The 144,179-nt window shown below is 41.0% G+C and overlaps 1 protein-coding gene and 1 long non-coding RNA gene across 3 annotated transcripts; both read left to right on the top strand.

The window, feature by feature from the left end:
* Positions 1-74,977: 74,977 nt before the first annotated feature.
* LOC149996201 (uncharacterized) lies at positions 74,978-130,628 on the top strand. The gene is made up of 3 exons (XR_016507480.1): positions 74,978-75,090; positions 113,716-113,835; positions 130,196-130,628. It is a non-coding gene; the product is annotated as an uncharacterized LOC149996201 (long non-coding RNA).
* Positions 130,629-130,736: 108 nt separating this feature from the next.
* TRIM13 (tripartite motif containing 13) lies at positions 130,737-143,910 on the top strand. 2 transcript variants are annotated; one of them, XM_090258481.1, is made up of 3 exons: positions 130,737-131,033; positions 131,642-131,748; positions 142,364-143,910. In XM_090258481.1, exon 3 carries the CDS (start codon positions 142,370-142,372, stop codon positions 143,588-143,590), a length of 1,221 nt encoding a protein of 406 aa, XP_090114607.1. In that variant the 5' UTR covers positions 130,737-131,033; positions 131,642-131,748; positions 142,364-142,369; the 3' UTR covers positions 143,591-143,910. The 2 variants fall into 2 exon arrangements, with proteins under 2 accessions (XP_090114607.1, XP_090114608.1); XM_090258482.1 differs by lacking the exon at positions 130,737-131,033 and adding an exon at positions 131,062-131,248.
* The last annotated feature ends 269 nt before the right edge of the window (positions 143,911-144,179 follow it).

The following is a 144,179-nucleotide window of genomic DNA, read 5'->3' as shown; positions in this document are numbered from 1 at the left end:
AGAATCATTCTTTGAAACAGGAGAAAACTAGAACATTTCCAGCAATTATAACAGAAGTTATTGCTTTCTCTTCTCTGTCCGTGTGGTGATGGCCTGAATTGTGTGAGATAGTCACCGGTCGCATTGCCATTGAAGGCAGAAGCAGAGACAGTAATGTCTGGACACCTCTGGTTTTCCATGAACAGTAGCGCAAATACTACTGTAAGTACAGATGTAGCTCTTTGAATTGAAGGTATAGGTGCTATCTTGTTTCTCACGAATGTCTTTCAAAAATTTCCTGTTGCCCTTCCTTGTTAACTCAGAAAAACTGTGTTCCGAAAGAGGCCAGCAACAGTTTTCAACCAAATAGAAGAAATGTACATGGAACATTCTAACCAACATATACATATGATCAAACGATTTCAACAGATGGAATTATGGCCTTGCCGTGCCGTTGTTGATGTACTCCATTGTATGTTTCAGTGAACTTTCGAGTTTAGATAATAGATTAAAGAGCAAACACTGCTTTCAAGACCGTTCGAGTCTTTGGGTAGTGTGCTTCACCTGACACACTAAAGGGAATATATGTGACTTCACCGTTCACAGTTGTTTCCTACTTCGTTTCTTGCTAATTCACTGTGAAACTCAGAAAGTACCGTGTGTTCAAAGAGGACAAGCCTGTAATTTCTATCTGGTAAAGAATCATTCTTTGAAACGGGAGAAAACATGAACATTTCCAACAATTATAACAGAAGTTCTTGCTTTCTCTTCTCTGTCCGTGTGGTGATGGCCTGAATTGTGTGAGATAGTCACCGGTCGCATTGCCATTGAAGGCAGAAGCAGAGACAGTAATGTCTGGACACCTCTGGTTTTCCATGAACAGTAGCGCAAATACTACTGTAAGTACAGATGTAGCTCTTTGAATTGAACGTATAGGTGCTATCTTGTTTCTCACGAATGTCTTTCAAAAAGTTCCTGTTGCCCTTCCTTGTTAACTCAGAAAAACTGTGTTCCGAAAGAGGCCAGCAACAGTTTTCAACCAAATAGAAGAAATGTACATGGAACATTCTAACCAACATATACATATGATCAAACGATTTCAACAGATGGAATTATGGCCTTGCCGTGCCGTTGTTTTTCTGATCCATTGTGTGCTACAGTGAACTTTCGAGTTTATACAATAGACTAAAGAGCAAGCACTGCTTTCAAGACAGTTATAGTCTTTGGGTAGTGTGCTTCACCGGACACACTAAAGGGAATATATGTGACTTCACCGTTCACAGTTGTTTCCTACTTCGTTTCTTGCTAATTCACTGTGAAACTCAGAAAGTACTGTGTTTTTCAAAGAGGACAAGGCTCTAATTTCTATCTGGTAAAGAATCATTCTTTGAAACAGGAGAAAACATGAACATTTCCAGCAATTATAACAGAAGTTATTGCTTTCTCTTCTCTGTCCGTGTGGTGATGGCCTGAATTGTGTGAGATAGTCACCGGTCGCATTGCCATTGAAGGCAGAAGCAGAGACAGTAATGTCTGGACACCTCTGGTTTTCCATGAACAGTAGCGCAAATACTACTGTAAGTACAGATGTAGCTCTTTGAATTGAAGGTATAGGTGCTATCTTGTTTCTCACGAATGTCTTTCAAAAAGTTCTTGTTGCCCTTCCTTGTTAACTCAGAAAAACTGTGTTCCGAAAGAGGCCAGCAACAGTTTTCAACCAAATAGAAGAAATGTACATGGAACATTCTAACCAACATATACATATGATCAAACGATTTCAACAGATGGAATTATGGCCTTGCCGTGCCGTTGTTTTTCTGATCCATTGTGTGCTACAGTGAACTTTCGAGTTTATACAATAGACTAAAGAGCAAGCACTGCTTTCAAGACAGTTATAGTCTTTGGGTAGTGTGCTTCACCGGACACACTAAAGGGAATATATGTGACTTCACCGTTCACAGTTGTTTCCTACTTCGTTTCTTGCTAATTCACTGTGAAACTCAGAAAGTACTGTGTTTTTCAAAGAGGACAAGGCTCTAATTTCTATCTGGTAAAGAATCATTCTTTGAAACGGGAGAAAACATGAACATTTCCAGCAATTATAACAGAAGTTATTGCTTTCTCTTCTCTGTCCGTGTGGTGATGGCCTGAATTGTGTGAGATAGTCACCGGTCGCATTGCCATTGAAGGCAGAAGCAGAGACAGTAATGTCTGGACACCTCTGGTTTTCCATGAACAGTAGCGCAAATACTACTGTAAGTACAGATGTAGCTCTTTGAATTGAAGGTATAGGTGCTATCTTGTTTCTCACGAATGTCTTTCAAAAAGTTCCTGTTGCCCTTCCTTGTTAACTCAGAAAAACTGTGTTCCGAAAGAGGCCAGCAACAGTTTTCAACCAAATAGAAGAAATGTACATGGAACATTCTAACCAACATATACATATGATCAAACGATTTCAACAGATGGAATTATGGCCTTGCCGTGCCGTTGTTGTTCTGCTCCATTGTGTGCTTCAGTGAACTTTCGAGTTTATACAATAGACTAAAGAGCAAGCACTGCTTTCAAGACAGTTATAGTCTTTGGGTAGTGTGCTTCACCGGACACACTAAAGGGAATATATGTGACTTCACCGTTCACAGTTGTTTCCTACTTCGTTTCTTGCTAATTCACTGTGAAACTCAGAAAGTACCGTGTGTACAAAGAGGACAAGCCTGTAATTTCTATCTGGTAAAGAATCATTCTTTGAAACAGGAGAAAACATGAACATTTCCAGCAATTATAACAGAAGTTATTGCTTTCTCTTCTCTGTCCGTGTGGTGATGGCCTGAATTGTGTGAGATAGTCACCGGTCGCATTGCAATTGAAGGCAGAAGCAGAGACAGAAATGTCTGGACACCTCTGGTTTTCCGTGAACAGTAGCGCAAATACTACTGTAAGTACAGATGTAGCTCTTTGAATTGAAGTTATAGGTGCTATCTTGTTTCTCACGAATGTCTTTCAAAAATTTCTTGTTGCCCTTCCTTGTTAACTCAGAAAAACTGTGTTCCGAAAGAGGCCAGCAACAGTTTTCAACCAAATAGAAGAAATGTACATGGAACATTCTAACCAACATATACATATGATCAAACGATTTCAACAGATGGAATTATGGCCTTGCCGTGCCGTTGTTGATGTACTCCATTGTATGTTTCAGTGAACTTTCGAGTTTAGATAATAGATTAAAGAGCAAACACTGCTTTCAAGACCGTTCGAGTCTTTGGGTAGTGTGCTTCACCTGACACACTAAAGGGAATATATGTGACTTCACCGTTCACAGTTGTTTCCTACTTCGTTTCTTGCTAATTCACTGTGAAACTCAGAAAGTACCGTGTTTTCAAAGAGGACAAGCCTCTAATTTCTATCTGGTAAAGAATCATTCTTTGATACGGGAGAAAACATGAACATTTCCAGCAATTATAACAGAAGTTATTGCTTTCTCTTCTCTGTCCGTGTGGTGATGGCCTGAATTGTGTGAGATAGTCACCGGTCGCATTGCCATTGAAGGCAGAAGCAGAGACAGTAATGTCTGGACACCTCTGGTTTTCCATGAACAGTAGCGCAAATACTACTGTAAGTACAGATGTAGCTCTTTGAATTGAAGGTATAGGTGCTATCTTGTTTCTCACGAATGTCTTTCAAAAATTTCCTGTTGCCCTTCCTTGTTAACTCAGAAAAACTGTGTTCCGAAAGAGGCCAGCAACAGTTTTCAACCAAATAGAAGAAATGTACATGGAACATTCTAACCAACATATACATATGATCAAACGATTTCAACAGATGGAATTATGGCCTTGCCGTGCCGTTGTTGATGTACTCCATTGTATGTTTCAGTGAACTTTCGAGTTTAGATAATAGATTAAAGAGCAAACACTGCTTTCAAGACCGTTCGAGTCTTTGGGTAGTGTGCTTCACCTGACACACTAAAGGGAATATATGTGACTTCACCGTTCACAGTTGTTTCCTACTTCGTTTCTTGCTAATTCACTGTGAAACTCAGAAAGTACCGTGTTTTCAAAGAGGACAAGCCTCTAATTTCTATCTGGTAAAGAATCATTCTTTGATACGGGAGAAAACATGAACATTTCCAACAATTATAACAGAAGTTCTTGCTTTCTCTTCTCTGTCCGTGTGGTGATGGCCTGAATTGTGTGAGATAGTCACCGGTCGCATTGCCATTGAAGGCAGAAGCAGAGACAGTAATGTCTGGACACCTCTGGTTTTCCATGAACAGTAGCGCAAATACTACTGTAAGTACAGATGTAGCTCTTTGAATTGAAGGTATAGGTGCTATCTTGTTTCTCACGAATGTCTTTCAAAAAGTTCTTGTTGCCCTTCCTTGTTAACTCAGAAAAACTGTGTTCCGAAAGAGGCCAGCAACAGTTTTCAACCAAATAGAAGAAATGTACATGGAACATTCTAACCAACATATACATATGATCAAACGATTTCAACAGATGGAATTATGGCCTTGCCGTGCCGTTGTTGTTCTGCTCCATTGTGTGCTTCAGTGAACTTTCGAGTTTATACAATAGACTAAAGAGCAAGCACTGCTTTCAAGACAGTTATAGTCTTTGGGTAGTGTGCTTCACCTGACACACTAAAGGGAATATATGTGACTTCACCGTTCACAGTTGTTTCCTACTTCGTTTCTTGCTAATTCACTGTGAAACTCAGAAAGTACCGTGTGTTCAAAGAGGACAAGCCTGTAATTTCTATCTGGTAAAGAATCATTCTTTGAAACAGGAGAAAACTAGAACATTTCCAGCAATTATAACAGAAGTTATTGCTTTCTCTTCTCTGTCCGTGTGGTGATGGCCTGAATTGTGTGAGATAGTCACCGGTCGCATTGCCATTGAAGGCAGAAGCAGAGACAGTAATGTCTGGACACCTCTGGTTTTCCATGAACAGTAGCGCAAATACTACTGTAAGTACAGATGTAGCTCTTTGAATTGAAGGTATAGGTGCTATCTTGTTTCTCACGAATGTCTTTCAAAAATTTCCTGTTGCCCTTCCTTGTTAACTCAGAAAAACTGTGTTCCGAAAGAGGCCAGCAACAGTTTTCAACCAAATAGAAGAAATGTACATGGAACATTCTAACCAACATATACATATGATCAAACGATTTCAACAGATGGAATTATGGCCTTGCCGTGCCGTTGTTGATGTACTCCATTGTATGTTTCAGTGAACTTTCGAGTTTAGATAATAGATTAAAGAGCAAACACTGCTTTCAAGACCGTTCGAGTCTTTGGGTAGTGTGCTTCACCTGACACACTAAAGGGAATATATGTGACTTCACCGTTCACAGTTGTTTCCTACTTCGTTTCTTGCTAATTCACTGTGAAACTCAGAAAGTACCGTGTGTTCAAAGAGGACAAGCCTGTAATTTCTATCTGGTAAAGAATCATTCTTTGAAACGGGAGAAAACATGAACATTTCCAACAATTATAACAGAAGTTCTTGCTTTCTCTTCTCTGTCCGTGTGGTGATGGCCTGAATTGTGTGAGATAGTCACCGGTCGCATTGCCATTGAAGGCAGAAGCAGAGACAGTAATGTCTGGACACCTCTGGTTTTCCATGAACAGTAGCGCAAATACTACTGTAAGTACAGATGTAGCTCTTTGAATTGAACGTATAGGTGCTATCTTGTTTCTCACGAATGTCTTTCAAAAAGTTCCTGTTGCCCTTCCTTGTTAACTCAGAAAAACTGTGTTCCGAAAGAGGCCAGCAACAGTTTTCAACCAAATAGAAGAAATGTACATGGAACATTCTAACCAACATATACATATGATCAAACGATTTCAACAGATGGAATTATGGCCTTGTCGTGCCGTTGTTTTTCTGATCCATTGTGTGCTACAGTGAACTTTTGAGTTTATACAATAGACTAAAGAGCAAGCACTGCTTTCAAGACAGTTATAGTCTTTGGGTAGTGTGCTTCACCGGACACACTAAAGGGAATATATGTGACTTCACCGTTCACAGTTGTTTCCTACTTCGTTTCTTGCTAATTCACTGTGAAACTCAGAAAGTACTGTGTTTTTCAAAGAGGACAAGGCTCTAATTTCTATCTGGTAAAGAATCATTCTTTGAAACAGGAGAAAACATGAACATTTCCAGCAATTATAACAGAAGTTATTGCTTTCTCTTCTCTGTCCGTGTGGTGATGGCCTGAATTGTGTGAGATAGTCACCGGTCGCATTGCCATTGAAGGCAGAAGCAGAGACAGTAATGTCTGGACACCTCTGGTTTTCCATGAACAGTAGCGCAAATACTACTGTAAGTACAGATGTAGCTCTTTGAATTGAAGGTATAGGTGCTATCTTGTTTCTCACGAATGTCTTTCAAAAAGTTCCTGTTGCCCTTCCTTGTTAACTCAGAAAAACTGTGTTCCGAAAGAGGCCAGCAACAGTTTTCAACCAAATAGAAGAAATGTACATGGAACATTCTAACCAACATATACATATGATCAAACGATTTCAACAGATGGAATTATGGCCTTGCCGTGCCGTTGTTGTTCTGCTCCATTGTGTGCTTCAGTGAACTTTCGAGTTTATACAATAGACTAAAGAGCAAGCACTGCTTTCAAGACAGTTATAGTCTTTGGGTAGTGTGCTTCACCGGACACACTAAAGGGAATATATGTGACTTCACCGTTCACAGTTGTTTCCTACTTCGTTTCTTGCTAATTCACTGTGAAACTCAGAAAGTACCGTGTGTACAAAGAGGACAAGCCTGTAATTTCTATCTGGTAAAGAATCATTCTTTGAAACAGGAGAAAACATGAACATTTCCAGCAATTATAACAGAAGTTATTGCTTTCTCTTCTCTGTCCGTGTGGTGATGGCCTGAATTGTGTGAGATAGTCACCGGTCGCATTGCAATTGAAGGCAGAAGCAGAGACAGAAATGTCTGGACACCTCTGGTTTTCCGTGAACAGTAGCGCAAATACTACTGTAAGTACAGATGTAGCTCTTTGAATTGAAGTTATAGGTGCTATCTTGTTTCTCACGAATGTCTTTCAAAAATTTCTTGTTGCCCTTCCTTGTTAACTCAGAAAAACTGTGTTCCGAAAGAGGCCAGCAACAGTTTTCAACCAAATAGAAGAAATGTACATGGAACATTCTAACCAACATATACATATGATCAAACGATTTCAACAGATGGAATTATGGCCTTGCCGTGCCGTTGTTGATGTACTCCATTGTATGTTTCAGTGAACTTTCGAGTTTAGATAATAGATTAAAGAGCAAACACTGCTTTCAAGACCGTTCGAGTCTTTGGGTAGTGTGCTTCACCTGACACACTAAAGGGAATATATGTGACTTCACCGTTCACAGTTGTTTCCTACTTCGTTTCTTGCTAATTCACTGTGAAACTCAGAAAGTACCGTGTTTTCAAAGAGGACAAGCCTCTAATTTCTATCTGGTAAAGAATCATTCTTTGATACGGGAGAAAACATGAACATTTCCAGCAATTATAACAGAAGTTATTGCTTTCTCTTCTCTGTCCGTGTGGTGATGGCCTGAATTGTGTGAGATAGTCACCGGTCGCATTGCCATTGAAGGCAGAAGCAGAGACAGTAATGTCTGGACACCTCTGGTTTTCCATGAACAGTAGCGCAAATACTACTGTAAGTACAGATGTAGCTCTTTGAATTGAAGGTATAGGTGCTATCTTGTTTCTCACGAATGTCTTTCAAAAATTTCCTGTTGCCCTTCCTTGTTAACTCAGAAAAACTGTGTTCCGAAAGAGGCCAGCAACAGTTTTCAACCAAATAGAAGAAATGTACATGGAACATTCTAACCAACATATACATATGATCAAACGATTTCAACAGATGGAATTATGGCCTTGCCGTGCCGTTGTTGATGTACTCCATTGTATGTTTCAGTGAACTTTCGAGTTTAGATAATAGATTAAAGAGCAAACACTGCTTTCAAGACCGTTCGAGTCTTTGGGTAGTGTGCTTCACCTGACACACTAAAGGGAATATATGTGACTTCACCGTTCACAGTTGTTTCCTACTTCGTTTCTTGCTAATTCACTGTGAAACTCAGAAAGTACCGTGTTTTCAAAGAGGACAAGCCTCTAATTTCTATCTGGTAAAGAATCATTCTTTGAAACGGGAGAAAACATGAACATTTCCAACAATTATAACAGAAGTTCTTGCTTTCTCTTCTCTGTCCGTGTGGTGATGGCCTGAATTGTGTGAGATAGTCACCGGTCGCATTGCAATTGAAGGCAGAAGCAGAGACAGTAATGTCTGGACACCTCTGGTTTTCCATGAACAGTAGCGCAAATACTACTGTAAGTACAGATGTAGCTCTTTGAATTGAAGGTATAGGTGCTATCTTGTTTCTCACGAATGTCTTTCAAAAATTTCCCGTTGCCCTTCCTTGTTAACTCAGAAAAACTGTGTTCCGAAAGAGGCCAGCAACAGTTTTCAACCAAATAGAAGAAATGTACATGGAACATTCTAACCAACATATACATATGATCAAACGATTTCAACAGATGGAATTATGGCCTTGCCGTGCCGTTGTTGTTCTGCTCCATTGTGTGCTTCAGTGAACTTTCGAGTTTATACAATAGACTAAAGAGCAAGCACTGCTTTCAAGACAGTTATAGTCTTTGGGTAGTGTGCTTCACCTGACACACTAAAGGGAATATATGTGACTTCACCGTTCACAGTTGTTTCCTACTTCGTTTCTTGCTAATTCACTGTGAAACTCAGAAAGTACCGTGTGTTCAAAGAGGACAAGCCTGTAATTTCTATCTGGTAAAGAATCATTCTTTGAAACAGGAGAAAACATGAACATTTCCAGCAATTATAACAGAAGTTATTGCTTTCTCTTCTCTGTCCGTGTGGTGATGGCCTGAATTGTGTGAGATAGTCACCGGTCGCATTGCCATTGAAGGCAGAAGCAGAGACAGTAATGTCTGGACACCTCTGGTTTTCCATGAACAGTAGCGCAAATACTACTGTAAGTACAGTTGTAGCTCTTTGAATTGAAGTTATAGGTGCTATCTTGTTTCTCACGAATGTCTTTCAAAAATTTCCTGTTGCCCTTCCTTGTTAACTCAGAAAAACTGTGTTCCGAAAGAGGCCAGCAACAGTTTTCAACCAAATAGAAGAAATGTACATGGAACATTCTAACCAACATATACATATGATCAAACGATTTCAACAGATGGAATTATGGCCTTGCCGTGCCGTTGTTGATGTACTCCATTGTATGTTTCAGTGAACTTTCGAGTTTAGATAATAGATTAAAGAGCAAACACTGCTTTCAAGACCGTTCGAGTCTTTGGGTAGTGTGCTTCACCTGACACACTAAAGGGAATATATGTGACTTCACCGTTCACAGTTGTTTCCTACTTCGTTTCTTGCTAATTCACTGTGAAACTCAGAAAGTACCGTGTTTTCAAAGAGGACAAGCCTCTAATTTCTATCTGGTAAAGAATCATTCTTTGATACGGGAGAAAACATGAACATTTCCAGCAATTATAACAGAAGTTATTGCTTTCTCTTCTCTGTCCGTGTGGTGATGGCCTGAATTGTGTGAGATAGTCACCGGTCGCATTGCCATTGAAGGCAGAAGCAGAGACAGTAATGTCTGGACACCTCTGGTTTTCCATGAACAGTAGCGCAAATACTACTGTAAGTACAGATGTAGCTCTTTGAATTGAAGGTATAGGTGCTATCTTGTTTCTCACGAATGTCTTTCCAAAATTTCCTGTTGCCCTTCCTTGTTAACTCAGAAAAACTGTGTTCCGAAAGAGGCCAGCAACAGTTTTCAACCAAATAGAAGAAATGTACATGGAACATTCTAACCAACATATACATATGATCAAACGATTTCAACAGATGGAATTATGGCCTTGCCGTGCCGTTGTTGATGTACTCCATTGTATGTTTCAGTGAACTTTCGAGTTTAGATAATAGATTAAAGAGCAAACACTGCTTTCAAGACCGTTCGAGTCTTTGGGTAGTGTGCTTCACCTGACACACTAAAGGGAATATATGTGACTTCACCGTTCACAGTTGTTTCCTACTTCGTTTCTTGCTAATTCACTGTGAAACTCAGAAAGTACCGTGTTTTCAAAGAGGACAAGCCTCTAATTTCTATCTGGTAAAGAATCATTCTTTGAAACGGGAGAAAACATGAACATTTCCAACAATTATAACAGAAGTTCTTGCTTTCTCTTCTCTGTCCGTGTGGTGATGGCCTGAATTGTGTGAGATAGTCACCGGTCGCATTGCAATTGAAGGCAGAAGCAGAGACAGTAATGTCTGGACACCTCTGGTTTTCCATGAACAGTAGCGCAAATACTACTGTAAGTACAGATGTAGCTCTTTGAATTGAAGGTATAGGTGCTATCTTGTTTCTCACGAATGTCTTTCAAAAATTTCCCGTTGCCCTTCCTTGTTAACTCAGAAAAACTGTGTTCCGAAAGAGGCCAGCAACAGTTTTCAACCAAATAGAAGAAATGTACATGGAACATTCTAACCAACATATACATATGATCAAACGATTTCAACAGATGGAATTATGGCCTTGCCGTGCCGTTGTTGTTCTGCTCCATTGTGTGCTTCAGTGAACTTTCGAGTTTATACAATAGACTAAAGAGCAAGCACTGCTTTCAAGACAGTTATAGTCTTTGGGTAGTGTGCTTCACCTGACACACTAAAGGGAATATATGTGACTTCACCGTTCACAGTTGTTTCCTACTTCGTTTCTTGCTAATTCACTGTGAAACTCAGAAAGTACCGTGTGTTCAAAGAGGACAAGCCTGTAATTTCTATCTGGTAAAGAATCATTCTTTGAAACAGGAGAAAACATGAACATTTCCAGCAATTATAACAGAAGTTATTGCTTTCTCTTCTCTGTCCGTGTGGTGATGGCCTGAATTGTGTGAGATAGTCACCGGTCGCATTGCCATTGAAGGCAGAAGCAGAGACAGTAATGTCTGGACACCTCTGGTTTTCCATGAACAGTAGCGCAAATACTACTGTAAGTACAGTTGTAGCTCTTTGAATTGAAGTTATAGGTGCTATCTTGTTTCTCACGAATGTCTTTCAAAAATTTCCTGTTGCCCTTCCTTTTTAACTCAGAAAAACTGTGTTCCGAAAGAGGCCAGCAACAGTTTTCAACCAAATAGAAGAAATGTACATGGAACATTCTAACCAACATATACATATGATCAAACGATTTCAACAGATGGAATTATGGCCTTGCCGTGCAGCTGTTGATGTACTCCATTGTATGTTTCAGTGAACTTTCGAGTTTATACAATAGACTAAAGAGCAAACACTGCTTTCAAGACCGTTCGAGACGTTTGGGTAGTGTGCTTCACCTGACACACTAAAGGGAATATATGTGACTTCACCGTTCACAGTTGTTTCCTACTTCGTTTCTTGCTAATTCACTGTGAAACTCAGAAAGTACCGTGTTTTCAAAGAGGACAAGCCTCTAATTTCTATCTGGTAAAGAATCATTCTTTGATACGGGAGAAAACATGAACATTTCCAGCAATTATAACAGAAGTTATTGCTTTCTCTTCTCTGTCCGTGTGGTGATGGCCTGAATTGTGTGAGATAGTCACCGGTCGCATTGCCATTGAAGGCAGAAGCAGAGACAGTAATGTCTGGACACCTCTGGTTTTCCATGAACAGTAGCGCAAATACTACTGTAAGTACAGATGTAGCTCTTTGAATTGAAGGTATAGGTGCTATCTTGTTTCTCACGAATGTCTTTCAAAAATTTCCTGTTGCCCTTCCTTGTTAACTCAGAAAAACTGTGTTCCGAAAGAGGCCAGCAACAGTTTTCAACCAAATAGAAGAAATGTACATGGAACATTCTAACCAACATATACATATGATCAAACGATTTCAACAGATGGAATTATGGCCTTGCCGTGCCGTTGTTGATGTACTCCATTGTATGTTTCAGTGAACTTTCGAGTTTAGATAATAGATTAAAGAGCAAACACTGCTTTCAAGACCGTTCGAGTCTTTGGGTAGTGTGCTTCACCTGACACACTAAAGGGAATATATGTGACTTCACCGTTCACAGTTGTTTCCTACTTCGTTTCTTGCTAATTCACTGTGAAACTCAGAAAGTACCGTGTTTTCAAAGAGGACAAGCCTCTAATTTCTATCTGGTAAAGAATCATTCTTTGATACGGGAGAAAACATGAACATTTCCAGCAATTATAACAGAAGTTATTGCTTTCTCTTCTCTGTCCGTGTGGTGATGGCCTGAATTGTGTGAGATAGTCACCGGTCGCATTGCCATTGAAGGCAGAAGCAGAGACAGTAATGTCTGGACACCTCTGGTTTTCCATGAACAGTAGCGCAAATACTACTGTAAGTACAGATGTAGCTCTTTGAATTGAAGGTATAGGTGCTATCTTGTTTCTCACGAATGTCTTTCAAAAATTTCCTGTTGCCCTTCCTTGTTAACTCAGAAAAACTGTGTTCCGAAAGAGGCCAGCAACAGTTTTCAACCAAATAGAAGAAATGTACATGGAACATTCTAACCAACATATACATATGATCAAACGATTTCAACAGATGGAATTATGGCCTTGCCGTGCCGTTGTTGATGTACTCCATTGTATGTTTCAGTGAACTTTCGAGTTTAGATAATAGATTAAAGAGCAAACACTGCTTTCAAGACCGTTCGAGTCTTTGGGTAGTGTGCTTCACCTGACACACTAAAGGGAATATATGTGACTTCACCGTTCACAGTTGTTTCCTACTTCGTTTCTTGCTAATTCACTGTGAAACTCAGAAAGTACCGTGTTTTCAAAGAGGACAAGCCTCTAATTTCTATCTGGTAAAGAATCATTCTTTGATACGGGAGAAAACATGAACATTTCCAGCAATTATAACAGAAGTTATTGCTTTCTCTTCTCTGTCCGTGTGGTGATGGCCTGAATTGTGTGAGATAGTCACCGGTCGCATTGCCATTGAAGGCAGAAGCAGAGACAGTAATGTCTGGACACCTCTGGTTTTCCATGAACAGTAGCGCAAATACTACTGTAAGTACAGATGTAGCTCTTTGAATTGAAGGTATAGGTGCTATCTTGTTTCTCACGAATGTCTTTCAAAAATTTCCTGTTGCCCTTCCTTGTTAACTCAGAAAAACTGTGTTCCGAAAGAGGCCAGCAACAGTTTTCAACCAAATAGAAGAAATGTACATGGAACATTCTAACCAACATATACATATGATCAAACGATTTCAACAGATGGAATTATGGCCTTGCCGTGCCGTTGTTGATGTACTCCATTGTATGTTTCAGTGAACTTTCGAGTTTAGATAATAGATTAAAGAGCAAACACTGCTTTCAAGACCGTTCGAGTCTTTGGGTAGTGTGCTTCACCTGACACACTAAAGGGAATATATGTGACTTCACCGTTCACAGTTGTTTCCTACTTCGTTTCTTGCTAATTCACTGTGAAACTCAGAAAGTACCGTGTGTTCAAAGAGGACAAGCCTGTAATTTCTATCTGGTAAAGAATCATTCTTTGAAACGGGAGAAAACATGAACATTTCCAACAATTATAACAGAAGTTCTTGCTTTCTCTTCTCTGTCCGTGTGGTGATGGCCTGAATTGTGTGAGATAGTCACCGGTCGCATTGCCATTGAAGGCAGAAGCAGAGACAGTAATGTCTGGACACCTCTGGTTTTCCATGAACAGTAGCGCAAATACTACTGTAAGTACAGATGTAGCTCTTTGAATTGAAGGTATAGGTGCTATCTTGTTTCTCACGAATGTCTTTCAAAAATTTCCCGTTGCCCTTCCTTGTTAACTCAGAAAAACTGTGTTCCGAAAGAGGCCAGCAACAGTTTTCAACCAAATAGAAGAAATGTACATGGAACATTCTAACCAACATATACATATGATCAAACGATTTCAACAGATGGAATTATGGCCTTGCCGTGCCGTTGTTGTTCTGCTCCATTGTGTGCTTCAGTGAACTTTCGAGTTTATACAATAGACTAAAGAGCAAGCACTGCTTTCAAGACAGTTATAGTCTTTGGGTAGTGTGCTTCACCTGACACACTAAAGGGAATATATGTGACTTCACCGTTCACAGTTGTTTCCTACTTCGTTTCTTGCTAATTCACTGTGAAACTCAGAAAGTACCGTGTGTTCAAAGAGGACAAGCCTGTAATTTCTATCTGGTAAAGAATCATTCTTTGAAACAGGAGAAAACATGAACATTTCCAGCAATTATAACAGAAGTTATTGCTTTCTCTTCTCTGTCCGTGTGGTGATGGCCTGAATTGTGTGAGATAGTCACCGGTCGCATTGCCATTGAAGGCAGAAGCAGAGACAGTAATGTCTGGACACCTCTGGTTTTCCATGAACAGTAGCGCAAATACTACTGTAAGTACAGTTGTAGCTCTTTGAATTGAAGTTATAGGTGCTATCTTGTTTCTCACGAATGTCTTTCAAAAATTTCCTGTTGCCCTTCCTTGTTAACTCAGAAAAACTGTGTTCCGAAAGAGGCCAGCAACAGTTTTCAACCAAATAGAAGAAATGTACATGGAACATTCTAACCAACATATACATATGATCAAACGATTTCAACAGATGGAATTATGGCCTTGCCGTGCAGCTGTTGATGTACTCCATTGTATGTTTCAGTGAACTTTCGAGTTTATACAATAGACTAAAGAGCAAACACTGCTTTCAAGACCGTTCGAGACTTTTGGGTAGTGTGCTTCACCTGACACAATAAAGGGAATATATGTGACTTCACCGTTCACAGTTGTTTTCTACTTCGTTTCTTGCTAATTCACTGTGAAACTCAGAAAGTACCGTGTGTTCAAAGAGGACAAGCCTGTAATTTCTATCTGGTAAAGAATCATTCTTTGAAACGGGAGAAAACATGAACATTTCCAGCAATTATAACAGAAGTTATTGCTTTCTCTTCTCTGTCCGTGTGGTGATGGCCTGAATTGTGTGAGATAGTCACCGGTCGCATTGCCATTGAAGGCAGAATCAGAGACAGTAATGTCTGGACACCTCTGGTTTTCCGTGAACAGTAGCGCAAATACTACTGTAAGTACAGATGTAGCTCTTTGAATTGAAGGTATAGGTGCTATCTTGTTTCTCACGAATGTCTTTCAAAAAGTTCCTGTTGCCCTTCCTTGTTAACTCAGAAAAACTGTGTTCCGAAAGAGGCCAGCAACAGTTTTCAACCAAATAGAAGAAATGTACATGGAACATTCTAACCAACATATACATATGATCAAACAATTTCAAGAGATGGAGTTATGGCCTTGCCGTGCCGTTGTTGATGTACTCCATTCTATGTTTCAGTGAACTTTCGAGATTAGATAATAGACTAAAGAGCAAACACTGCTTTCAAGACAGTTATATTCTTTGGGTAGTGTGCTTCACCGGACACACTAAAGGGAATATATGTGACTTCACCGTTCACAGTTGTTTCCTACTTCGTTTCTTGCTAATTCACTGTGAAAATCAGAAAGTACCGTGTTTTCAAAGAGGACAAGCCTCTAATTTCTATCTGGTAAAGAATCATTCTTTGAAACGGGAGAAAACATGAACATTTCCAGCAATTATAACAGAAGTTCTTGCTTTCTCTTCTCTGTCCGTGTGGTGATGGCCTGAATTGTGTGAGATAGTCACCGGTCGCATTGCCATTGAAGGCAGAAGCAGAGACAGTAATGTCTTGACACCTCTGGTTTTCCATGAACAGTAGCGCAAATACTACTGTAAGTACAGATGTAGCTCTTTGAATTGAAGGTATAGGTGCTATCTTGTTTCTCACGAATGTCTTTCAAAAATTTCCTGTTGCCCTTCCTTGTTAACTCAGAAAAACTGTGTTCCGAAAGAGGCCAGCAACAGTTTTCAACCAAATAGAAGAAATGTACATGGAACATTCTAACCAACATATACATATGATCAAACGATTTCAACAGATGGAATTATGGCCTTGCCGTGCCGTTGTTGATGTACTCCATTGTATGTTTCAGTGAACTTTCGAGTTTAGATAATAGATTAAAGAGCAAACACTGCTTTCAAGACCGTTCGAGTCTTTGGGTAGTGTGCTTCACCTGACACACTAAAGGGAATATATGTGACTTCACCGTTCACAGTTGTTTCCTACCTCGTTTCTTGCTAATTCACTGTGAAACTCAGAAAGTACCGTGTGTTCAAAGAGGACAAGCCTGTAATTTCTATCTGATAAAGAATCATTCTTTGAAACGGGAGAAAACATGAACATTTCCAACAATTATAACAGAAGTTCTTGCTTTCTCTTCTCTGTCCGTGTGGTGATGGCCTGAATTGTGTGAGATAGTCACCGGTCGCATTGCCATTGAAGGCAGAAGCAGAGACAGTAATGTCTGGACACCTCTGGTTTTCCATGAACAGTAGCGCAAATACTACTGTAAGTACAGATGTAGCTCTTTGAATTGAAGGTATAGGTGCTATCTTGTTTCTCACGAATGTCTTTCAAAAATTTCCTGTTGCCCTTCCTTGTTAACTCAGAAAAACAGTGTTCCGAAAGAGGCCAGCAACAGTTTTCAACCAAATAGAAGAAATGTACATGGAACATTCTAACCAACATATACATATGATCAAACGATTTCAACAGATGGAGTTATGGCCTTGCCGTGCCGTTGTTGATGTACTCCATTCTATGTTTCAGTGAACTTTCGAGTTTAGATAATAGACTAAAGAGCAAACACTGCTTTCAAGACAGTTATATTCTTTGGGTAGTGTGCTTCACCGGACACACTAAAGGGAATATATGTGACTTCACCGTTCACAGTTGTTTCCTACTTCGTTTCTTGCTAATTCACTGTGAAACTCAGAAAGTACCGTGTTTTCAAAGAGGACAAGCCTCTAATTTCTATCTGGTAAAGAATCATTCTTTGATACGGGAGAAAACATGAACATTTCCAGCAATTATAACAGAAGTTATTGCTTTCTCTTCTCTGTCCGTGTGGTGATGGCCTGAATTGTGTGAGATAGTCACCGGTCGAATTGCCATTGAAGGCAGAAGCAGAGACAGTAATGTCTGGACACCTCTGGTTTTCCATGAACAGTAGCGCAAATACTACTGTAAGTACAGATGTAGCTCTTTGAATTGAAGGTATAGGTGCTATCTTGTTTCTCACGAATGTGTTTCAAAAAGTTCCTGTTGCCCTTCCTTGTTAACTCAGAAAAACTGTGTTCCGAAAGAGGCCAGCAACAGTTTTCAACCAAATAGAAGAAATGTACATGGAACATTCTAACCAACATATACATATGATCAAACGATTTCAACAGATGGAATTATGGCCTTGCCGTGTCGTTGTTGTTCTGCTCCATTGTGTGCTACAGTGAACTTTCGAGTTTATACAATAGACTAAAGAGCAAGCACTGCTTTCAAGACAGTTATAGTCTTTGGGTAGTGTGCTTCACCGGACACACTAAAGGGAATATATGTGACTTCACCGTTCAAAGTTGTTTCCTACTTCGTTTCTTGCTAATTCACTGTGAAACTCAGAAAGTACCGTGTGTTCAAAGAGGACAAGCCTGTAATTTCTATCTGGTAAAGAATCATTCTTTGAAACGGGAGAAAACATGAACATTTCCAACAATTATAACAGAAGTTCTTGCTTTCTCTTCTCTGTCCGTGTGGTGATGGCCTGAATTGTGTGAGATAGTCACCAGTCGCATTGCCATTGAAGGCAGAAGCAGAGACAGTAATGTCTGGACACCTCTGGTTTTCCATGAACAGTAGCGCAAATACTACTGTAAGTACAGATGTAGCTCTTTGAATTGAAGGTATAGGTGCTATCTTGTTTCTCACGAATGTCTTTCAAAAATTTCCCGTTGCCCTTCCTTGTTAACTCAGAAAAACTGTGTTCCGAAAGAGGCCAGCAACAGTTTTCAACCAAATAGAAGAAATGTACATGGAACATTCTAACCAACATATACATATGATCAAACGATTTCAACAGATGGAATTATGGCCTTGCCGTGCCGTTGTTGTTCTGCTCCATTGTGTGCTTCAGTGAACTTTCGAGTTTATACAATAGACTAAAGAGCAAGCACTGCTTTCAAGACAGTTATAGTCTTTGGGTAGTGTGCTTCACCTGACACACTAAAGGGAATATATGTGACTTCGCCGTTCACAGTTGTTTCCTACTTCGTTTCTTGCTAATTCACTGTGAAACTCAGAAAGTACCGTGTGTTCAAAGAGGACAAGCCTGTAATTTCTATCTGGTAAAAAATCATTCTTTGAAACAGGAGAAAACATGAACATTTCCAGCAATTATAACAGAAGTTATTGCTTTCTCTTCTCTGTCCGTGTGGTGATGGCCTGAATTGTGTGAGATAGTCACCGGTCGCATTGCCATTGAAGGCAGAAGCAGAGACAGTAATGTCTGGACACCTCTGGTTTTCCGTGAACAGTAGCGCAAATACTACTGTAAGTACAGATGTAGCTCTTTGAATTGAAGTTATAGGTGCTATCTTGTTTCTCACGAATGTCTTTCAAAAATTTCCTGTTGCCCTTCCTTGTTAACTCAGAAAAACTGTGTTCCGAAAGAGGCCAGCAACAGTTTTCAACCAAATAGAAGAAATGTACATGGAACATTCTAACCAACATATACATATGATCAAACGATTTCAACAGATGGAATTATGGCCTTGCCGTGCAGCTGTTGATGTACTCCATTGTATGTTTCAGTGAACTTTCGAGTTTATACAATAGACTAAAGAGCAAACACTGCTTTCAAGACCGTTCGAGTCTTTTGGGTAGTGTGCTTCACCTGACACAATAAAGGGAATATATGTGACTTCACCGTTCACAGTTGTTTTCTACTTCGTTTCTTGCTAATTCACTGTGAAACTCAGAAAGTACCGTGTGTTCAAAGAGGACAAGCCTGTAATTTCTATCTGGTAAAGAATCATTCTTTGAAACGGGAGAAAACATGAACATTTCCAGCAATTATAACAGAAGTTATTGCTTTCTCTTCTCTGTCCGTGTGGTGATGGCCTGAATTGTGTGAGATAGTCACCGGTCGCATTGCAATTGAAGGCAGAATCAGAGACAGTAATGTCTGGACACCTCTGGTTTTCCGTGAACAGTAGCGCAAATACTACTGTAAGTACAGATGTAGCTCTTTGAATTGAAGGTATAGGTGCTATCTTGTTTCTCACGAATGTCTTTCAAAAAGTTCCTGTTGCCCTTCCTTGTTAACTCAGAAAAACTGTGTTCCGAAAGAGGCCAGCAACAGTTTTCAACCAAATAGAAGAAATGTACATGGAACATTCTAACCAACATATACATATGATCAAACGATTTCAACAGATGGGATTATGGCCTTTCCGTGCCGTTGTTGTTCTGCTCCATTGTGTGCTACAGTGAACTTTCGAGTTTATACAATAGACTAAAGAGCAAGCACTGCTTTCAAGACAGTTATAGTCTTTGGGTAGTGTGCTTCACCGGACACACTAAAGGGAATATATGTGACTTCACCGTTCACAGTTGTTTCCTACTTCGTTTCTTGCTAATTCACTGTGAAACTCAGAAAGTACCGTGTTTTCAAAGAGGACAAGCCTCTAATTTCTATCTGGTAAAGAATCATTCTTTGAAACGGGAGAAAACATGAACATTTCCAGCAATTATAACAGAAGTTATTGCTTTCTCTTCTCTGTCCGTGTGGTGATGGCCTGAATTGTGTGAGATAGTCACCGGTCGCATTGCCATTGAAGGCAGAAGCAGAGACAGTAATGTCTGGACACCTCTGGTTTTCCGTGAACAGTAGCGCAAATACTACTGTAAGTACAGATGTAGCTCTTTGAATTGAAGTTATAGGTGCTATCTTGTTTCTCACGAATGTCTTTCAAAAATTTCCTGTTGCCCTTCCTTGTTAACTCAGAAAAACTGTGTTCCGAAAGAGGCCAGCAACAGTTTTCAACCAAATAGAAGAAATGTACATGGAACATTCTAACCAACATATACATATGATCAAACGATTTCAACAGATGGAATTATGGCCTTGCCGTGCAGCTGTTGATGTACTCCATTGTATGTTTCAGTGAACTTTCGAGTTTATACAATAGACTAAAGAGCAAACACTGCTTTCAAGACCGTTCGAGTCTTTTGGGTAGTGTGCTTCACCTGACACAATAAAGGGAATATATGTGACTTCACCGTTCACAGTTGTTTTCTACTTCGTTTCTTGCTAATTCACTGTGAAACTCAGAAAGTACCGTGTGTTCAAAGAGGACAAGCCTGTAATTTCTATCTGGTAAAGAATCATTCTTTGAAACGGGAGAAAACATGAACATTTCCAGCAATTATAACAGAAGTTATTGCTTTCTCTTCTCTGTCCGTGTGGTGATGGCCTGAATTGTGTGAGATAGTCACCGGTCGCATTGCAATTGAAGGCAGAATCAGAGACAGTAATGTCTGGACACCTCTGGTTTTCCGTGAACAGTAGCGCAAATACTACTGTAAGTACAGATGTAGCTCTTTGAATTGAAGGTATAGGTGCTATCTTGTTTCTCACGAATGTCTTTCAAAAAGTTCCTGTTGCCCTTCCTTGTTAACTCAGAAAAACTGTGTTCCGAAAGAGGCCAGCAACAGTTTTCAACCAAATAGAAGAAATGTACATGGAACATTCTAACCAACATATACATATGATCAAACGATTTCAACAGATGGGATTATGGCCTTTCCGTGCCGTTGTTGTTCTGCTCCATTGTGTGCTACAGTGAACTTTCGAGTTTATACAATAGACTAAAGAGCAAGCACTGCTTTCAAGACAGTTATAGTCTTTGGGTAGTGTGCTTCACCGGACACACTAAAGGGAATATATGTGACTTCACCGTTCACAGTTGTTTCCTACTTCGTTTCTTGCTAATTCACTGTGAAACTCAGAAAGTACCGTGTTTTCAAAGAGGACAAGCCTCTAATTTCTATCTGGTAAAGAATCATTCTTTGAAACGGGAGAAAACATGAACATTTCCAGCAATTATAACAGAAGTTATTGCTTTCTCTTCTCTGTCCGTGTGGTGATGGCCTGAATTGTGTGAGATAGTCACCGGTCGCATTGCCATTGAAGGCAGAAGCAGAGACAGTAATGTCTGGACACCTCTGGTTTTCCATGAACAGTAGCGCAAATACTACTGTAAGTACAGATGTAGCTCTTTGAATTGAAGGTATAGGTGCTATCTTGTTTCTCACGAATGTCTTTCAAAAAGTTCCTGTTGCCCTTCCTTGTTAACTCAGAAAAACTGTGTTCCGAAAGAGGCCAGCAACAGTTTTCAACCAAATAGAAGAAATGTACATGGAACATTCTAACCAACATATACGTATGATCAAACGATTTCAACAGATGGAATTATGGCCTTGCCGTGCCGTTGTTGATGTACTCCATTGTATGTTTCAGTGAACTTCCGAGTTTAGATAATAGATTAAAGAGCAAACACTGCTTTCAAGACAGTTATAGTCTTTGGGTAGTGTGCTTCACCTGACACACTAAAGGGAATATATGTGACTTCACCGTTCACAGTTGTTTCCTACTTCGTTTCTTGCTAATTCACTGTGAAACTCAGAAAGTACCGTGTGTTCAAAGAGGACAAGCCTCTAATTTCTATCTGGTAAAGAATCATTCTTTGAAACGGGAGAAAACATGAACATTTCCAGCAATTATAACAGAAGTTATTGCTTTCTCTTCTCTGTCCGTGTGGTGATGGCCTGAATTGTGTGAGATAGTCACCGGTCGCATTGCAATTGAAGGCAGAATCAGAGACAGTAATGTCTGGACACCTCTGGTTTTCCGTGAACAGTAGCGCAAATACTACTGTACGTACAGATGTAGCTCTTTGAATTGAAGGTATAGGTGCTATCTTGTTTCTCACGAATGTCTTTCAAAAAGTTCCTGTTGCCCTTCCTTGTTAACTCAGAAAAACTGTGTTCCGAAAGAGGCCAGCAACAGTTTTCAACCAAATAGAAGAAATGTACATGGAACATTCTAACCAACATATACATATGATCAAACGATTTCAACAGATGGAATTATGGCCTTGCCGTGCCGCTGTTGATGTACTCCATTGTATGTTTCAGTGAACTTTCGAGTTTATACAATAGATTAAAGAGCAAACACTGCTTTCAAGACCGTTCGAGTCTTTGGGTAGTGTGCTTCACCTGACACACTAAAGGGAATATATGTGACTTCACCGTTCACAGTTGTTTCCTACTTCGTTTCTTGCTAATTCACTGTGAAACTCAGAAAGTACCGTGTGTTCAAAGAGGACAAGCCTCTAATTTCTATCTGGTAAAGAATCATTCTTTGAAACGGGAGAAAACATGAACATTTCCAACCATTATAACAGAAGTTCTTGCTTTCTCTTCTCTGTCCGTGTGGTGATGGCCTGAATTGTGTGAGATAGTCACCGGTCGCATTGCCATTGAAGGCAGAAGCAGAGACAGTAATGTCTGGACACCTCTGGTTTTCCATGAACAGTAGCGCAAATACTACTGTAAGTACAGATGTAGCTCTTTGAATTGAAGGTATAGGTGCTATCTTGTTTCTCACGAATGTCTTTCAAAAAATTCCCGTTGCCCTTCCTTGTTAACTCAGAAAAACTGTGTTCCGAAAGAGGCCAGCAACAGTTTTCAACCAAATAGAAGAAATGTACATGGAACATTCTAACCAACATATACGTATGATCAAACGATTTCAACAGATGGAATTATGGCCTTGCCGTGCCGTTGTTGTTCTGCTCCATTGTGTGCTTCAGTGAACTTTCGAGTTTATACAATAGACTAAAGAGCAACCACTGCTTTCAAGACAGTTATAGTCTTTGGGTAGTGTGCTTCACCGGACACACTAAAGGGAATATATGTGACTTCACCGTTCACAGTTGTTTCCTACTTCGTTTCTTGCTAATTCACTGTGAAAATCAGAAACTACCGTGTGTTCAAAGAGGACAAGCCTGTAATTTCTATCTGGTAAAGAATCATTCTTTGAAACGGGAGAAAACATGAACATTTCCAACAATTATAACAGAAGTTCTTGCTTTCTCTTCTCTGTCCGTGTGGTGATGGCCTGAATTGTGTGAGATAGTCACCGGTCGCATTGCCATTGAAGGCAGAAGCAGAGACAGTAATGTCTGGACACCTCTGGTTTTCCATGAACAGTAGCGCAAATACTACTGTAAGTACAGATGTAGCTCTTTGAATTGAAGGTATAGGTGCTATCTTGTTTCTCACGAATGTCTTTCAAAAAGTTCCTGTTGCCCTTCCTTGTTAACTCAGAAAAACAGTGTTCCGAAAGAGGCCAGCAACAGTTTTCAACCAAATAGAAGAAATGTACATGGAACATTCTAACCAACATATACATATGATCAAACGATTTCAACAGATGGAGTTATGGCCTTGCCGTGCCGTTGTTGATGTACTCCATTCTATGTTTCAGTGAACTTTCGAGATTAGATAATAGACTAAAGAGCAAACACTGCTTTCAAGACAGTTATATTCTTTGGGTAGTGTGCTTCACCGGACACACTAAAGGGAATATATGTGACTTCACCGTTCACAGTTGTTTCCTACTTCGTTTCTTGCTAATTCACTGTGAAACTCAGAAAGTACCGTGTTTTCAAAGAGGACAAGCCTCTAATTTCTATCTGGTAAAGAATCATTCTTTGAAACGGGAGAAAACATGAACATTTCCAGCAATTATAACAGAAGTTCTTGCTTTCTCTTCTCTGTCCGTGTGGTGATGGCCTGAATTGTGTGAGATAGTCACCGGTCGCATTGCCATTGAAGGCAGAAGCAGAGACAGTAATGTCTGGACACCTCTGGTTTTCCATGAACAGTAGCGCAAATACTACTGTAAGTACAGATGTAGCTCTTTGAATTGAAGGTATAGGTGCTATCTTGTTTCTCACGAATGTCTTTCAAAAATTTCCTGTTGCCCTTCCTTGTTAACTCAGAAAAACTGTGTTCCGAAAGAGGCCAGCAACAGTTTTCAACCAAATAGAAGAAATGTACATGGAACATTCTAACCAACATATACATATGATCAAACGATTTCAACAGATGGAATTATGGCCTTGCCGTGCCGTTGTTGATGTACTCCATTGTATGTTTCAGTGAACTTTCGAGTTTAGATAATAGATTAAAGAGCAAACACTGCTTTCAAGACCGTTCGAGTCTTTGGGTAGTGTGCTTCACCTGACACACTAAAGGGAATATATGTGACTTCACCGTTCACAGTTGTTTCCTACCTCGTTTCTTGCTAATTCACTGTGAAACTCAGAAAGTACCGTGTGTTCAAAGAGGACAAGCCTGTAATTTCTATCTGATAAAGAATCATTCTTTGAAACGGGAGAAAACATGAACATTTCCAACAATTATAACAGAAGTTCTTGCTTTCTCTTCTCTGTCCGTGTGGTGATGGCCTGAATTGTGTGAGATAGTCACCGGTCGCATTGCCATTGAAGGCAGAAGCAGAGACAGTAATGTCTGGACACCTCTGGTTTTCCATGAACAGTAGCGCAAATACTACTGTAAGTACAGATGTAGCTCTTTGAATTGAAGGTATAGGTGCTATCTTGTTTCTCACGAATGTCTTTCAAAAATTTCCTGTTGCCCTTCCTTGTTAACTCAGAAAAACAGTGTTCCGAAAGAGGCCAGCAACAGTTTTCAACCAAATAGAAGAAATGTACATGGAACATTCTAACCAACATATACATATGATCAAACGATTTCAACAGATGGAGTTATGGCCTTGCCGTGCCGTTGTTGATGTACTCCATTCTATGTTTCAGTGAACTTTCGAGTTTAGATAATAGACTAAAGAGCAAACACTGCTTTCAAGACAGTTATATTCTTTGGGTAGTGTGCTTCACCGGACACACTAAAGGGAATATATGTGACTTCACCGTTCACAGTTGTTTCCTACTTCGTTTCTTGCTAATTCACTGTGAAACTCAGAAAGTACCGTGTTTTCAAAGAGGACAAGCCTCTAATTTCTATCTGGTAAAGAATCATTCTTTGATACGGGAGAAAACATGAACATTTCCAGCAATTATAACAGAAGTTATTGCTTTCTCTTCTCTGTCCGTGTGGTGATGGCCTGAATTGTGTGAGATAGTCACCGGTCGCATTGCCATTGAAGGCAGAAGCAGAGACAGTAATGTCTGGACACCTCTGGTTTTCCATGAACAGTAGCGCAAATACTACTGTAAGTACAGATGTAGCTCTTTGAATTGAAGGTATAGGTGCTATCTTGTTTCTCACGAATGTGTTTCAAAAAGTTCCTGTTGCCCTTCCTTGTTAACTCAGAAAAACTGTGTTCCGAAAGAGGCCAGCAACAGTTTTCAACCAAATAGAAGAAATGTACATGGAACATTCTAACCAACATATACATATGATCAAACGATTTCAACAGATGGAATTATGGCCTTGCCGTGTCGTTGTTGTTCTGCTCCATTGTGTGCTACAGTGAACTTTCGAGTTTATACAATAGACTAAAGAGCAAGCACTGCTTTCAAGACAGTTATAGTCTTTGGGTAGTGTGCTTCACCGGACACACTAAAGGGAATATATGTGACTTCACCGTTCAAAGTTGTTTCCTACTTCGTTTCTTGCTAATTCACTGTGAAACTCAGAAAGTACCGTGTGTTCAAAGAGGACAAGCCTGTAATTTCTATCTGGTAAAGAATCATTCTTTGAAACGGGAGAAAACATGAACATTTCCAACAATTATAACAGAAGTTCTTGCTTTCTCTTCTCTGTCCGTGTGGTGATGGCCTGAATTGTGTGAGATAGTCACCAGTCGCATTGCCATTGAAGGCAGAAGCAGAGACAGTAATGTCTGGACACCTCTGGTTTTCCATGAACAGTAGCGCAAATACTACTGTAAGTACAGATGTAGCTCTTTGAATTGAAGGTATAGGTGCTATCTTGTTTCTCACGAATGTCTTTCAAAAATTTCCCGTTGCCCTTCCTTGTTAACTCAGAAAAACTGTGTTCCGAAAGAGGCCAGCAACAGTTTTCAACCAAATAGAAGAAATGTACATGGAACATTCTAACCAACATATACATATGATCAAACGATTTCAACAGATGGAATTATGGCCTTGCCGTGCCGTTGTTGTTCTGCTCCATTGTGTGCTTCAGTGAACTTTCGAGTTTATACAATAGACTAAAGAGCAAGCACTGCTTTCAAGACAGTTATAGTCTTTGGGTAGTGTGCTTCACCTGACACACTAAAGGGAATATATGTGACTTCGCCGTTCACAGTTGTTTCCTACTTCGTTTCTTGCTAATTCACTGTGAAACTCAGAAAGTACCGTGTGTTCAAAGAGGACAAGCCTGTAATTTCTATCTGGTAAAAAATCATTCTTTGAAACAGGAGAAAACATGAACATTTCCAGCAATTATAACAGAAGTTATTGCTTTCTCTTCTCTGTCCGTGTGGTGATGGCCTGAATTGTGTGAGATAGTCACCGGTCGCATTGCCATTGAAGGCAGAAGCAGAGACAGTAATGTCTGGACACCTCTGGTTTTCCGTGAACAGTAGCGCAAATACTACTGTAAGTACAGATGTAGCTCTTTGAATTGAAGTTATAGGTGCTATCTTGTTTCTCACGAATGTCTTTCAAAAATTTCCTGTTGCCCTTCCTTGTTAACTCAGAAAAACTGTGTTCCGAAAGAGGCCAGCAACAGTTTTCAACCAAATAGAAGAAATGTACATGGAACATTCTAACCAACATATACATATGATCAAACGATTTCAACAGATGGAATTATGGCCTTGCCGTGCAGCTGTTGATGTACTCCATTGTATGTTTCAGTGAACTTTCGAGTTTATACAATAGACTAAAGAGCAAACACTGCTTTCAAGACCGTTCGAGTCTTTTGGGTAGTGTGCTTCACCTGACACAATAAAGGGAATATATGTGACTTCACCGTTCACAGTTGTTTTCTACTTCGTTTCTTGCTAATTCACTGTGAAACTCAGAAAGTACCGTGTGTTCAAAGAGGACAAGCCTCTAATTTCTATCTGGTAAAGAATCATTCTTTGAAACGGGAGAAAACATGAACATTTCCAGCAATTATAACAGAAGTTATTGCTTTCTCTTCTCTGTCCGTGTGGTGATGGCCTGAATTGTGTGAGATAGTCACCGGTCGCATTGCAATTGAAGGCAGAATCAGAGACAGTAATGTCTGGACACCTCTGGTTTTCCGTGAACAGTAGCGCAAATACTACTGTAAGTACAGATGTAGCTCTTTGAATTGAAGGTATAGGTGCTATCTTGTTTCTCACGAATGTCTTTCAAAAAGTTCCTGTTGCCCTTCCTTGTTAACTCAGAAAAACTGTGTTCCGAAAGAGGCCAGCAACAGTTTTCAACCAAATAGAAGAAATGTACATGGAACATTCTAACCAACATATACATATGATCAAACGATTTCAACAGATGGGATTATGGCCTTTCCGTGCCGTTGTTGTTCTGCTCCATTGTGTGCTACAGTGAACTTTCGAGTTTATACAATAGACTAAAGAGCAAGCACTGCTTTCAAGACAGTTATAGTCTTTGGGTAGTGTGCTTCACCGGACACACTAAAGGGAATATATGTGACTTCACCGTTCACAGTTGTTTCCTACTTCGTTTCTTGCTAATTCACTGTGAAACTCAGAAAGTACCGTGTTTTCAAAGAGGACAAGCCTCTAATTTCTATCTGGTAAAGAATCATTCTTTGAAACGGGAGAAAACATGAACATTTCCAGCAATTATAACAGAAGTTATTGCTTTCTCTTCTCTGTCCGTGTGGTGATGGCCTGAATTGTGTGAGATAGTCACCGGTCGCATTGCCATTGAAGGCAGAAGCAGAGACAGTAATGTCTGGACACCTCTGGTTTTCCATGAACAGTAGCGCAAATACTACTGTAAGTACAGATGTAGCTCTTTGAATTGAAGGTATAGGTGCTATCTTGTTTCTCACGAATGTCTTTCAAAAAGTTCCTGTTGCCCTTCCTTGTTAACTCAGAAAAACTGTGTTCCGAAAGAGGCCAGCAACAGTTTTCAACCAAATAGAAGAAATGTACATGGAACATTCTAACCAACATATACGTATGATCAAACGATTTCAACAGATGGAATTATGGCCTTGCCGTGCCGTTGTTGATGTACTCCATTGTATGTTTCAGTGAACTTCCGAGTTTAGATAATAGATTAAAGAGCAAACACTGCTTTCAAGACAGTTATAGTCTTTGGGTAGTGTGCTTCACCTGACACACTAAAGGGAATATATGTGACTTCACCGTTCACAGTTGTTTCCTACTTCGTTTCTTGCTAATTCACTGTGAAACTCAGAAAGTACCGTGTGTTCAAAGAGGACAAGCCTCTAATTTCTATCTGGTAAAGAATCATTCTTTGAAACGGGAGAAAACATGAACATTTCCAGCAATTATAACAGAAGTTATTGCTTTCTCTTCTCTGTCCGTGTGGTGATGGCCTGAATTGTGTGAGATAGTCACCGGTCGCATTGCAATTGAAGGCAGAATCAGAGACAGTAATGTCTGGACACCTCTGGTTTTCCGTGAACAGTAGCGCAAATACTACTGTACGTACAGATGTAGCTCTTTGAATTGAAGGTATAGGTGCTATCTTGTTTCTCACGAATGTCTTTCAAAAAGTTCCTGTTGCCCTTCCTTGTTAACTCAGAAAAACTGTGTTCCGAAAGAGGCCAGCAACAGTTTTCAACCAAATAGAAGAAATGTACATGGAACATTCTAACCAACATATACATATGATCAAACGATTTCAACAGATGGAATTATGGCCTTGCCGTGCCGCTGTTGATGTACTCCATTGTATGTTTCAGTGAACTTTCGAGTTTATACAATAGATTAAAGAGCAAACACTGCTTTCAAGACCGTTCGAGTCTTTGGGTAGTGTGCTTCACCTGACACACTAAAGGGAATATATGTGACTTCACCGTTCACAGTTGTTTCCTACTTCGTTTCTTGCTAATTCACTGTGAAACTCAGAAAGTACCGTGTGTTCAAAGAGGACAAGCCTCTAATTTCTATCTGGTAAAGAATCATTCTTTGAAACGGGAGAAAACATGAACATTTCCAACCATTATAACAGAAGTTCTTGCTTTCTCTTCTCTGTCCGTGTGGTGATGGCCTGAATTGTGTGAGATAGTCACCGGTCGCATTGCCATTGAAGGCAGAAGCAGAGACAGTAATGTCTGGACACCTCTGGTTTTCCATGAACAGTAGCGCAAATACTACTGTAAGTACAGATGTAGCTCTTTGAATTGAAGGTATAGGTGCTATCTTGTTTCTCACGAATGTCTTTCAAAAAATTCCCGTTGCCCTTCCTTGTTAACTCAGAAAAACTGTGTTCCGAAAGAGGCCAGCAACAGTTTTCAACCAAATAGAAGAAATGTACATGGAACATTCTAACCAACATATACGTATGATCAAACGATTTCAACAGATGGAATTATGGCCTTGCCGTGCCGTTGTTGTTCTGCTCCATTGTGTGCTTCAGTGAACTTTCGAGTTTATACAATAGACTAAAGAGCAACCACTGCTTTCAAGACAGTTATAGTCTTTGGGTAGTGTGCTTCACCGGACACACTAAAGGGAATATATGTGACTTCACCGTTCACAGTTGTTTCCTACTTCGTTTCTTGCTAATTCACTGTGAAAATCAGAAACTACCGTGTGTTCAAAGAGGACAAGCCTGTAATTTCTATCTGGTAAAGAATCATTCTTTGAAACGGGAGAAAACATGAACATTTCCAACAATTATAACAGAAGTTCTTGCTTTCTCTTCTCTGTCCGTGTGGTGATGGCCTGAATTGTGTGAGATAGTCACCGGTCGCATTGCCATTGAAGGCAGAAGCAGAGACAGTAATGTCTGGACACCTCTGGTTTTCCATGAACAGTAGCGCAAATACTACTGTAAGTACAGATGTAGCTCTTTGAATTGAAGGTATAGGTGCTATCTTGTTTCTCACGAATGTCTTTCAAAAAGTTCCTGTTGCCCTTCCTTGTTAACTCAGAAAAACAGTGTTCCGAAAGAGGCCAGCAACAGTTTTCAACCAAATAGAAGAAATGTACATGGAACATTCTAACCAACATATACATATAATCAAACGATTTCAACAGATGGAATTATGGCCTTTCCGTGCCGTTGTTGTTCTGCTCCATTGTGTGCTACAGTGAACTTTCGAGTTTATACAATAGACTAAAGAGCAAGCACTGCTTTCAAGACAGTTATAGTCTTTGGGTAGTGTGCTTCACCGGACACACTAAAGGGAATATATGTGACTTCACCGTTCACAGTTGTTTCCTACTTCGTTTCTTGCTAATTCACTGTGAAACTCAGAAAGTACCGTGTTTTCAAAGAGGACAAGCCTCTAATTTCTATCTGGTAAAGAATCATTCTTTGAAACGGGAGAAAACATGAACATTTCCAGCAATTATAACAGAAGTTATTGCTTTCTCTTCTCTGTCCGTGTGGTGATGGCCTGAATTGTGTGAGATAGTCACCGGTCGCATTGCCATTGAAGGCAGAAGCAGAGACAGTAATGTCTGGACACCTCTGGTTTTCCATGAACAGTAGCGCAAATACTACTGTAAGTACAGATGTAGCTCTTTGAATTGAAGGTATAGGTGCTATCTTGTTTCTCACGAATGTCTTTCAAAAAGTTCCTGTTGCCCTTCCTTGTTAACTCAGAAAAACTGTGTTCCGAAAGAGGCCAGCAACAGTTTTCAACCAAATAGAAGAAATGTACATGGAACATTCTAACCAACATATACGTATGATCAAACGATTTCAACAGATGGAATTATGGCCTTGCCGTGCCGTTGTTGATGTACTCCATTGTATGTTTCAGTGAATTTCCGAGTTTAGATAATAGATTAAAGAGCAAACACTGCTTTCAAGACAGTTATAGTCTTTGGGTAGTGTGCTTCACCTGACACACTAAAGGGAATATATGTGACTTCACCGTTCACAGTTGTTTCCTACTTCGTTTCTTGCTAATTCACTGTGAAACTCAGAAAGTACCGTGTGTTCAAAGAGGACAAGCCTCTAATTTCTATCTGGTAAAGAATCATTCTTTGAAACGGGAGAAAACATGAACATTTCCAACAATTATAACAGAAGTTCTTGCTTTCTCTTCTCTGTCCGTGTGGTGATGGCCTGAATTGTGTGAGATAGTCACCGGTCGCATTGCCATTGAAGGCAGAAGCAGAGACAGTAATGTCTGGACACCTCTGGTTTTCCATGAACAGTAGCGCAAATACTACTGTAAGTACAGATGTAGCTCTTTGAATTGAAGGTATAGGTGCTATCTTGTTTCTCACGAATGTCTTTCAAAAATTTCCCGTTGCCCTTCCTTGTTAACTCAGAAAAACTGTGTTCCGAAAGAGGCCAGCAACAGTTTTCAACCAAATAGAAGAAATGTACATGGAACATTCTAACCAAGATATACATATGATCAAACGATTTCAACAGATGGAATTATGGCCTTGCCGTGCCGTTGTTGTTCTGCTCCATTGTGTGCTTCAGTGAACTTTCGAGTTTATACAATAGACTAAAGAGCAAGCACTGCTTTCAAGACAGTTATAGTCTTTGGGTAGTGTGCTTCACCTGACACACTAAAGGGAATATATGTGACTTCACCGTTCACAGTTGTTTCCTACTTCGTTTCTTGCTAATTCACTGTGAAACTCAGAAAGTACCGTGTGTTCAAAGAGGACAAGCCTGTAATTTCTATCTGGTAAAGAATCATTCTTTGAAACGGGAGAAAACATGAACATTTCCAACAATTATAACAGAAGTTCTTGCTTTCTCTTCTCTGTCCGTGTGGTGATGGCCTGAATTGTGTGAGATAGTCACCGGTCGCATTGCCATTGAAGGCAGAAGCAGAGACAGTAATGTCTGGACACCTCTGGTTTTCCGTGAACAGTAGCGCAAATACTACTGTAAGTACAGATGTAGCTCTTTGAATTGAAGGTATAGGTGCTATCTTGTTTCTCACGAATGTCTTTCAAAAATTTCCTGTTGCCCTTCCTTGTTAACTCAGAAAAACTGTGTTCCGAAAGAGGCCAGCAACAGTTTTCAACCAAATAGAAGAAATGTACATGGAACATTCTAACCAACATATACGTATGATCAAACGATTTCAATAGATGGAATTATGGCCTTCCCGTGCCGTTGTTGATGTACTCCATTGTATGTTTCAGTGAACTTTCGAGTTTATACAATAGACTAAAGAGCAAACACTGCTTTCAAGACCGCTAGAGTCTTTTGGGTAGTGTGCTTCACCTGACACACTAAAGGGAATATATGTGACTTCACCGTTCACAGTTGTTTCCTACTTCGTTTCTTGCTAATTCACTGTGAAAATCAGAAACTACCGTGTTTTCAAAGAGGACAAGCCTCTAATTTCTATCTGGTAAAGAATCATTCTTTGAAACAGGAGAAAACATGAACATTTCCAGCAATTATAACAGAAGTTATTGCTTTCTCTTCTCTGTCCGTGTGGTGATGGCCTGAATTGTGTGAGATAGTCACCGGTCGCATTACAATTGAAGGCAGAAGCAGAGACAGTAATGTCTGGACACCTCTGGTTTTCCATGAACAGTAGCGCAAATACTACTCTAAGTACAGATGTAGCTCTTTGAATTGAAGGTATAGGTGCTATCTTGTTTCTCACAAATGTCTTTCAAAAATTTCCTGTTGCCCTTCCTTTTTAACTCAGAAAAACTGTGTTCCGAAAGAGGCCAGCAACAGTTTTCAACCAAATAGAAGAAATGTACATGGAACATTCTAACCAACATATACATATGATCAAACGATTTCAACAGATGGAATTATGGCCTTGCCGTGCCGCTGTTGATGTACTCCATTGTATGTTTCAGTGAACTTTCGAGTTTATACAATAGACTAAAGAGCAAACACTGCTTTCAAGACCGTTCGAGTCTTTTGGGTAGTGTGCTTCACCTGACACACTAAAGGGAATATATGTGACTTCACCGTTCACAGTTGTTTTCTACTTCGTTTCTTGCTAATTCACTGTGAAACTCAGAAAGTACCGTGTGTTCAAAGAGGACAAGCCTGTAATTTCTATCTGGTAAAGAATCATTCTTTGAAACGGGAGAAAACATGAACATTTCCAGCAATTATAACAGAAGTTATTGCTTTCTCTTCTCTGTCCGTGTGGTGATGGCCTGAATTGTGTGAGATAGTCACCGGTCGCATTGCCATTGAAGGCAGAAGCAGAGACAGTAATGTCTGGACACCTCTGGTTTTCCGTGAACAGTAGCGCAAATACTACTGTAAGTACAGATGTAGCTCTTTGAATTGAAGGTATAGGTGCTATCTTGTTTCTCACGAATGTCTTTCAAAAAGTTCCTGTTGCCCTTCCTTGTTAACTCAGAAAAACTGTGTTCCGAAAGAGGCCAGCAACAGTTTTCAACCAAATAGAAGAAATGTACATGGAACATTCTAACCAACATATACATATGATGAAACGATTTCAACAGATGGAATTATGGCCTTGCCGTGCCGTTGTTGATGTACTCCATTGTATGTTTCAGTGAACTTTCGAGTTTATACAATAGACTAAAGAGCAAACACTGCTTTCAAGACCGTTCGAGTCTTAGGGTAGTGGGCTTCACCTGACACACTAAAGGGAATATATGTGACTTCACCGTTCACAGTTGTTTCCTACTTCGTTTCTTGCTAATTCACTGTGAAACTCAGAAACTACCGTGTTTTCAAAGAGGACAAGCCTGTAATTTCTATCTGGTAAAGAATCATTCTTTGAAACGGGAGAAAACATGAAGACTTCCAGCAATTATAACAGAAGTTATTTCTTTCTCATCTCTGTCCGTGTGGTGATGGCCTGAATTGTGTGAGATAGTCACCGGTCGCATTGCCATTGACGGCAGAAGCAGAGACAGTAATGTCTGGACACCTCTGGTTTTCCATGAACAGTAGCGCAAATACTACTGTAAGTACAGATGTAGCTCTTTGAATTGATGGTATAGGTGCTATCTTGTTTCTCACGAACGTCTTTCAAAAAGTTCCTGTTGCCCTTCCTTGTTAACTCAGAAAAACTGTGTTCCGAAAGAGGCCAGCAACAGTTTTCAACCAAATAGAAGAAATGTACATGGAACATTCTAACCAACATATACATATGATCAAACCATTTCAACAGATGGAATTATGGCCTTGCCGTGCCGTTGTTGTTCTGCTCCATTGTGTGCTTCAGTGAACTTTCGAGTTTATACAATAGACTGAAGAGCAAACACTGCTTTCAAGACAGTTATAGTCTTTGGGTAGTGTGCTTCACCTGACACACTAAAGGGAATATATGTGACTTCACCGTTCACAGTTGTTTCCTACTTCGTTTCTTTCTAATTCACTGTGAAAATCAGAAAGTACCGTGTTTTCAAAGAGGACAAGCCTCTAATTTCTATCTGGTAAAGAATCATTCTTTGAAACAGGAGAAAACATGAACATTTCCAGCAATTATAACAGAAGTTATTGCTTTCTCTTCTCTGTCCGTGTGGTGATGGTCTGAATTGTGTGAGATAGTCACCGGTCGCATTGCAATTGAAGGCAGAATCAGAGACAGTAATGTCTTGACACCTCTGGTTTTCCATGAACAGTAGCGCAAATACTACTGTAAGTACAGATGTAGCTCTTTGAATTGAAGGTATAGGTGCTATCTTGTTTCTCACGAATGTCTTTCAAAAATTTCCTGTTGCCCTTCCTTTTTAACTCAGAAAAACTGTGTTCCGAAAGAGGCCAGCAACAGTTTTCAACCAAATAGAAGAAATGTACATGGAACATTCTAACCAACATATACATATGATCAAACGATTTCAACAGATGGAATTATGGCCTTGCCGTGCCGTTGTTGATGTACTCCATTGTATGTTTCAGTGAACTTTCGAGTTTAGATAATAGACTAAAGAGCAAACACTGCTTTCAAGACAGTTATAGTCTTTGGGTAGTGTGCTTCACCTGACACACTAAAGGGAATATATGTGACTTCACCGTTCACAGTAGTTTCCTACTTCGTTTCTTGCTAATTCACTGTGAAAATCAGAAAGTACCGTGTGTTCAAAGAGGACAAGCCTGTAATTTCTATCTGGTAAAGAATCATTCTTTGAAACAGGAGAAAACTTGAACATTTCCAGCAATTATAACAGAAGTTATTGCTTTCTCTTCTCTGTCCGTGTGGTGATGGCCTGAATTGTGTGAGATAGTCACCGGTCGCATTGCAATTGAAGGCAGAAGCAGAGACAGTAATGTCTGGACACCTCTGGTTTTCCATGATCAGTAGCGCAAATACTACTGTAAGTACAGATGTAGCTCTTTGAATTGAAGGTATAGGTGCTATCTTGTTTCTCACGAATGTCTTTCAAAAAGTTCCTGTTGCCCTTCCTTGTTAACTCAGAAAAACTGTGTTCCGAAAGAGGCCAGCAACAGTTTTCAACCAAATAGAAGAAATGTACATGGAACATTCTAACCAACATATACATATGATCAAACGATTTCAACAGATGGAATTATGGCTTTACCGTGCCGTTGTTGTTCTGCTCCATTGTGTGCTTCAGTGAACTTTCGAGTTTAGATAATAGACTAAAGAGCAAACACTGCTTTCAAGACAGTTATAGTCTTTGGGTAGTGTGCTTCACCTGACACACTAAAGGGAATATATGTGACTTCACCGTTCACAGTTGTTTCCTACTTCGTTTCTTGCTAATTCACTGTGAAACTCAGAAAGTACCGTGTGTTCAAAGAGGACAAGCCTGTAATTTCTATCTGGTAAAGAATCATTCTTTGAAACAGGAGAAAACTTGAACATTTCCAGCAATTATAACAGAAGTTATTGCTTTCTCTTCTCTGTCCGTGTGGTGATGGCCTGAATTGTGTGAGATAGTCACCGGTCGCATTGCAATTGAAGGCAGAAGCAGAGACAGTAATGTCTGGACACCTCTGGTTTTCCATGATCAGTAGCGCAAATACTACTGTAAGTACAGATGTAGCTCTTTGAATTGAAGGTATAGGTGCTATCTTGTTTCTCACGAATGTCTTTCAAAAAGTTCCTGTTGCCCTTCCTTGTTAACTCAGAAAAACTGTGTTCCAAAAGAGGCCAGCAACAGTTTTCAACCAAATAGAAGAAATGTACATGGAACATTCTAACCAACATATACATATGATCAAACGATTTCAACAGATGGAATTATGGCTTTACCGTGCCGTTGTTGTTCTGCTCCATTGTGTGCTTCAGTGAACTTTCGAGTTTAGATAATAGACTAAAGAGCAGACACTGCTTTCAAGACAGTTAGAGTCTTTGGGTAGTGTGCTTCACCTGACACACTAAAGGGAATATATGTGACTTCACCGTTCACAGTTGTTTTCTACTTCGTTTCTTGCTAATTCACTGTGAAACTCAGAAAGTACCGTGTGTTCAAAGAGGACAAGCCTGTAATTTCTATCTGGTAAAGAATCATTCTTTGAAACGGGAGAAAACATGAACATTTCCAGCAATTATAACAGAAGTTATTGCTTTCTCTTCTCTGTCCGTGTGGTGATGGCCTGAATTGTGTGAGATAGTCACCGGTCGCATTACCATTGAAGGCAGAAGCAGAGACAGTAATGTCTGGACACCTCTGGTTTTCCATGAACAGTAGCGCAAATACTACTGTAAGTACAGATGTAGCTCTTTGAATTGAAGGTATAGGTGCTATCTTGTTTCTCACGAATGTCTTTCAAAAATTTCCTGTTGCCCTTCCTTGTTAACTCAGAAAAACTGTGTTCCGAAAGAGGCCAGCAACAGTTTTCAACCAAATAGAAGAAATGTACATGGAACATTCTAACCAACATATACATATGATCAAACGATTTCAACAGATGGAATTATGGCCTTGCCGTGCCGTTGTTGATGTACTCCATTGTATGTTTCAGTGAACTTTCGAGTTTAGATAATAGACTAAAGAGCAAACACTGCTTTCAAGACAGTTATAGTCTTTGGGTAGTGTGCTTCACCTGACACACTAAAGGGAATATATGTGACTTCACCGTTCACAGTAGTTTCCTACTTCGTTTCTTGCTAATTCACTGTGAAAATCAGAAAGTACCGTGTGTTCAAAGAGGACAAGCCTGTAATTTCTATCTGGTAAAGAATCATTCTTTGAAACAGGAGAAAACTTGAACATTTCCAGCAATTATAACAGAAGTTATTGCTTTCTCTTCTCTGTCCGTGTGGTGATGGCCTGAATTGTGTGAGATAGTCACCGGTCGCATTGCAATTGAAGGCAGAAGCAGAGACAGTAATGTCTGGACACCTCTGGTTTTCCATGATCAGTAGCGCAAATACTACTGTAAGTACAGATGTAGCTCTTTGAATTGAAGGTATAGGTGCTATCTTGTTTCTCACGAATGTCTTTCAAAAAGTTCCTGTTGCCCTTCCTTGTTAACTCAGAAAAACTGTGTTCCGAAAGAGGCCAGCAACAGTTTTCAACCAAATAGAAGAAATGTACATGGAACATTCTAACCAACATATACATATGATCAAACGATTTCAACAGATGGAATTATGGCTTTACCGTGCCGTTGTTGTTCTGCTCCATTGTGTGCTTCAGTGAACTTTCGAGTTTAGATAATAGACTAAAGAGCAAACACTGCTTTCAAGACAGTTAGAGTCTTTGGGTAGTGTGCTTCACCTGACACACTAAAGGGAATATATGTGACTTCACCGTTCACAGTTGTTTTCTACTTCGTTTCTTGCTAATTCACTGTGAAACTCAGAAAGTACCATGTGTTCAAAGAGGACAAGCCTGTAATTTCTATCTGGTAAAGAATCATTCTTTGAAACGGGAGAAAACATGAACATTTTCAGCAATTATAACAGAAGTTATTGCTTTCTCTTCTCTGTCCGTGTGGTGATGGCCTGAATTGTGTGAGATAGTCACCGGTCGCATTACCATTGAAGGCAGAAGCAGAGACAGTAATGTCTGGACACCTCTGGTTTTCCATGAACAGTAACGCAAATACTACTGTAAGTACAGATGTAGCTCTTTGAATTGAAGGTATAGGTGCTATCTTGTTTCTCACGAATGTCTTTCAAAAATTTCCTGTTGCCCTTCCTTGTTAACTCAGAAAAACTGTGTTCCGAAAGAGGCCAGCAACAGTTTTCAACCAAATAGAAGAAATGTACATGGAACATTCTAACCAACATATACATATGATCAAACGATTTCAACAGATGGAATTATGGCCTTGCCGTGCCGTTGTTGATGTACTCCATTGTATGTTTCAGTGAACTTTCGAGTTTAGATAATAGACTAAAGAGCAAACACTGCTTTCAAGACAGTTATAGTCTTTGGGTAGTGTGCTTCACCTGACACACTAAAGGGAATATATGTGACTTCACCGTTCACAGTTGTTTTCTACTTCGTTTCTTGCTAATTCACTGTGAAACTCAGAAAGTACCGTGTGTTCAAAGAGGACAAGCCTCTAATTTCTATCTGGTAAAGAATCATTCTTTGAAACGGGAGAAAACATGAACATTTCCAGAAATTATAACAGAAGTTATTGCTTTCTCTTCTCTGTCCGTGTGGTGATGGCCTGAATTGTGTGAGATAGTCACCGGTCGCATTGCAATTGAAGGCAGAAGCAGAGACAGTAATGTCTGGACACCTCTGGTTTTCCATGATCAGTAGCGCAAATACTACTGTAAGTACAGATGTAGCTCTTTGAATTGAAGGTATAGGTGCTATCTTGTTTCTCACGAATGTCTTTCAAAAAGTTCCTGTTGCCCTTCCTTGTTAACTCAGAAAAACTGTGTTCCGAAAGAGGCCAGCAACAGTTTTCAACCAAATAGAAGAAATGTACATGGAACATTCTAACCAACATATACATATGATCAAACGATTTCAACAGATGGAATTATGGCTTTACCGTGCCGTTGTTGTTCTGCTCCATTGTGTGCTTCAGTTAACTTTCGAGTTTAGATAATAGACTAAAGAGCAGACACTGCTTTCAAGACAGTTAGAGTCTTTGGGTAGTGTGCTTCACCTGACACACTAAAGGGAATATATGTGACTTCACCGTTCACAGTTGTTTTCTACTTCGTTTCTTGCTAATTCACTGTGAAACTCAGAAAGTACCGTGTGTTCAAAGAGGACAAGCCTGTAATTTCTATCTGGTAAAGAATCATTCTTTGAAACGGGAGAAAACATGAACATTTCCAGAAATTATAACAGAAATTATTGCTTTCTCTTCTCTGTTCTTGTGGTGATGGCTTTCATTGTGTGAGATAGTCACCGGTGGCATTGCCATTGAAGGCAGAAGCGGAGATAGCAATGTGTGGACCTATCTTGTTTTCCATGGAGAGTAGCGTATATACTACTGTAAGTACAGATGTAGCTCTTTGAAATGAAGATACTAGGTTGTATCTTGTTTCTCATGAATGTCTTTCAAAAAGTTCCTGTTGCCCTTACTTGTTGACTCAGAAAAACTGTGTTCCGAAAGAGGCCAGCTAAAGATTTTGACTCAATGGAAGTAATGTACATTGAACATTCTAACCAACATACACATATTATCAAGCGATTTCAACAGATGGAATTATGACCTTGCTGTGCCATTGTTGTTCTGCTCCATTGTATGCACACTTCTGCGCCTGCACTCCTCAAGAATGTCCTATCACCCCCAAACTTACCCCCTCTGCAGTTCACAAGAGAAAAATACAAAGGAAAAATTACGTTTTCACTTTCACAGCAGCACGCTGTCTCCCGTCCTCAAGCGTCAATTCCACCTGGTTGAGTGCCATCTCTGCCAGCGGGCAGAGATCCGCTTTCCTCCTGACTCCCCTCTGGGGAAGCCTGTGGTCGTCATAAAGCCTGTGTGTCCTTCCAGCCGCAGCTCAGGCAGCCACCCCAGTCAGGAATCCCGTTTTGTCCCTTTTTCTTCCACTATCCTCACTAAACAGGTTGTTCCCAGACGGTTTTTTTCTAATCCAGCAGTGCCAAGGCTCGACTTCTGCCAGTGTCCAGCTGCTCACTAAGATGTTCTGTCTGCAATTAGTCCAAAGTACAGATGGGTCTTGGGAGCCTGAGAGTGCAGTCTCCCCTCACTCCTCCTCCATCTTCCTCACTCCTTTGCCCCATTTTTTAATTGGATTCTTTGTCCTCTTGGTGTTGAGTTGTATGACTTCTTTATACATTCTAGAAATTAAACCCTCATCTGATGTATCATTGGCAAATATGTTCTCCCATACAGTTGGTTGCCTTTTCATTTTGATGATGGTTTTTTTAGCCACGCAGCAACTTTTATTTTGATATAGTCCCATATGTTTATTTTTTCCTTCATTTCCCTTACCCCAGGAGATACATGGCCAAAATATTGGTATGTGGGATATCTGAATTTTTACTGCCTATGTTTTCCTCTAGAACTTCTATGGTATCAAGAGTTATATTTAAGACTTTTATCCATTTAAAGTTTATTCTGGTGTATGGTGTAAGTTGCTAGTCAAGTTTCATTTTTCTGGATGGACGAGTCCAGTTATCCCAATACCATTTATTAAAGAAACTGTTTTTACTCCATTGTATGCTCCTGTCTTCTTTGTCAAATATTAGTTGGCCATAGAGATGTGCGTTTATTTCAGGCTCTCTATTCTGTTCCATTGATCTATGTGTCTGTTCTTAAGCCAATACCAGGTTGTTTTGATTACAATGGCCTTGTAGTATACTTTAATATCAGGTATTGTGATCCGCCCAACTTTATTCTTCTTTCTCAAGATTGCTGAAGCTATTCAGGGGTTTTTTTTTGGGGGGGGGTTCCCTATAAATTTTTGAAGTATTTGTTCTAGATTAGTAAAATATGCCCTTGGTATTTTAATAAGAATTGTATTGAATCTATTGACTGCTTTGGGTAGCACAGACATTTTAATGATGTTAATTCTTACAATCCATGAACACAGTATATGCTTCTATTTATCTGTATCTTCCCCAATTTCTTTCTTCAGTGTTCTATAGATTTCCAAGTATAGGTCTTTTACATCCTTGGTTAAACTTATTCCTAGGTACTTTATTTTTCCTGTTGCTATAGTAGATGGCATTTTTTTCCTAGTTTCTCTTACTGATGGTTATCGCAGTTGTATAGAAATGACATCAATTTCTGAATATTGACTTTATATCCTGCTACTTCATTAAATCCATTTATTAGGTTGGGTAGTTTTTTTTGGTGGAAACTATAAAGTTTTCTATGTACACTATCATGTCATCTGCAAATAATGACAGTTTTATTTCCTCCTCCGAATTAGAAAGACTTTTATTTTTTTTTTCTTGTCTGATATCTGTGGCTAGAACTTACAATGCTATGTTGAATAACAGTGGTGAAAATGGACACACTTTTCTTGTTCTTGATCTTAAGGGGAAAGATTTTGGTTTTTGCCCCTTGAGTATGATATTGGCAGTAGGTCTCTCATATATGGCCTTTATTATGTTGAGGTACGCTGCCTCCATTCCATTTTGCTGGTTTTTTTTTCATAAATGGGTGCTGGGTTTTAGCAAATGCTTCTTCAGCATGTATTGATATCATCATGTGATGTTTGTCTTTCATTTTGTTTATGTGGTGTATTATATTTATTTACCTGTAAATATTGTACCATCCTTGCGCAACTGGGATGAATCCCACTTGATCATGGTGAATTATCTTTTTAATGTATTGCTGGGTCCAGAGTACCAATATTTTGTTGAGGACTTTAGCATCTAAGTTCATCAGAGATATTGGCCATTAATTTTTTTTCCTTGTTTTGTCTTTACCTGGATTTGGAATACTGGCTTCGTAAAAAGAGTTTAGGAGTCTTCACTTTTCTTGAATTTTTGAAATAGTTTGAGAAGGAAAAGAGTTAGTTCTTCCTTAAATACTTGGTAAAATTCACCTGTGAATGGCTTTTTTTGTGTCAACAGTTTTTTGATTACTGCTTCAATTTCACTAGTTGTTACCAATCTATTCAGGCTTTGTGCTTCTTCTTTATGCTTTTTTAGAAAAATTTTTGTTTCCAGAAATTTATCCATTTCACTCAGGTTGTCTAATTTCTTGGCATATAGTTGTTCATAGTAATTTCTTATAATCCTTTGTACTTCTAGGTAGCTGTTGTAACTTCTCCTTCTTTTATGATTTTATTTATTTGAGTCCTCTCTCTTTTTCTAGATGAGTCTGATTAAAGGTTCTTCAATTTTGCTTATCTTTTCAAAGAACCAGCTCCTTGATTCATTGATCCATTGAATTGTTCTTTTAATCTCTATGTCATTTAATTCTGCTTTGATCTTGATTATTTTCTTCCTTGTACTTGCTCTGGGCTTTGTTTGTTGCTGTTCCTCTAGTTCTTGTAGATATAGGGTTAGGTTATTTAGTTGAGATTTTTTTTTATCTTCCTTAGGTAGGCCAACATTGCTATGATCCTCCTTCTCATTACTGCCTTTACTGTATCACATTGGTTTTGGACTGTTGTGTGTTCATTTTCATTTGTTTCCAGATACTTTTTGATTTCTTCCTTGATCTCATTGTTGGACAATTTATTATTTAATAACATGTTATTCAGTCTCCATGTATTTGAATACTTTTGAGGTTTTTTCCCCTTGAGGTTGGTTTCCAGTTCCAATCCATTGTTGAATTTGTGTCCTACCATGTGGTCTATCTCTGAAAATGATCCATGTGCATTTGAAAAGAATGTATATTTTGCCTCTTTGGGGTAAAATGCTCTGCAAATATCAATTAAGTCCATTTGATCTAGAGCATCACTCAGTACCACAATATCCTTTTTAATTTTTTTGTTTGGACAATCTATCCATTGTTGGCAGTGGTGTGTTAAAATCCTTTATAGTGATTGTATAGCTGTCAATCTCCTTCTTAAAGTTGTCCAACATTGTTCTTACATATTTAAGGGTTCTGTGTTGGGTGTATATATGTTTCAAGGATTATATCCTCTTGTTGGACTACTCCCTTAAATATTATGTAGTGACCTTCTTTGTCTTGTGTTTTGACCTTTGTTTTGAAGTTTATTTTGTCTGATAAAATTATTGCTATCCCAGCTTGTTTCTTATGTTCATATTCTTGGAATATTCTTTCTATCCTTTCACTCTCAGCTTGTGTAGATCTTTTGTTCTGGGGTGGGTCTCTTTTAGACAGCATATATGCAAATTATATTTTCTTATTTACTCAGTTACCTTATGTCTTTTGATTGGAGGATTTAATCCATTTACTTTTAAGGTTATTATTGATATGTACTTATTCATTGCCATTTTTCCCTTTGTGCCTGTGTTCCTCTCTTTTTCTTCATCTTCTTAAAGCAGTCACTCTGGCATCTCTTGAAATTATGGTTTGGTAGAGATGTACTCTTTTAGCATTTTTTTTTTTTTTTTTTTGGTCTTGGACGCTCCTTAGTTAGCCTTCCATTTTAAATGAGAGCCTTAATTGGTAGCATAGTCTTGGTTGCAGGCCTTTGCTTTTCATTACTTGGAATATTTCATGCCATTCTCTTATGAAAAGTAGTGTTTCTGTTGATAAATGAGCTAATGGCCTTATCAGAGTTTCCTTGAATGTTACTAGTTATTTCTCTCTTGCTGCATTTAGGAGTCTCTCTTTGTCTTTATATCTTGCCATTTTAATTATGATGTGTCTTGGAGTGAGCCCCTTTGGGTTCATCTTGATTGGGGCCCTCTGTGCTTCCTGAACTTGCTTGACTTTTCCCTCACCATTAGGGAAGTTTTCTGTTATTATTTTTTTCAAACAGATTTTCTATCACCTACTCCTTTTCTTCTCCTCTGGATACCCTATAATGCAGATATTGTTACATTTCATGTTGTCCTGAAGTTCCTTTAAACTATCTTCATTCTTTTTTAAATTTTTTTTCATTTTGTTGCTCTGACTGGGTTCTTTGTTCTACCTTATCTTCCAATTTGATTATTTGATCTTCTGCTTCGTCTAGCCTGCTTTTTTGATTCTTTCTAGTGTATTTATTTCAGATATTGTATTCTTCATTTCCTCCTGGTTATTATTCATAGTTTTTATGTCCTTTTTTATGCTGATGTAGTTCCTACAAGACCCTGTAGTTCTGAGTTCCTTTATTATCTTTATAACCATTACTTTGAACTATGTGTCTGACAAATTGCTTACCTCCATTTCATTTACCACTCTTTCTGGGGATTTTTTCCTTTCTGTTCAATTGGGGTTGTTTCTTTGTCTCCTCATTTTAGGTGGCTCTTTTTATGTTTCTGCATACTAAATTGATCTGCTTTGACTTCCTTCTTCATGGGGCGGTCTTCTGTGGTAGGAATCCTATGGGACTTAGTGGTGTTGTCTCCCTGAACTCCTGAGCTGGATAATCTAGGGATGCCTTTTATGTAGTTTATGTGGGCTCTCTTGTTATAATTGGGTTTTAGTTGTTGGTATATTCATTGGTGGGTTCTCCCCTGTGGCTGGCTGACTGAGTGTCACAACCCTGACCACAGCTTGTATGCTGTTGTACAGCAGCTTCCAGAACAAAACAGAACAACTGTATTCTCCCTCAGGATCCATCCCTGTTGTCAGCTAGTGTCTCAGTCTAGCTTTAGGCAGCCTGCTCAAGGCTACAAGCAATCCACAATGTGTCTCCTTCAGGTTTGGTTGGTCCCCACTGTTCTTCCCTGCTGGCTCTTTATCAGCAAAAGGCCCAGGGGTGGTTCATCTAACATCTGACAGCAGCACATGTACCACCTCCACCTGCCTCCTGAGGGGAACTCTGGTGTGATCAAGAGGGTGGTATCCCTGAATCACCCCATGGGAGGCACTATTCAGTCTTCAGAGATAATAGTGGATGTGTTCCACTATTTGGTCTGTCCCAAATTACTTTTACTAATGTACAGTTTCTGATGAATTAGCTGTCCATTCCATGTCAGGGACCAATCTGTGTAAAAGGGTCAGCTCTCTCCTGCTTGGTAGTGATGGCAGCTCTGTGTGAGAGCTGAAGTTGGATGGGCCCCTGAATAATCTCTTTTTGTGTCAATCTCTAATCTCTCTGCTCTGCTGTTCAGTGGAATAGGGCCCAAGGAGGAGCCAGCATAGCATCTGATAAAAGTTTATAAAGGGCTCCTTTGGAGAGTCTCTTTCCTCTGCAGATATGTATCCATCAGGGTATTCTTGGGCCTGGCCTTGGGAGTTTGCATTCCTACAGGTGCCTTCCCCTTCCCAGAGGTTTATATTCTATGGTTTGGGTGGTCCTGCCTGGTTACAAAGAATCTCAGATGTTCAGTTCTAGCCCATCTTGTCCCTGGCTCACTGCTCTCTAAGGAGGCTCAGACCCAAACCCTCCATTCAGTGTGCAGCCCCTCACTGTGCACACTGGGTGGGGTCCACAATCCTTTCACTAAGCAAACTTCTACTCTTCTTGGGCAACTGAGTTCAGTAAGCACAAACCATACTTTGAATCTGGCCTCTTTGCTGGCAGAGCAGTGGAGCATGCATGCAGGTTTCCTGCTCAGCCACGCTTCCTCTCCCCTTTTTAAAGAAGTCCTTATGTGGCACCCACTTTGCAGCTCTGAGCCAATGCTCTGCTCTCCATGCACTCCACTTCCCCAAAAGGCAAAAAGTCTTTCTTGATCAGGGCTGACCAAAGCCCGCTGGTGCTTTCGACAGTCTTCAGTGTCAGAATTCCTCTCCTGGACTCTCCTGGTTGGCACTGCAGTCATGGGCATGCTTCTTGTTGTGTGTGTTCAGCCCTAGTCTCCCAGACTCCATATATCCTCCCAAATCTTTCCTGATTAGGGTTGGGAGTTCCTTCTGTGGGACCAGGTCACCCCCCAAACTACCTCCAGGAGGGGTTGGAGCCACCAAGCTGTACTAGCTCTCCTCTGCTTTCTCCTCTGTTTCAGGCACCTTACACAGGCTATTTCCCCTTCAACTTGTAAAATCTCTTACCAGATGGTGCAAAGCCTTCTCTGCATTTCCTTGGCATCAAAAATTCATATCAAGTAAGATTCCATTAATTGTTCAGGTCACCCGTCAGAATATCAGTTGAAAATCCATGTTGGGGTCCAAGCGAGTGGGCTCAGCTTTCACCTACTCAGCCACATTCTTTCCATCTATCCTACGATTTTTTTTGCAGAGTCGTTGTATTTTCAAGACTGGCACTGGGTAATGTTACATTCAGTTGCAAGTTTTGTGGATATTGAGTCTTGCCCAACACTTGGAAAATATGCTTCCAAGGCACTCCTCAATACAAATTTAGACTGCAATAAAACAGCTACATAATATTGGCTGACTAAGAAAAATGCAAATCTTCAGTAGCTCATTAGCTAATAAATGCTGAATTCAAATGTTAAAAGACACACACCAAGACACATGATTTGACTCTATTCCAATCTTCCATCTAGACATACAGTATAAGACTCTAGAGACTTCCGGCCAAGATGGAGACGTAGATGGATGCGCTGCATCTCTATCCACAGCTAAGAGGGAATACAGCTGCCTTAGGGCTGGAAACAACCAGAAGTTCCAGAGTGTCCAGCTGCATGGAAGTCCAGCAAACAAAGATATGAAGAGGAGATGCTCGTCCACACAGGTGGGAGAGGCGGAGGCAGGGCAGAGAGGATGCGGTGTGGCGGCGGCTGTGGCAGCAGTGGCGGTGGCAGGCCAGCAGAAAGCACAGTCACATATTTTTAAAAGTTGGGAGGGACACTTGGGGAGCGTTCCCAGCAAAGGACCGGACCTCACAGCTCACAGCTCACAATCCCAGCACCGGGCAAGGTCGGGACTCATTGCTTCTGACTGTGCAGACCAGTGGGGGTTGGGGTGGAGGTGGAAACTGCCGGTCTCTCAGCAGAGTCCACTTGTTTGAAGGACCCCTGTAGTCCTGGAGCTTCCGCAGACCCACCCACTTTGGGGATGATGGCCAGGGCAGCAGCTATAGAGGCACCAGTCCCACAGGGAAGTGGGAGAGGTGCCTGGAGGAGGGGAAAGTTCTGGGAAGGCGGCATTGTTCCCTCTCAGGCCCCTCCCCCACAGACAGAGCCACAATGTGGTGAAACAGGTCGCCCTGTACTGATGAAACCCTAAGGCTTTGCCCCTTACAATGTAACAGGAGCGCAGCTAGCTCTACCTGGGACACAGAGGCAAACAAACCCAGGAGCGTGTCAGGATGAGGAGACAGAGAAGTGTGGCCCAAAAGGGGCAATGGATCGAGGTTCCAGTGGGAAAACTAAGCGACGAGGAGATAGTCAACCTAACAGACGGAGAATTCAAAACACTGGTGATAAAGATGCTCACAGGCTTGACAGATATGCTTGAGTAAGGCAGACACTTAAGGGAAGAAGTGAAGGCTATGCTAAGTGAAACAAAGGAAAATCCACACAAAACCAATGGTGAAGGGAAGGAAACTGGGGTTCAAATCAATGATTTGGAACATAAGGAAGAAAAAACAGTCAACCAGTATAGAATGAGAAAGCAAGAATTGAAAAAGATGAGGAAAACATCACAAATTTTGCAAAAGAGATGGACCTACAGGTCTGGGAAGCACGGAGGGTCCCGGGCAAGCTGGACCGAGAGAACCACACCAGGACGCATCATGACTGAGATGCCAAAGGTGAAAGATAAAGAGAAAGTCGTGGGGGAAGCAAGAGAGAAGTGGAGAGTTGCCTACAAGGGGATGTCTATAGGACTATCAGCTGATATCTCAGAAGACACTTTGCAGGCAGGAAGGGACTGGAAAGCAGTATTCAATGTGATGAAAGGCAACCTGCAACCAGGATTACTCTATCCAGTAAAGCTATCGTTTAGAATGGAAGGGCCGATGAAGTGCTTCCCAGACAAGGTAAAGCTAAAGGAGTTCATCATCATCAACCCATTATTACATGAAATGTCAAAGGGACTTACTTTAAGAAAAAGAAGATCAAAACTATGAACACTCAAATGACAACAAACTCACAAGTATCAACAACTGAATCTAAAAAATAAAAACTAATCCAACTAAGCAAAGCAGAATAGGAACAGAATCATAGCTATGGGGATCATTTGGAGGGTTATCAGCTGGGAGTGGGGAGGGGGAGAAATTAGGAAATGGTGCAGGGATTAAGAAGCATAATTGTTTGGTACAAAACAGACAGGGGGAAGTTAAGGATAATATAGGAAAGGGTGAAGTCAGGGAACTTGTATGCACGACCCATGGACATAAGCTAAGGGGGGGTGGGATTGCTGGAGAGAAGGGGGATACTGGAAAGAGGGGAGCAAAGGGGAAAAAGAAGTTGGAACTACTGTAACAACAGGATCAATAAAGTATACTTAAAAAAAAAAAAAGACATACAGTATAATCAATGCCTGAGATTGTTAGCAAGCAAATCAGGGCTTGCTCATGTAGCACATTTGTGTATGACCCAACAAATAGTGCTGAGAAAAGCAGGACTTAATTTACAATATTCCAACCCTGGTGAGCCTGGGAGCACTCCTGCTCAGACACCTGTTCTCCCATGAAACCCAGCACTTCCCTTGCTCCCCAAAGGGCTACAAACCAAAGCAAAGCCCAAAAGTTCCCCATCCTTTATCTGTCATCTCTCTCCTTCAGGACCTGGGGTATGTTGTCTTCAGCCTCCATATAATAGTTCAGGAAAGCATGTGCCATTTTACACTGGATCATGGTGAAGTCCAGGAAAGGCACACGTCCTAAAGAGTCTTTTCTCTATGTCCTGAGTTCCAAGAGTCCAGCTAGAGTCCAGTTCTGCAAAGCAGAGTCGTTGGTGGCTTTGGAGTCAGCTGAAGTGGGCACAATCAAAGCAGCAGCATGCCTACTTTCTTACTAGCCCTGGCTGCATGGCTGGATCCTGACTACAAATGACATAACTGCTTTCTGCTTCTTAAATGGCTGCTACACCCCGCTCCTACATCATGGCATCCCTCCATCGTGCTTCCTTCAACATGCTCCTTCTCTTGCTCTCAAGGCTGCCTGCCCTTCCTTTTAAATCCTGAAAGTCAGTATACCTTTTGCCCCTGGGCAGTTGCATAGCTATTATCTAGCTATCAGCTTTGCCACAGATATGCAAAGTACCTTATAAGATGTACTATCTCCTTCCCCTATCCCCAAAACTATGGGCTGTGGGGAAGATCTCTACCTCATTTCAAGACGAACATTCCTTGTCCCAAGATGGTCAATATGCCTTACAGTTTTCATCTAAATCCCAGGTGGCAGAAAGTCCTGAAAATGTCAAAGCATTTCTTAGAATACCATGGGATTCTGGGCCTCAACGAATCTGCTCCACATAAAACATTAAGAGTACTGTTTCTGTGTTTTATTTTCAATTTTTATTAAATAAGAATCCAAGAATAAATGAATTCAAGTGTATGGAGCACAGCTTTTTACTCTTGATTATGATCATATACTTAAATAATAATAATAATAATAATGACTGTCTCAAAATTGAAGATGAAAGCTTCCCTACTTTGTGGCCTTAATAAGGTTAGGTACCTTTTAGCAAGATGCCATTTCTATTATGCCAATTTTGACAAACAGAAAATATGGTGTTTTACAAGTTCTTGTTTCTCAAATACTACATTTCTGCCTCAGAACTTTTTTCTTAAAGCATACTTTTTCCCAAAATATATGTGGTTCATCTTGTATTTCCTAATTATAGGTTGAATTCTATTCCTAAGGGCCAAGGCAGGTTGTCTTACCAGTTGTATGCATGTACCTGCATACATTTGTGAATTGTGTGTATAAATGTGTATTTGAAATGTGTATTTGATTTAACATCCTATTGTGTAGACAAGTTGGTCTTTCACTGATTGAAAGAGTATTGAGTACTTATCAAAAACAAATTGTTGCCATCTGTAAAATAAAGGACTAGAGAAATTAGTACTATAATGAAATTCAGAAATTAAGATCGATGAGGCAAGGGATACTTTTAATATCTAAAACTTGCTTATTTTCTTCCTTTCAACCTTTGCATACTACTAAAAGAAAGCTCAGGCATCAAAAACTGCAAAGATGGTCCCTTATCTCCCGCTGTGAAACCAAGGGTGATGTTCTTGACAGGCTTGGGGCATTTTCATTCTAATGCAAAATACAGAGTGCCAAATGTAGGATGGGCTCCTGTGTGTGTCTTTTAGCCTGACTCCCACCAGTGTAAATTTAATTAGATAGCACAGGAGTGAAGATAAAAGATCATAGATTCTAGATCATGTCTTATTGGTACCAACACTTTTGCAGTAGCTAGAGAAAGTTAAGCAGAGAGGAATAAAAGGCCTGTCAGTATGGCATAAACCAAATTTGGTGTTCAGGTGTCCTTTTCATCCAGTTGTATTTTGACCACCTGGTTTAATGAAGATATCATGGAATGCTAGAACCCTAAACTGAATTGCCTGATCAAACAACTATTTATTAGATGTCTATATTGTCATGACCTCTATTACCTGCCCAGAATAATCCTGGCTATTAACTAATTTAGGGCCAAGAATCAAACACAAGCATCTTGGCTTAGGGTTGAACTTGCAGTGGAGAACTGCACCACAATCTCAATTTTTTTGGGACATGTTATTGCTGCATTCCACTGTCATAAACTGAACCCCCACAGTAGAGTGCTATATTAAAATGGTGTTGGCTACATTTCAAAACATCACGTACTAATGAGTTCTTTTTCCTAAGAAAAAGGCTTAGTAATAAATGCAGTGTATCTCCAGAGTCACAAAATCTAAAAATCAGGAAAACATTAAACTGAAAGGTAACATGGGACTTTTCTTTAATGAACAAATAAAACTGTAGCTTGCTCTTAATCATCACAGTTCACTAAAACCAAAGTACTAAAATGCTACTCAATGCAAATAAAATATGATTATCTTTATTATTATATGCTTAAAAGAAAGCATTGACTATAGGTCCTTTTAAACTCTAATGAATTCATTACATAGAATCTCTATTTGCCACCCCCCTTCCTCCAACAATGTCTCTTCCCCTTAGAAATGGGGACCTATATACCAATCTTAGGCTCTCTTCCCCTACTCCACTGACAAGGATTTTTAGAAGCTCAATCAAACCAAACTCTAGTTACTGAAATATAAATGACACTATCTTTTAATAGGTTATTATACCCAAAGTGTTACAGAAAGGGGGTGTCCAAAAGCCCCCAGAGCTTGCATCTGCGGGATGGGGAGAAGGAAGCAGCTTTCAGGATGCCTTCATATGCCTGAGGCTAGGGGCTAGTGTCTTTGTTATGCAAATGGATTTACTGCATCCAAGGCCCAGGAAGATGGGAGGGGTCTTGTATGGGGGGGGATGGTATGGAAAAAGCACACAGAGCCTGTGTAAGGTGCTGTGAATGGTCAGAACTGGTTACCACACCCACTACATCACAGGACACAGTCAGGGATTTAAAAATTGGCAGCAGACATTTTAATGAGACTGACCATTCGGTTTTGAAAAGGAAGGTTCTCCATACGGTTTTGGTGAAGGGACTCACGATGCAGTTTTGAGAAGTTCTCCATGCGGATTACAAAGGAGGGTACACCACGTGGTTTTAAGAGGGTACACCATGCTGCTTTAAGAAGGGAAAACTCCATGCAGTTTACAAGGAAGCTGGAAATTCACACGGTTCTGGATTAAAAGCTGGCGAGCACCATAACACAGACAAGACCTTCCCCAATCAGAATTGAATGATTGGCAGCTACTGGTAAAGCTCAACTGTGTCTAGGAAGTAGGGAAACAGTATCTCTAACTTTTCTAAAACTAGCCTGGTTTGGTAGGGGGGGCAGAAATATGTGTTTGTGGGTGTTTTAAGGAACATAAGACTTAACGGCAGAAATCAGCAAATAATCTAAATCTGTATAACTGTTAAATAAACAATTCTTTTTCTTTTCACTAAACTCTGGTATTAAGAGTTATAATTCTGGCGGCGGGCAATCGGGTCCCTAACTAAACAGCCCGTGGGTGCTCAGTTTCAGTTGGAGCAGCCCAGGGGTTCTGTAACAAAAGGACTTTATATTTTAATAGAAGAGGAAATCTAAGCCAGCCAATTTAAAGGAAGGAATGTATAAATTATTAGTCTGTGAGTTCATTATACTAAATAAAAATAGAAATATAGTATAGTTGAACTTAAAATTCCCAAGAATCCTTTACAAAGAAAGTCGCATGAGGGGAATCAGAGATGATCCAGGCTCCAGAGTATCTGAATTACTTTTTTCCTGTACTTTGAAAATAATGTCCTGAACTAAAATCGAGGTAAAAATTAGTGCAGCAATGATGAAAATTGTGTCTTAAATTTCGACCAGTTCAGTGTTAGAAAAGGGGAAGACTGACCTTTCTGTAGTAAAACTGGAAATACTTATCAAAAGCCACCTGTATATTGCATTTGACGTCCAGGAATTTATCTCAGATGTAAAATAATAAAAGATGCACCCAAAGATTTCAATATAAGATATTTGTACATTATTAAAGGCAAGTAAAATGACTTCAATAAAATAATTTCAAATCAACCACAATGTCCAGAGGAGATTAACTAAATAAAAATGGGCATCACTGTGTAGACACTACGGTGTGATAATTCTGGCTATATATACTGACTAGACATGATGCTGCCTAAAAATCACAAATTGTAAAGTGGCATACGTGGAATGATTTTATTTAAGGAGAAAACTCTCACACACACAGAACTACATATACATTTATATTCTTACATTTAATTGTAACTACATAGTTATTTTAAAATAACTGAGTAGACCCCAAGCTTTAAACGTTGTTTCCTCCAGGGAATGTGACCAAGAAAGAATTGACTGTGTGTGAAGAGAAAGTTTAATTTTATGCTTTGTAAAACTAGTTACTGCCTAAATCTTTATATCCAACAGGTATCTGCTTGTAGTTTAAAAACATAAATTAAAAAGCTTTAAAAAAATGTTTCAAAATTAGGACAAGGGAGGCAACTCACAATGTTTTCTTAAGTAAAAAAACAAAAACAAAAAAGAACAAGATACAAAATAGTACACACAATATGATTCCAAAATAAATCATATATGGCATAAAATATAAGAGAACTATAAAGAGCCAAAAGATATGAAAGCATAAAATATTACTGGTTAGTTCTGAGTGGCGAGGTTAAAATTAATTTTTTATAAATTTCATAAATTTTTGCTTTGAACATAGATTACTATAATAACAAAAACACAAATATTATTCTTAATATATTTAAATTTTAACTGTTTTTTAATAAGTTAATCATATGTGCTTTTCTGATTTATGACTTACACCTTAACAATCACTTTATATGCTCAGCAGTATTACTTTAAAGCTTGAATGTCAATTATTTATGTATTGAGGATATTCTTATTGATTTTAGAGAGAGAAGAAGGGAGAGAGAGAGAGAAACATCAATGTGAGAGAAAAACATTGACTGGTTACCTCCTATATGCTTCCCAGGTGGGGATCAAACCTGCAGCCTAGGTATGTGCCCTTACCAGGAATCAAACCTATGATATTTTGGTCTACAGAATGATGCTCCAAACAACTGAGCCACCTGGACAGGGCGAGATGTCAAATTTCTATAGGTGAATATCCTTTTGGCTATGATGTGCATTCTCTACTGAAGAGAAAATATTAAGCAAACATAGCAGATCAATGCAGCTGATGAAACTGAGGCCCAAAAAGTTAATACAGTTTTCCAAAAGCTCAAATCTTTTCATTAAATGGGAGAATTCAGATGAGAATTGATTCTCCCAATCCAATGTTTTTCCATGGCATGATGCTGCAATGTTTTGAATGAAAATCACTGAAATGTCAACAAAAATAGCACTTTAAGGAATGCACGACAAATAGGCAAATGGACAAATTTTGTATGTGGCACCATGGGGAACTGTTAAAATACCAAGTTCTACCCTCAAAATGCCATTGGCCTTCCTGAGAATTCTGTCTAGAGAAATTATTAGATTGGACCTAGGATACTTAAAGAAACTTGATTTTTTCATCACTAACACAATTCAAAGCTTAAATGAAAACATCTGGTTTCACTTTCTTTAATAATTATAATAGCTAGAGAGTCTCAGATAACAAGCATGATTCTGTCATTTATTTGATATATAAATATATTTCTTGGCTTGAGTGTAAATCTTATACTCTTAATTGTGCCCCTTGTAGCTAATTTTCTTTTTTATTGCTTCCTGGGTCCAAAAAAATCTTGATGTTGTTAAGAAACACATCCTTGACTTCCAGGCAAGAAGAAGGCCTAGACAGACATGCTGTGTCTCCCTCCACAACTAAGAAGGAATACAACTACCTCAAAACTGGACATAATCAGAAGTTCCAGAAAACTGAGCTGCATGGAAATCCAACAAACAGAGATATAAAGAAAAATTACTCATCCAGACAGGTAGGAGGGGCGGAGCTGGGGCAGAGAGGTTGTGGAGTGGTGACCGCAGCAGCAGCAGGCCAGCAGAAAGCACAATCACATGATTTAAAAAGTTGGGAGGAATACCTGGGGATCATTCCCAGCACCAGACAGCAGAGCTCACGGTTCCAGTGCTGGGGAAAATAAAGCCTCATTGCTTCTGACTGTGCAAGCCAGTGGAGGTTGGGACAGAGGAAGAATCTGATGATCTCTCAGTAGAGTCCACTTGTTTAAAGGGCCCCATGGTCCTAGAGTGCCCACAGGCCCACCCACTCTGGGAACAATGGCCAGGGCAACAGCTAGAGAGGTGTCAGTCCCATACAGAAGTGGGAGAAGTCCGTGGAAAAGGGGCGAGCACTGAGCAAGCAGCATTGTTCCCTCTCAGACCCCTCCCCTACACACAGTGCCACAACGTGGTGAAATGGGTCACCCATACTGATGAACTCCTAAGGCTTCACCCCTTACAATGTAACAGGTGCAACAGCTCTACCTAAGACACAGAGGCAAACAAACAGAAGCCTGTCAAGATGAGGAGACAGAGAAGTATGGCACAAAAGGGGCAACGGATCAAGGTTTCAGTGGGAGAACTAAGCCACCAGGAGACATACAACCTAACAGACGCAGAGTTAAAAACACTGATGATAAAGATGTTCACAGGCTTGACAGATATGCTTAAGTACAGCAAACGCATAAAGGAAGAAGTGAAGGCTATGCTAAATGAAACAAAGGAAAATCCACACAAAACCAATGGTGAAGGGAAGGAAACTGGGGTTTAAATCAATGATTTAGACTATAAGAAAGAAAAAAACAGTCAACCAGTGCAGAATGAGGAAACAAGAATTGAAAAAAATGAGGAGAGGCTTAGGAACCTCTGGGACAACTTTAAACATGCCAACATCTGGATCATAGGAGTGCCAGAAGAAGAGGAAGAGCAAAGAATTAAAAGCTTATGTGAAAAAATAATGAAGTAAAAAGCCCAAAATTTGGCTCACCAAATGCTGTCTAAATATACATACCAAAACATCCATGGCTGTCAGCCCTCTCATTAAACAAATAAGTTTGATGAGAATATTAGACACTTTTACTCTTGCGAATGCTTTGGTTCTGTGTATACCTCAAAGCCAAATGGGTAATTCTGGATCTCAAAAATGAACTAGTTCTGGGACTTGCTGCAACACAGCCTCATACATAAAGGAAATTACACCTCTCTTTTCCTCACAGGGCATCCTCTCCTAGTAGGGATCTATGCATATATTAATTCACTGACATGTGCAGGGAATCAGAGTGTGGCTCTCTATTCAGTCACTCATGTCAGACAACATGGCATTTTAGAATGTGGGGAACTGGGAGGCTCCTCTCCCTCAGTTTTTATTTCACCAGGCCTAGATACAAAGTTGATAATTCAAAATCTGAACCACAAAGAGACACTAAGGAGAGAATCCAGTTCATGAAGTATAAATATATACATTTCCACAATCAAGTATCATAGTCTTACTTTACAGTATTGCTAAATTTGAGGTGGAGAAAGCCAAATCCAGAAAATTCCTTCATTTATTTCACTTTAGCAAACAGAGATTAAATCAATGGGGAAAAAAGAAGTGACCCACAAATCACACTCAATTACTATTTCACTTTTTTAAAACAAATAAGTAAACTAGCCAGTTCATATAGCTAGGATTTTTAAAAATATGTTCTGCAACATACTTTTATGAAATGAGGGCAAATAACTAGCATTCAAATTGGCAACAAGATATTCCAATAGATAACTGCCAGGGTATAAAACTAAATTTGTCTCTGTTAAGCCCAATCCGCACACTTTCATTTCCAATGCTGCATAGTTACAATTGTTTATAATCTATTGAAGTTTGTAGTAGTAACTGTAATATCTTAAAATGCCTACAAAATGAATCAACTAGATTAAATTCTATTTAGTATAGTGATATTAGTCAATATATCTCATATATTTTCTCATGTTTTAATTGATTGTAAACTGGCAAGCCACATACAGTTCAATTAGTCCAAAATATCCCAGTCTTAAACATTTAAAATCACATCTACTTTACTTACTGAAAATATGATAAGTAAAACAGAAAAAGAGACAGAACCATACTGATAATTCAGGAAGCTATAAATGCTGCACTGTCTCATTATCTGATATTATATACTGAAATATTTAAGTAGGTCCAAGTTTTCACAACAGTCCAGATCTCACATCCCTAAATAGATATAAACTATTTCTCAAGTGCAGAAATCAAGCTGATTTCTCTCATCCTAGCTTTTTGAATATTCTGACCAGTGCCCTCCACTATATATATATATATATATATATATATATATATATATATATATATATATATATCCCATTTGGGACATTGCAGGTGAGAAAGAGAAGGGAGAAAGAAAAGTTTCATGACTTCTGAAATTGGAAAGTAGAATTAAGTTCTGCGAAGTACAGGGATAATAACAGCTTTTCTTAATTTGAGTATTGAGTAAATGTTGTTGCTTAATTTTTAAAAAAGATACACTAGATTTTATTAGCCATTTATTACTTTGTTTAATTTTTAAGAAGTGAAACTATAATGTAATAAAACTTGTTCTACATGCAAAAACACTTTGCCCCACATATCTGACCTCTATGCCCCACCCCCTGCTTCCTGCAAATCATAGTTTGAATGATAGGGACATTATCTTTGTCCTTAAAATCAAGCAATGTAAATGCTAAAATGAGGAACCTAACACAGCTGAACTTGGAAAAACGCAAAATGGAAATTTATCTCATAGGAAAAATAAGTAACATATACGTTAAGGAAATGGTAACTCAGGGAACCAGAGTATTTAAATAAATTTCCAGATGCTTGTGCTGCTGTTTGGACTTATAAAAAAAGGAAATAGCTTTTCATTACTACATGAACCATCCCTCATTATGACGATGATTTCAAAGCCCCCAGCTTTCAAAAACGAAATTCTGTTCTCAAAATTGTCAGGTTCCTGCTGTGTCTCTGCACAGATATTCATTCCAGGGACCTATGGAAAAAAACTCAAGCCAGAAAACATGTCTCATTTTGACTCCCCAACCCTTGAGTCTGTATTATATAACACTGGGAAACATAATTTTCATTAAGTTAGACCTGACACTTGTTTTTTACTAACTTTTGACATCTGAAATCCAAAAATGACCCCAGTTTTTCTCTATCACAACTTTTTAAGGAACAGGATACCCTCCCTTTATCCCAAAAGTCATACAAAATGTACATACAAAGGAATATAAAGAAAAAATTGCCTGAATAGACTATTTAGGGTTATTTTATTCAAATAAAGGCTGTATATTGTTACTGTAAGTCAAATTGTGTACAAGTAGTAAAGTTCTGCTACCAAACATACATATTAAGGTATTTTATCTTTTAAAATGACAGGCTAGAAAATGCCAAAATGAGATACTTGATACAGTCTCCTTCAGTTGGCAAAGCTTTCACAAATTGCTTCATGAGACCCAGTTTTATGTGCAGAGGTGGGGATATAATGTTATTTCTGTCAACAAGTGGCTCGTGTAGAATGTTTGGATCACCAGGTTTGAGGTCAGATCCTGGAGGCCAATTAGACTCTACCCAGTGCTTCTAACGAGCTCTGCTGTTCCACATACACAGAAAACAAGGATACTTCTGTATCCGCATTGCTGACCAAGAAGGAAGCAGACCATTTGAAGGTCAACACAGATGATCCAGTTGTGCTTGTGATATTGCAACAGATCAATGACTCTCTTTATGTGTTCATATTCTTCATGAAAACAAACTGAATGATCAATTGGGACTGCACCAAATAAATTGCCATTGTGGAGGAGGACACACTTCAAGCTCCACTTTTAGTTATCTATGAACAGTCGCCATTCAGTTGTGTTATAGATTGGAATTCCCAATTCCTCCATTAAACCATGTATGTTACGGCAATACACAAAGCCGTCACTTTGAAAGAACTGCAGAAATGCACTTTCTCTTGGTCAAAAGTAGGATGCCTTCGCTCTTTTTTCAAGCAAGTTTTTCTCCTGCAGTCTTGATGCTAGGAGTTCTGAAGCCTTTTTGGATAGTCTCAAATCTCATGCCAAATCATTCAACTCACGCTGATCAAATCCCTTACAAACTGAGTCATCTTCAATTTCATTATCTTCATCATGCTGTCACTTAGTGTTTCACCATACTCCTGTTTTTTGAAAGAGGGTAGTTCAGTGAAAACTGGCACTGGGATTTCAGCTGAATGAGGCACTGGGTGTATAGTTGATGGTAGACTAAAATACTCTATTTTACATTTATTTTTCTTGTTATATTCTGACATTTTCACTATACAAAAGTGACAGTCACTTGAATGATCTCTGGGCTCTCACCAAACCATACATATACCAAATGACAATTTATCACATGTTCCCTTCGTCCACATCTATAAACTCTCGACACACCTTGTGAGGGGACAAAGACTTATCTTGATCACCAAGTTTTACTTTAAAATATGCAAAATAAGCTTGCCTGACAAATGCACTGATGTTTGTCCTTTGACTGGGAATGATGAAACTGCAACAGATATAACAAAACAAATCAGGGTTGTTAAGGCACTTATGATGAGAAATTAGCAGAGGCAGACATGATCTGAAGGAAAGGAAATAAATACTTATGTAAATAAAAAAACAAATTCTGCTAACTCCTTGTACACAGACAAGAACTTGGACTGCACTTCAGAATACGATTCACTATATAGAGCAGCACACAACCTCTCACCATACTGTCTCATGTGTAACTGAATAGCCTAGACAAGTATGAACCTGTCGCTGGTCTCCAAGGTTGTCCCCCACCCCTCCCCACTCAAGGGAGGTTTGCTCTTAGCCAATAGGAGAGCACTAGTGCTTCCCTCGATCCAGGCTTGATCCAGCCTAGAGTGGTTGCATTAAGATAAGCTGTACAGAAAAAACTTGATGTTATAAAAGAAAAATAACTGCAGTTCTGAAACCAGCATGCCTATTTAAGTCTAAAACAGCTGAAAAATCAAACTCAACAGGAATTATGTTAAAAATTGTTCCTCTGTGGATGATTAAGAATGGATTTATGAAGCCCAGATAAAAATCACATTTCATATTCTTCCAATCAATATTTCAAAACAATTAAATCAACAGTTCATTTTAATATTAATAGCATATACATTTCACACCTACCTCTGGTTGTCACATGCTCTACCCCTGCCAGTGCCAGTGAATGTGATCAAAATTCAAACAGAAAATGTTTATGCACACTCAGCTTCACGATTTTCACTGTCTAGAGTCAAAAACAATTCTCAAACAATCTTCACCCACGTTGACTTGCCTTTCTTGGCTGTAAATTGTAATACTGCCAAGGTACAAATTAAACATTCTGCCAGTTTTTCAGTTTTGTAAGCAAAGAAAGAAAAGAAAGTCACCATACTCTCCCTAAATGGGTAAAGTGTGCATGTGTATGTTGAGTTCATACTTGGTTTTAGCAGAATACTATAACAGCATATGGAACTCTTATTCAAAATTTCCAAAATCTATCTACCTCTCTCTGTGTCTCTCTCTCTTTGTCTCTCTCTCTCATCATTAAAAAAAAAAAGTTAAGTCTATATTGAACTGAAAGGGACTAGGAGAGACAGTGTTTGTAGCTATGAATGCCAATATCCATAGTCATAATTGCTGTAATTTAAGCAGAAAAATTTACCACCTTTTTAGATCTTTATTCTAATGTGACCCATATCACAAATGTGGTCAAGTGACTAGTTTCAGTCACCACACAAATTAATTTTACATCTAGAAAAGTACCCAAAGCAATTCTTACAGAAGTGGTGGTGGTCACGGTGGCAGAGGTTCTTCTAGAGTAATATCTCATTTAGGCCCAGGGATGAAGCTTTGAAGTCAAGGAGGAAACATTCAGAATGCCCTGTGGTAAAAGCAGCAGTCATAGAGCCAGCTAAACCACCTTTCTTGGACTTCACTGTTTTTTAAGAAAAAAAATTTTTTTTTTGTTTTTCACTCATCTTCCCAACCCCGTCCCTTTAGCAATCATCAGCTTGTTTTATGTATCTATGATCTGTAGAAAAATGAAATATTGAGATAGATTTTTAATTGTTAATTCTGGGAAATATCTACACCCGGGCCTTAAACAGCCTCTCTTCCTTCCCAAAGCTAGGAAGGTGGTGTGCTCATTGTCAAATAACCAATACCAACTATAAATAGCCAGAATGTCATTGAGGATGAAAACTAAAACTTGTGAGAAGCAAGAACTTGAATGCATTGTCAGAAGTCTACCTCAGTATAATCATTCCAGAAAGCAATTTGGCCATATATATATCAAAAGCCTTAAAAATACACATACCATAAAAACTGAGACACAGACATGCACCAGAAAGATTAAAGGGTATTTCCCTGCCCAGGTGGCTCGATTGGAGCATTGTCCAGTACACAAAAGGTTGCAGGTGCAGTTCCAGGTCAGGGCACATACCTATGTGTAGGTTCGATCCCCTGTTGGGGCACATAGGAGAGGGTAGACTATCTATGTTTCTCTTTTATATCAGTGTTCATGTTTCTCTCTCTCCTTGCTCTCTTTCTTAAAGCAATGGAAAGAAAATATTATCGGTTGAACATAAAATCAATAATGAAAAATCTTCACATGAGGGTTAAGAAAAAAGATTAAAGGTATTTAATGTCCCACTGTTCATAATAGTGAAAAAATAGAAAATAACCCAAATGTTCAACGATAATAAATTTGTTTGACAAATGTGTTTTTCATAGATGATGCAAAAATTTAAGTCATGTTATAGAACAATATTTAATAATAGGAAATATTCATGTATTATTATTTAGTGATAAAAGCAAGATACCAATAACAGCATTATCTAAAAGTAATTTTATTTCCTTCTTTGTGTTTTACTGTCTTTTTCCAAAATTTCTACAATGAAAATATTTTATTGTTGTAATCAGGTAAAAAATAAATTTTATTTAAAAAAATAGCTATGTATGATTCTTAAAAAGGAATGGTTTTCTTTCTTCCTTTTGCCTTATTCTACCACCAACCCCCCCCCAATTCCCCAAAAAGCATCCTGAATTTTGCCAGTTTTCCTGATTTCACTTGGGTTTTGTCCCTGATTAAGCTAAGTAGGAGTAGTCCTGGATGATATTGAACTATAAGAGCCAAATGTTTCATAACTTCATAATTTAAAGAGGCAAGTAAGACCATGAGTGGCTAAGAAAATTTGGTGATGAAAATTAGCAACTAGATGGATTATTTAACTTGGTCTTTACTGATAAAAATATTAGCAAGGTTTTTGTTACTCAATTACATTTTGAAGCAAAAATGACGGCATTTCACTAATTCATTTATTCATTCACTGTCTTAGTCCATTTGGTCTGTTATAACAGAATACCATAGACTGAGTAACTTATAAACACCAGAATAAACAACATTCAGTCCATGGAAGTCATCAAATACTGTTCACCTCTCACTTATGTGTCTACATGATGCAAGGCCTGGAATACAAAAAGAGGCAAGCTTAGTCCCTGCCTTAAGTCCCTCATAGGTTGCTGACTGCATGGCTTACTGTATTGTGCTTTTCTGGGCACCCACCTCTTCTTCAGACATCCTCTTCTTCAGCCACAGTAGTTCTTTATACATCAGCCTTTCATCATTTAAGTTTCCTCTGAATAAAAGATTTTCCATGGCTAAAAAAAACAAAAAACAAAAACAAAAAAAAAAAATGGAACTCTGCTCAACTCTTATTTAATTAATTAGATGCTCCAGAGTTGAATGGCATCTACTAAGAGTTTCAAATGAACTCATGGATAAAACTGTTAGATGAAATGCTCCCCCACTCCATATAATGTATTATAATTTATGTCATTTATGTCTGCTTTGAAGATTTCCTCAAAATCTTTCTCACTCCCTGGCACACTGAATTCTCTGTCCATTTGTCATGGGCTAGGGGGCTGTTTTTCTTTAGGCCGCTTGACTATAATCAAGGGCCAAGCTCTTTTTCCCAAATTCTGGTCTCAGCAGGCTTCTTAAGAACTACTGAGAAATGTGTTTAAAATGGATCATTGGGCTCCACCTCCAGAAAATCTGACTCTGCAAGAGTGAAGTGGGATTCTATTTTTAACAAGCTTCCCAAGTGTCTTCTAGCTTGACAAATACTTTTAGGAGACATAGCTTCTAACTTAGGTGAGGGAGGCTCAGAATGTTGTTAGCTCCCAAGAGATCTCAAGCATCTGTTATCATGCATTTTCATAATTTATCTGTTTATAGGTCTCTTTCACCCACTTTTGGACATGGAACTTGCCTTAATTTCTTATCTATAGGCTAAGTACAAATCTACTGTGTCCAATAAATATTTGGTGTTAAATCAATAAAGTATAGACAACAGTTATTCATCTACTTCTGATCCTACTGAACTTGAAGTTATTTCCATCAATAGGTTATTATAATAAACCTGTCATTAGAACTCATATGCTTTTTCTCTTATAAGATTAAATTAAGCTAAACTATAAGGAACAGCTTTTTTGTTTTGTTTTGTTTTGTTTTATACTGCTTGTGGGTTTTAAGAGTGCTCCATGAGGTAAACAGGATAAGAATCACTATTCAGCTTTTTATTTGAGGAAAGAGACCAAGGAGGGAGAAAATGACTAATAAGCACGCATAATTTTTAGTATTTGCACAGTCAAGGATTCAGTGTGGCATAGTGAAAAAGCAGTCTTTATTGCTAGGTTTGAATTGGAGTTCTACCGTTTACTGCTGTGTGATCTTGAACAAGTTATTTAAATTTTCTAAGCCTCTCTTTTTGTGCATGTACTGTATATTAAAGGACAGACAGGCTTCTCTGAAGATCAAATAAGTCTAGGAGAGTGTTTGGCACATAGCAGGAGCTGAGCAAGCATTGTTCTTTCCTTTCCTATATACTGGGTGGCCAAAAAGTTCACTTAGTTTTTTCTGTATGGTGGCTCTAGTAGTGCTTACTTGTCTTTAATTTTTGTACTATCTGCATAAAAACTCACTAATTTTGATAAGTTCTTTGTAAATGCATACTGATATGACAGCTGTTACAATACAATGTAAAAAATTCTTTCTAATAAAGGAAGAAAATGGAAATGCAACACTTTTGGCATATTATGCTTTATTATTTCAAGAAAGGTAAAAACACAACTGAAATACAAAATAAAGATTTACACAGTGTGTAGAGAAGGTGCTGTGACTGATCAAACGTGTCAAAAGTGGTTTGTGAACTTTCCCGGTACTATTAATATTGTGACCAAGTAAATCTTTGCTGTGGGGCTGTCTTATGCATTGGAAGATGTTTAGCAGCACCCTTGACCTTTATCTACTAGAAGTCAATAGTGGGAGATAGCCAACATACTCAAAATATCCAAATCAATGAGGTTATTGGTGAAAATAAAAAATGTGTCTTTTATTTTATGGAAAAAAAACATATGGACTTTTTAGGCAACCCAATACTTGCCACAGCAAAGACTCAGCTTGTCTTGATCAATGTTATATCCTCAGCACACAGCACAGTACCTGGAAGGAAGGTTGTATTCAACAGATAGTTATTGAATTGATTGTTTGACTAAGGTAATCTTAATATATTTTTTTAACTTTCTTTTTACATATCAAATGTTATTATTCTATAGAATAATAATATTGCCATAATCCCTCCCCAATCACAATCCCCAGATTGTCTACATACTAATGGCAATCCATCTTTAGTCAAAATCCAAGGAAAGTGACTATACATTAGAAAATCAATTATTTACATTTCCATTTAAATATAAGACTGTACATACATGTTTCTGTGTATAATACAATGAAACTAACATCTCTTTGTTCTGAAAATGTTCTAGCAAGTAAAGGGCAGTAAAGAGAAATTAATTACATTGTGTGAATTCAATTTATATAAAACATTCCTGGTGTTCTATTTATTGTGCTCTCTTAATTTTTGTACTGACAATCATAAAATATAATTTATAAGAATACTATAAGTTCACCCAACCCCACTTTTCCCACAGAGATTTAAAGTCCTCAAATGTGAATTCTTTTGATATGATTTTCTTTTTTACGATCATTAACCTCTGGGATGGGAAGAGAGTCCATGAGAAGAGTGAGGAGAACATTGACTTGGAATCAGATAGCTCTGCCACTAACTTGCCAAGTGACCTTCCATAAACCCACTGAACTTCAGTTTCCTAATCTATAAAATGGAAATAAAAACACCTACTTTTTGGAGTTGTTATGAGACTTAGAAAAGGCAATATGTACAGAGTGCCTATGAAACATAGCAGGCACTCGATGAATTGTTCCCTCCTGTCCTACCTACAATACTACAAAGGGATTCAGTAGCTCCAATTAAGAGTTTAAAAAATACCACATCTAGGTATTTTCATATTTAGAAATTGTGATATCAAAGTAACACTTTTTTAAAAAGCCTAGTTAGTTGCAAGACCTTTCTTTTGCCTCTCTAGGGCAGTTATTAGCTTACTGCAGTCCTAAGACTTACAAATGTTACAAAGGCTGCAACATTTCCAAGAGGATAAGATTTGTGTCAACCCACGAAAGCTTTTTCTTTGTAATGGATATTCTCTGATATCTCCATGGGACTTCCAAGAGCTACCTTGAGTTAATGTCCCACCTCCATGACCTGGCTTTCTGAGAATTTAAAACCTGCCCTGTCAGCTGCCCTTTAAATTCCAGGGATGTTGAAAATCTCGTACTTAGTTCTCTGTACCTTTCATTGAATTGTAAACTCCATGAGGACAGGAGAGTGTCTTCTTCACTTATCTAAAGTTTAATCTAAAATACAATTCTTTAACTTCAATATGTTCACAAAATTTTCTGCTAATTGGGGTCTCTTAAAATTAGTTTTTAGTTTCTTTTTTTCAAGGTCTGAAGTATTAACCATGAAGGAAGAACAGGGATAGAAGTTTTATTTATTCATATGTGCCTCCGTGGATCCTGGCACAGAATTACAAGTTCCCTTAATAAAGTACAAATGAATCCTTCAAATCATAACACCAGAAGTGAAACCTAGGGGACATCTGGTCTAGTGCGGTACCACAGCCTCTTCAGCTTCATTTCTTAACCTACCACCATGAAGGCCCTGTGATACTCACCCTTTAAACTCCCCTCAGGCTGAACACCTGAGGCTGTCTCTTTACTCTCTCACCCAGGCCTCTCCCCTCTACATTTCAGAAGTGTTGAACTTCTCCTAAATAGCCATGCTTACACCACCATGTATATGCCCATGTATCCCTTTCACAGCGTATTTTAATCACCTGGTTTTTTTGTTTTTGTTTTTTCTGTAGAGAACATTGGACCGTAAGCTCTGTGAAGACAGGAATTGTCTTGTTTACTATCCCATTCTTGTGCCTGGTTTACAGTAGTCTCTCAATAAATGTCTGTTAACTGGATGACTTCTTTCAGTAAGATTTTCAAAAACACTTGACTAAAGAGTAAATGGAAAACAATTGGGAAAGAACCTTAAAATTCAAGAAACTCAGCTAGGAAAACACATATTTCCAGTCCTAGCTTTGTTGCTGGGGTCTAAGGCCTTGTCCTATCCACCCTGTCTTCTTAACCAAGGCAGCAAAACTCAGCTCTCTTTCACACAGAGAAAACTATCCTAATCATACCCCAGCTCTTCACACAAGCAGGAGTCCTGATCCTTTACATGACCCCCTACAGTCCCTCTCACAGGTAAGCCTTTCACCCCCATATCAGACTAGTCTTGCAGAGAAGCCCACATTCTCAACACAGTGCAAGACCTTCCCTGGCTAGCCCAAGAGTGTGGGGAACATGCAAGTCCCAAGAATGAGAAACATACCTGAACAGTGGTTAAATCCTTCCCAGGCCTGTAACCCACCTTGGGTCAGTGTGACCAGCTCACTTGAGGCAAAGGAGGTCCCAAATTCACTTCTATAAGGCAAAAATATCAATAGGATCCTAAGTAAGCAATCAGTCCTGCGTTCATCGAGTACAGATTGGGGAAACTTGTGTAATTCTTTTTTTTTTTCCCCCTTGGTGGGAGAAGAAACCTGACTTTGAGCTAACCACTTTCCAGAAGCTTCTGAGGCCTGGAAATACCTCTATTGACTCTCCAAGTTCAGGGCGGTGCCTGGGGGTTTCCTGCCACGTGGCCCTCTGCGGAGGCTCTCTGTGAGCGCTAGGCCTGTCTCAGCTGGAGGATCTGTGGCCAACAGTGTCCAGTACCCAGGAGACGGAGACCAATGCGCTCCCTTTGGCTGGAAGCGTGGCCAGGTCGCGCAGGCCAGGCCTAGCTTCCACGCTTGAAGCTATCAGGCTCCTGGGACCCTCACCACGAGTGTTTCCGCTGACTGACCCAGGCTCGAAAGGTCCACAAAAAAAAAGAGTTCTGCCGCTTTTCTCCTTTCCCCTCCAGACTTGCCTGTACCACGCAGCTGGAGAAGCAGTTCCTGGGAGCTACCCTCGCTGTGGGCCCAGCCTGGAAGCGCCTCTGACTTCTGCTGCCGCCAGAACCAGCGTGGGCTACTCTCCCCCGCGAATCTCTGTGTCCTTGGCGAGGCGCAAGACGCTGGCCTCGCAGTCCCGCTGCCATGCGCTCCTCGGTGCGAGGTCCCGCGGAACAGGAGGGGTCCTGAGAGTCGCGGCGCACCGTTACCCCTGGAAGTTCAGATGGGAGAGCCCTGGAGGTATTCCCGGGCCGCGGGGCTGGGATAAAAGATGGGGTCTCACTCCCAAAGTTTGCAAAAATAGTATGTCCTGTGCACACTGATGCCAGGCCCCCCACAGAAGGCAAACGCGTGATTCCGCGAGCCCTTCAGGCCCAGTTGGCCCAGAGTAGAGTAGTCCCCAACTTTCGCTCTCTGAGAAGGATTTTGAGAGGATCTGAACTAAGCCCCAGACAGCGGCCCCAGCCCGTCTTGTGTTTTGTTTTTCTCAATTCTGACTGGGCTCCGTGGCTCTGAACTTACTGTGACTCCCACTCCCCGCCCAGTGGGAACGGCGTGGGACTCAGGAAGATTCACACTCACACTGGGGCTTGGGGCTTGCAGACCACTGGAGTGGAAGGCGGGAAGATATTTGTACATGTTCTTGAATGGTGTGTTTTTCTAGACAGAGCTAACTAGATCTTAAAAAGTGTAAAGTTCTGGCCCCTAAGCCATAACTGTCTCTCCATATATCCCCAAAGGCACTGGACTGAGGAGAAGGTATTGATGAACCCAGTTTTCCTCATGCCGAGCATGGCGACCCTGAGTATCGCGTTCAATACACCCGAGAATTGTGGTTACGCTCGCCTCTGCGGGCGCGGGGGACTAAGGAGGTGTCACTGTCTGCTACGCTCCAGGAGGCTGAGACTTGCCTAGGCGGCCGAGGTCGCCCACCGTGACCAACTTAGTCGTTTAGAAGGAGAAAGAGCAAAATGCTGGGCTAAACACTTTAAATTCTTAACAATTTGAGGCGGGAAAGCCTGTAAGCAGAGGCGAACCTGCGGCAATTCTCCGTTTAAAGAGCAGTGACGAATTACCAGGAAACTCACTACAAAATGACTGTTTACTCCCACAGAATGAGTCCCAAAGAAAAGGCACCGCGACCTGGTGACTGAGGGTGGGGGACAGGGGAAAATCCAAAAAGCCACTCCATCGCCTCTTTTCTCCCTCAACTCCGAACCCAGCGCAGAAGGAGCAGGCAGGTAGGTTTTCGCCACCCGTGAGTGCTACAACCTCTTTCTCTATTTTCTATTTTTATTTTCTAAAGAAAAAAAAATGAGCACGTCTTAAAAGGGGGTAAGCTAAACAGCGTCCAGATAAAATTTGCGTTGTGAAATTGTGAGGTGGAAAGAGACAGGTTTGTGAGTGAAGTCTGCTCAAACAAATGTGGGAAGTGAGCAGGAGCCCATAATTTTTGTTTTTAATGTAGAAATCGGCAAACGAAATCAAATGGTAATAGTTGCCTCTTATAGCCACTGAAAGGTTTGAAATAATTTAATGTGGTTCAGATTTATATGTATGTAACCACCATACTTTTATTTTGTCTAGCTATTTTCATTAAGTTTTAATAACCTATTAAAGTTCCCTGAATACATTTTGTGAGTTTGTGTGTGTGTGTGTGTGTGTGTGTGTGTGTGTGTGTGTGGTGTGGGTGAGAGGAGATTATATGAGGCAGAGGCGAAGTTTGAGCATAATTTCCTTTGCCAATGGGAAGTCTGTACCTCGTGCCAAAATTTCCAAAGATAGGAAGAAGAAATGGAGAGAGGGAGGTTAAATATTTATTTAGTACCTACTATGTGCAGGTACCCTAATAGGGCTAGCTTTGCACATTTTATTTCATATTAGTAATTGCCTATCAATAAGAACTCTTTTTAAAAAGACTAAAACTTCTTTTTCTACATCTGGAGCTAAGATAGATACTCCATAACCTTGTTTTATTCTCAAGAACTTCGTTTTTACTTCCTTCTTAGAAGTGACATAATTGCCCAGGTTAGTGGGAGATCAGTGTTTAAGGATATGAAATTCTGTTTTGTTTAACTGATTACATCGTTTAGTGTTATTCCAGTCTGGGAAAAAAAGTGAAGGTGAGTCAACACACAATGAATTTCTTCTACCTCTTTAGGTCCCTGTAAAAATAAAGAAATTCCAAACTGTTTGGGAGGAGAGAGAACTTGCAACTGGGAGGAGAGCGCTGTCACTGAACAGTATGTGAAAAAAAGAACATACAAAGCAAAACTTTTCCATCGCTGTGGTTCACAGCAAACGAAAATGTAACCCGTTTTGTGACAGCTATGCAAACACTGTGGATTTTAGTAACTATTGATAAAGGCTGAGTTAGACTAGTGATGGAATTGAGTGCCCAGAGCGTTAAAAAGGGGGGGGGGTTGAGAAGGCAGTTGATAACCAGATAAGTGGGAAAGGAGAAAAGAATACATACAGGAGCTCCAGCAGGCAAGTAAATCATTAAAAAAAATCAGTTCCTGCAACTAATGGGAAAAAAATCCCACTATATAGTCTAAGGGAAATTGTTATCTGTCGCAAGTTTGATGGTAGGTCTATTTGTCCTGTTTCTTTTACGGACTATCAAAAAAATTATTGTAGAGATTCAGCCAAATGTTTTGACTAGGAGACCAAAAAACGGGATAGGGTGTTTCCTACCGTAAAGCCCGGGGCCGAGCGGGGCCCAGAGCCCAGCTAGCGCAAGCGACGCGCTTCCTGCCTGGGGGCTGCTTAGACAGGACGCTCCCTGACGCTCTGGGAGAAGCGAGCGGGAGGGCGGTCAGCCGAAGTTGCTTGGGTTCCCGTGGGACTAGAACTTCATCCTTTCCTTGGAGGTACACTCTTTTAGTTTTGTTCTGGAAGGGGAAATAGGCGCAGCAATTCCAGAGCTATCAAGATCCCCACTCACTTGGACAAATTTGAAAACTGGAAAGTTTCTAAACTGAGCTTCCTTCTTCCCAAAGTCCCTTTCTACCTACTTTAGGGCTGCTTGCCGAAGTGGGTGATCTTTTAGATTATTATTTTTTTTCGCTCACATAGACTGGAGAAACTCCAAAGGCAACTTGCAGACTTCAGCGCCCTGGACTGGGCGTGGCACTACGCCCGCCCTGCGGAGACTGCCCAACTCCAACCTCAGCTAGAGCCGGAGAAAGTTTATCTTCTCCGCCGGCTGGGTGACAGGGCGCTCTCTCAACAGAACCCCGTCAGAGGGGCCAGGGCATGCAGTAATTGTTGCTTCCCGCCCCTGCTGCGGGCCCCATCCCAGTTCCCGCCGGCTTCGTCCTTAGAACCAGCCCACAACAGCAGAAACTCTCCCCTAGGTCCCCATTTTCCGGCCCTTTCCGGGATCTGACACCCCCACCCGGCTTCTCCCGCCTCTCCCGCCCCGTGGCGGCCAACCCAGACACTCCTCAGACCCACCCCGCTGCCGTTTTAAGGCTTTCCAGCTGCCCAGGGAGCGGAAAACAGGGTCCATCCTCCCCACCTCATGCCACCCCAACCCTGCCGGGGGCCATGCCTGATGCAGCCCTGAGAGGGTTATAAAATAATCCCGTAACCCGGTTGTAGGAATGGGGGCTGGGGGGCAGGAGGCACGCTACCTCTGGACTCTCGAAACTCCGGCAAAGACTTGGGAGCACTTGTGCCACTTGTGCTTCCCCAGGAAAATTTTCTTCCGCTTGCGGCGAGCTCGGGGTGTCTGAATTTCTCGGCACTAACAGAGAAAAGCCTCTCCTTTTCCTCAGCCCCTTTAAGAACATGTGATCTACAGCCTCAAACGTTCTCCTCTAGTCTAAAAGCACAGTCAGCCGCGGAGAGCGACCCCAGGTGAGGCGGAGAAGAGAGAGCGCGGGCGTGGAGTTAGCCCAAACCAGGGCACCTCCAGGTTGGCTGAGGCCCTGCGGCTCCAGGCTCTGTGCACTGTTTGCAAGAGAGCCCCTGGGGATTGCAAGAGGCAGGTTGCCGATCCTGAAAGGTTTTCTCATTTCCAGATTATATTCCCCATAAAATCTAAAGCCAGATGCAACGCTTAGGCAAATTCCCATTTCACCGCGAAAAGCATAATTTGTTTCCAACTGGACTCCAAATGAATGTTTCTGGTGCTGTTTCTAGTGGTGTGCCTGCCAAGTTGGGCTTTGGATGGCTAAGGGGACGGCGCACTGTAGTCTGAACCGAACCCAAGCAAAGCGTGGTGTACGACTGCAGAGGTTTAAAAAAAAAAAAGGTAGGGTGCATGAGAAAGGCAAGGAGGGGCTTTCAAAGCCTTGTGTGTACCTTTTGTTTAAGTGGGTAGAGGAGAAAAACCCAACTTCATAATTATAGAGTCCCAGTTTAGCAAGGTAACCCCATGAAACCTATTTTTTACAAAAATAAGTTAAACGGGGGAAAACCTTGTAAGAAATTGAGAACTGTGGATAAATATGAAACCCAAAACAGCTTTTGCTGAATATTTTTAAAGAAAGAGGCTCTTTCTAAAAGGAATAGCCTAAGGTTCTATTTCACCTGCAACATTCTTCTCATCTTTATATACAGAAATATAGGTATAGTAAGCCATCTTTTTTTACAACTAAAGCTTTCTGATAATTGCAGTTGTGGTGAAGAGGGAAGGAATAAAAACGAACAAAGCTACTCGAGCTTGCCTACTGCTTGTTATTGGCAAAACATTAGCATGAAACCAAGACTGCCTTCCCAAAATTCACCTAAACGAACTCAATTTTGCATTTTTAAAAATTATAGCTGTTTTTAGTCCAGTTGGTGAAATAAATAGCCAGCAACACAGAATCTAAATAAGGAAAACAGGTACAAATCTCACTATTTAAGCGCTGAGTGCAAATGAGCCTAGAGATGTAACAGCAGTGGGTACATGGTGCATTACGTGCCAGTGAGAGTACAGACCTAACTACTAGAATAAACTGTTTCCACATTCAACTCATATAGGATCAAACGGCTTTTTAACACTTGCCAAAACCCACAGATATTGCTACAACAAAGGTGCCACTAAATAGAATAAAGTTAATTGTTTATATGGGTAAGGTGGGGTCTTTTGGGCGTTTGGCTGCATAAATGTATTGAAGTGACAGGGTGAGCATCTTGCAGGCCAATCTTCCAGTGCTGGTTCACTGCATAGGACCCGTGGGGGAAACGGGGACTCGGTTTAGCTAAACTGACTGGGGCTTGCCGCAATCCCCGAGGGGTGGTTGTGAGGGGTTACATTCACTTTCGGAAGATATTCTCACGCCTTTCCTTAACTGAAAATGCCCGCGGCCTCTGTAAGCCTGCCCGCACCGACTACATTTCGTCCAAATCTGCGCAGGCCGTCTTGTCCCTGCAGTGAAGACCCCAAGGGAGGAGGGCAGCGCAGAGGATGCCACCAAACTTTCCTGGAGTCGTTATACCACTTAGAACAATGGTTTTTGATGGAAGGCGGGGTGTTCATCCAACATCAGTGCAGCAACAATTCCATGGGCCTCTAGCCCCTTCTCCTCTGGGCCTCTCCTCAGAATCCGCCGCTGGGGGCCAACGCTAGCCTTACTACCACCCTCCTTTACCTCTGTGTCCCCTCCGCAGGGTTCAATCAGTTTGAAATTTCAACTCAAGACAGAGACCAAACTTTCCCTTCTGAGCAGGTATATTATCATATAGTTCGTTTTTCCCAGGGGAAGGAGTTGTTTTCCCGGCGCCCTTCCAGGGCCCCCATGACCCGGTTTTCGAAACCCTGGGATCCCCACCCTCTCCTCTCCACCCCAGACCTTGGCCTCCCACGGCCACGATCTGGGGAGCTGTTGCTACTGGTGTGCGCTGGTGCTTTCGTTTTGCTTTCATTCCCTGCTCTCCGCAGCTGAAAGATTACGGAAGAACAAAGTGGAGGATGAAAGCGCCTGTCCCAACGAAGTGGCGGAACACCTTGGTTGGGAGGAAGATGGGTGGGGTGGGGAGCAAAGCTAAAGCTGAGGCCTGCGCACCCTTGTTCCTTGCTGGGGCCAGAAGGGCCAGGAGGCCCTGGCTTGTTTTCTTCTTGATAGCTATGCATCCAAATTAGTGGGGAAACAGAAAGGCGGGCAGTGCCTTTCAAATACAGAGGACAACGCAAGGTAGAAATGCTGGAAGTGGGGTGGCCAGTCAGGCCTTTCACTAAATTGGAAGGGAGGGGGGAGAAAAGCAAGAAAATAAAACCGGCTTCCGTGCCAGGCTCTGAGCCCCATTAGGTGTGTGGGAACCAACACGACCAACACGCCATCCAAGTTGCTGCAGATGGGCTCAGCTCTGCACTTTGGACACCAGCAATCACTGTGCAGGTTCGTTTTACGTCGTCTCGACTCCCTCTTTACAGCGAGTAAAGCACACGTTGCTAAACTGATGAACTCATGTTCTAAGGTCTACCCTTAAAAAAAAAAAGTCCAAACCTGGAAAGGTTTTCCATATAGAGGCAAACTTATTGCCACCAGGTGTGGCCCCTGCGAAAACGTCCCTGGATTTGGCCGAACCTTGTGCAGACCCAGCAAGAGTGTCTGGGGGCGGAGGCGGGGTGGTGGGGTGAGGGTGATGGTGGCGCGCGAGCTTCCGGCTTGAGTGTAGAGTCCCGCCCCGCCTCCTCCCCAGCTTGCTCTTGAGCCCCAAGGAGGGTGAATGCAGGGGGCAGTCTCTCCAAACTCCTTAGAAAAATAACCCTTCCAGACTGTTTACCACACTGTCCAGCTTTCCGGAAAGGTCGGACGTGTATCCTGCACTCGTCCCAGCTCAGCCCCCAGATTTCCCCCACCTCTGATATGATGGTCCAAATTATTTTATTCCGACTCTGGAAAGTTCAACTGACATCTAAATAAATCACTTAGTTTTCACTAAAACAAAAACCAGAAGTGGTGAAGGTAAATTACACTCAAACTACCTGCTTGCACTTGGTTTTCTTATAAGGCCTTCCTCTTGTATTTACATTAAACTCAGTAAATGAGACTTTAGGCCAGCAGGGAGCTCAGTTTCACTTCGGGGTATGGCAGAGCCTATCGTTTCGCCGTCAGATTTTGAAGGAAAGTTCGAATGTTTTTGTCACAGATCTAACTTCCAGTTTCGCAAAAACCGTATCCTCCCACTGCAGCTCAGGTCTGCAAACTGCTTGGTTCCTAGCTGTCCGACAAGCGGTATGTGAGAGCGCCCAACGTTTGCTGCACCTGCGGAGCAGGGAGAGCGTCTCCGAGCCTCTTGGAACAGCTGCACGGCGCTTCCCGCGCTAAGTGGGCCCTCTGCGAGACAACCCCGTATTCCCCAGCCTCCTGCCGCCACCCAATCGCAAGGGACCCAGGGGAGACTGGCATTTCAAGGCCTGGGAAACCAGCGGCAAGGGACACAAGTCCAGCTCCTGGCTCCCAGGCGAGGCCCAAACGCGCGAACCCTCCCAGACCAGGGTGGTGGCGCTCCTGAAACGAGAGGGGAGGAAGAGGGCGGAAGCGCGGAACCCTAGGAAACACACCCACGAGCCACAGACCTAGGGGTGCCCGCTGGTGGCTAGGGTGAGGGTGGCCGGGCTGTGCGTGTCGCCTGGGCCACGGCCGGAGCCTACGATCTAGGGGCACGGGTGATCGAGACAGCCGTTGCCGCCCCGAAACCTAGCAGGCGACGCATAGCCCCCAGTAGCTGGTTTTTATGGGCGGGCACGTGACGGGGTTGGCTGCACTCAAGAATAGGAGGGGGGACCTGCGAACTGGAGGCCAGGGGCAGGAGGGCGACTACCACGCTGAGTACTTAGGTAGTGTGCTGGGGTTTCTCTCTCCCTGGAGCCCTGGAGGGGAGTAGGGGAGGGGCCACCGCTCCGCCTTCTCCTTTTTGCAACGTTGACCCAATCTCCAAATAGAACAAAAGGACCAACTTCCTTGGCGCTTTGCTGAAACTGCACAAATAAAAACATTGAGCTGGGGGTTTTCCTGGTCCCTAGTGATGGAGCTAGGAGCGCGGCGCCTGGGTGGCGGGGGGGGGGGGGGGGGCGGAGGACGGGCGCGGCTGGACCGCGACGCTGAGGGGGGACACCTAGCCGAGGCACAACAGCAGCGGCGCCACTCCGCGCGAACCCAGGGCTCTGGTCCCTGCGCGGGCTTGAGAGCTCGCCTCGACCTGGAGGGGTCTTCCTCCTCCATCGTTGACAGGTCAGTCCGTACTGCCCCTTTCTGCACTGTGCTTTCTTTTCCCTTCTCCTGCCTCCACTTTTATAAGGGAACAGAGGGGGGGTGGGGAATAGAACGAGGCACAGCAGCGACAGACACCAAATCTGTAATCTTCAGAGTCCATGGTGGGCTGGCCTAGGGGGCTCAAAGAGGTGGTCCGCGACTGGCCTCCAGTAATACAGCCAGCTCCTGCGCCACCGCTCGGGAACAAACCAGGCAGAAGTGGACTGCGCCGCCCAAGAGGCTAGGAGAGCGGAGGCGGGAATGTCACTGAAGCGCGGGCTGCCGGGTAAGGGTCAAGGGTGGCCCCCGGCTGCCTCTACCTCTAGGAGGCCGACCTCCAGTGGAGATGTGCCAGGGACTCGCCCCCACCAAGCTCGAACCTGGCGTCTCCACCTGGTCCTAAGGCTGCCGCGTCAAGGCTGAACACAAAATCACTGTTGCCGCAGACCGCCGCACACCCCGGATCCGGTGCCTACGCACCCAGATTGCCAGGAATTGAGGGGCTAGGTGGAGGCAGGTGGCATACTCCTCCAGGAGCCGGGGAGCTGAGCTCAAAGCTCCCCACACAGCCCTGGCGGTTACGAGGGACCCGGGGGAGGGAGCGGAGTTGGCGCTGTTGACAGCCTTGCTGGAGCTGGGAGGACGAAATTTGGGGAGAAAGGGCGGGGGAGAAGTGGGAGTCTGGGATGGGGGTGGGAGCGCGCTCGGGACTGGGGGGGGGCTTTGGTCACGTGACGGACAGATGCCCCCGCTACAGGCTGACAGTAGCGATGACGTCACCGTCCCCTGACTGCAGGGTGTGGCACTTTCGCTCCCTCCCCCATCTCTATTCCCTAGCTCCCAGTACTGGCAATACAACCTTTTCGGAGGGAGTATGCGGTCGGTTTACAGGCTTTTCTTAACTCTAGCCCCTGTATTCTTCCCCAGCTGTCCGGAGTCCTGGGCCTGGGACCTGAGCAGCAGCAGTCTTAGTCGCTCGCTCCCACGCGCTCCATTGTGTGGGCGAGCCCAGCGGGCTGAGGTTAGTGCTGTCCACCCAAGGTTCTGAGCTCCGGAAGGGGCGGGAACGGCCCGGAAGCAGCTGAGGCTTAGTCCAGCGACGTCCCGAGTGTCGTCGGAGCTCCAGAAGTCTGACACTTTGGGACTTTCCTTGAGAATTAGAGGTTTTGCCCACGTTCCCGGGACACCCACTTAGCTGAGCGGGCTTAGGGTCCAGTTCCGCGGGTACGTGGTAGGAGCCTGTCACCACTTACGGGGACGGGATTCCAGAAGTCGTTATAAGCCGTTTGGGGCAACTGAGGGGTTTGGTGACTCAGCGCGGTGAGTGCTATTTATAATTGATGCGTTAGTAGCAGGGAAATGCACTTCAAACAGATCCTAGGCCCAAAAAGGGAAAGAGCTGCGTTGGCGGCAACAAAGGACCTTTTTGAAAAAGAAACGGTTTAACTGTGAGATCCTGTGTTGTAAGAAATTAGCAGACTAGTCAGAACTATCTTTAAAAGTTGGAACATCTTTCACGGTAATTTTAGGGACACATTATGATAGTAGACTCCCTTTTTTGGGTGGTGTTGAGGTGCACCAGGAACAATAATTCAGATAAATTACCCCCTAGTGGATCGCTCAGTATCAGAACTGCTTTTATTAATTGCAGGATTTATTAAGTACCTGAAACCATATGGTGGCTAGGTATAAAACTGATGATGAAGATTCCTACACAATATTCTGTAACAGGGAGGTGTATGTGAGATTTATTATCACAAATCTGCTGGCAACTATAAGTTACACATTTACCACCCAATTTCTTCCTCTCAAGAAAGCACTATAAAAATGTATAATACAGCCTGGGGTTCAGTTTGGAAATCCAGGAGGTAGATGCTAAGAGAAAGAGCAATTGGCAGGCTGGCTTCAGGGAGGCAAGAGTTCGCATCCATTTGCCCAGCCTGCACAGTTTTCTGTAGGTAGTGTGACCTGAGGTGTTCCTTGAAAGAAAGAAGGTGGCTTCCTGGATTGCAAAAGTTGGCCAGCTAAGAAGAAAGGAAAGGGTTTCCCAAGGTGAGAAGTAAAGCAGCAGGTACGAAGGCCTGCAGTGAAGAATTAAGGCAAGATAATTAGACCATGTGAAGAGGTGAGTGAGAAAGAAGCTGGAAGGATGGGGTCATGCAGGGCCTTGTAATCTATGCTGAGGAGTTTGGACTTTAGCCTAATACCTACACATTTTTAACCTTTTGGGGTACACATTCCCTTTCAAAAACCTATGGAAAGCAGTGTGCCTATAGACCCACATTACAATTTTGCATACAATTTAAAAGGATTTACTGTACTTTGTGAATAAATGACCATTGGGTCTCAGGATTAAAAGCTATAGCAGCAGATTTCCTTTTTTAAAATTATATATTATTGATTATGCTATTAAAATTGTTTTGATTTTCCCCTTTTGCCTCCCTCCACCAAGCACCCCCAACTCCCTCAGGCAATCCCCTCCCCCATTGTTCATGTCTATGGGTCATGCGTGTAGTTCTTTGGCTATTCCATTTCCTACACTGTACTTTATCTCCCCTTGGCTATTCTGTAACTACCTATTTGTACTTCTTAATCCCCTCTACCCTTCACCCCTACTCTCACACCTCCCTCCCATCTGCCATCCATCAAAACCCTTTCCATATCCATGATTCTGCCTCTGTTCTTCTTGTTTGCTTAGTTTGTTTTTTACATTCAATTGTTGGTAGATATGTATTTTTTTGCCATTTTATTGTTCATAGTTTTGATCTTTTCTTTAATAAGTCCCTTTAACATTTCGTGTAATAATGGTTTAGTGATGATGAACTCCTTTAGTTTTTTCTTCTTGTCTGGGAAGCTCTTTATCTTCCCTTTGATTCTAAATGATAGCTTTGCTGGGTAGAGCAATCTTGGCTGTAAGTCCCTGCTTTTCATGACTTTGACTACTTCTTGACAATCCCTTCTAGCCTGCAGAGTCTCTTTTGAGACAGCCATATGGGAACTCTCCTGTAGGTAACTAACTCCTTTTCTCTTTATGCTTTTTAAGATTCTCTCTTTATGTTTAACCTTTGGGATTTTAATTATGATGTGTCTTGGAGTGGGTCTCTTTGCATCCATCTTGTTTGGGTCTCTCTGTGCTTCCTGGATTTGTATGTCTATTTCCTTCACCAAGTTTTCTTTCATCGTTTTTTCAAATAGATTTCCAATTTCTTGCTCTTTTTCTTCTTTTTCTGGCACCCCTATGATGCAAATCTTGGACTGCTTTAAGTTGTCCCAGAGGCTGCTTATACTATTCTCATTTTTTTAAATTCTTTTTTCTTCTTGTTATTCTGATTGGTTGTTTTTTTTGTTTGTTTGTTTGTTTGGTTTTTTTTTGTTTGTTTGTTTGTTTGTTTCCTTATGTTCCAAATCATTGATTTGATTCTTGGCTTCATCCGCTCTACTGTTGTTTCCCTGTAAGTTGTTCTTTATTTCAGTAGTGTACCCTTTGTTTCTTACTGAATCTTTTTTATGCTTTTGAGGTCCTCACTAAGTTCCTTGAGCATCCTTATAACCACTGTTTTGAGCTCTGCATCTGATAGATTGATTATCTCCATTTTGTTTAGCTCTTTTTCTGGAGTTTTGATCTGTTCTTTCATTTGGGCCATGTTTCTTTGTCTCCTCAGTTTGGCAGCCTCCCTGTGTTTGTTTCTATGTATTAGGTAAGCATGACCTAATGTAGTAGGTGTCCTATAGGGTCCAATGGCAGAGCCTCCCTTATCACCTAAGCTGGGTACTTGAGATGCACCCTTTGTGTGGGCTGAGTACACTCTCCTCTTGTAGTTGAGCCTTGGTTGCTGTTGACAGATAAATGAGAGGGGTTTACCCAGGCCAATCAGCTGCAAGGACTGGCTGTGACTTTTGACCACCAACATCTGTCCTCTGTGGAGGATCAGCTGTGCAAGGGCTGGATGGTTCTGTGACATGGTCTGTAGCTGTTCACTGTGTGCACTGGCCCTGGGCTGTCCCAAGTGATTCAGGCCAAGGTCAGCCCTGTGAGAAATACTCACAATAAACAGGAAGATTCCCTGACCAGGAGGTTGCTTTCTTTTCCACACCCTCATAGCAGCTTGTCTGATTAATATTACTCTTCCTTCCCCACTGAAGAGGATGTCTAGAATGGACATTAGTTCCGTCCACATGTAACAACACTCTTCCTGAAGATACAGGCATGTCCCCTCTGCTGAAGCAGTGGGAGGTTGAGGGCACTCCGGTTACAACCCTAGAGGTGGTGTTGATTGGCAGCCAAGCCAGGTGTCTCCTCTTCTGCCACTGGAGAGGGGAGAACAGCTGCTACTTCTGCCACTTCCACCACAGTTTGAAGAAAAACAGCCTGAGTTTTACAAGTGTTACTTTTTTTTTCTGCATTGGAGAGGCAGACACCCTGCCATTTCTGTAACCTGTAGCAAGTTAATTACCCTGTTGTTCTCAGGACCTAGTAGCTTCTTAGGGTATTAGATGGTCACTGGGCTAGCAAACTTAACATTGCTCCTCCTTGCAGCTTTTGCAAGGAGTATTCAGATGCAAATTGAATTGCTAGAAGTCACCTGGGATGGAAAGAAATGCTGCAGGCTTTGGGGAATGGGGAAATTCTCAAGGTTCTGTTTGTATTGCTCTAATTCTTTTCTCAATCTAGAGTAAGTTTCTGCCAGTGCCATGGGTATCGTGGGCATGGCTACTGGATGGGCACCTGTTGGGCGTCCCTGGCCTAATCCATCTGTACTGTCTATCCACAGTGCCTCTGCCTGGTTGGCTGCCAGCTGGCCATGGCTATGAGGCAGTGGGAGACAGGACAGAGGGTCCCAGGTTTTCTCTTCTTTTTCTTTTACAGGGAAGAGACCTGCAGATCTGCTGGTAGGTAGTGACCAGCAGAAAGCACATTCCCTCTCTTCCTTAGAAGCTGGGAGCTGATACCTGGAAACTCACATATTAGACCAGGGCTTGACAAACCCAAGATTCATCAGACCCAAATGGGGCCAGAACACAGATTGCCCCTTAAAGGGTTACTTTTGTCAAAGAAGACAACAATATTTTACCATTTTTTTTTCCTTATTCTGGGTCCAGAGATCCTCTCCCCACTAACCCTGCCGTGAGCTCAACCTCCTATACTGGAAATTTATTGCCCGTGTCCCGTGAACTCAACTCCCCCCCTCATACTAGAAGTTTCTTGTCCATGCCCTGTACATTCTCCTTAATGGAATATTGGACAGAATGTCTGTGGGGCCTTCCTTGGCTCCTCTTAGTTTCCCTAGGCCTAGAAATTTTATTTCCCATCCTCAGTGGATTCCTGTGGCTGAATCTGGTTGTATCTTCAATCCCTTTTACCAGAGATTTCTTGAACATGAACCCCATAAGCTCAATCCCCCTATACCAGAGACTCCCTGCCCACGCCCTGTATACTCAACGCCCCCATACTGGAAGTTTCTTATACACAGTCCTGTGTGCTCAACCCCTTTTATTAGAGATTTCTTGCACACAGCCCAAGATTCGCTTTGTCCATCTCTGGTAGTTTCCCCCACAGGAGAATGAAACTGCGGATCAGGAGTCCATGCTCACTTCGTATCTTGAGCTACATCTCAGCCGCACACACACTTGAACCCTGAGGATGCCCAATGACCAAGGCAGTGCTTAAGTCCAATTTTCGTACCTTGGCCTGTGCACAAGATTGTCTGGTTGCCACGGCGCTTGCCTCTTTTATTTTTTACGTCCTCCCTGCATCAGTCTAGTGCTGTCCCAACAAGAAGGCTCGAGTCTGTTTCTGGACACTGTGAGGCAGGCGGGTCTCAGGTTGAACAGGCCACCCCAAAATGGGGAGGAAATCTCACCACCTCGGCTCAGAGCCCCTTCCCTCACATAGTTGGAGGATCCCATATGAGCCCCCAAATTGTGGGAAATGCTCACAATAAAACACCAGGACACAAGAGTTAACCAGTAGATGAGGCATTGTTTATCCACAGGTCTGCAGAGCTGGTCACACAGCCATATCAGGGACATGCATGTGTGTGTGGAAGCCAATAAGAAAACTGGTTTTTTACTAATGTATCCCCCCTTTCCCCTTCTCCCTTCTCCCCCATTTCTCCATTTGCTGGATAATCGAGAGTTAAAGTCTAACGCAATTAACTAAATTGACTGAGGGTAGTGACTAAGGGTAATCTGGTTATAGATCTGTCTCCAGCTCTCCCTTGAGTTTCTCTCACTTGTTTGCTAGGTTGTCTAGCTACATATTCCTATTTCCCTGTGTTTGGTGATGAGTATCTTCTTTTGATCTTAGAGGCATTTGTACTGAGTTGCAGAATGTCCCTTCCTGACTTGTAAGTGTGCTGATACTGTTGACTGACTCAGAAACACCCTGATTCAAGATTTAATTACATTTGTCCTTTGCTGCTAATTATTTCCTACTGGTTTGAGAGTCACCAGTTTCTTTGTCCCTTACAGCCCCCACCTGTGTTTTGTCCAGGGCACCCTGCCTGAGCTATAAAGTAATCTGAGGTGTCTGCTTCTTGTGTTGGGCTTGGAGGTTCCCAGGAGAAGCCTGGTTGTGAATCTAAGCTGGCTGCTGCTATTGCCGAGTTGGGACTCACTGAAGGTAGCTGTTGCTTTTTTGAGAGGATTTAGGAAGTTGTGAAGCATGAGGCAAGACCAGCCATTCCTGTAAAAGCAGCTTGGGTGGGGCAGAGTCTCTGGGGATCTCCAAGGCAGGTTAAGAGCAGAGTTAGCCAGGTTCATAAGAGTCCCAGATATGGCACAAGTTTGCAGGCTCTGTGGGGGAAGGGTTTAGAAAAGGGACAATGGCTTATGCTCTCCTTAATGCCAGACACTTCAGTGTCTCCTTGTATACTACTGGTGCCTTTCAAGCTGCTACTCAGGTGCCAGAGCTCAGAGGGAGTGAGTCTGTGTAGGTGAGTCCATGTGTGAGCGCTTGAAGAGGAACTGCTTGGCGCTCCAGCAGTTTCTTCCACCGACTCAATCCCCACTGGTTTTTGCAGCCAGAAGTTATGGGGACTTATCTTCCTGGCCCTGGAACCCTGATGTGTAGCTGGGACTCTTCACTTCCAAGATATCCCTTCTGAATTTTTATCCACCACATGTGGTTGAGGGACCAGCCCATTCTGTGTTTGCACCTCTCCTACCAGTCTGGATGAATGTGGTAACTTTAATTCCGTAGTTGTCAGACTTCCATTCAACTCAATTTCATAGTTGTTAGACTTCCATTTAACTTGATTTTTGATGGTTCTGAGTGATGTTTGTTCAATATTTTGGTTGTAATTTTGATGTGGTTTGCAAAGAGGCAAGCCGTATCTCCCTGTGCCACCATCTTGACTGGAAATAGCAGCGGATTTTCAACCAGTGTGCGGCAGGAACTTGTAAGATATGCAATACCTTATTTAGTCAGTGGCACTGACCTCTTTTCTCTTAAATTGTCAATTTAAAAAAATGACAACAGCCAACACAACAATAGCTGTTGGATGTGAATGAATCAAAATTATATCTATTTTTGTCAGATTACCAAAAAGTATATTTTTTGTCGTGCCACAAAATTTTAGTAATTAGTTTCTGTGTGCCATGAGATGAAAAAGGTTGAAAATTGCTGACCTTTAGGAAAGGGAAAACCATGAAGATTATTTTTAATGAAAGGCGTGGTTAGATTTCACTGTTCAGGTTCTGGTGATGGACTGTAAAACAGCCTCTGATCTAAGTAAGAATTGACTAAGACCATTGCTGTGTACCAAGTGACAGTGGGGATAGAGAGAAAAAGAGTTTTAAGAAAAGTAATTTAAAAGATTCAGTGGAATGGGAAATTGATCAGCAGTATGGAGCAAGGGAGTCCCAATTTCTGGTCTAGTATGTGGACTGAACAGAGGAGTGGGCCTCAAGTCCAGGATGAGAAATGGTGTTTTGTCCCCGTGGAATTTGAGGTATCAGGGAATTATCCCAGGAGGTTTGGAAGGAAAGGTCTGGCTCTTTGGAATCATTAAAATGTAGGTAGTAGCTAAAGCCACAGAAGTGGATAAGTGGACCAGAGAATGTGTTAAGTCAGAAGGCTTCTGAGAAGGGAATCTTGGGGACCCACTGACTTTTAGGAAAATGACAGGAGCCAAGTGAACCTTCTAAGGATAGTGATGAATGACTAAGGACATCTTGGTGTCCATAGTTCATAACCCTAATTAGTAAATTCTGCTTCCTTGATAAAGAATGAAAACATTTTGCTGGTTTGGTCCCTTTATAGGATTTAAAAGGCTGTGTACTCTTGCAGTGAAAAAGAAAGCACCTTTTGAAAGATTCTGACTCAGAAGGGAAATGAGTACAGGAGAGGATTAGATCTTGCTTTTCCTTTTTGAAAATAGAGATACTTAGAGGATATGAAAAGGAGAAGTGTAGAGAATCAAGCTTTCTCTTTTCCTTGCTCAGCCACTAAACTTTCAAGGAAAAGAAGTTCAGACAGACTGGATCCTCATGGTGGTGTTTTTTTGTTCCTAAATGATACTTCAACTTTTTTACCAACAATTAGTACTGGAAGGTGGTAAGATTTCAGTCTGGCTAAGAAAACAAGGAAAAGTGAAGGGAAAGAGTTTTTTCTTTGCTTTCTTCATCTCCTACCTACTTGTTACAGCTAACTTGAGCTACAGATATATAACATACATAAACTACCCCAGAACTTAGTGGTTTCAGATATTACTTTTACTCATGAATATGCAATTTCCATAGGGCTTTGTAGGGACAGCTTGTTTCTCAATCACTAGGCCTCAGCTCAGACAGCTCACAGGCTGGAGGCTTGCATCATCTAAAGGCTATTTACTTGCATGTCTAGGGATTAGGACTGACTAAAAGCTAGGACTTTAGTGGAGGCTGTCAGCCAGAACACCTACTTACACTTGGCCTTCTCCTGTGGTCTGGGCTTACCCACAGCAGGGTTGCTGTGTTCCAGGGTCCCAAAACTGAGAGCCAAGTGAAACTGCATTACCTTTATGACCTAATCTTAGAAGTCATGCAGCAGCATCTTCATAGATTCTATACATTAGAGGCAAATCACTAATGCCATACATATTCTAGAAAGGATAATTACACTCCACCTTTTAAGGGGAGGAGTGTCAAAGAATTGTTTTATTTAAAATCACCATCCATGTTAACTTCAGAATAAAACAATTTATAAACAATGTGTTGTTTATTAAAAATGCTTAAATAAGCCCTGGCTGCTGTAGCTCAGTGGATTGAGCATCGGCCTGTGAGCCAAATGTCACTAGTTCGATTCTCAGTCAGGACACATGACTAGGTTGCTTGTCTGGTTCCCAGTTGGGGGCGTGAGTGAGAGACAACCACACAGTGATGTTTCTCTCTTTCTCTTTCTCCTTTCCCCTCTCTCTAAAAATAAATAAATAAACAAACAAACAGGGAGATGCAAATAAAAACCACAATGAGATACCATTTTACACCAGTCAGAATGGCCATCATCAACAAATCAACAAACAACAAGTGCTGGTGAGGATGTGGAGAAACGGGAACCCTACTGCACTGTTGGTGGGAATGCAGACTGGTGCAGCCACTATGGAAAACAGTATGGAATTACCTCAAAAGATTAAAAATGGAACTGCCTTTTGAACCAGCGACTCCACTACTAGGATTATACCCGAAGAATCTTGAAATACCAATTCAAAAGAACTTATGCACTCCTATGTTCATTGCAGCCCTGTTTACAATAGCTAAGTGCTGGAAACAACCTAAGTGCCCATCTGTAGATGAGTGGATCAAAAAACTGTGGTACATTTATACAATGGAATACTATGTAATGGAAAGAAAGAAGGAACTCCTGCCATTTGCAACAACATGGATGGAACTAGAAAGAATTTTGCTTAGTGAAATAAGCCAGGCAAAGAAAGAAAAATACCATATGATATCACCTAATACAGGAAACTAAAGAACAACACAAACAAAAGAACTAAATAGAACGAAGAGCAGAATACCAGTCAATAGAGGGGAGGGGAGAGGAAGAGAAGGGGGATAAGTAAGGGAAGGGTTTAGTCAAAGAACCTGTATAAATGACTCATGGACATGGACAACGGGGAGGGATATGATGGCGGGAGAGGGGGTAGGCTGGGTAGGGGAGAGAAATTGGGGGAAAAGGGGACAACTGTAATTGAAAAACCAAAAATAAAAAATAAAAAAAATAAAAAAAGACTGTCAGATGACTTCTCAAAAGAACTTTGCAGGCTTTAAGAAATTGGCAAGAAATATCCAAAGTCATGAAAAGCAGGCACCTACAGCCAAGATTGCTCTACCCAGCGAAGTTGTCATTAAGAATCAGAGAGCAGATAAAGAGGTTCCCAGGCAAAAAGAAAACTAAAGGAGTTCATAATTACTAAGCCATTATTATATGAATTGTTAAAGGGACTTTTTAAAGAAGAAATAGAAGATCAAAACTATGGCCAATAAAATGGCAATAAATACATATCTATCAACAATTGAATCTAAAAAAAAAACTAAGCAAACAAGAAAAACAGAAACATAATCATGGATACTGGAGAGGGTTTTGATGGTTGCCAGATGGGAGGGGGGTGCAAGCGAATGACTGAAGAAGTGAGAGGATTAAGTACAAATAGGTATTCACAGAATAGCCAAGGGGATGTAAGGTACAGCATAAGCAATGGAGTAGCCAAAGAGGTTTTATGCACAACCCATGGACATGGACAATGGTGTGGGGATTGCCTTAGTAAATGTGGGGTGTTAGGTGGAGGGGGACAAAGGGGGAAAATTGGGACAACTGTAATAGCATAATCAAGAAAATATAATTAAAAAATAAATGCATTTATTACTTATTAATTTAAAATTAAAATGCAAAGATATCTTCCTGGTCCATGTTCTTAACCTCCTCCCTTTCCCTGTAAAATCCTCACCTACCTTTGCATCCCCTCCCATCCCACCATAGAGAGCTGGTTGTGTGCAATACTGCCAGGAGGCCTCAGTTTTCAGGGGAGCACTAATTAACTTTGTCATTCCTATGCAGGTCCTCTGTGCACAGAGCAAATGTTGGAGTGAGTCATAGTCCTCCTCTCCTAACAAAAGGGCATTGTGCTGTACCGTTTGATTTGGGCTCTTGTCTGTCACAAACTTATGAGAACCTCTATGATTTAATTTCCTCATCTATAAAATGAGGTTCATAACAGTACCTGTTTTATTAAGTTATTTTAAGGATTCAATGAGTTAAAATTTGTAAAGCACCTAGGACAGTGCTTGGTGCATACAGAAGCACTATAATGATTATAGAATATAATATATAAAATACATATAATTTTGGAAAAACACTTTTAATAATGAAAAAGGATAACTTTCCAAGGGTACTTTTGAAAGTGTTGGAAGTCAGCTTTTAATATACATCTGTTGGGGAAAATCAGTTGTGTAATATATGGTAAAGGTATGAGAAAGAATGTGTGGTTAATAAACCTGACCACCAGATGGAGAGCCAAAAAGCCTTATATTATGATTCCAAGTGAAGTTATCTTACATTTTTTTTCTGTTTGGAAAGCTTAAAAACAGCAACTCCAAAGTCAAATTCCCAAGAATTTGAATCAAATGCTTGGAACATTTTAAATGTACCTGTCCCTCTTGCACTCTTGTTTTAGAGGAACCATAACCCTCTCTTCCAGGCTGATTCTTAATCAACCTCACCACCCCCACCTCATTCCCTCTCCATTTGAAGGCAGGCATTGCTTGCCTTATGCTTATCTGTTGGGGCTGTAGGGAGTGGCTGGCAGAAAAGAGGAACAAGGATAGTATATCCATACAGCATGGCAGATCTCCAGTTCTGGGTTAATGTGGAAAGGGGAGTTCCTGGTGGAAGAGCAGGACCAATCAAATGGCATTGGTCCAATCAAGATAGCATAAAGTATATAAAACAAAGTGGAGACACTCATGTCAACTAAAATGGCTGTCAGCCATGACACTTTGGTTCAAGAGGGAAACTACCTAAGTCACTCTAGACACATCTGGCAAGGGGACACACTGAAGATATCTACCCATGTGGTCAGAGCAGACACATCTGGTAAGGAGACACAGCTAAGATATCTGCACATGTAGACAGAATGACCATATCTGCAGAGTGGGGAATTTCACTCTTGCCACCAGGGTTGTCAAGCAGAACAGCCATGTACCACCTATAGGTTCCTGGAAAAATTCCAAACTTGCCATTAGGGGTGCCAAGACATTTATCGAAGAGACCCAGAAGGGTGGAGTACACCACTTTCCAGGTATAACTGAGGCAGGTTCCAGAACACTGCTGAAACAGCCGAGCTCCACATACCATAATGCTGCTTCATGCCACACTGATCTCCTTTGGCCTCATCTGCTGGAGACTCTGCCCTGCTGAACTGAGGACTTCAACTGCACTGCTGCCCATCTGGCTCCAGAGGTCCTTGGTTGCAAAATGCTGACAACTCCTCTGCCCACCATTCTGTCTCCCGGACCTACAGACTGAGGCTCAGGGACTTGGGTTCATTATCCCCCATTAATTGCAGTGTATGTGTTTGTGTATTACAATTCTCTTAGATTGTTAGAGTTGTGAGTAGGATATTAATGTGTGTTGATGTTCTACTTTGAGTGAACCTGCATTCAATAAAAGCTGAGTGAATAGCATAGTTACCATGTGTGACTCTTGTCTATTCCTTGGTGCCGGGCTGCTCAGCAGGCAGCTAGCCGAGTAGCTGCCCAGCTGACTTATAGGAAAGACTGTATTGTGAACAGGTGCTCATTACACCTGGCCCTGTGAAAGGCTGCTCAAGTCCAGTGGGCCCAGTTTTAAGGGGCTGTCACAGAAGAGGTCAAAGAAGCTCTAAGAGATGCTAAAGAGGCAACAATTGGATTTGTGTTACAGGCCCTGTTTGGGAGAAAAGCAGCCCTTGAGGAAATGTCCCCAGAAGCTTCATCGTATCAGAGGAGTGGGAGAAAGTTTCCTACAAGGGAAAGAAGTTTTTAAAGAGGTGTGGGCTGTGAGGGAACAAGGCAGAGAAGGTGTATGGAGGCAGAGGCTCAGGATTATTTTGAAAGTGATGACAGTGAGATAGGCTGAGGCTTAAACAGGACATATTATAAGAATTTTCCCTAACTAACAGAAGGGAGGCACCTGAGCACTCTTCTGCTTCTCAAACTTGCAGATACATGGGAATCACCTGGGGATCTTGTTAAAACTCATTCTGATTCAACAGATCCAGAATATTCCTCTGATTCTGCATTTCACCCTGCTGAGGATGCTGGTTCCTGGACACCACTTTTAGAAGTCAGGGTCTTTTCTGACTTCAGAATAGAGAAAGTTGAGCACTCTAAGTCATGGAACAACAGACACTCAACCATGGGGCAGATTCTGTGGGAGGAGGTTCTTCTAGCCACAGTTTAAACTCAAGGTTCCCTTTGCAGGTTCCCATATATTAAAGCATTTAAGGAGTTCAGTTATGGGGTGAGGAGGGAAAGGAATCAGATTCTGGGACCCCCTGACTGACCTCCCAGTGTGGTTGGGGGCTGGGAAGAAGAATGGCTGGTCTTCGATTGAGTGAGGTTCATATCACCAAGAATAAGAGAGATCTGGAAAGGCAGAAGATACTAGCAGGAAAGTCCTTGCAGCCAGCCAAAGCAGCCCCTGAACTTCCCACAGGCAGCTTTTCACATGTTACCGGGGGGCCGCAATTGGGAAGTTTTGAAAGAACATACTCAATTGCCTCTCATAAGTACTCAGGTGACTCAACTGAGAGAAACAGTTAATTGTAATAGAGGCAGAAAGTTATCCTGAACTAAGGTTTAAGTTTTTCAGGAAGAAATGAGGACAGGCCAAGGCAGCTGAAAAGTATTGGGTGTTGGCTTTGCAGAAGGCTGAATTCAACACTGATAAATCGGGTTGAGAGGTGTCCTCCATTGAACCTACCAGTATGGTATTTTAGGTTCTTGTGTATGAGAATGCAGTAAATACCTGTTTAAGAAATTCATTATTTCAGATGTACTTTTTCTTACATTTTGATTGCTTTTTTTAATTAGCAGAGGTTGTAATGTCAGCTTTTAGTTAGTCCTTCTGCTAATATTTAAAAGGATACTTATAATTCTTTTGAAATGTGAGGAATCCTTTTATGTACATGTGCAAGTAAAAGATTCCAACATTAATGTAAAGTATTCTGTTAAATAGAGTAAAAGTCTGTCTCTTCGGAGGAAAGGGTACACTCTACAGAAAAGGTTTTTTGTGTTTTTTTCTCAGTCTCTGTAGGGGTGGATATTTTTGTAATCTTGTTAGTGAGGACGCAAGGAATCCCAGTTACTTTTGGGATGATAACAAGAACTAACATTTACTGAGTGTTTACTATGCACCCAACACTGTGAGCATCTGATGTCCTGTACCTCCTTTCTCACAACAATCTCACAAGGGACATTTTCTAATTGTATTCATTTTACAAAAGAGGAAACAGGCTCAGAAGGATTAAGTATTGAGGCCAAAAACCTAGACGTTATCCTCAGTTTCTTTGTTTTTCTCAGATCCCTCATCCAATTTGTTAACAAGTCTGTGAGCTATAACTCCAAAATACATTTAAAAACCTGACTTCAGTTCCACCCTAGCTCTACTCTTTATTATCTTTCTTGCTTGGATGTTGCATTAGCCTTCAACTGCCCACCCCCATGCCATTCTTACCCCCCAATACAGCCATCCCTCCACACAACAGCCAGGATGTTTTTTAAAAACTAAATCAGATCATATTCTCTCCAATGGCTTCCTTTCACATTTAAAATAAAATTCAAACTCCTTACCAGGACTAATGAGACCCTACTACATGATCTAGCTCTGTACGCAGATTCTTCATTAACTCAATAAATATTCATGGAGGGCTAACTATGTGCCAGGCACTCTTCTAGATACTGAACATATTGTTGCTGTACAGAGCTTATACAGTGGGAGGGGACAATAGTCAAAGAAACATGGAGCGTATCAGACAAAAAGTGCTATGGAGAAAAATGAAGTGGAAAGGAGAATAGCAAGTGCTGAGTTGCAGTAAGAGGTCACTGGGACAGATGAGTAGATGGCAGAATGGCTTTGCCAAGATGGAGACAAACCTGAAGAGAAACCTGAAGAAGAAGGAATGGGTCAAGTGGATTCTGGGGAAGAGCATTACAGACTGAAGGACTAGCAAGTGCAAAGGCCTAAGGAAAAATGTGCTAGGGGACTTCCGGCCAAGATGGAGGCTTAGATGGACACGCTAGGTCTTCCTCTACAACTATAGAGGAATACAACTACTTCAAAACAAAGGATAACTAGAAATTCCAGAAAATAAAACTACACGGAAGCCCAACATATGAAGTTATAAACCAGCGGTGCCATTTGGGCAGGTAAGAGTTAAAGAAGGCAAAGCTGTTTGCGGAGCGGCGGGCGAGGCGGCGAAAAATCCGGGAGGCAATCAAGCCCCTGGCGTGCGCGACTCCAATCAAGCCCCTGGCGTGCGCGACTCCAATCAAGCCCCTGGCAGTGCACGACCCCAGCGCTGGGGAGAGCAGCCGCAGCATCGCCTTGAACAGTGAGGCCCAGGGGGGCGGGAGGACGGATCCCGGTCTCCTAGCTGAATAACTGTGTGAATCCATCTTGGACCCCCGCCCCCACAGAAAGCACCACAGGGCTGCGAAATAGGTCGCGGACAGGCAGGCGCCGGCCGGTCGCTGATTTGTGACGCGTACACAGGCACTGCCCCCAACAGCCAGCCCAGGAAAACAAAACGCATCTGTCAAAATGTGGCAGACAAATATAGAGATCCCGGTGGCACAACTCACCAGACAGCAGATAGAGAACCTGACAGATGAACAGATAAGAAACCTGTCAGAGGCTCAGTTCTGGGCCATTGTTATCAGGTGGCTTACAGAATTCACAAAAGAGCAGGAAAAAGATATGAAAGAAGCGAAAAACTTTCATAACGAAAGGAACAAAACCACATACGAGACAGATGGTGAGGAATCCAGAGTTCATTTCAACAAACTGGAATATGGAGAAGGAACAAGCAGTCAACCAATGCAGCGAGAGGAAATGGCAAGCAACAATGAGAGGATCAGAAACCTCTGGGACAGCTATAAAAGGCCCAACATAAGAATCATTGGTTTGCCAGAGAATGAGGAAGATGAACTAGAACTTGAAAAATTGAGTGAAAATATAATAAAGGAGAACTTCCCAGACTTGGGGAAGGGAATAGACTTGCAGGTCCAGGAAGCAAGGAGAGTTCCCAAGAGACTGGACCCAGGGAGAACCACTCCAAGACACATTATAATCAAAATGTCAAAAATTAAGGATAAAGAGAGAATCTTAAAAGCAGCAAGAGAGAAGAAAAGAATTATGTACAAAGGGGTCCCAATTAGACTATCAGCTGACTTCTCAAGGGAAACACTACAGGCAAGAAGGGACTGGCAAGAAATATTCAAAGTAATGAAAATCCAAAACCTACAACCACGAATACTCTATCCAGCGAAATTGTCATTCAGAATAGAAGGACAGAGAAAGTGTTTCCAGGACAAAATAAAACTGAAAGAGTTCATTAGATCCAAACCACTGTTATATGAGATGTTAAAGGGACTGGTTTAAAAAACAGAAGCTAGGGAGATGAAACAAAGGCAAACGAAACAGGCAACGAGAATGGAAAAGGAACTGTGGGTAAGGGAAGCATAGTGGGGGGAGGTCAACAGGGAGGGGGAGTGGGGAGAGGGAGGGAGATGATATAGGAATTGGGGATCATGGTAGGAGGGAATGGAATAGACGGAGAGAGATTGGGAGGAACTGTATGCACAACTAATGGACATAATCTAAAAGGGGGGGACAACTGGAGGGAGGGGGGCCACCGGGTGGAGGGGAGCAGAGGGAAGGGAAATTGGCACAAATGTAATATTTTAATCAATAAAACACATTAAATCTGAAAAAAAAAAAAGAATTTTTTAAAACATGCAACAAATACCTTACTATTTAGTCAGGGGCACTGAACTCTTCACCCTTAGGCTGTCAAATAAAAAACTGAAAACAACTAACACAAGAACAGCCATCTAGTGCAAATGAATCAAAATTATACTCATATTTTTTGTCAGATCGGCAAAAGCATAATATATTTTTTGGTGTGATGCAGAATTTTAGTAACTACTTTATATGTGCCGTGAGTTGAAAAGAGTTGAAAATACCTGCTCTAAAATAAAGACTTAGTTTTATATTAATGGGAAAAAAAAAAAAGAAAAGAAAAGAAAAATGTGCTAGGAATATTTAAGGAACAGCAAGGAGGTAAATGTGGCTGAAACAGAGAGAGAAAAGTATGGGGGTAAAGGGGGGTGGCAGGGAGATCCTAGAGGTGGGCTGGGGAGAGTGCAGGGACTTGGACTCTGACAGAGTTGGTGAGAAGCCAGGGGAGGAAAATGAGCAGGGCAGTGACATGATTGTGTAGAGGACAAGAAGCACTCAAAAGCTGTACATAAGTATGGTAAACAAGGATAGAAAGTTAACTATTGAATTTACCAAGGTAGGATACTTAGCAACGGAGACAGTTTCAGTGGATGACACAAAGCCTGACTGGAGAGGGTTCAGAAGAAATGGTGGGGGAGGGCAGTGAAGGAAGTGAAAACAGTAAGCAAAAGTGGTTGTGCTAGAAAGAATATTAGGAAAGTGTGGTGGTGCGTAGAAGGGCAAATGGGGTAAAGAAAAAACCTGATTAAAATGGAAGAAATTGTAGAAATTTCTTATACTGATGGAAATGACAAAGGAGAAGAAGGAAACTGCTAGAGAAGGCTGGAGGGAATGAAGTTTGTGGAACTGTAGAAAGGACTTTAACCCTGGTGATTGAAGACAGGCAGGGATGTATGCACAAAAACAATGGGTGTGTAGAGGTGATGTTGGGAGATTGTATATGTTCTCTATTGCTTGCTTTTATTTTCTTAGGGAAAATAAGAGTGAAGATTAGGGAGGAATTGTTGGAAGTTTGAGGAAAGAAAAATGGTATGAAGCTAAAAGAAGTTGAATGTATGCATGGGAGTGATTATAAAAACAAACCTTGGGTCTCTGCTGGCTCAGGAGGAAAATAAGAACATGGGGGAGGAGAGGAACAATCAAAAGGTAGTAACATAGTAGACTGTGGGATCCAATGCTGTTGAAGGAACTTTGAACTACAGGAAAATAGGAGGTATGGTGGAAAGTCAGGTACTTCATATGCCACCATTTTCTTTCACACACTTATTTTTAGCTCACTAGCCTTTTAACTGTTCCTCCAACTTGAAGTTTGTTTCTGTCTCAGGGCCTTTGCATTTGCTCTTCCCTTCACATCTTTTCATAGCTTGTGTTCTAATTATACTCAGCTCTCTGGTCTAATGTCATATCCTCAGGAAGGTTTTCTCTGATCACCTACATGAAGGCCAGTCTCTGTCACCTGACCCTGTTTCATTTTTCATGACATTTGTTGCCACCTGAAATTATGCTATGTTCATTTATGTTTATTTTCTAGGTCTCCCACCAGAATGTAAGTTCCATAAGGGTATATTTTAGTAGCTTCCCTATGATGGCATTTGAGGGGAGGAATGGAAATACTCCTATATTGGAAGCTTTACTGGAAAAGGAAGAAGATAAAAAAATAATTTCCTACATAAAAAAAAAAAATAGAAGGACAAAAAACAAACCAGTAACAGTGTACAAGTCTGAGACTGGGGTATTGTTCAAAGGCCACTTAAGTCTTATGTGTGATTTTTTAAAAAGAGAATGCATTAGGGGAGTGCTTTTAAAATTAAAAAAACCCATTTTTTAAAACAAGGAAATAAATAAAAACTGCAGACAATCTGATGATTAAAGCAAAAGCTACAATTTTTGTCACCTTTTCTGGGAGAGCAACAGGCTTAGAAGATTAAGCTATGCAAATATACAGCAAAGATTTTGAACCACCCACTTTTCTGGCTTAAATTTAAATTTTTAGTTTCAATTGTAATGACTTGGAGCAGCCACGCATGTGATGCCAAACTTATTCCTTAGCGCTATATTCCGTTTATGATTTAGTTGCATCCATTTGAGTCAAATTGTGCTTTTCTAGACTTGGTTGCTTCTTTTTGCAAATGTTCTTTCAAATTAGGTTACAGAAACAGAGCTGAATTATACACACTGCTGCAGAAACATATTTCTACTTTCAAATGTAAGAAGAAAAATATGAATATTGAGAGTATTCTTTTAGTGTTGAAACCAAACAAGATTCTTGGTAAAATTCTGTTTTTTAACACAGCCGAAAATTGGTGAGTAAGGTGTACACATGCCCTGAGAAGGCTGGCACACCTCTTTAAGAACAAAATTTGGGGTCACACAGATGAATATTTGGGTTCAGTTCTACTTCTCACAGTGGGATAACCCTGGTCAAGTCATTTAACCCTTTTACTTTCCTCATATGAAAAATCCATGTCCTCACAATTCTTTCCTGAGGTTAATTGAAATGATCTGTGTGATGGCAGAGTGATTTGCTTGATATATGGAAGCCATGTAAATTCCTGGCAGACTATCTCTTGCTTTTGTGCACTTGTGGGTTGTTTTTCCCCCTAGCTCTGCTAGTAGACAGCATGACTGTATAATTTATCACCCAAACTGGGGCCTTTTTAAGGATGAAAGGGGACAACAAACCAGAGAGGACTCTGGCTTCTTAGGAGTAGGTTGGGACTCTTCCCCAGGAAAAGCTAGATATATGATCACCCTCAGTAAGACTAATGCCTGATGAGACTGAGAGGCTGGTAGAAGAGCAGTGCCTGATGGATGGACAAGGAAGAAGGGGATGGAATGAGCAAAGATGAACTTTGTCTTTTTTGGTGTACTAGTTTAGAAGGGAAAAACCCTCTTCCTCTCCTCCCCTACCACCTTATAATTTGACAAATGACCTCCCCACACACATTGGGCCCAGATGGGGCTGGAGATTAAAATAGCCAGCACGTGCCAAGATGGCATCAAACCTACAGGAGCAGGGTGAGAATGCCAGCATGATTATAAGTAGCCTTTTCTTGTGAGCCAGACTACATGAATTTATGCTACTGTATTTATTTCTCTTTGTTCATTGCCAGCACAGTGGTACTTGAACTTGCAGAAATTTAAGGATAATTGGCATTACTTTAAAGTACCAGTTCCCAGGCCCCCACTATAGACTTTCTGAATTTAAATTTTTTTGATAGTCTGTATATTTACACTAGTATCTGGGGCAGTTTCTATGACCCAGTAAGGTTAGGAAATATTGCCCTTACCTTGACAAAAGTAGCTTAAATTTTCTAGCTTTGATTTAAATGTGCCATGGGACATTAAGAAATATTTTTTGTCATCTCATGTTTGGGCCTCAGATATGAAAGGAAGAAGGGATCTGAGGAGGCTTTGATGGAGCAAAAATAATGAGAGCAAGATTTTCAAAAGAAAAACAAGTCTCCAGGACAGGGTTAGGGATTGTGGTCTCTGCTTCTGGCCCCACAATCTCCTCAGCCTTTTTTTTTTTTTTTTAATGTTTTATTGATTATGCTGTTACAGTTGTCCCAATTTCTTTTCCCTCTTGCCCCCTCCACCCAGTAAACCTCCCTCCCTCCAGTTGTCCCCCTCCTTAGTCCATGCCCATTGGTTGTTCATATAGTTCTTCTCAACATCTTCCTGTCTACTCCACTCCCTCCTACTATGCTTCTTAATTCCTGCATCATCTCCCTCCCTTTTCCCCCTTCCCCCTCCCCACTGACCTCCCCCCAAAATGTTCCCCATACATATAATTCTTTTCCCACTCTCGTTGCCTAGTTTGCCTTTGTTTCAGTTCCCTAGCTTCTGTTGTTGGTTATTGTAATACAGTTTTTATTTTAATGTTCATAGTTTTGATCCTCTTTCTTCTAAACAAGTCCCTTTAACATCTCATATAACAATGGCTTAGATCAAATGAACTCCTTCAGTTTTACTTTGTCCTGGAAGCACTTTCTCTGCCCTTCTATTCTGAATGACAGCTTCGCTGGATAGAGTAATCATGGTTGTAGGTTTTTGCTTTTCATTACTTTGAATATTTCTTGCCAGTCCCTTCTTGCCTGCAGAGTCGCCTTTGAGAAATCAGCTGATAGTCTAATTGGGACCCCTTTGTACATAATTCTCTTCTTCTCTCTTGCTGCTTTTAAGACTCTCTCTTTATCCTTAATTTTTGACATTTTGATTATAATGTGTCTTGGTGCGGTTCTCCCTGGGTCCAGATTTTTTTGAATTCTCTGTGCTTCCTGGACCTGTAAGTCTATTTCCTTCCCCAAGTTGGGGAAGTTCTGCTTCATTATTTTTTCACATAATTTTTCAATTTCTAGTTCTTCTTCTTCACCTTCTGGCAACCCTATAATTTGGATATTCATTCTCTTATAGTTGTCCCAGAGGTTTCTGAACTCATTTTCCTCACTTTTCATTTCCTCTTTCTGCACTGGTTGACTGTTTGTTCCTTCTCTATGTTCTGATTTGTTGATTTGATCCCTGGTTTTCCTTCCCTCACCACTTGTTTTATATGTGTTTTCATTCATTTCAGCAGGACTAACCTTTATTCCTTCCCTGTCTTGATTAAGTCCTGCTGTTATTTCTGTAAACTGTCTTAAAACTATAGCTCTGAACTGAGCCTCAGAAAGATTATCCATCTGTTCGAGCATTAATTCACGTATTTGCTTTCTGGTCAGCTGCGTGATTGGTATCTCTATCATTATCCCTGCAATCCTGACATATTTGTTTACCTTTCCTTCGTGGGCAGGGCTGTCATACCTCTTATGCGATAGGGGGTGGAGCCCCATGCACTCATCACTACCAGGTGACCCTTCTCACCACACTGTGGTGCTTTGTGTGGGGGCGGGGGTCCAAAATGGATTCTTGCCATTCACTCTCCGCTGAGAGATCAGGAGCCTCCTCCTCTGTCCCCACGCCCTCTGGGCCTCACAGTCTGAGGCAATGGGGATCTGCCTTCCCCGGCATTGGAATCGCGAGCTGACAGGTCTGGACTGAAGCTGGGGGTGCTCCCCTGATGCTTCTTGTCTTCCCTTAAATACAGGTGTCTGTGCTTATCACAGTCCCACCACACATCGCTGCAGCTGCCGCTGGAAGCACTGCTTAATCTCTCCACTCCAGCTTCACCCCTCCTACCCATCCGTATGAGCACCACTTGTTTATAACTTCATATGTTGGACATCCATGTAGCTTTATTTTCTATTTTTTAAAATTTAATTTAATTTTATTGATTATATTGTTACAATAGTTCCAATCTTTTCCCCCTTGCTCCCCTCCATCCAGCACCACCCCTCCCCCAGCAGTCCCCACGCCCCCAAGTCCATGCCCATGGGTCGTACATACAAGCTCTCCAGCTTCACCCTTTCCTATATTATTTCTTTTTTAAGCAATAAAAAATAACAATCCCTCCCTCTCAGACTTCAGACCCTTTATAATCTTATAAAGGACAATGGGCAAAGGTCTTCACCCTTTCCTATATTATTTCTTTTTTAAGCAATAAAAAATAACAATCCCTCCCTCTCAGACTTCAGACCCTTTATAATCTTATAAAGGACAATGGACAAAGGTCTTGAGCTACTCTAGCTGCTTCAAGCTGGACATGATCATTGTCCTACCTACCCTTGGGTCCAGAAGTTCCTAACAAGAGTGGGGGTGTGGAGGGGAGGGTGGCCTTCCCACATGGGGAAGGATTGTGCAGATTCCAGGTCAGTTGGCTGTCCCTGGAAAACGGTGTGCTTGGTTAAACAGGTTGGCATCCTTGTATTCTGCGGACAACAGATTTGGCAACAGGGTTAAAAGACATCATTTAATCCATAACCACTAGATGACAAAAGACAGGGATTAATTTTTCAATGTCCCACATTAAGGAAAAAAAGGGCTTCTTTGGAGAAAGGTGTGCCAGGCACATCTCACCTGTCCAAAACCCTTTTACCCGTTATACTTAGTTTGGGCTGAGGGAAATATTTTAGATAGCCCCCCTCTCAGACCTCTGGGCCCTTTCTGTCCAAGCCATTAGGATAGAAAAGAGAAACCAGTTTTAAAGTGAAGCCCATAGACCACCCCATTCTTCACAAACCCAGCCACTTAGTTCAGCCAAACCGTTGAGTCTCAGGAGGCAGCAATGCGGACAGGATTAAGTGAGGCCTATAGGTACAGACAATCACTCAGGTAATGAGATCATAGGCTTGTGTCCTTTGAAAGCAAAAAACAGATGTTAATTTATGCAATATAACCCATAAACTGGTCTCTAAATCTGTAAGACTGTCTTATTGGAAAGACATCCAGTTGGAAGGCATTTGACATTCTCCTTGCCTGTAAATTAAACATCTTTGATGATACCACAGACATAGTTTAACTTTCAAACAAAAACTTTAAATGAAAAGAAACTTTAAAGACAGTTAGCTGCACTACTTTGTAGTCTACCAATGAGCATTGTGATTTTCCTTGAATCATGATTTTTCTCCCTTAGATTACCCTCCTAGTCATTAAAGGGACTGCATTAAGTCCATTTTTAATTTATCCTGTTTATTTGCACAAACACAACAAGAGCAGCAAATGATCACTTATGATCTTTAAGTCTGCTTTGCTGGAACTTAAACAAGGAACATTTAGGGTAACCTTCAGTCTGCCCTTCGGGGCACAGAAGCTGAGCCACATATCTGCCATTCAGCCTTGCCTGTACACACCTGTCTTTTCCAAGTCCTTCAGGATTTCCATTGTGCCTTAAGGTCCTTTCTAGCCATCGTTTAGGAAAGCAACCTTCATTCCTTCCCTAGAAAGATTTCCGAGGACCGCACAACCAATCAAGGCACCAGGCTTTTTTTCTCGTGGGCTTTTATTACCTTCGAAAGTCGATTCTAGTTCCTCAGGGCTTTTTGGTAACAACCAGAGCCCAAGCATGTCTCCTTTAGGCATGATATTCCAGTCAAAGTCTTGGTGAACAAAACCTCTATTAACAACTGGTCTTATTAGTTTTATACAAAGAACCTTATGTCATTACTTGCTTCTTCAGAATGCCAAATTCTGGAGATATAAGGTAGGGAAAAAAATATACAGTGTGAAGGAAAATCCTTGTCTTTCTAATATTCACTAAAATTGCATTTCCATTCTTTATATTTTCTTTTTTCCCCACACTAAAATTTTTTTTGTTTTGTTTTTCCATTACAGTTGTCCCACCTTTATTTCCCTCTTGCTTCCCCGCACCCTGCCCATCCCTTCTCCCACAGTCAGTCCCCAACCAGTTGTCCATGTCTGTGGGTCATTTATACATATTCTTTGACTAGACCCTTCCCCTTCTTACCCCCTTCTTTCCCTCCCCCCTCCACACTTGTTCCTGTTACTCTATTCTTTGTTTATATACCTCTGGTTCAATTTTGCTCATTTGTTTGTGTTGTTCATTAGTTTCCTGTAATAGGTGATAGCATAAGATATTTTTCTTTCGTTGCCTGGCTTATTTCACTAAGCATAATTCTCTCTAGTTCCATCCATGTTGTTGCAAACGGTAGGAGTTTTTTCTTTCTTTCTGCTACATAGTACTCCATTGTGTAAATGTACCACAGTTTTTTGATCCACTCATCTACAGATGGGCACTTAGGTTGTTTCCAGCCCTTGGCTATTGTAAATAGTGCTGCTATGAACATAGGAGTGCATAGGTTCTTTTGAATTGGTGTTCCAAAATTTTTCAGATATAATTCTAGCAATGGAATTCTTGGTTCAAAAGGCAATTCAATTTTTGGTTTTTTGAGAAAATTTCAAACTGTTTTCCATAGTGGCTGCACCAGTCTGCATTCCCACCAGCAGTGCACCAGGGTTCCCTTTTCTCCGAACCCTCGCCAGCACAAGTTATTTGTTGATTTGTTGATAATGGCCATTCTGACTGGTGTGAGGTGTTATCTTATTGTGGTTTTTATTTGCATCTCTCTTATGGCTAGTGATGTTGGGCATTCTTTCATATGTCTATGGACTCTTTGTATGTCCTCTTTAAAGATGTGTTTGTTCAGGTCCTTTGCCCATTTTTTAATTGGGTTGTCTGTCTTCTTGGTGTTGAGTTGTATGAGTTCTTTATATATTTTGGAGATCAACCCCTTGTCTGAGATATCATTGGCAAATATATTTTCCCATATGGTTGGTATCCTTTTCATCTTGCTGATGTTTTCTTTTGCTGAGCAGAAACTCTTTAGTTTGATATAGTCCCATTTGTTTATTTTTTCCTTTATTTCCTTTGCCTTAGGAGATGCATCATTGAAAATGTTGCTATGGGGGATATCTGAAATTTTCCTGCCTGTTTTCCGTAGGACTTTTATGGTGTCACGGCTTACATTTAAGTCTTCGATCCATCTTGAGTTTATTCTCGTGTGTGGTGTAAGTTGGCAGTCTAGTTTCATTTTTTTGCATATCCCTGTCCAGTTCTCCCAACACCATTTGTTGAAGAGGCTCTTTTCACTCCATTTGATGTTACTTCCCCCTTTGTCAAGTATTAGTTGACCATATAGACCTGGGTTTACTTTTGGGGTCTCAATTCTGTTCCATTGATCTATATGTCTGTTCTTATGCCAGTACCAGACTGTTTTGATTACCGTGGGCTTGTGGTAGAGTTTGATATCAGGTATTGTGATTCCTCCTACTGTGTTCTTCTTCCTCAAGATTACTGTGGCTACTCGGGCTCTTTTTTTGGTTCCATATAAATTTTTGAAGTATTTGTTCTAGGTCTGTGAAATATGTCATTTGTATTTTAACAGGGATTGCATTGAATCTGTATATTGCTTTGGGTAGTATGGACATTTTAGTGATATCGATTCTTCTCACCCATGAGCATGGTATATGCTTCCATTTATTTGTATCTTCCTTAATTTCTTTCTTCAGTGTTATGTAGTTTTCTGAGTACAGGTCTTTCACCTCCTTGGTTAAGTTTATTCCTAGATAATTTATTTTTCTCGTTGCTATGGTAAATGGGATTTTCCTTCTAATTCCTATCTCTGATATTTTATTATTGGTGTACAGAAATGCCTTTGATTTCTGAATGTTGACTTTGTACCCTGCTGTTTTTCCAAATTCACTTATTAGGTCAAGGAGCTTTTCCATGGAGTCTGTAGGATTTTCTATGTACACTATCATGATGTTTGCAAATAAGGACCATTTTACTTCCTCTTTTCCAATTTAGATGCCTTTTATTTCTCTTTCTTGTCTGATTTCTGCAGCTAGAACTTCCAAGACTATGTTGAATAGGAGTGGAGAGAGTGGACATCCTTGTCTTATTCCTGACCACAGGGGAAATGCTCTCAGTTTTTACCCATTGAGTATGATGTTGGCTTCAGGTTTTTCATATATGGCCTTTATTATGTTGAGGTATGCTCCCTCTATTCCCATTTTGCTGAGTTTTCATCATAAATGGGTATTGTACTTTATCAAATGCTCTTTCTGCATCTATTGATATGATCATGTGTTTTTTGTCTTTCATTTTGTTTATGTGGTGAATTACGTTGATTGATTTGCGAATATTAAACCATCCTTACATCCCTGGGATGAATCCTACTTGATCGTGGTGTATGATCCTTCTAATGTGTTGCTGGATTCGGTTTGCCAATATTTTGTACAGGATTTTAGCATCTATGTTCATCAGTGATATGGTCCTGTAGTTTTCTTTCTTTGTTGTGTCTTGACCTGGTTTTGGAATTAGGGTAATGCTGGCTCATAGAATGAGTTTGGGAGTTTTTCCTCTTCTTGGATTTTTTGGAATAGTCTGAGGAGGATAGGAGTTATTTCTTTCCTAAATGTTTTGTAAAATTCACCTGTGAAGCCATCCAGTCCAGGACTTTTGTGTCCAGGGAGTTTTTTGATTACTGCTTCAATTTCATTAGTTGTGATTGGTTTGTTCAGGCTTCCTGCTTCTTCTTGATTCAGTTTTGGAAGGTTATATGTTTCCAGAAATTTGTCCATTTCCTCTAGGTTGTCAAATTTCTTGCCATACAGCTGTTCGTAATAATGTCTTACAATTCTTTGTATTTCTGTGGTATCGGTTGTGATTTCTCCTCTTACATTTCTGATTTTACTTATTTGGGTCCTCTCCATTCTTTTCGTGATGAGCCTGGTTAAAGGCTTGTCAATTTTGTTTATCTTTTAGAAGAATCAGCTTCTACTTTTGTTGATCTTTTGAATTGTTTGTTTAGTTTCTATGTTATTTAATTCTGATCTGATATTATTTCCTTCCTTCCACTCACTCTGGGCTTTGTTTGTTCTTCTTCCTCTAGTACTTTTAGCTGTAGGGTTAAATTTTTTACTAGAGATTCTTCTATCTTTTTTATGTAGGCCTATATTGCTATGAAATTTCCTCTCAGGAATGCTTTCGCTGTATCCCATAGGTTTTGGGTTGGTGTGTGTTCATTATCATTTATTTCCAGAAAATTTTTGATTTCTTCCTTGGTGTTATTGCTAACCCATTCATTATTTAATAATATGTTATTCATTCTCCATGAGTTGAATGTTTTTGAGTTTTTTCCTTCAGGTTGATTTTCAATTTTAAGTCATTGTGATCTGAGAAGATGGTAGACATAATTTCAACTTTCTTGAATTTGTTGAGGCTTGTTTTGTGTCCTACCATGTGGTTTATCTTTGAAAATGTTCCATGTGCACTTGAAAAGAATGTAAATTTTGCTTCTTTGGGTTGAAAAGTTTTATATGTATCAACTAAGTCCATTTGATCTAGAGTGTTGTTCAATGCCTCAATATTTTTGGTGTTTCTTTGCTTTGAAGATCTGTCCATTGTTGACAATGGGATGTTAAAGTCTCCTACTATGAGTGTATTGCTGTCTATATCCTCCCTGAAATCTTACAAATTTTTCCTTACATATTTGGGTGCTTCTAAGTTGAGTACATATATGTTTACAAGGGTTACATCTTCTTGATTGATTGTTCCCTTAAGTATTATCAAATGTCCTTCTTTGTCTCTTTTTATGGCCTTTGCTGTGAAATCTGTTTTGACTGTTATAAGTATTGCTACCCCAGCTTTGTTTTCATGTCCATTTGCTTGAAATACTTTTTTCCATCCCTTCACTTTCAATCTGTGTAGATATTTTGTTTTGAGGTAGGTCTCTTGTAGACAGTATATATGTGGATCATGCTTTCTAATCCATTCAGCTACCCTATGTCTTTTAATAGGAGCATTCAATCCATTTACATTTAAGGTTATTATTGGTAAGTACTTATTCATTGTCATTTTCCCCCTTTGTACTTGTGTTTCTCTCTGTCCCTCTCTGTTTCTTCATCTTCTTAAAGTGGACCCTTTAGCATCTCTTGCAATGCTGGTTTGGTGAAGATGTATTCTTTTAGTCTTCTTTTGTCCTGGAAACTCCTTATTTCACCTTCCATTTTGAATGAGAACCTTGCTGGGTAGAGTATTCTTGGTTATAGCCTTTGTTTTTCATTGTTTGGAATATTTTTTCCCTTCTGGCTTGTATTGTTTCTGCTGAGAAATCTGATGATAGACTTATTCGAGTTCCCTTGTATGTTATTAGCTGTTTCTCTCTTGTTGCTTTTAGGATTCTCTCTTTGTCTTTGAATGTTGCCATTTTAATTATGATGTATGTTGAAGTGGGCCTGTTGAGGTTCATATTCATTGGCACCCTCTGTGCTACCTGGACTTGCAGGACTCTTTCATCATGTTAGGGAAAATTTCTGTCATTAGTTTTTCAAACAGGTTGTCTATCCCTTGCTCTTCTTCTTCTGGAATTCCTATGATATGGATATTATTATGTTTCATGTTGTCCTGCAGCTGTCTTAGAACCTCTTCAGTCTTGCCCAGTCTTTTTTCATTTTGTTGCACTGTGTGGGAATTTATGTCTACGTTGTCCCCCAGCTAGCTGTTCTGATATTCTGCTTCCTCTAGCCTGCTTTTAATTCCTTCTACTGTGTTCTTCAATTCAGAAATTGTATTCTTCATTTCCTCTTGGCTCTTACTGATAGCTTCTGTGTCCTTTTTCATGCTGGTGTAAATGTCAGTAAGTTTCTTGTAGTTTCCTTGTAGTTCCTTGTAGTGTCCATGGAGTTCTTAGTAGTTTTTTTGAGCTCGCTGAGCTCCTTGATCTTCCCCATAATCCATGTTTTGAATTTTATATATGATAGTTTGCTTCCATCTATTTCATTTAGCACTCTTTTTGTGGATTCTTCCTTTCTTTTCAATGGGGAGTTGTTTCTCTGTCTCCCCATTTTTGTGACTCTTCTTGTTTGTTGCTGCTTCTTAGATTGATCAGCAATTCCTGGATCTGCCCCTGGTGGCATCAGATTGTGTACCGGTCTAGCCCTACGCAGCTGTTTGGAGACTACCAGAGATCTACTGCCTCTTTCTGTTAATAGTTGTTAATCTATTCAATCTGTGGTTAGGCATCAGGTTTAAGGACCGAGGGTGTGGCAGGTTAATTCCTGTAGGCAGGGCTTTTGATTACCCTCAGGTTGATGCCACTCAGAGGGGAATGGTCTGCCTGCAGTATTGGGAATGAGTTAGCACTGGGAGCTGGTCAGCTGCTTCCCCATTTCTCCCCTCAAAGCCATCGTACCAAATTCTCCCCAAGCGTCTCTGATCCCCTCTGCTTTCCCTCTGCTTGAGCCCAGGGTAAGTGGGGGTCAAAATATTTTCATGCATGATCCACTTAAGAGCTCTTTTTCTCCAGCTGTTTCTCTCTGGCTAGCAAGAAACCCTGTGGTGTTTCACTTTTAACAGCTGGATACTATTTTACTTTCCACTCTGTTGCTGTAGGCTGGGAAGCCCAGCTGGAGGTTTAGACCCTGCCCTTCTCAGGGGGAACCCCCGGCTGCTGAGCTGTTTCTCAGTCCCGTCAGCTGCCACCCGTGGGAGCCCAGCCAGCCCTTTCCTGTGTCAGCACTCCCTACCAGTCGTGTTGTTATGTAGCGCCTTTTCTGTCTCTCCATGGTTATAAGTCTTTTCCTTTTCTAGTGTTTAATTGGTTATTCCAGATGATTTCTCCAAAATTAAGTTGTAAATCCAGACTGGTCCTGGGAGGAGGTTAGTGTAGCTTCCACTTACTCCTCCACCATCTTGGTTCTCCCATGTAGCTTTATTTTCTGGAACTTTTCATTATTCCTGGTTTTGCCATAGTTGTAGTCCTTCTTAGTTGTGGAGGGAGATGAAGTGTGTCAGTTTAGGCCTCCATCTTGGCTGGAAGTCACCTCAGCCTTTTTTCAGTGCCAGCAATGATGATATGAGACTTATTTTTATTATAAAAATAGTGATTTCATGTCCATATATTTTATTTAGCTACTGCACTTCTTCTTCTTTCTCCATCATGCTTCCAGAAGGAATTGTTTATACTTCCTGTCTCCACCGCCTTAATTCTCATTCACTCCCACCTGTAGTTGGATGAAGACTGACCTGGATGACATACCCTGGGGGCCCTAGGCATGTTAATGAACTACTCCAATTCCCAGTTTCTCTACTGTGACTTCTAAATAAAGTAATGCAAGAAAAGCATCTGACATTGTCCCTGTTATGTATTAAACATCTTAATCCTATTACCTCTCCTAGTTACTTCTACCCCCAGTACAGAGATGATCTTTCTCATCCTAATATCTTTAGCAACTTAATTGGAAGATTCAATGGTCATTTTTCAGGCCTCACTTACTTTTCTTGTTAACAGTTGTTAAGACTGTATTTGGTTCTTGAAATTCTTATTCTTTTCATATATTTATGCCACTTTCCCCAATTTTTGCCCCCTGGCTTTTTTTCCTTTACAGACACTTTACACTAATGTGTATTAATGGAATTATGCAGCCATCATAAAGAATCATTGTAAAAGACAGTGGAAAGATTATTAAATGGTTACTTTAACATCTTAAGTAGAAACAGTGCAATGTAAAATGTTCAAAATAGGTGAGGTGTTGTTGGTTTTAGGAAGGCATATGCTTACAAGATTCAAATTTAAAGGACGCCCATGCTCACATCCAAGATCCTTCAAAGGAAATAGACACGTAGGAAATACTAGAAAATGAAAAAGTACCATTTACTAAGTACTCTGGTAAGCTGGGCCTTAGCACTACTTTGGGCTTCAGGTAAGAAGGCTTCCTCCATCTTCCACGCATTAAATATACTCTTACCTTGGTAGGAGTGCATCAGATAGGTATGGTCAGTCCTCTCCCTATAATTTCAGCAATGAACAAAGAGGCAGCAAAAGAGAAGAGAGATTCTCTTTCAGTTGTGCTAGAGGAGGCTTATACTGGTTTTAGAGAGCTAACTATGATCATCCTTTCCCAACTCTGCATTCAATGAACTCAAGTTAGTAGCTTGCAACAAGTCATGGTTGGAGTATTTACACCATGAAAATTGGTAAACATTACAAAGTATAGCTACCCATCCTTATGCCTTGCCCAAAGCTCAGTGTTGACTATCAGCACACCACTAGGAGAAGGCAGAAAACAACACTACTGTGTTGGCCCTGGTTATGTGCCCCACTCTGTTTCATTGTAGGAAAAGAGAATGATATCTAGGTTCATATCTACAATAATAAAGATGATGATGATGATAAAAACCCACTGAGCACTTCTAGATAATGTGCTTCACTGTACCAAGTGTTTCCTATGCATAACTTTAATTTATACTCAAATGACTTTGTGAGATAAGAACTGTCATTACCTCTATTTTACATATGAGGAAACTGAAGATCAGAGCAATTAAGTAATTTAGCTAATGTTATATTGCTGGTGAACAGAAGATTCTGGGTTCCAATCCAGACAAGACCTCTCTAGAGTCTCAGCTCTTACCTCCACAATAACCCCTTTCTAGAGAAGGTGGGCAAAGAGAGTAGAAAGGTTTTTCTCCAACTAGCAGTGGACAGTGTGTATTACAATTTTGGAATCATTAATATTTCAAAACATGCATCCTTGTGTATTGTGATACAATTTTTTGAAAAGATGCTCAAACTTAAGAAATAACATTCTGTATTTTCATGGATCTTTACATGTGTGGTAAAAGAGTAAAAACATACATGGAGATAATGTGGGTACATGGCTATTTTTTATTTCTTTTTTGTATATTTAAACTATTTAACTATTCCATAATAAAAATTTAACATATTTTTATATAAGGTAATCAGACTGGTTTTATAGTGAGATTATAGGTAGTTCTAATAATTTCTTTAAAGATTTTAAATATTGTTATTGCATTGTCATTTCAATTAAAATTAAAAAATGAGTGCATGAAAAACTGGTAAAATCTGAATCATGTCTGTAGTCTAGTTAGTTGTATTGTACTTATATCAGTTTCCTGGTTTTAATAATGTCCTACAGTTATATAACATGCCATCATCATTATTATTATTTAATGGATTCATAAATAAGGATTATTTTTATTTATTATCCTCAAACAGTTTGAGAATCTCTGTGTTAATGGAACCTTATTCTAAGCTCTAGGTACTGTTAGATGTTTTCCCTTTATGTTCCTATGTGTCTATCACAGTACTTACTACATTGTACATTATATTTATAAAGTACTATATACTTTAAAAATGCTATTCTTATTTCCTAGGAAACTTTGAGAGGCCATAAACCTTTTCTACATTTAAAATTTGAGATATAATTCATATACCATAATATTCACATTTTTTAAGTCTTTTTGGAATATTTTTACATTATTTTTTTATTGTATTTTTTCCATTGCCATTTATTTCTCCTATGCCCTCCTTCCACCTTCTGTCCCCCTCCCCCAGCAATTCCTACACTGTTATTCATGAATTCTTTCTTTTATTCTTTTTCGCTCCATCCTCCATCCCCTTTCCCCCCAGAGCTATAAGCCTACTCTCTCTCTGTCTATGAGTCTGTCTCTATTTTGCTTGTTAGTTCAGTTTGTTCAATACATTTCACGTATGAGTGAAATCATATGGCAATTGTCTTTCCCTGATGGGCTTATTTCACTTTGCATAATGTTCTGCAGGTTCATCCATGCTGTCGCAAAGGGTAAAATTTTCTTCTTTTTACAGACAAGTAGTATTCCATTGTGTAAATGTACCATAGCTGTTTTATACACTCATCTACTAATGAACACTCAGGCTGCCTCCAAATCTTGGCTATTGTAAATAGCGCTGCAATGAACATAGGGGTGCATATATTCTTTCAAGTTAGTTTTTTTGTTGTTGTTGTTATTTGTTTCTTCAGATAAATTCTCAGAAGTGGATTCACTGGGTCATAAGGCAGTTCCATTTTTTAATTTTTTGAGGAAACTTCATACAGCTTTCCACAGTGGCTGTACCAAGCTGCATTCCATCAACAGTATACCAGGGTTCGCCTTTCTCCAAATTCTCATCAACACTTGTTACATGTTGATTTACTGATAATAGGCATTCTGACAGGTGCGGGGTGATAGCACATTGCGGTTTCAATGTGCGTTTCTCTGATGACTAGTGACACTGAGCATCTTTTCACATGTCTATTGACCATCTGTATGTCCTGTTTGGAGATGTGTCTATTTAGATCCTTTGCCCACTTTTAAATTGGCAATACCAGTTTTTGGTGCTAAAAATTAAAAGTTTCTCATAAATTTTAGATACTACCCCTTATCAGATGTATCATTGGTGAATATGTTTTCCCATTCAGTGAATTGTCTTTTCATTTTGTTGATCGTTTCCTTTGCTGTGCAAAAACCTTTTAATTTGAGGTAGTCCCTTTTGCTTCCCTTGCCCAAGAAGATATGTCAGAAAAAAATGTTGCTACAAGAAATGTCAGAGATTTTGAAAACGGAGGCCTAGACAGACATGCTGCATCTCCCTCCACAACTAAGAAGGAATACAACTACCTCAAAACTAAAGACAATCAGAAGTTCCAGAACATAGAGCTGCATGGAAGTCTAACAAAGAAAGATATAAAGAAGAAATATTCATTCAGACAGGTAGGGGGGCGGAGAGGACGCAGTGTGGTGGCAGCAGCAGTGGTGGCAGTGGCAGGCTGCCAGAAAGCACAGTCACACATTTTAAAAAGTCGGGGGGACACCTGGGGAGCACTCCCAGCACCAGACCAGACCATGCAGCTCATGGTCCCGGAGCAGGGGAAAATAAAGCCTCATTGCTTCTAACTGTGCAAACCAGTGGGTGTTGGGGCAGAGGAAGAAACAGCCAGTCTCTCAGCAGAGTCCACTTGTTTGAAGTGCCCACACAGTCCTAGAATGTCCACAGACCCACCCACTCTGGGAACAACATCCAGAGCAACAACTAGAGAGGCACCAGTCCCATACAAAGTGGGAGAAGTGCCTAGAAAAGGGGTGAGTGCTCAGCAAGTGACATTGTTCCCTCTCAGACCCCTCCCAGACACACAGTGCCACAACATGGTGGAATGGGTTGCTCTGTACTGATGAATACCTAAGACTCCACCCCTTACAACATAACAGGTACAACAGCTCTACCCAAAGCACAGAGGCAAACAAACACAGGAGCCTGTAAAGATGAGGAGACAGAGAAGTATGGCCTAAAAGGGGGAATGGATCAATGTTCCAGTGGGAGAACTAAGCAATGAGGAGATAGCCAATCTAACAAACAAGGAGATAGCCAATGTAACAGACTCAGAATTTAAAACACTGATGAGAAAGATGCTCACAGGTTTGACAGATATGGTTGAGTATGGCAAACGCAGAAGGGAAGAAGTGAAGGCTATGCTAAATGAAACAAAGGAAAATTCACACAAAACCAACAGTGAAGGAAAGAAAACCAGGGTTCAAATCAATGATTTCGAACATAAGGAAGAAAACAACAGTCAACCAGTACAGAATGAGGAGACAAGAATTGAAAAAAATGAGGAGAGGCTTAGGAACCTCTGGGACAACTTTAAACATGCCAATGTCCAAACCATAGGGGTGCCAGAGGAGAAGAGGAAGAACAAGAAATTGAATACTTATGTGAGAAAATAATGAAGGAAAATTTCCCTAACTTGGTAAAGAAAATAGACATACAAGTCCAGGAAGCACAGAGAGTCCCAAACAAGCTAGACCCAAGGAGAACCACACCAAGACACATCATAATTAAAATGCCAAAGGTTCAATATAAAGAGAGAATCTTAAAAGTAGCAAGAGAAAAGCAGAGAGTTACCTACAAAGGGGTGCCTATAAGACTCTCAGCTGATTTCTCAAAAGAAACTTTGTAGGCAAGAAGGGACTGGCAAGAAATATTCAATGTGATGAAAAGCAAGGACCTACAACCAAGATTACTCTATCCAGCAAAGCTATCATTTAGAATGGAAGGGCAGATGAAGTACTTCCCAGACAAGGTAAAGCTAAAAGAGTTCATCATCACTAAGCCCTTATTATATGAAATGTTAAATGGATTTATTTAAGAAAAAGAAAATCAAAACTATGAACACTAAACTGACAACATACTCACAACTATCAACAACTGACTAAAAAATAAGAACAAAGTCCAACTAAGCAAACTGGAATAGGAACAGAATCATAGGTATGGGGATCATTCAGAGGGTTATTAGCTGGGAGGGGGAAGAGGGAGAAATAGGGAAATGGTGCAGGGATTAAGAAATATAATTGGTAAATACAAAATAGACAGGGGGGAGTTAAGAATAATATAGGAAAGGGTAAAGCCAAAGAACGTATATGCATAACCCATGGACATGAATTAAGGGTGGTGGCATTGCTGTAGGGAAGGGGGGCACTGAGCAGAGGGGAGTAAAGGGGGAAAATGAAACTACTATAACAACATTATCAATAAAATATACTAAAAAAAAGATCACATGTGCTTGGGGGCTGGGGCAGGTATGGAAGGCCTTTAGGGTTTTAGTTCTTTGGAGGAAAAAAAAAAAAAAGAAATGTCAGAGATTCTACTGCCTGTTTTTCTTCTAGGATTTTTATAATTTTGAGTCTAACATTTAAGTTTTTAATCCATTTTGAGTTTATTCTTGTGTGTGGCATAAGAAGTGGTTGTGTGAAAAATGGAGTCAGTCAGGCTCCCTCACGCAGATGTTCAAGCATGAGCAGCTTAGAGATAATAATTAGAGACTCAGATGTGCAGAGCACACACCATTATATAACCAATGATGTCATATTTTGGCAAACAACTGGTTTTGTCTCTGGGTAGAATTTAGGGAGGGTGGGACTCCCGCTGGTGGGAGTGAGCAAGTGTTAATCATAGTGTCCCAGTACCCAGAATAAAGGCATGTCAGATATCCCCTTGATTCCAAGTCTTTTCATCCAGCTGTCTGGATCCAGACTGAACCTGCCAGGCCTAGAGCATTTGCAGTATAATTGGCATCATTGGCAGGATTTGAAGCAAACCAGTATGGAACTCACACTGCTGGAGAGGGACATGGAGGGGTGGCCGACCACCAGCATGTAGCATTTAGTGACAGGTCTCCTTGAAGCTTGGACTCCCCCACCCCCACCCCAGGACTGGCCTGAGGTCGGTAATGCTCCAGACATGGTAGAGAAAGCCCTGCAGGAAGTGGGAGAGACCCTAGAGAAGCCGAGCATTCGGCAGGGTGCACGGGCTGTGGGCTGGGTTTTTCTTTCAGCCTTACAAGCCAGGACAGAGATGGTGCTCCACGATGTGAAGTTCCAAGATTTCTTGGGAAAAGTGCCTTGGAGGCCCCAATTCGCGTATTGGAAGAAGACACCAAGGTGACAGGGTCATGGAGATCCCCCTCCCCAATCATGGAGGACGATTCAGAAGAGGAGAAGGAGGAGGAGGAGCCAGTTCCCCTGTGAGCTCCTCTGATCATGGTGCAGAAGATGAAATCTCAGTGGCCCGTGACACCCGGGTGGTGGGGGCTCGGCCAGCCATGCCCAGAGGGTGGAGCACACTATGTACAGCCCCTATAAGCAGGCCGAGCTAGTAGACTTGGGGAAGCAGTTTCAGCAGCGGTCCGGTGAGCCACTAGCCACTTGGCTTCTCTGCCTTTGGGACCTAGGGGCAGACAGCATTATGTGAACTGATGATGAGATAGAGAAGTTAATGTCCATTATGACGCACCCATCCCTGCGCCAGCTGCTACAGAATTTCCAGGGGCATGGGGCGGGGCAGGGATCCTACTCTCTGTTAGACTGGGTTATGGCAGCGATCCAGACGGTTTGGGCTGGTGAAGGAGTTGTGCCAGACACTGTGAGTAACTGGCATTCTCATGCAGATCTAGTGGGAGTTGGGCATGCATCAGGCTATGTTTAACCTGAACACTTAAAGCCTGGATGAGCGGTTCACCACAAGAATGAGAAATTCAGTGTTACAACATATCCCTTCTGCCTCCTTTGGGTCATTTATGGCTATTTTGGCCCTGTATGTCAGGCACAGTATTAATGAAGTCACTATGATGGCGATGAGCCTTGGAGAGGCGCAGAGCCAGCTAGCCCAGAAGGGGGTCTGAGCGGAATCACAAGCCCCCTCCCCTCCTTAGGGTAAAGAGTACTGTAAATCCATGCAGGTGACCCATGCCCAGATGTGGGTGGACCTTCTAGGGGCTGGAGTTGATCATGACAAAATCAATAGAAAGCTGAATGCCTATATCTTGGAGCTGTAGAAGCAGCTGCGGGCTGACCAGTGCTTCCATTAACTCCAGAAGGAGAAAAAAGTGAAGCTGTCAAGGGTTGTGCCCTGGGAGACCGGTGCTGTGTATCTTGCAGACCACATGGTAGTGCCAGCCTCCTCCCAAGAGGAGGACAATATCCTTTGGAAATTTGAATAGGAAGAGGGCTGAGGGACCCGTCTGCAGGGGACAGGTGAGGATTGGAGGCCACATGTGGAGCTGGCAATCCACTGGTCTCCAACAAATGTCCAGTGGGTCCTAACCCTAGTGGATACAGGAGCAGAATGCACCCTCCTGTATGGGAACCCTGAGAAGTTCCCAGGGCCTGGGGCCCATATAGATGGTTATGGGGGTTGCAGTGTGAAAGTGGAGGCTATGTAGCTTTCACTGAGTATTGAACAACTACCCCCCCATGAGTATACTGTTTGTGTGTCCCCCATTCCTGAATATATCTTGGGCATTGACATGCTCCAAGGAAAGTGGATGCAGAGTTTCACTTGCATGTGTATGTGGTGAAAGCAGTTCTGAGGGGGTATGATGAACATTCCCCAGTGAAGTTGCTGACTCTGTGGTGGGTGACAGCAACTAAGCAGTACCAATTGCCTGGAGGGCATGAGGAAATCACAGCTACTACAGGGGAGCTGGAGAAGGTGGGAATCGTCAGAAAGACCCATAGCCCTTTAACTTCCCTGTATAGCCAGTGTGCAAGCCTGATGGCACATGGAGAATGACTGGATTATCGGGAGTTGAATAAGGTTATTCCCCCAATACATGCAGAGGTCTCCTCAGTAATAGATTTGATGGACCAGTTAACTAATGTGTTGGGAACGTATCATTTTGTAGCTGACTTGGCAAATGCTTTTTTCTGCATTGACATTGCTCCAGAGGGCCCAGGTCAATTTGCCTTTACCTGGGAAGGCCATCAATGGACTTTCACAGTGCTTCCACAATGTTATTTTCAAAGCCTGACTATTGTTGCAGGCTTGTGGCAGACCACCTGGCCAAGTAGTCATGGCCTGCTGCAGTGCACCTCTTCCACTATATTGATGACATTCTGTTAACAAGTGATTTTCTTGCAGAGCTAGAGAAAGTGATACCACAAGTGCTGTTACATATGAAGAAATGTGGCTGGGCTGTCAGCAAGGCCAAGTTGTAGGAGCCTGGATTGTCTGTCAAATTCTTGGAGATTGTCTGGTCAGGTAAGACAAAAGTTATCCCTGATGCAGTGATAAATAAAATTCAGGCATACCACGGTGAAGCAACTCCAAGCATTTCTGGGTTTGCCTGGGTACTGGAGTGTTCGTACTGCATCTGGCTCAGACACTTCACCCCCTCTATGCACTAGTAAGGAAAGGTGTGAAGTGGGACTGGACCCCAACCACAGAACAAGCATTCCAGGGAGCAAAACATATTATTAAATGTGCTCAAGCACATTTAGATCCTAATAGGCTTATTGAACGATGTGCATGTGACACAGGAGGGCTTTGGATGGGGCCTCTGGCAGCATTCTGAATGGCTGTGGCAACCCTTATGGTTTTGGTCACAGTTGTGGAAAGGAGCTCGGGTCTAGTACTCCTTAAATGAGAAGCAGATGATGGCAGTGTATGCTGCTCTGATAACCACCAAGGCTATAACAAGAACTGCCCCTGTAACTGTAAAGACTACTTATCCTATTGCAGGATGGATTTGAGACTGGATAGATAAGCCACACAGTGGGACAGCCCAGATGCCCACAGTTGCCAAGTGGGGGACTTAGAAGCACTCTCTCCACTAGCCCTTTACAGGCTGAGTTGCAGGAGGTATTGGGCCCTAATTGCTTTGTAGCTGAGAAATCTACTGCTCCTGTCACAGGGGAAGAAATGGAAACCAGTCCTTCCCATGAAGGAAAGGCACCTGTCCCTGCAGATGCTTGGTACATGAATGGATCTAGTAGAGGCCAGCCCACCATGTGGACTGCTGTGGCAATCCAGCCAGATGGACACTATGTGGTTTGACACTGGAGTTGGCCAGAGTAGCCAGTGGGCAGAGCTGAGAGCCATGTGGTTCATAGTTGCAAATGAGGCACCATCCCTATTTGTATAGGTAGTTGGGCAGTGTACCAGGGCCTAACTCTGTGGATTTTTACATGGCATGCTAATAAATTGATGGTTATGCACAGACCTTTATGGGGCAGGCCTCGTGGCAAGATCTATGGGAACTAGGTTACCAGAAACAAATTACTGTGTATCATGTAACTGGGCATGGACACCTAGCTTTCCCCAGAAATGATGAGGCCAATACGCTAGCCAAGGTGTGGTAGCTAGAAATGATGCCTAGCAGCCCATCAAGGAGGAAAGTTGCCCAATGGCTGCACTGACACTTTTTGCATGCTGGGCAAAAGATCGTGTGGTCAACTGTGAAATCTCGGACAGTGCCTGTCACCTTAGCAGAGACGCAGGAGGCTTGTGGGACCTGTGTCATTTGTTCATGAGAGCCTCCCTGAAGGCCTTCAGGAACTTCTGGATAGGTGGTGCTAGGATGAATGCCACTGACTCATTGACAAATTGACGTGCTTGGACCCTTATCCAGATCAGAAGGGTGTAAGTATGCAATCACATGTGTAGACATGGCCGCTGGATTGCTGGCTGCATACCCTACACACCAGCCAGACCAGAAAGCAGTACTTGCTGTGCTTGAGCGCTTATGTGCTGCCTACGGGTGGCCCCTGATTATTGAAAGTGATCAGGGAATGCATTTTACTGGGGCCCAAGTCCAATAGTGGGCCTGTGACATGCAGATAGAATGGAAATCTCATGTGGCCTATCACCCTTAGTCTGTGGGGATGATTGAATGGTATAATGGCCTATTGAAGCAGGGCCTATGGGTCACAGCTGCCACCCCTACTTTGAGGACTGGATAAAACGTCTGTGGACTGTTCTCCAAACTCTGAACGAGAAAAGTAGGAGGGCAGGCCAGCTCCAGTGAAAGCATTGCTCCACCAGACTGCTGCTCCTATCCAACTGCAGATGCAAACGAAGGATGTTCTCCTGAAGCCAGGCATAGGAAGACAAGGAAATATTCTGTTGCCTGCCCCAGAGGGCCTGGAGTGAGGCCAGATGGCTACTTGGATCTGGCCTTCACAGAGAAAAGCTCCCCACATGCATTAGCTAGCTCTTGTTACCCCCTGAGGGCTGGGAGGAGAAGAACATGCAGATAGTGCTGTGGGTAATTGGACAATGGCCCCCAGTGTTATAAATAACATATTCAGGGCTGATAGGCCATGAAACACTCCTCCATGGTTCCTTTGTAATTTTTCTATGGCCTATTATGTGTTCCCCACTCCTGCTGCAAGTAAATGCAGATCCCCTAGTTGAGGTGCAAAAGGTGTGGTACTCACGCCCTGGGAGGTCCCCTCTGCTGGCCAGTTTGTCAACTGATCAGAAACTTGCGTGGATGTTGTTTGAACGCAGGGATTTGCCAATGTTGGTTCCAGTAACTGCTTTGTCTTTTAACCCCTAGAATGGAAGCTAACATCTTAGTTGAATGGGTATATACTTATGCTGCAGTGGCCAGTCGGCCTATTGGATCTGCACTGAGATTTCCCTCAGCACATCTGCTGGCCTCCCCTGGCGCATATCTCCAGCCTCCATAGCAAATTGAATCTGGCTGCAGAACTAATGGAACAGTGCACACTCCTTGTTGAATGTGTCTTGGGCTGACATCTATGCTGGGGCGGAGCAGTGGTACAACCAGTCCTGACTGGCAATTGGCTATACTATGTGAGATAGGTCGGGATGGCTCACAGCTGAAGCTGTGGAGTTGGCTGGACCAGCTCCCCTCTTTATTGAGAACCCCAAAGGGAGGGCCCATGTAGGCTGGACTCCTGTAGGTTTGTGACAAAACCATACCACTGAGCATTAGTGGAAAGCAAGAGATAATGCGTGGGGTGCAGTGCCCACTGGAGCCCTTTGGGTATGTAGCTTGCATAGGTGGCCTTACTTGCCCAGAAATTGGACCACCACAATGTTAGCCAAGCTTTGCAGGCATTAGCCTCTGAAGCACATACCACTGAATGCCTGACTGGTGACCTATTGCAAGAATGATGGGCATCCCTAACCTATAAACGATGCATAGACAAAGCCAGCTGCTTGCCAAAATATGACATTATTAGTTATGTAACAGTGAGTGCTCTGTGCATACAAGTCTCTATTATCTCTAAGCTGCTCATGCCCAGAAATCTGGGTGAGGGAGCCAGACTGACTCCATTTTCCCCACACTCCACCCCTTCAGGGTTTCTCACCATACAATCTACATGAGATCCATCTTCCATGAGGGTCCCTTGGTGAGGAGAGCTGAGTCCTGCACCCATAAACCACAACAGCAATAGAAACTACAGTAACAAGTGACTAACAAACAGGTACTGCCACCTAATGGCAAGGGCCCATTGCCATCCAGAGGTTAGGGATGCCCATCATTCCTGCAATAGGTCACCAGTCAGGCATTCAATGGCATGTGCTTCAGAGGCTAATGCCTGCAAGGCTTGGCTAACATTGTGGTGGACATCAGGGATATACACACAGCATTCAGCTCTGACCAGGGCACACACCACACCCTGGGGAGCAGTAAGCATATCTAGGGCCATGTGATTCTGCATAGCTATTTTCCATAACTGATACATTTCCTTGTTCAAGAGTTTCAAGGCATCATGCGTTCTATTCAGTGCCCAGACAGTGTGCAATGCCAATGCCTTTACCTCGGCTTGTCATTATGGATGCAGTTTGAAGGGAAAAAATAACTAATGGGTAGTACCACCAGGGGGTGTGCTTTTCCCGGTGTCAAGCCCTAAACACTTCCGAATTGGCTGGCCAAGTTACAAGAGTTTTCTGGACTTGGGTGTGCAGATAAGACCAGCCCCACATACAATGGCTGGGGACCTTCCTCTCTAACAATTTCCTCTCTCATACTTTAGACACTTTATAATCTTATAAAGGACAATGGCGAAGGTCTCGTGCTCTCCTAGCTGCTTTAAGCTGGACATGGCCATAGTTCTATTTACCTATGGGTCTAGAAATCCCTAATAGAGTGGTGATGAGGAGGGGAGGGTGGCCTTCCCACATGGGGTCAGGTCAGTTGGCTGTCCCCGGGAAAAAGCATTCTTGGTTTCCAAGGGCTGGCACTGCTGAAAAAAATGGCATCCTTGTTGTATTCTGGGGGCAACAGATTTGGCAACAGAGTTAAAAGGCATAATTAAAATTATAACCACTAGATGACAATAGGCAGGGATTAATGTTTAATGTCCCCCAGTAGGAAAAAAAAATGGCTTCTTTGGCGGAAGGTGTGCAAGGCATGTCACACCTGTTCAAAGCCCTTTGCCCACTAAACTTAGTTTGGGCTGAGGGGAATATTTTAGGATTTTTCCCTCTTCTCAGACTTCTGGGCCCTTTCTGTCCAAGCTATGGGACAGAAAGAGAGAAATAGGTTTTAAAGTGAAGTCCACAGACTGCCCCACTCTTTACCAAACCAACCACTTGGTTCTGCCAAACCTCTGAGTCTCAAGAGGTGGCGATGCAGGTGGGCTTCTTAAGTGAGACCTATACGTACAATTATTCAGGTAATGAGATTATAGGCTTATGTCCTATGAAAGCAGGAGGAAGAATACACATGTTAATTCACATATCATATTCCACAAACCAGTCTCTGAATCCACAAGAGTATGAAGACATTCAGTTACAGGGCCTTTGCTGGAATGATATTTAACAGTGGCAACTGGGCAGGTCCTCATGGCCTGTAGATTGAACATATATATTTTTAAGTATATTTTATTGATTATATTGTTACAATAGTTTCAATTTTCTTCCCCCCTGCTCCCCTCTGCCCAGCACCCCCGCCCAGCAACCTAACCCTCCCAGTCCATGTCCATGGGTCGTGCATACAAGTTCTCCAGCTTCACACTTTTCTATATTATCCTTTTTTAAAAAAATAATTAATTAACTAATCTTTTGTAACAATAAAAAATAACAACCCCCCCCTCCCAGACTGAAGACCCTTTATAATCTTATAAAGGACAATGGGTGAAGGTCTCATGCTCCCCTAGCTGCTTCAAGCTGGGCATGGTCGTTGTCTTACCTACTCTTGGGTACATAAATCCCTAATAAGAGTGGAGGTGTGGAGGGGAGGGTGGCCTTCCCATATGGGAGAGGATCTTGCAGATTCAAGGTTAGTTGGCTGTCACTGGACAACAGCATGCTTGATTTAACAGGCTGGCATCCTTGTTGTATTCTGGGGACAACAGATTTGGCAAAAGGGTTAAAAGACATCATTCAATCCATAACCACTAGATGACAAAAGACAGGGATTAATTTTTCAATGTCCCACATTAGGGGAAAAAAAGACTTCTTTGGAGGAAGGTGTACCAGGCACGTCACACTTGTGCAAAATCCTTTTGCCCATTATACTCAGTTTGGGCTGAGGGGAATATTTTAGGTTTCCCCCCTCTCAGACCTCTGGGCCCTTTCTGTCCAAGCCATTAGGATAGAAAAGAGAAACCAGTTTTAAAGTGAAGCCCACAGACCACCCAATTCTTCACCAACCCAGCCACTTAGTTCAACCAAACTGTTGAGTCTCGGGAGGCAGCGATGCAGACAGGATTAAGTGAGGCCTACAGGTACAGACAGTCGCTCAGGTAATGAGATAATAGGTTTATGTCCTTTGAAAACAAAAAAAACAGATGTTAATTAATGCAACATAACCCACAAACTGGTCTCTAAATCTGTAAGACTGTCTTATTGGAAAGATATCCAGTTGGAAGGCATTTGACATTCTCCTTGCCTGTAAATTAAGCATCTTTGATGATGCCACAGACCTAATTTAACTTTCAAATGAAAACAAACTTTAAATGAAAAGAAACTTTAAAGACAGTTAGCTGCACTACTTTGTAGTCTACCAATGAGCATTGTGATTTTCCTTGAATCATGATTTTTCTCCCTTAGATTACCCTCCTAGTCATTAAAGGGACTGCATTAAGTGCATTTTAAACTTATCTTGTTCATTTGCACAAACACAACAAGAGCAGCAAATGATCACTATGATCTTTAAGTCTGCTTTGCTGGAACTTAAACAAGGAACACTTAGGGTGACCTTCAGTCTGCCCTTCGGGGCACAGAAGCTGAGCCACATACCTGGCATTCAGCCTTGCCTGTACACACCTGTCTTTTCCAAGTCCTTCAGGTTTTCCATTGGACCTTAAGGTCCCTTCTAGCCATCTTTCAGGAAAACAACCTTCATTCCTTACCTGGAAAGATTGCTATGGACCGCTCATCCATCCAAGGTACCAGGCCTTTTATCTTGTGGACTTTTATTACCTTTGAAAGTCAGTCCCAGTTGCTCAGGGCTTTTTGGTAACAACAAAAGCCCAAGCATGTCTCCTTTAAGCATGACATTCCATTCAAAGTCTTAGTTAAAAAAAAACAAAAACAAAACAAAAAACCTCTATTAACAACTGGTCTTATTAGTTTTATGCAAAGAAACTTAGGTCATTACTTACTTCTTTAGAATGCCAAATTCTGGAGGGATCAGATAGGGAGAAAATATATACAGTGTGAAGGAAAATCCTTGTCCTTCTAATATTCACTGAACTTGCATTTCTATTCTTTATATTTTTATTTTTCCCCCCACTAAAAACTTTTCTGTTTGTTTGTTTTCCCATTACAGTTGTCTCACTTTTTTCCCCCTCTTGCTTCCTTGCACCCTGCCCCCCCTTCTTCCACATTGAGTCTCCACCCAGTTGTCCATGTCCATGGGTCATTTATACATGTTCTTTGACTAGACCCTTCCCCTTCTTACCACTTCTCTCCCTCCCATCTCCCCCTTTGTTACTGTTAGTTTATTCCTTGTTTACATACCTCTGGTTCAATTTTGCTCATTTGTGTTGTTCATTAGTTTCCTGTAACAGGTGATAGCATAAGGTAATTTTCTTTTGTTGCCTGGCTTATTTCACTAAGCATAATTCTCTCTAGTTCCAATCATGTTGTTGAAAATGGTAGAAGTTCTTTCTTTCAGTACTTATTCATTGTCATTTTCCCCCTTTGTATTTGTGTTCCTCTCTGTCTCTCTCTGTTTCTTCATCTTCTTAAAGCAGACCCTTTAGCATCTCTTGCAATGCTGGTTTGGTGGAGATGTGTTCTTTTAGCCTTCTTTTGTCTTGGAAACTCCTTATTTCACCTTCCATTTTGAATGAGAGCCTTGCTGGGTAGAGTATTCTTGGTTGTAGGCCTTTGTTTTTCATTACTTGGAATATATTTTGCCATTCCCTTCTGGCTTGTAGTGTTTCTGCTGAGAAATCTGATGATAGCCTTATTGGAGCTCCCTTGTATGTTATTAGTTGTCTCTCTCTTGCTGCTTTTAGGATTCTCTCTTTGTCTTTGAATGTTGGCATTTTAATTATGATGTGTCTTGAAGTGGGCCTGTTGGGGTTCATCTTCATTGGGACCCTCTGTGCTTCCTGGACTTGCATGATTCTTTCTCTCTTCATGTTAGGGAAGTTTTCTGTCATTAGTTTTTCAAAGAGGTTTTCTATTCCTTGCTCTTCTTCTTCTCCTTCTGGAATTCCTATGATACAGATATTATTACGTTTAATGTTGTCCTGCAGCTGTCTTAGAGCCTCTTCAGTCTTGTTGTCTTTTTTCATTTTGTTGCACTGTCTGGGAGTTTTTGTCTACATTGTCTTTCAGCTCAATAATCTGATCTTCTGCTTCCTCTAGCCTGTTTTTAATTCCTTCTACTGTGTTCTTCAATTCAGAGATCGTATTCTTCATTTCCTCCTGGCTCTTATTGATAGCTTCCATATCCTTTCTGATGCTGGTATAATTCTCAGTAAGTTCCTTATAGTTCTTCTGGAGTTCACTGTAGTTTTTCTGGAGTTCTTTGTAGTTTCCGCTGAGCTCATTGAGCTTCTCCATAATCCATGCTTTCAATTCCATATCTGATAGTTTGCTCCCCTCTATTTCATTTAGCACTCTTTCTGGGGACTCTACCTTTCCTTTCGATGGGGGTTGTTTCTCTGTCTCCCCATTTTTGTGACTCCTATTGTTTGTTGGTGCTTCTTAGAATGATCTGCACTTCCTGGATCTGCCCCTGGTGGCGTCAGATCCTGTACCAGTCTGGGCCTAGGCAGCCTGTTGGAGACTTCCAGGGATCTACTGCCTTTGTCTGACTCCTTTAGTTGTTAATCTATTCAATCTGTGATTAGTCGTGGCAGCTTAATTCCTGTAGGCAGGGCTTTTGCTTCCCCTCAGGCTGACGCCACTTGGCTGGGAATGGTCTGCCTGCAGTGTGAGGATGAGTCAGCACTGGGACCCAGTCAGCCGCTTCCCCAGTTCTCCTCTCAAAGCCACCACACCAAACTCTCCCCAAGCATTTCCTGTCCTCTCTGTCTTCCCTCTGCTTGTGCCCAGGGTAAGTGGGGGCAGAATATTTTCATATGTGATCCACTTAAGAGCTCTTTTTCTCCAGCTGTTTCTCTCCGGCTAGCAAAAAACCCCGTGGCTTTTCGCTTTCCTCAGCTGGATACTATTTTACTTTCCACTCTGTTGCTGTAGGCTGGGAAGCTCAGCTGGGGGTTTAGACCCTGCCCTTCTCAGGGGGAATCCCCGGCTGCTGAGCTGTTTCTCAGTCCCTTCAGCTGCTACCCGTGTGACGCCAGCCAGCCCCTTCCGCGTCTCCGCACTCCCCACCGGTCACGTTGTGATGTAGCGGCCTTTTCTGTCTCTCCGTGGCCATAAGACTTCTCTCCAGCTGGTGTTCGGTTGGTTATTCGAGATGATTTCTCCAAAATTACATTGTAAATCCAGACTAGTTCTGGGAGGAAGTTAGTGTAGCTTCCACTTACTCCTCCGCCATCTTGTTTCTCTCCATGGATCATTTATACATGTTCTTTGACTAGACCTTTCCCCTTCTTACACACTTCTCTCTCCCAACCCCCACCCTTATCACTGCTAGTCTCCACCTTGTTTACATACCTCTGGTTCAATTTTGCTCGTTTGTTGGTGTTGTTCATTAGTTTCCTGTAATAGGTGATAGCATAAGGTATTTTTCTTTCATTGCTTGGCTTATTTTACTAAGCATAATTCTCTCTAGTTCCATCCACGTTGTTGCAACTGGCAGGAGTTCCTTCTTTCTTTCTGCTACATAGTACTCCATTGTGTAAATGTACCACAGTTTTTTGATGCACTCATCTACTCATGGGCACTTAGGTTGTTTCCAGCCCTTGGCTATTTTAAATAGTGCTGCTATGAACATAGGGGTGGATAGGTTTTTTTGAATTGGTGTTTCAGGAGTCTTCAGATATAATCTTAGCATCGGAATTGCTGGTTCAAAAGGCGGATCCATTTTTAGTTTTTAGAGGAAATTCCATTCTGTTTTCCATAGTGGCTGCACCAGTTTGCATTCCACCAGCAGTGCACCAGGGATCCCTTTTCTCCACATCCTTGCCAGCACATGTTGTTTGTTGATTTGTTGATGATGGTCATTCTGACTGGTGTGAGGTGGTATCTCGTTGTGGTTTTTATTTGCATCTCTCTGATGTTGAGCATCCTTTCATATGTCTATGGACCCTCTGTATGTCCTCTTTGGAGAAGTGTTCCTTCCCCCTTTGTCAAGTATTAGTTGACCATATAGACCTGGGTTTATTTCTGGGGTCTCAATTCTGTTCCATTGATCTATATGTCTGTTCTTATGCCAGTACCAGACTGTTTTGATTACCGTGGGCTTGTGGTAGAGTTTGATATCAGGTATTGTGATTCCTCCTACTGTGTTCTTCTTCCTCAAGATTACTGTGGCTACTCGGGCTCTTTTTTTGGTTCCATATAAATTTTTGAAGTATTTGTTCTAGGTCTGTGAAATATGTCATTTGTATTTTAACAGGGATTGCATTGAATCTGTATATTGCTTTGGGTAGTATGGACATTTTAGTGATATCGATTCTTCTCACCCATGAGCATGGTATATGCTTTCATTTATTTGTATCTTCCTTAATTTCTTTCTTCAGTGTTATGTAGTTTTCTGAGTACAGGTCTTTCACCTCCTTGGTTAAGTTTATTCCTAGATAATTTATTTTTCTCGTTGCTATGGTAAATGGGATTTTTCTTCTAATTCCTATCTCTGATATTTTATTATTGGTGTACAGAAATGCCTTTGATTTCTGAATATTGACCTTGTACTTTGCTACTTTGCCAAATTCACTTATTAGGTCGAGTAGTTTTTTAGTGGGGTCTATAGGGTTTTCTATCTACACTATCATGATGTTTGCAAATAACGACCGTTTTACTTCCTCTTTTCCAATTTAGATGCCTTTTATTTCTCTTTCTTGTCTTATTTCTGCGGCTAGAACTTTCAAGACTATGTTGAGTAGAAGTGGAGAGAGTGGACATCCTTGTTCCTGACCTCAGGGGGAATGCTTTCAGTTTTTACCCATTGAGTATGATGTTGGCTTCAGGTTTCTCATATATGGCCTTCATTATGTTGAAGTATGCTCCCTCTATTTCCATTTTGCTGAGAATTTTCATCATAAATGGGTGTTATACTTTATCAAATGTTTTTTATGCATCTATTGATGTGATCATGTGGTTTTGTCTTTCATTATGTTTATGTGGTGTATTACATTGATTGATTTGTGAATATTAAACCATCCTTGCATCCCTGGGATGAATCCCAGTAGATTGTGGTGTATGATCTTTCTAATGTGTTGCTGGATTCGGTTTGGCAATATTTTGTTGAGGATTTTAGCATCTATGTTCATCAGCGATATGGGCCTGTAGTTTTCTTTCTTTGTTGTGTCTTTACCTGGTTTTGGAATTAGGATAATATTGGTTTCATAGAACGAGTTTGGGAGTCTTCCCACTTCTTGGATTTTTTGGAATGGTCTGAGATGGATAGGAGTTAGTTGTTCTCTAAATGTTTTGTAAAATTCACCTGTGAAGCCATCTAGTCCAGGGCTTTGTGTGCCGGGAGTTTTTTGATTACTGCTTCAATTTCACTATTTTTGCTTGGTCTGTTGAGACTTTCTGCTTCTTCTTGATTCAGTTTTGGAAGATTATATGTTTCCAGAAATTTGTCCATTTCATCTAGCTTGTCAAATTTCTTGTGATACAGTTGTTCATAATAATTTCTTACAATCCTTTGTATTTCTGTGGTATCGGTTGCGATTTCTCCTCTTTCATTTCTGATTTTATTTATTTGGGTCCTCTCCATTTTTTCTTGATGAGACTGGTTAAAGGCTTGTTGATTTTGTTTATCTTTTCAAATGACCAGCTCCTACTTTTGTTGATCTTCTGAATTGTTTGTTTAGTCCCTATGTCATTTAATTCTGCTCTGATCTTGATGATTTCCTTCCTTCTACTCACTCTGGGCTTTGTTTGTTGCTCTTTCTCTAGTTCTCATAGCTGTAGGGTTAGATTCCACCTGGCTGGTTTGGCTCAGTGGATTGAGCGTCGGCCTGCGAGCTAAGTGTCGCTGGTTCGATCTTCCAGTCAGGGCACATCAGAGAAGGAAAACTCTGACTCCAAAAAACCTCCGCTGCCTTGCTGCATATCTCTTCAGGGGAAAGGCTAAGGGAGTAAACCCCGACAGAAAATCCGGAGCCGGAGTCCCTAAGGTGGTTTGACGTTGAAGTCAACACCGGCAACTCCTGCGGCGCACCTGAAGCCAAGCTGTATTGACTCCGTCTTTCCCTTGGACCCTTCAGCTGCGAAGAGAGGGGGGGTCTGCTGCATGGGCAACAGCAGACCCTCCATATCACCCTGCCCAGACTCTGTAGCTTCAGCTTCACTGGAGAGGACACTCCAGCGCCATCGCAAGATGTCGATTCAACACGGGAGGAGACAGATACCGTGTCACTCCCGAGTCGGACTGCACAGCCATTCTCGGCGGTGCAGATAGACTTTTAAGAAGCTACACCATCGTCTCTCAAGACGGACGGGCATGGGCAACAGCAGACCCTCCATATCACCCTGCCCAGGCTCTGTAGCTTCAGCTTCACTGGAGAGGACACTCCAGCGTCATCGCAAGATGTCGATTTAACACGGGAGGAGACAGATACCGTGTCACTCCCGAGTCGGACTGCACAGCCATTCTCGGCGGTGCAGATAGACTCTTAAGAAGCTATACCATCGTCTCTCGAGACGGACGGCTGCTGACGAGGGTTAGATTAGATTGAACATTTTTGATGATGTTACAAATCTAGTTTTGACTTTTAAATGAAAACAAATTTTAAAGTCAGTTAGCTGTACAAATTTATAGTCCCTCACTGAGCATTGTGATTTTTCTTAAATCATAATTTTTCTCCTTACGATTACTCCCCTTGTTATTAAAGGGATTGCATTAAGTTCAGTTTTAATTTAACCTGTTTATTTGCATAAACACAACAAGAGAAGCAATAGATTATGTATTATTTTAAAGTCTGCTTTGCTGGAATTCACACTAGGAGCATTTAGGTTGACTTTCAGTCTGCCTGTCTGGGCACAGAAGCTGAGCCACACACTTGCCATCTGGCCTTGCCTGTAAAACCCATGCTTTTCATAAGTCCTTTAGGTTTTCCATTGTGCCTTAAGGCGTTTTTTAGCCATCTTTCAGGAAAGCAACCTTCGTTCCTTCCCTAGAAAGATTGCCTCAAACTGCACAACCAACCAGGGTATTAGGCTTTTTCCTCCTTGACTTTCGTTAGCCTTGAAAGTCAATTCCTGTTCCCCAGGGCTTTATGGTAACAACCAGAGCCTAGGCATGCTTCCTTCAGGCATGACATCCCAGTTGAAGCCTCAGTTGACAAAACCACCATTAGCAACTGGTCTTATTAGTTTCATGCAAAGAAACCTTATGTCATTGCTTACTTCTTTAGAATGCCAAATACTGGAGGGATTAGGTAGGAAGAAAAATATAAAAGCATGAAGGAAAATTCTTGTCTTTCAAATCTGCATTTCCATGCATTGTATCTTCCATTACTAAAATTATACAATTTCTTTTCAAAATTTTTACAGACTTCTAACAATACCTATATATACCTCTCACAAACCTTCTTTATTTCTATGCCCTACATTTTCCCTTCTTTACTTTCTTTCATGTGAAGTTTTAACTTTCCTTGGGAAACTTCGATTTTTCCTTTCAGAGCATAAACAGGGCAATAATTCAAGACACAGGCAGATAGGCCCTCTATCTCTAGTATATCCACTGGCCTCCTAAAGAGATGTGCCCTGGCAGAGACATGCTTACCCGCCCAGATTGGAACACTCCTCATCCCTGAATGATCCTTTTTGAGTCTCAGGTGGCAAAAGATATTTTCCTTGACCAGTTTACAGATGATCTTTTCTAGGTCTCATAGGTCAAAAGGAGATACAGAGAATACCACAACAGAACAGACCAAAATACACTTTTATGAAATCAGAACTCAAGAAGCTGAGGTTTTCTTTTCCCAGGTTTAAAACTTCCATAACTGTTTCCTTTTTATTATTATTACCTTCCACAGACCTTCTGCAACATTTACAGACTTTTAAAATACCTTTTACTTCTTTAGATTTAACCATAACATGCTTCCAATCCTTGTTCTTTTCCACACTGTGAAAGACTATACTTAAACTCAGTATTTGGCAGCTAAAATTTCTAGATTTGCAGAGATATTCTGCAGCTTTTAAAAGTTTTTGCTTCTCCTCTTTTCTAACGTACACCTTTGAGCTTTCCTGAGGAGTTTTTCAATTGTTCTATCTGGCCCATTCATTTACCTTCTGCAATTTCTTTCTTTCTTTCTTTTCTTTACAAATATCTGGCCAGCCTTTGTTATAAAGGTGACTTTTAAGAGTCCCTGCCCTACAGCGTTCTCTGGATCTAGACCAGAATACTTTCTCATGTGGTCCTTGAGCTTCTGTAGGAATGCTGATGGAGCTTCACCTCCTTTTTGATGTATTTTGAATGCCCTAGAGACATTCTGTGCTTAGGGGAATGAACTCCTTGATTTCCCTGATGACGACTCCTACTAAGGTCTCTCATCTGGGCCCTATCCTCTGGCCTGTTATTATCCCACCTAGGATCTATATTAGGAAACTTTTGTTTGGCCTGGACAATTCCCTGACCAGAACTTCCGGCCACAATGGAGGCGTAGACAGACACAATGTGTCTCCCTATACAACTAAGAAGGAATACAGCTACCTCAAAACTAGCAACAACCAGAAATTCCAGAAAAGCAGGAAGGGACTGGCAAGCAGTATTCAATGTGATGAAAAGCAACCTGCAACCAAGATTGCTCTATCCAGCAAAGCTATCATTTGGAATGGAAGGGCAGATGAAGTGCTTCCCAGACAAGGTAAAGCTAAAAGAGTTCATTATCACTGTAAGGGGAAAGGAAACTGGTGACTCTCAAACCAGTGGAAAATAATTAGCAGCAAAGGGCAAATGTAATTAGAGGGTCTCTGAGCCAGAGTTAACAGTATTAGCATATTTACAAATCAGAAAAGGGGCATTCCACAGCTCAGCACAAATGCTTCTGAGAACAAAGGATATCTGAGATCAAAGCATGGGGAGATAGTCATCACCAAACTCCTGGAAATGGGAAAATGTAGCTAGATAGCTCAGCAAACAAGATAGAGAAATTTCAAAGAAGAGCTGGAGACAGACCTATAACCAGATCATCCTGAGTTAATTTTCACTCAGTTAATTTAGCTAATCGTGTTAGCTTGTAACTCCGGAGTATCCGGCATGGAAAAATGGAGAAGGAGAAGAGGGGGATTTTACTTGCGTTAGGATAAAAACAGCCAACTCCATCTTTTCAGCACACACCTTGATTTGGCTTTTAGGCTTTGCCTAAAGCTGCAGATCTGTGACTAAACAACTGCCTCAGTTAGTGCTCAAGTCCTGTGTCCCAGTGTTTTATTGTGAGCATTTCTCACATCACCAAGCCATTATATGAAATGTGAAAGGGACTTATTGAAGAAAAAGAAAATCAAAACTATGAACACTAAAATGACAACAAACTTACAACTATCAACAACTAAATCTAAAAAATAAAAACAAAATTTAACTAAGCAAACCAGAATAGGAACAGAAGCATAGATATAGGGATCATTGGAGGGTTATCATCTGGGAGGGGGAATGGGGAGAAATGGGGAAATGGTACAGGGATTAAGAAGTATAAATCATTGGTACAAAATAAGACAGGAGGAAGTTAAGAATAATATAGGAAAGGGTGAAGCCAAAAAACTTAATGCACATGGACATGAACTAAGTGAGGGTGGGGTTTCTGGGGGAAGAGGGGTACTGGGCAGAGGGGATCAAAGGGCAAAAAATTGGGACTACTGTAACAACATAATCAATAAAATATACAATAAAATAAAATAAAAGCAACAAAAACAACAGAACAATAAGAATATGCATATATGAAATTCTACCTATAAATACAGTTATCGCAAAAGACAGAAAGAAATAAGAGTATATCCACAGTCTATTGCTGTGCTGACATATGAATTCCAATCTTTGGTTGTTAGTTTACTTATTCAAAGGCCAGTCAATAGAAGGAAATTCCAGTGTGACAGAATTCTGACATTTCCAGTGTTATCTCCAATAGGATCTAGCTACATTGTGCTCTCCAGGAAGGACGTAGCTGTTGTGTATGTAGGGTTAATGGGGCAGTTACTCTCTTTTCTAGTTATACTATATGTGGAGATTCCCTTACTGATTTTTTTTTAGGACCATGGGATAGGCTAGTCTTCCTTCTCTATTTTCTATACTTAATAGTTTAAGTATATAGTGTTCTCTTAGTGACTTAATCTAGGTTTTCTATGAAAACCAGTGTTTTATATTTATTTGGGCAGAAGTTTATTAATTAGTATCTACCCCCAACCAGATCTAACTATATGAGTTATACAATTACATCAAGGAGAAATTTTATGTGTTAATAACCTTTCTTTCTTGTATCCTTTTAATACTGAGGTATTTATAATGTTTCTATAAATCAGGCTTTAAAAAATACCTAATTTAGTAGGAGACTGGAGTGCAGTTTTTATGCTATAGAAAGAAACTAAACCTGGAATCTGACTTTAAGAGTCTGACTTCTGCCTCGTTTCTTTTTTAACATTGGAAAAATCACTTCATCCCTTTCCTCATCTATAGAATGAGGATAATTTCTATCCTACAGTGTTCTTATGAAGACTAAATGACATATAAATATAGTAGCTGTTCAACAAAGACAAAGTTGGGTTTAAGGGAGACACAAGAAATTGGGTTTAAAAGGGAACTTGGGCATGGTGAGGAACTGGACATTTCAGGTGCTTTTCATGGGGTTTGAGCTAAGCATTTATTAGTTAGGGGCCCAAGAACTATGTATGGTAGGCCTCGAATACCTTTCCCCAAATCCTGTTTCCAAAGCCCATACTTTCCCACCTGGGCAAACAGAACCCCAAGGCATATTGTGATTTTTGTCCTTGCTTCAATTCCCTCAAGATTGTGAACTTCGGAGTAGCCATTCCTTCATCTTTGTATCCTTATAACTGCTCATTATTTTTAAGTGCTTAATGTGTTTGATATTAGACAAGGTTCTCATTACAGGGGCTGGACATCAAAACAGTGAGTCAAGTCAGCGACTGAATAACAGTGGCCGATAACTTAAAGCCAATTTAAAGTTCTTCCTTCTCTCTGAAGGAAAGAGATGTGCTTTTTCGTAACAAGAAAATTTTTCATAGACTTGGTCCCCTACTGTTCAACCTAAAGTCTGCAAAGTTAGAGGTACAAGGTTGGGCGTGAGACAAGTTATCCTCATTTGGGTTGTGCTCTGGCTTAAATCGTTGGCTAGAGTCCTTGCTTTGGTCCCTACACGAGTGCTTGTCCCACCTACCCCGATTGTGGGGTGAGGGTCAGACAGTTGTCTTCGTCCCCCCAAGCCGCTGTGGTCGGGCTTCTGGTCCTGAGAAAGGCGGATGAAGTGGTGTGAAGGGTTGGGCTTTCTTTGTTTTGTTTTTGTTTCTAAAAACGCAACGAACAACAACAACAAAATACATTCCAAACCCAACCATCTCCTGCGCTCCAGCTTCCTTCCTGGGTGACACCCCCCCCCACCCCCCCACCCCCCGCGCCACATCCCTGCCTCCAGGTGTCCACGCCTGGTCAAGGAAGAGTCCACTCCCTTCATGGTTGACGTCCGCTTCCTGGCACCGTGAGCTCGGCCCGCCCGCTTCCGGCAAGGCGCTTCGCAGGCGCGCACAGCCCATCTGGAAGAAAGAGAAGCGGGGAGCCCGGGACCCTCCCCATTCCTCAGAGCGTCGCAAACGGTGGTTTTGGAGATTCCGGAAGGACTCCCGCCTCCCTTCACGCACACCCTCTCCCGGGGAATGACAAGACCTGGGACGCGAACAAAGACGAATCCCAGAGGCCGAGGAGGACAGAGGAGGTAGGGAAGGAGGGCGCTGGGGTGGGGCCTTGTCGGCCCTGCGAGTCCATTTTGCAGCGGGGCCGGACACATAACTCGCAGCCCGGGAGCTTGAGAGTGGGCAGCCGCACAGCTGCAGGCAGGGCCGCTATAGCGGCCTCAGAGGTCGGGGGAGCGAAGTACCAGCCGCTGGGCTCCTCTGAGGGAAAGGGGTGGTCCTGGAGCCTGCTGCGAAGGTGGGGACTTATTTTGGCCAGCAGGGACCTACGTGGGTGGGTGCTGGCAGAGAGTTCCGTCGGAGCTCCAGTTCCAGCAGCACTGCGGGCATCGGTGGGACACCTGGACAAGGGTATGGGGAGGAGCGGCGTGCAGGTGGGTGCCCCGGGGGAGCGTGTGTCTGCTCCAGAAAACCTGCTCCGCTGCCGAACAGGTATGGCCTAGAAAAGAGAAGCTCCTTAGTACGGAAGTCTCCAGCCCCTCACCCCCGCCCCCAATGCTCGTGGCTTTTTCACCAGGTCCTAGCTGTCTGGTTTTGTTTGTGGGGGATAATTGAAAAAAATTGAAGGTTAAGACTAAGAATCCTGTGCAAATTAATGCATAATACTCTTTTCTTTGTTCTTTATTTGTAGTAGTCTCCTTTGATTGTCAGTCACAACGTGGAAAAAAAACAAACAACGGATTCCTTTGCTCTGGGAAATAGTAACCCTGAGGAATACATCTGCTTGCAGGGACAGAGGTAAACTACAGCCCATTTCCCTACATAAACAGACAAAACAACAACAAATCCACCTAATTTCTTTAGTCCCAGAACCTTTCAAAATTGAACTCTGTGTAGAGTACGTGTTCCTGTGTTTAGAATGTACCCCCATGGGTGACCTTAGTTCTTTTCATATTGTCAAAACAAAAAACAAAAAAAATAGATTCCAGACTTGGAAATTCTTTATGTGACTATTACCTGAAATGTAGTATAATCCAAAGATTTATATTTATGTTGTAAAGGAAAAGGGAGGCTTCAGCAGCATTTCCTTTTTTATATTGTTTTTTTCCTTCTCCTGTGCCATGCTACTAGAGCTTGTACGTCAGGGCTTAAGTTTTCTTACTAGGTCATAGCTATTTTAAAATGATAGTTTCATTTACATGACCACTCCTGGTAGAACTTGATGGAGCTGTTGATTAGTGGGTTATGCTTTTGTCTTGGACGATGAAAAGATACATTTCTTCAGACTCTCCTGTCTTTCCCTAACAATATCATCTTTGTTTGCACCAGCCCTAAGTCCTTCTATAACACCAGGTCATGCTCTTCATTTTTTATATTTATGATATGTTGGGTACCTGGCCTCATTTCTGCTACATCTTTTGTTGAGATAGGCCCATTTCGAGGAAATAGCTCTGTGGCTGTTATCCTATGTAATACTTAGCCTTGCTCTCCCTTGAAATTACAGGTCAAGAGTCCAGCTCTCTTTAGGACCTTTCTTGGTTAATACACGTATGCTACAACATAACCCTGTAAATGTATTTACAGTTTTCACAGTGTTTGTACACATATGTAATTAAACCACATATATTTAGATAGTTTAGCAGTTTACAAGATTGTCACACATTACTTAATATTTACAAGAAGCTTATGAAGGTACTATAATCCTTACTCTATGAAGGGTAAAACTAGTGCTTGAACCTAGGTATTCAGAAACAAGTTCAATGTTCTTTTCGTTTACTGGAGAGCCTGTTACAACCTGAATTGTAAAAATCATAGAATTTTAGAAGGGATTTAGACAGTGCATGATCAAATTTTTCCATTTTATTAATGAGGGTACTAAATTTTTGGCCCACTTCCTGGATAGTGCTAAGATCTAAGAATTGGGAAACTCAGATCCTGTGCCTGTCTTGCTGTGTACAATTGAGAAATCTCCATGATGGGGCGGGTGTCAGTTTTTTCACTTATAAAGTTAGGTGCTTAGCTAGATGAACTCAAGATGTTTTTCAGCCCAGTACTTCTGTTTTATTCCTTTCCCATAACTATTATTCCCATATATTTCCTATATATATTGGTAATATACACACACAACTAATATTAACTGCCTTAAACTTTTATATTTTAAACTTGGATAGGTATGGTAAAGTATGAGTTGGTGTTTTATTAAGCTCTATAAAAGTATGGTTCTGTTATAAGGTCAGAAACTACATTGAGAGGTGGGGCACTCTCATAATCAGTTAAGAGTTCATATAAAGTGGTGTACCCTTTATAGAGGGAATCTTGACAGTCTTTTCAAGAGCCTTAGCAATGTCTGTACTCTTTGACTTACACTTAAAGGAATTGTTTCTGGAAATAATCAGAGCTGTGGACCAAGACTGTTCTACAGGATGTGCATTTAAGTGTTACAATACCAAAAAACAAACAAAACAACGAATAAGAAAGGACATATTCGTAAGGTACACTAGCATGTTTTAGAAAGATAATGAGAAATGCGTGTGATAAAATAAGTGAAAAAAGTGGATACAAAATTGTGTAATGCTACCAGTTTTGTTAAAATATGTGTGTGCACAAACACAAGGTTGGAAGAACTATGCCAAGATGATATTGGAAGAGATATACCAAAATAATAATATTGGTTATTCCTTGCTGATGTAATCATGAGTGATTTTTTTCTGTATTTTCTGAATTTTGTAGCATCACAAGTCACTTTTATAACTTAAGAAAAACATAAAAGCTAATTGCATGGGGTAGCCTCTCCAACTTTAGCATAGCACCACCTTTCTGTGTCTTTTTTTATGAGGCATTTATCTAACCTTTTAGAGTAATATCTTTGTAGATGTGCTATATTTCTGTATTTAGGGCAGGAATGGACTTTTGGCTTTTATTTAATCTTTATAAATACCATTAGAATGTGGGATTATCCATTTTTGTTATTCATGAAAGACACTGCCACTGTCACTGCCTTGGCCTGGGACTCTAGAGACTAGAATGGTGCTAGAAGAAGAGAGTGCTATGCCCACCTCTTAACTACAGTTAACCAAATACAAGTGTCCTTTGATATACAGAATAGTTACATTCCAGTTAAGCCTTCTCTAAAGGAAATTCCCATAATGTGAACTCTTCATTAATTTCCATTATAGATGTAGAGATAATACATTCCTAAGGAAAAGTTGAATTAAAATTTTTTGCTGATAGTTTAAATTAGTCTTTTCTGTGGCATAAGGACCATGAGTTATCCTACTTGGCAATAATTTGGATCCCTGTTTAAAACTCCTGGAGCAGCTTTTCCTTTTTCACCCTGCATATTTGCAACATTGAATATGAGCAAGAAGTGCCAACATAGTATACATAATATAACCAACCTAAAAATTGCTTCAAGTTTACCACCATTAGCTTTCAATTTGATATATTCTGTAGAATAAGTGTGTATGTCATTCTACACTGAACAAATGGAACTTTGTTCATACTAATTATTGTTCCAGTAGTCATCTCAGAAGTAAGTCATTAGTTGGTAGGTAGTGCTTATCAGTTATAAACTACATACCTATTTTCACTTGGCACAGTATTACATACTATTTAAATAATTTTATCTAGATAAATGTAGGTAGTTACTTACTGAATACATTACTTCCTGAAAACTGGAATTAACCTCAAATACAGAGTTAGATGATAAAAACTTTTAATAGGTACCAACCTGTTGGGATAATAATTTAGGTAAATGATTGCCAGGTTTATGGTTGTAAAGAAGACAGTTTGTTTTAGGGATAAGATTGCCACCTTGATTTAAATTGTTTTTTCTGGGAGAAAAGGAACCGGACATTTCTGGTTCATACAATCTTTGCAGAAGTCAGTTGCTTCAACTTAAATTAACTTGATTTGAACTCTTTAACAGGTAAAGATAAATATCTGGGTAGGTTGCTACCAGATGAGGAGCATAATTTAGTCTGTGTGTATGTTTCCCTCTAATTCAGACACCTGGTTTATTCAAATTGATTTCATCTTGGAGGGAGAGAATGGGATTCTACATCATTTGGAGTCCACATACATTTTTCAGTAGTTGTACATAATGGGATAGGGATATCTAATCTAGAAAGCTTCTTAAAACCCTATCGATTTAATACTGTAGACTTACAGTATTATAGAATAATATCTTGGGTGATCATCAAGTGACACAGGGGAAAGTAAAAATGGGAAAGAAAGATGAAGAGGATAAGGATAAAATAATAAATCAGTTTGTACTCATTGAAACAGAATGGGGAAAATGAGTTAGAAGAAAAATAAACAAAGGAGAGTGAAGGCGAAGTAGTGGTATAGAGAAAAGAATAAAGGAAAGGAAAAAGAAAAGAGTTTTTCTGAGTAGTCGGAACTATTTAGGTAATCACCTGGTTTTTGTTTTTGAGAATGTCACCTTACTCCAAAAACTAAACTTTCTGAGTAGGTGGGCCTTCTGAGCTTGTTGACCTTCTGTACTAGCTTCATTTTGTCTTACTTACTAGGAATCTTGAGTAGAAATATCTTGAGGGAAATTTTAACTACTATTGTCTTATATGGACACATATATAACTTTTGTATTACTGTGTTTTCACATAATAATTAGCTATTTCAGTGTGATATATTAATTTTAATACTCATTTTTTTGAGATATTGGAAATCTTTTATTAATCTTACTTTGTCCTGTTTTGATCAAATAAGTTGTGGAACAGTCTAAAAGCCAGAATGAAGTGTAATAATACCTTGATATAAGGTACTGGAAACAAAAACTCTGTTAAGTAATCTTCACATATTAGGTACCTTTCAAAACAGTTGTACAGTGAGGACAACGGTCATAGAGTGAGAGCCAGACAAGTATGTTAATCTCCTCGCAGACTTGGAGCCAGAGATTCTCAGTAATACATTTTTTAATTTATAAAAGACAACACTATACCAGAATTAAACTCTTTGTGGAGCTTATCATATTTACTGTTTTTGAAGTTTTACTTTCTTAGCTCAGTATGATTTTCTTCTGTCTGCTTTTTTTTTCCAGCTTTTTGTTGTGAAAAATTTCAAATATACAGAATATTTTAAAAATACTATAATAAATATCCTTACCTACATTCATTGCCCTGGCTGGTTTAGCTCAGTGGATTGAGCGTCGGCCTGCGAGCTAAGTGTCGCTGGTTCGATCTTCCAGTCAGGGTACATCAGAGAAGGAAAACTCTGACTCCAAAAAACCTCCGCTGCCTTGCGGCATACGTCTTCAGGGGAAAGGCTAAGGGAGTAAACCCCGACAGAAAATCCGGAGCCGGAGTCCCTAAGGCGGTTTGACGTTGTAGTCAACACTGGCAACTCCTGCGGCGCACCTGAAGCCAAGCTGTATTGACTCCGTCTTTCCCTTGGACCCTTCAGCTGCGAAGAGAGGGGGGGTCTGCTGCATGGGCAACAGCAGACCCTCCATATCACCCTGCCCAGGCTCTGTAGCTTCAGCGTCATCACAAGATGTTGATTCAACACGGGAGGAGACAGATACCATGTCACTCCCGAGTCGGACTGCACAGCCATTCTCGGCGGTGCAGATAGACTCTTAAGAAGCTACACCATCGTCTCTCGAGACGGACGGCTGCCGCCGCCGCCGCCGACCTACATTCATTCAGTAGTTGTTTACTGGACCCTTACTAAGTTTCAGGAAAGCATTATTAGTGGATCTCATACTAAAATAGAATACAGTATACTACTTGAAAATAAGATTAGTGTGCTTAGAGGAAGTGATTGAAAAGAAAAAAAAAGGCGATCCCTTTTAATTCTAACATTCTTCCAAGACAAGATTGATGGCTCTCAGTTTAGTAGAGCTTTGCATAATTTAGTTTTGTCTGTGAAGTGAATTTCAAAATTTGTTATTTATTTGTTAGGTATTTGGATGTTTTTTTTGAAATTCCTGAATTCAAAGATGTCTCAAGCCAGGATCGAAATTTGGTTTAAAATCCTCAGATACAAAGTATAACATCGTCGTCGTCGGCAGCCGTCCGTCTCGAGAGACGATGGTGTAGCTTCTTAAGAGTCTATCTGCACCGCTGAGAATGGCTGTGCAGTTCGACTCGGGAGTGACATGGTATATGTCTCCTCCCGTGTTGAATCGACATCTTGTGATGACGCTGAAGCTACAGAGCCTGGGCAGGGTGATATGGAGGGTCTGCTGTTGCCCATGCAGCAGACCCCCCCCTCTCTTCGCAGCTGAAGGGTCCAAGGGAAAGACGGAGTCAATACAGCTTGGCTTCAGGTGCGCCGCAGGAGTTGCCGGTGTTGACTACAACGTCAAACCGCCTTAGGGACTCCGGCTCCGGATTTTCTGTCGGGGTTTACTCCCTTAGCCTTTCCCCTGAAGAGGTATGCCGCAAGGCAGCGGAGGTTTTTTGGAGTCAGAGTTTTCCTTCTCTGGGAGCTGCTATCACTCCCTGTCTTAGTATCATGGCCTAATGTAGTAGGTGTCTGGTAAGGTCCAGTGGCACAGCCTCCCCTGTCACTGAAGCTGGGTACTCGAGGTGCACCCTTCATGTGGGCTGAGTATACCCTCCTCTTGTAGTTGAGCCTTGGTTGCTGTTGACAGGTCAATGAGAGGGATTTACCCAGGCCAGTTAGCTGCAAGGACTGGCTGTGATCACTTACCACCAACCTCCACCCTCCATGGAGGATCAGCTGTGCAGAGGCAGGGTGGTCTATAGCTGGCCACTAGGTGCACAGGTCCTGGGGTTTCTCAGGTGGTACAGGTCCAGGTCAGCACCCACCTGTATTTTGCCGTGGGCCACCCTGCCTGAGCTACAGAACAATATTTGTTCTCTAATGGGACTTACAAAGAAACCACAGGTAATATTTTGAACAGCTTTACATTGCTGTCAACCAAATGAAGTTTAAAGGTTTTATAGGGAATTTCTTTTAATAAACAGGTTTTTATTAAAATTAACTTTTGCTTAAGAATGAGTAAATGAGCACCTTTTGCATTGTCATCATTTTGGGTCGATCATTTAAAAACAAAGGACTTGTAGGAGGGAGAAGTCTAATACACACAGATTAGCTTTTACTTCTATTTCATAATTCCTTTCCTTTGTAAGTATTGGCTATTTATTTATTGGGGAAGGGAGGAAGAAAGAGAGGGAGAGAAACATCTATTTGTTGCCTCCCGCACACGCCCTGACCAGGGACTAAACCTGCAACCCAGGTATATGCCCTGACAGGGAATTGAATTGGCAACCTTTTCTTTGCAGGGCAACCCCGACCCAGCTGAACCACACCAAGCAGGGTGACTTTTCCATTTTTAATATTTTGGTGGATGTGTTTCAGTTTACATTTGTAGAGACTGTTGATGCTATATATATCCCTTCTGTGTAGGATTGATAACAGCAGTTTTTGTAGTTTTCCTTGACTGCAGCTACCTTGCAGATTTGCTTAAAACTAAATATGTAGTGATGTTATACAGTTATGCATTTGTCAAAACTCATAGAACTGTACGTCAAAGAGTGAATTTTAATTATATAAATTAAAAAATATATTAACCATAAATATGTCAGGAAAGCGCAGTGAAAGCCAGTGAGGTGGTAAACAAGGTATATATTTGTTTACTTTCTTCGTTGGTATAAAACTTGAGAAATAGTTACTGGTGGGAAACAGATTTTGGTGCTTCAAAATTGAGACCTTTGGTATTCAGAAACACAGTCATACAAAGAAATGAATCTTGGAAAAATTGTTTGCCTTTATATACTTAATTTGACATTATTTAAGTTGAAGTTTTATAACTAAACCATAATTTTGTTTACATAGTTTCCTGATGTTAATGATTTCTTCAGATTTTTATGTGTTAGCCACACTTTAAGAAAAGGATCTGCCCTGGCTGGCGTGGCTCAGTGGATTAAGTGCTGCTGTAAGAACCAAAATGTTGCCAGTTCCTTTCTCAGGCCAGGTCCTGGGCTGGAAGCCTGTGAAATGCAACCAGTTGATGTATCTCTCACACATCGATGTTTCTCTCCCTCCCTTTCTCCCTCCCTTCCCATCCCCCTAAAAATAAATAAATCAGTAAAATCTTTGGGGGGAAAAAAATCTATAAATTCCTTTACTGTGAAGCATACTCTTCATATAGTGAGACTAAAAAATCTCACTATGTATTTTAAAATGGTGTCATTTAAAACTTTTAAGGCAATAAACCTGCTGTGGTTTCTTGGATTAGGATATTATGTCTCAGTTTTCTCTAAAAGTCAGCTGTGAAAATGGTCACATAGTTTTGTCATAAAGTTTTGAGTATAAAACTAAGTGAAGAAGAAAATAAAACATTAGCTTTTAAAGTGAATGAAAATAAGAATCTTTAAATTATAAACCACAGTTTGTAAGCTATATTATTAAAAATAGAATAGGATCTTTGATGTAATGTGTAAAAAAGGGACTTCCAAATAGTAATTTTTTTCCTCTGGTTCACTTTAAGAGCTGTAAGTATGTTATGGGTTTGGGATGACTTGTTTATTAATTCTAAATTTTCCTGTGACATTTTCTTTTTTACTTTTGATCATATTTGATATTCCTTAAATTTCTTTTTGGCTCCTATTGAAGTATCCTTGGTTTTCTTCAAGTTTCTCTTTGCCTTAGGTGCCCTTTTTCTCGTCCTCATCTCAACCATATATCCTTTGTTTTATTTAATTAATGACTTAATATGTTTGGATAGGATTCTCTGGAAATATTAACCTTGCAAGGATAAGTAAATTAGATTTGCTTTATTGAATGCTGCCCTCACTACTTTCCTATTTCTGCTGGCTACTCCAAAATCTAGCCTTTGCATCGAATTCTTAGCTAAAAGATGGTAGCAGTGGAAGTGATAAAGTGTAGAACAGGACTAGGATTGGAGGATAGTCAAGTTTTCCTTCTCTGTTCTAGAGAATCAGTGTTTTACAGCTACTTGATAATTTCTCTTAGCATACCAGTCTTAATAGCCATTCTCTTCTCAATGCTTTTCAAAGGTTGTATGATTACTTATGTCACAAAATTTTTTCAGAAGTCAGCTCATCACACATTTGCCATATGACACTAAATTTGACACAGTAATTTTAATTCTCTCTATATATCCTGTATCTCTCAGAATTTAATATGAAACCATACTAATTAGGCCTGCAAGCTCAGCTTATATTTTAAATACTGTTTATCTTCTAGATTGTAGCTCTAATTGTAACTCTTTAAAATTACTGTTAAAAATTACTTTTTATTATAAGATGGTCTACATATTTTTAGATGCTATATTTTATTACTTTGGTGGTAACATGACATATATGTGTATATATGTATATTACTAAGTGAAACTGAATGAGGACACTTACTTTAAGGATATAAGTTCTAAAACGTACATTTAAAAATAATAAATTTATATTTAGAAGTGGTATTCTTTAGATCAGGGATCTCAAATATTTTGGTCTCAGATCCCATTACATTCTTAAAAACTGAGGATCCTATGAGCTTTAGTTTACATGTATACAACATAGTAGATATGTACTGTATTTTAAATGAAAATTGAGAAAAATTTTAAGATATTAAAAATAACAATGATAAACCTATTATATGTTAACATTAATCTCAAAAATAACTTTTTGAAACATTTGTGTAATGAATGGCATTGTTTTATATACAGATCTCTTTAATGGGTTACTGTTTAACAGACAACATCTAGTCTTTTATCTGCCTCTGCCTTACACCTGTTACAGTAAGTTATTTTGGCTGAAATATACCAAGAAAATTAAATCTGGCCTTGCACAGATGTGGAGATGGTGAGGCGAGGAATATTTTAATAGCTCTTTCTGGTAACTGTGGATCTTCTTTGATACTATACCAAAACTTAAAGGTAAATTACAGTATGGAATCTGAAGTAATATTTTCGAACATACTGGTCTCTCAGTCTTTTACCCATGCATGATTTATAACATAAATTGGTGATTTGAACCAGTTTGTTCATTGTGTTATGTAGATCTCCAAATCTCTTCATATTTTATTATGTAGTATCCACCCCTCCCTGCAAAAAGAAGTCTCGCATTTATTAATATCACTACTCACCTCATTAGAAAAGTCTCTGATTAATAGGAAGCTGTCAAGGTCCTAAGTGGCAACCAATGTTTTCCCAAAGTCTTGTTTTCAGTCAAAAACTTATCATTGGCAAGAAATACTGTCATTTTTTCTTTTCTTGAAATGACAGGCTCTTTTTTTGTTTGTTTTCAAGAAAATGTCTGCCAGATACCTGATCTGAATGGCCATAGTTTTGTTATTTATTAGTTCAGGTAACAATGGTGTTCCATGACAAAAGCAGTTGGTTCATTTCAGCCTGCAACTCAATCATATAAATGCTTTTCCTCCAGGCAATTTCTGTTGGTATGTGGCAGAAATGTTGTGTGTTTACTTCCTGTCTTGTCACACAAGGATCAAGATTTGATAAAATATGAATAATTCTTACTGCTTCATTAAGAACGTTCTTAAATTAAATTGGCTTTCCCTAGTTTGATGTGGTGATGAAGAATGCAGACTAATAGTACAGTTCGGTACTATATATTGCCTTATGTGATTCCTGATGAGATTGGCAGTGTCTGCTCACCATTGCTTTCACAGTGCAAATGGTCAACATGGTGCTAAAAGCAAGTAGCATCTCAGTGTTATTATGAAAATAGTATTGACCTCATGATTCCCTGAAAGAGTCTTAGGGATACCCAGGTTTCTGCCTACCACATTTTGAAAACTGATGCTCTAGACGGTACTACAAAATGGCTTTGATTATTGTCCTGATGGTTTTAAAAAACTCATTTAATTCTCTAGGGAAGAATGAATTGCAACTTTCTCATTTTATGTTTTTACTTGTGACTTTAATTGTAATTTTACCTTTGAAAGAGAAAACTATCATTTTAAAATACAAGTATGCATCATGGAAGTATATGCTTGGCTTTATATTTACATTTCTGTGCAGCTTTCTTTCAAATATATTTATAATTGTGGGCCCAGAGTAAAGAGCTCATTCTCTTCAGACACTGAATAGCTTTGTCTCTGACAGCTAGTAGTCAGCTCTCTGTTTTAAAACAATCAATTGAGTGCTGCTGGCTCAACTTGCAGTTGTCCTAGTCCTAACCCTGTCTCAGCCAGACTGTTGTTGAAAACCCCACACAAAGGCCTGTGTACAGGGAGCCCTACTAATAAGGAGCGTGTTTTAGCCTTAGCAGATTAAATCTGCTTTGGTGTGCATTCCCTTCCCAAATTTCTCACTTATTTCCTTTGTTGCCTTGTTTCAATGAAAGATCATTTTTAATGTCTATGAAGATAATATCTTCTAATGATTACATAGTGCAAGTGGAGGGGATTACTGGAGTAAAATAAAATGTTTATTTCTCTATGGTAGGATGTGATGGAGCTGCTTGAAGAAGATCTTACGTGCCCAATTTGTTGCAGTCTGTTTGATGATCCTCGAGTTTTGCCTTGCTCGCACAACTTTTGCAAAAAATGCTTAGAAGGGATCTTAGAAGGAAATGTGCGGAATTCATTGTGGAGATCATCTCCATTCAAGTGCCCCACATGCCGTAAGGAAACTTCAGCTTCTGGAGTTAGTAGCCTGCAGGTTAATTACTCCTTGAAGGGTATTGTGGAGAAGTATAACAAGATCAAGATCTCTCCCAAAATGCCGGTGTGCAAAGGACACTTGGGACAGCCTCTCAACATTTTCTGCTTGACGGATATGCAGCTGATTTGTGGAATCTGTGCTACCCGTGGTGACCACACCAAACATGTCTTCTGTTCTATTGAAGATGCCTATGCTCAGGAAAGGGGAGCCTTTGAGTCCCTCTTTCAGAGCTTTGAGACCTGGCGTCGGGGAGATGCTCTTTCTCGCTTGGATACTTTAGAAACTAACAAAAGGAAATCTCTACAGTTACTGACTAAAGATTCAGATAAAGTGAAGGAGTTTTTTGAGAAATTACAACACACATTAGATCAAAAGAAGAATGAAATCCTGTCTGACTTTGAGACCATGAAGCTTGCAGTTATGCAAGCTTATGACCCAGAGATTAACAAACTCAACACCATCTTGCAGGAACAACGAATGGCCTTTAACATTGCTGAGGCCTTCAAAGATGTGTCAGAACCAATCATATTTCTGCAACAGATGCAGGAGTTCAGGGAGAAAATAAAAGTAATCAAGGAAACTCCTTTACCTCCCTCTAATTTGCCCACAAGCCCATTAATGAAAAACTTTGATACCAGACAGTGGGAAGAAATAAAACTAGCAGATGTAGATAAACTTTCTTTGCCTCAAGACACTAGCACATTCATTAGCAAGATTCCCTGGAGCTTTTGTAAGTTATTTCTGGTAGTCATTCTGCTTGGCCTCCTCATTTTCTTTAGTCCTCCTATATTCTTAGAATGGTCTTTATATGAATTCTCAACCTGGAAAGATCATCTTTCACATTTCAGCTCCTTTCTGACTAAATCACCTGATTTTGTAGAACAATCAGTTTTTTACTGGGTACAGGTGACAGATGGGTTTTTCGTTTTCAGTGAAAGATTCAAGGATTTTACTTGGGTGATGCTGAATAATGTGGCAGAATTTATGTGCAAATACAAATTATTATAAAACTCTGTTTCAAGTACATAGTTCTCTGTCTTGTTAGACATTTGTTAGAGAACAGAGTGGCTCCAAAAGTATTCCTTTCAAAAATAATGTCTTATACATGTTCAAATTAGCATAAAGATGTAAGAGTGAAATTTAATAGTACAGTCCTGAACTCTCCTTTTTAAAGAGTACTTTTGAAATAGGCATCTTACCCCCCCCCAACATTTATTGTATTTATGCTATGTCAAAAGAGGTGAGTGAGCACATGATCTAATATTGTATTGATGAGGCAATGTGATTGTTCTCTTAAGCATATAATAAAGACTACTCTTGTAAAGCAACTTTTTTTGAGTGAACATTTTTTAAAAAGGAAAGAAACAGGTAGAATGAACTTCCAGATTTTTCTACTAGGGGTTGATTTTTGCGAAAGTATAAATCTTGTGATAAGTGTACATTTTTAAGAGGGTGGGGATTCCAGCTTGCTTTTTCTCCTTAGGTATTATAAATTTATCACCAAAGGAGTTTGGTGCTAAACTACAGAAGTGTTATGTGGCTATATAAACAAAGGCATAGGTCTTTTAAAAAGTCTAATGTGGCAAAAGCAGGAAAT

This window comes from Furipterus horrens, unplaced genomic scaffold (genome assembly GCF_987537825.1).
Source record: "Furipterus horrens unplaced genomic scaffold, mFurHor1.1.pri manual_scaffold_12, whole genome shotgun sequence".
Lineage (NCBI taxonomy): Eukaryota > Metazoa > Chordata > Mammalia > Chiroptera > Furipteridae > Furipterus > Furipterus horrens.
This window is presented reverse-complemented; position numbering and strand designations above follow the sequence as displayed.

Excerpts from the sequence above, each read along its gene's own strand:
- TRIM13 (XM_090258481.1), top strand. The coding sequence starts at position 142,370 with ATGGAGCTGCTTGAAGAAGATCTTACGTGCCCAATTTGTTGCAGTCTG.